Genomic DNA, 143,049 nt, shown 5'->3' with positions numbered 1-143,049 from the left:
CACCAAAGTCCAACTTGGTGAACCAGGAGTTTTATTGGTGTTACTTAACAGGAATACAGGTGAGGGGTTACTTACAGGAGAAGAAATGACTTAAAGACAGCTGCATCACCAAAGCCTGTCCTAACATGACCGATAGCTCACAAAGCTGGGACTCTGGAACACCCTGTACAGCCTGCAGGCAGCTCAACGGGTTGGAGAGTGTTGTTGGGTTTTTTTTTTTGTTTGTTTGTTTTATTTTGTTTTGTTTTGTTTTTAGGTGTCTCCGTTGGTCTAAACCTCTTCCCAGTAGCTTGGCTCTTTTCTGATTCTTCGAGGTCACTGGACTGGTCTCAGAGTCTACTTTGTAGCTTGTCTTGTCTGAGAGTGACTCTTGGCACCTTTATTGTTTACTCTGGCAGGGAGGGCCTTAATGAACCTGGTCAGTTTCAGGAACTTCCTGAAGCTATTTTGAGTTGTGTTTTCCATCTAGGAGGAAACTGTTATGGGGAATGGGGATGGGTTGTCACTTACTATGATAGAGCTCTGTATATAAACTACAAGAGATAGGGGAAAGAAGGGAGAGAAAAAAACCTACAGAGAGCCTCTCTGTGAACCATTATCTCTTTACTTAGGTACTGTCCACTGGGTTATTTATTTATGGGGCATTTAGAGGCCTATAGACTTTCACAGAATTAGCAAACAGAAGCATAAGTGAAATGAATGTTTACAAAGAGCCAACTGTGCAGCCTTTTCACAGATACAATGCATTGGTTCTTATGAAACTCGAGGTACAGGCTCATTCATTCCTTTTCTTCGCCTTTATTTTCTCAAAGAAAAAGCCAGATTTTTCTCTCCTTCATGTTTCCGATCAGTATGTAAGGGGATTCCTCAATGGCTGAATGGAGGGAAAACTTCAGAGCAAAATGGCTTCGTATGGGCTCTATGTGGTTCCTCCCTTCCCTGCTGTCCATTCCTCTGTTTTTTGTTTGTTTGTTCTGTTTTTGTTATTGTTATTGTTTAAAAATGGTCTCACTATGCAGCCCTGACCGTCCAGGAACTCACTACGTAGACCAGGCTGACTTCGAACTCACAGAGCTCCATCTGCCTCTGCCTCCAGATCACTGGGATTAACCAAAGCACTGGGATTAAAGGCACATGGTCTTTGTATCCCAGAGTCCAGCCTCCCACTGTAACAGAGGACTCAGGTGCTCATTCACAATCTAGGCTGTCACAGTCCTGGTAGGTGCTCAAGGCACGCTGATCTCCCAATCAATGCTTCCCATCTTATAGTCCACTCAGCCATTTTGTCATTGTTTCTCAAAGCAGAGGCTGAAGAACTCTGAGTTCTGGGAAAGGCGAGAAACTCTGTATGATAAATTTGGAATTATCTGCCTCTGGTAATTAGGGGGAAATAGACCAGACACACACACACACACACACACACACACACACGGCATCCACCTTCTGCTCAATCCTGCCTCTCTGCTTTCATTTCTATCATATATACTTGCATTTACAAGTCTAATGTTAAATTTTAACTTTCAGTGCAGTCTCTCAAACCTCAGGGATTATAGTTTTCTAGGTCTGATAACGTTTATCATCCCAATAGATGCTCTGGGAACCCGGGAAGAAGGCTACACTAGATTACTATGGACATGGGTCAATCACACATTCCATTCTGACCATCCCCCTGCTTCATCTATGTGATCCCTTTGGCTCAGACTGCCTTTCCACATTCTCCACACTCAGCTCCCGCTTGGCGATGCTCCCAAGCTGGCCCACACAGGTCCCTAGGACAGCTCTGCTGTAGAGCTCAGATTTCAAGATCTTCCCAGCTGCAAAGGACACCGTAGGTCATTGAGTCAAAGATACTGAATGATGTTCTTCAGTTTTAGTGCCTGCCTGGCCCTGGGTTCCAGAAATGGCTGTATGCAGAGTCTATACTTAGTTTTCCTAGAGCCGTGTCTGATGGCGCCATAAAACCGTAGTAATTACGGCACACGTTCATGGGCCTGAGTGCTCTGATGAACTCTCATGAGGCCTAGTTCTCGTCCCTGTGTTGAGTGAGGGAGATGGCTCCAGTTAATGCTAATCAGACTCATCCTCTTGAAAGGAATCCAAAATTGCATACTGGTTTATTGAACTTGCTCAGATGTTCCGAAATCATCTGAAAAACACGGTGATGTGGCAGCTAGTTCTGAGTTCTAAACCTGGTGGTTGGTCAGTAAATGTAATCTGAACGCATAGATGTCCAACATGCTGGGAGTGAAGGTTTGTGAATTCCAGTTTCATTCCCCTCCAAGTGCATTACGATATCTGGGTGGTGGGGGTGAGAGGTGTTCTATTCACCAAGCCTCCTGTTCATCTGGAAAATGAAGAATTTGGAGACCTGAAGCAACCCAAGATTTTTTAAAATTTATTTTATTTTATTTTAGACAGATTTCTCTGTGTAGCCCTATCCTGGAACTCCCTCTGTAGACCAGGCTGGCCTCAAACTCAAGAGACCCGCCTGCCTCTGCTTCTTGAGTGCTGGGATTAAAGGTGCACGCCACCATACCCAAGTTTATCTCTCTGAGACCAACCTCCTGCAGCCCTAAAACCCAACAATTACTTGAAAATGCTTAATGTGTCTACAACACCAGTGTCAAATCAAAGGAAAAGAAAGTAGAGTGAACCTAGTTTTTCCTAACTTTTCTTTCTGGCCCGTGCCTTATATGTAGGTAGCCTCACACCTGACCTGTTCCTCAGTGACTCGTGCTGATTTGCAGGAAGATCATTCTGTGCCCTTTCTACGCATGAGGCAACAGACATGTTATGAACTCTAAAAGAGCTTGGCTTCCCGTCCTGACAGCGTGACTACTCTTTAGACACTGGGAAGAGGCACTGCCAGACAGAGGTTCGTACATGACAGGGTCAGTGGCCTGTACCACAGTGGCCCTGGTTTGTACTCAGAGGCAATTCCCAGGTCATGTACACAGCCGGATGGCAGCTTCCTCCCACTTAGCTAAAAAGACAGAGACCAGAGACTGGGTACGCTGAAATATCTAGGAATTGAGGATCAAAACTCCAAAGTGTGTGGAGAAACACAGGGAAGAACTCTGCTAGTGTTCTACCAAGCCTTTGCTTAATGTGAAACCGAGTGTAACTTCACAGAACTGGCAGGAGAACTGAGGAGGAAAAAAAAATGCATGTGTGGGGGAGGGGTGGTGAGCCGAACAACCCAGAGCTCTCCCTAGGCGGGGGAGGGGGAGGTGTGGGGTGGGGGGTGGGGATTGGGGGGTTGGGGGCTGGGAGGTGGGGAGGGGTTGTGCCTTGCGGCCCAGGGCTAGACTCGGTGGTAGTCCTTTGGGGAGCCAGTGGAGAGACCAGGGTTGCCAGAAGGGAGTAAAATGCGAAACACCCCTGCAGTAGGAAGCCATTCCAGACCCTTTAGATTGAGCAAAACCTAGACCGCAGGACTTAACGAGATCAATCAATTTCTGTGTGCATTTGCTGCTGAGGAAAATGAAGCTTAACACCCTTTAAAGGAAGATATCGGAGCCCAAATTCTTATTCACATTATAAAATCCCAGTGCCTGCTAAGATTTTTATTTTATTAGAACCTTTGGCAGTGCCTACAAAAGTTTATCAGACATATGAAGGAGTAGGAAAATGCTGACCCGTGACTAAGAAAAAAAAAAAAACCAGCCAGTTGAAACAGGCCTACAGATGACAGAGGTGAGACATAAATATTTAAATAAAAGGGACAAAACCTGTCAGTAAAGCGTCCAGATTCAAATCTAGGTCTCCGGATACTTCACATAGCCCACCTTCCTTTGCTAATGTCCATCCATCCTGTATATTTGTAAAATTGTATAGAATTTTGCCCCAACGCCCCCTCCCCATTTACCTTTCCTGGGCTACTGCTCTGCATACAGGGAAGAACACTCAAGAAGCCCGCTGAGGCAGCTGCAGGCCTGAAACCCATGCCAGCCATCTTGGTGGATAAAATTTTAACAATGCTGTAACTGAACTTTTTTGTACTTTGTCTTCCCCACTGTGGAACCTAGCTGGAACCCAGGTCAGTGCCTTGGTGATATCTGTAACCAGAGGGCCTCTGCTCCTTAGGGGTCATGGCTTCTGGGAGCACAGTAAGCTGTGAGATTGTGCATCAGGAAACCAAACCTCAGGTCCAAGCAGACAAAGACTTATGCAAGGGTCGATGCCAAAAGCAACAAGGTGCAAGACCCACTTCCTTGCAGGAGTGGTGATGGTGGGGGTGGGGTGGGATGGGGTGAGGGAGGGGGGTTGGGGGTGGGGGGATGTTTCCATGTGTGTGCTGCCTACAAGAGCATCAGAGAGAATGGTGTAAGGAGTCTAGACCTAGGGTTACTTCCCAAGCTGGGGGCGCAGTTTTCCTCCCTGCAATTCCCTACACACATTGTTACCAAAGCAAATATCAAAGCCCTGCAATTTGCTAATTATAGGCGGGATCCTGGGCTTGTGGGCCCAATTAACCACTTGTTCCTCATTTTCTGTGTGTGACCCATCCTCTCTAGCCACAATTAGCCACTTGTCTTTTAACTGCCTCATGAGCTGACTGACTCACCCCTCATTCACTCCGACTATCACCTCCAGATGGCCTTTGGTGTCTCTCTGCCTCCCAGGTTACCCTACTCATCTACCCGGGGTCTCGTCACAGACGGGTGAGTGCCAGCTCTCTGAGGGGAGGGGTGGGGGAGGGGACGCTGAGATTTCCTGGACTTACTCCTTGTCTCTGCACACTGTCTGTGAAGCCAGAAGCGGGGTCCTGTTGGTCTGGGCCTCTTGCCTGACTCCACAAGGATGCACAGGGGCCTGTGGCCACACCACATCAGCCTCTGCCTCCAGACAGCCTCTATAGAAGAAAAAAGGGGAATTATGGCTTCTCTGGAGCCATGCTGCTGCTCCAGCTCCTGCCTACATCCTGATCGATGTCTCCTCAAATCCCTGCTTGGTGCAGCCAGCTAGGGCTAAGGTCAGCAAGAATCAACACCAACTTGAGAGGGGAAGACCAGAAGCTGCTGGGATCACAAGTTGGAAAAGGAAGAAAACCCACCATGACCTAGGTTAGGCAGACCTTTCAGCGAGCAGAGGGTCCCCCACACAACTTCAGACGGAGCAATTAAGTCAAGGGTTTCTACTCTCTTTTGCATCCCTGACAACGTGGGAAGCCCAGCAAAAGCTGCAGAACTTCTCTTCCAAGAAATGCCAGACCTGAGGGTGTACCTCGGCAATCGACCTGCAATCCTGGCTACTCTCGAGGCTGAGACGGGAAGATCGCAAAAGCTTGCATGGCCGATAGAGGGAATTCAACTTAGCCAGACCCTGGCTCAAAAGAAAGATTATAAAAAGGACAGGAGATTCATTTTAGTGGGAGAGCACTTGCCAGGGTGTATGAGACCCTACAGGCGACCCCAGTACTGCAAAAAGGAGAGAGGGAGGGAGGGAAAAAAGAGGGTCTTATATTCATAATTCATTTACTTGCTTGCTTAATCATTCGATAAATAATTCAGCGGTCTATGTGCTAGCTAGGCATGGTTGAGGAAAACCAGGGAAACAAAAACACACACACTTGACAAAACCTCCCTCATTCTTGGAGAACTTCCATTATAACCAGAAGAAGCAGGCGATCAAAAATAAACACCATAAATGAGTAAAATGCACAACTGGGTAGAGAATAAGTACTACGGAAAAAAATGAAAAATAAGGCCTAGATGGCAGAGAGAGATGTGGGCCTGCGTGCGGGTCGCAGTTTTTAAGAGCGTGGGCCAGGCAAGCCTTGAGGGAGGTGTGAAATACGTGCGGAGAACTGAAGAGGTGAGCGAGGTCATGAGGTTTGCAGAGAAAGGATATGGCCAGCCAGGGAACGGCCTAAGGCCTTGTGTGAGAGTCTGAGGAAAAGTGAGGACGGCTACTCAGAGGAAGGGAGGTGGAACAGTGCCCTGGGACAGGCAGGACAGAAAGCAAACAGGACTGAACCTCTTCTAACCAGTAGCCCAAGGACTCGGATTTTACCCTGAGTTATTCAGAAGCCATTAGCGCAATCTGAACAACAGGGTCGGTTTAAGACTCTTGGCGGCTGCTGAAAGGGAGTACATGACCCAAGTGTGAGGTAACAGCACACAGGAGAGTGGCCACCACAGAAAGACCGGGTCTAGAGTGCCGGTAGACGCTGTGTTAGAGGAATGTGTGCACGTAGACTCCCACAGGTTGCCGATCCCTAGAGTCTCACCTACACATGCAGGTAAAGGGCCTTTGTCAAGACGACAAAGAAGGTGCTCTGAGGGGGAAAGGGGGAAGAGAGCAGAGGGGTAGAAAGGGAGCCTTTCGTTGGTTTAAAAAACATGGGACCACAAGGAGATGTTCAGACGTTGATTTGTTTAGGGGGTATCTGTTATAATATTTAAAATAACTCATAATGGGTCTGCTTGTCGGGACAGTAAATCCTGATAGTTTTGCCAGTTTAGGGTAGTCAGGCGGCTGGGTGGTGGCGGCCCATGCCCTTTAATCCCAGCACTTGGAATGCAGAGGCAGATTATACATCTGTGAGTTCGAGGCCAGCCTCACTTACAGGGTGAGTTCCAGGAAAGCCAGGGTTACACAGAGAAACCTTGTCTCTCGGAAAAAATGGAACGAAAAGGAAATGTAGTCAGGCTGGGTGTTGGGATGGGGAAAGCCTTGCCCTAGCTCCCTTCCCCCTCAATAGTTCAATAGTCGGTGAGGAAGCGGGGAAGGAGACAGAGGAAAACCCACCCTAGGAAACCCAGAGCTGAAAAGGGAAACTGGGGCTGGCATGGGAACCCTGGGGAGGCTCCTGGCAGAGGCACTTGGAAGCATTCAGAAGGACTGATCTGGCACAGGAGGAGGACGGAAATAGTCCAGTGGAAGGCTACTATGGAACACAGGCAATCTGAGTCCCAGCACCTACTCCCTGATGGCCATCTCAAGGAGGCCTCCTTGTCCAGGGACTAGGTCTGGGGTATTTTCCAGAGGCCTGCTGTCATTTAGTGCGTGGTTCTGGGTCTTTGACCAGCTAAAAATATGCATATCATAGTGACTATGTGGCCCCGGCTGGAAGGCTAATGAGGCCAGGCAGTTCCAGTAGAGATTTCCCGAGGAACAGATGAAGGCATCCTGGCCCTACCACCACATCAACCACCTCGGTACCTGTGTCTCAGAGCCTGGGGCAAGGCTCTTCTGATGCCACATTTGGCAAAAGCTTGTGCCATGTCAGAGTTCTGATTGGGTGCCAAGAGAACTATTTCCCAGGCCACAGCATTAACAAGGCCATGCTTCCTAATTACTGGTTTTCTCCTAATTAAATAAGGGGGGGGGGTACTCACCGGTGATTATCCCGCCTTGTAGTACCATCTTCCATTTATGGGCGTCTCTCTTCAGAGGGGCCCAGAGTGCTTTGTGTATTATCGTTATACATTTCCCTCATAACCATCCCCGAAGTCCCTAGGGATGGTTATTATCCTACAAGTTTACAGGTGGGAAAAGGGACACTGGCTGGGGTTAAGCAGACTGTCCGTCAACCTGGTTGGTGGGGCACAGGCTTCCGAAGTGCTTCTGTTTGGAAATAAAGTCATCCCCCGGGAGCAAAACTGGGCTAAAGCAACAAGGAGAGAGCGGTGGTTTACTGCATACGTTACAGAGGTAATTAACACAGTTTAGTTCTCACGACAATCCCATAAAGCAGCTGGTATTGCCAACCTTCCCTGTGAGGACAATGAGTGTCACATCAGTGGGGTTCCCTGCCTGGAGGAGCAGCTCCCTTGACTGGAATATCAGGTAGCAGGGGCTGGAAGACACTGGGCATTCAGCCCTGCACCAGCTATCTCACATGTATTAACTCACTTTAATGCTGAAGACCATCCTGAAGGTGACTATTGGAATTACTGCCATTTTGTCCCTGGGCTATCAGAGAAAGGTAAGCAACATCATCCAGATCACACGGAAGTAATCGCAGAGCCAGCAAGAGCTCGGAGGGTCCTATTACCCCAGCCAGGGACAATCAGGGTGTACTGGGACAGGGCTGGCCTCTCTTTCCTCTCTAAGAAGGTAGGGTTCTTTTCTGCACTCCGATGGCTTATGTACAGTCTGGGTGCATGGGAGGTCCAGGGAGCTCTTGCTGTCCACATCGAGGCAAATCTCACCACGTGAACTGGTAAGACACAGGCAGTAGGATCCAAGAGAGAGAGAGATCCAAGCCAGCTGTCTGGTGAAGGGTTGGCTGTGTGGCAGTGGCATCTTCCTCTCCCAGCTTTGAGGTCATGAGCTCCAGGATGGGGCCAAGGAATGCGTCAGAAATCACTCCGAGAGACAGCTCATTCAAGAGATGTATAAAGGAAGGTAGTGAAAGGGACAAGAGGGAGACAGACAGACAGACACACACACACACAAAGACAGACAGACAGACAGACAGACAGACAGACAGACAGACAGACAGAGCAAGGGAGTGGGCCAGGGTCAGAGGGACTCTTTAAAGGCTACACATGTTGCATATATGGCGGCTGGTAATGACATGGCTGCTGGCGCTAAGTCACTGAAAGCGGGCTGGGGCAGGGGCCGCCTCCTTCCTAACACTCTGATCTCCACGACTCTCTTCCAGAAGCTTCTCCAGTGAATTAGAGCATGCTTATCACCTCCCACCAGGAGGGGATATCCTACCTAGGAGCACAACTGGTTCCTTGGCATTCCAGTCTACCTTGTAAAGTGCCCTGCCAGTCTTGGTCATCAGAGAGGCAGAGTGAAGACCCTCCAGAAGCCTAGTAAGGATGGACTCCAGCTCCCGCATCCAACGTCAGGTCAAGATTCTATTGGACGGCCACTTGGCTGCTTCCCTTCACACTCTTCTCTCTCCGGACCATCTCCTAGAGGCTGACAGACATCAGTCTTTGGTATCACTGCTTGCCTGTGCCTTTCTACTGGCCAGGGAACCCTTCCTGAAAACAGGAGAAAATTAAATGGGTACTGCCCCATTCCTAGTGGACAGATGGATCTAGTTCCCAGCAAGGGTTGGACAGACCAGAGGAGAGTTGGACAGATGACCCATAGCTCAAGCTCTTTGCAACCAAAGCCAAGCATTTAAGAAGGCCCTGGCTTACCAGGTCTGAACCTTCAGCTTTCCCATGGTCCTTTCTGCTTCTGCTTGAGCTCTTTGCCCTGGGAAAAGAAGTCTTCCATGCAACTTCTATCTGATGCCACAGAGCACAGAGCACAGGCACTGGTCCAACCTCATACTCCAGCCCTACCTACCATTTAATGCCACCCAGGGGAACAAGAATTATATACTCTGTGGGATGGATGAGTGACTGTATTCAGAGGCTGAGAACTATGCTCACCCTTGAGTTGGCACTGATAACTACCAGTGTGTGAGCTTCCCCCACCTGCCTCAAGAACCAGCACTGAGCCTGGCTTTGGCTTTGTGCGCCACTTCCACTGGGTAGATTGAGGCAGCTGAGTTCTGGGAGAAGTCCGTGTCGGGGAAGAAGCATGAAGCACAGGGAAGAGTTTGCCTTGCTATGGCCTGAATATAGTCTTGTCCATGTTTGATCACAAAACATCAACAGGAAAGGGAACTGGAGATGAGGGAAGAAAAATGTCTAGGACACAGTCCAGGGGGAAGTGACCCACTCCACTTGTGGCTTCCCTGGTGATGGATTGATGGATGTGTTAAGTCCCAAACCCCACTCCGACCCTACCTGGGGCTTGGTCACCTAGTGCAGCTCTCCAGCAGCTAGGCACAGGGCCTGGCTCCCCGCCCATTGAGCTTTAAATACTCCAGAGCTCAGTTTGTGTGTGTGTGTGTGTGTGTGTGTGTGTGTGTGTGTGTGTGTGTGTGTGTGTGATTGGAGTTGTTTTGTGGAGAGCTCGAGTTTCTCCCACCGCCAGGCTGGGCAGCTGGTGCAGCTGTTTAAAGGTCAGGAAGAAACAAGTCTGTGCAGCTACCCACCCTGCGCCCCGCCAGGGTCCCCTTCCTGTCTTCCTGTCACAAACAGCCAGCCAGCCCCTGGGAGGTGGCTTCGCTCTGCCAAGGATCAGACAGACAGACAGACAGACTACAGCCCAAAGGAAGAGAGAAGCTCTAAATTCGAAGAACCGCTTCTTTGTAAATACTGTTGTTCGCTTACTGTGGCCTTGGAATTCAGTCAGTGCTGGCCAGTTCTTTTGCCATAGGCAGCTCCAGGAGAGCCTACATCTGAGCAGGAAACACGGAGCCACACAACCTTGAAAGTCAGTCTTCGTGTTCTGCTAAGAAATATATTTGGGCTTAAGCCGAAGCCTTCTCCACATGATAAAAATAGAGGCAGCAACACTTTCGACACCTGTGTTTTCCTTGGATGGCATATTTTCCATGGTAAACAAGAAAGCACAGATTGGAAATCCATTCATTCCTTCAGGAGAAGTGCTCTAGTGGGGGAGGGGGGTCATGTGTGTTTTCAATCAGAGGAAACTAAAAACAGCCTTGCCCAGACTGCCGTATCCCATGTCTCAAAGCAGCAAGACTCAAAACATCCTTTATCAGCCCTGCAGATAATTTTGCATAAAACCCAGGATTTCTTGAATGCAGCTGCTAATTAGAATCACCACTGACTTTTCACTCTGTTTCACTGTCGTCTCCGTTGTAATCATAACAAGACTTTTGTTCGTTGAGACAGTCTCACTGGGGAGGCCAGGATTACCATCCTCCTGCCTCAGCCTCTCCAGTGCTGGGATTGAAAGCAAGGGCCACCACACTCAGCACCATAGGATTTGTTTATCCATTCTTTCGGTTTATTTACTTTAGAGACAGGGTCTCTCTACGGAGCCCTGGCTGGCCTTGAACTCATAGAGAATGGCCTACCTAAGTCTCTCCAGTGCCGGGATTAAAGGCATGAGCCACCAACCTGGTAGGGATGTATTCGTTTTTAATTCCTCATTTGCTGAAGAGAATGCTATCAAAGAGAATGACCAGTGGCTAATAAATGGCACAGCTTCCCTGTCCCTGCTAAAAGCTGCGAAACTCTGTCCCGTCCATCACTGCAAAGCTCACTGTTCCAAATCCCATGTTTCTTTTTATCTGTTTGTTTTCTCTGTGTAGCCCTGGCTGTCCTGGAACTCACAGAGATCTGCCTGCCTCTGCCTCTGTGCTGGGATCAAAGGCGTGTGCCACCCGCTATCCAGTAGAACCTCAGCTTCTTAAGCAGTGGGCTGCAAGTCGCTGATTGGTCATGCACATGTATGTGGGGGGTCGCAAAAATCATGGCAACAATAAAAGTTTCTGAATGGACTGTGATCAAAAATTAATTCAACCTTTGTCAACACTGTCTGAAATACCTCGGCTCAGGTTTGAGACTATCTGAAGTTTTGTTTGTTTGGATTTTGGTTTATTTCATTTTAAAACTTTAATTTTTTTCTTTTAAAAATTTGTGTGTGTATGTGGGGGGAATGTGTATGTGAGTGATGTGTATGGTATGTTTGTGGTCTGTGTGTGTGTGTGTGTGTGTGTGTGTGTGTGTGATGTGTATAGTGTGTGATGTGTGTATAAGTGTATGTCTGTGATGTATGTGTGTGGTGTATGTAATGTGTGTGTATAGGTATATGTTGTGTACATGCGTGTGTGTGTGTGTGTGTGTGTGTGTGTGTGTGTGTGTGTGTGTGTGTGTGTAGGTGTCTGGGATGGCTAGAGTCATCAGATCACCCTGGAGCTGGAGCCACCCAGCATGGATCCTGAGAATGAATTGGGTCTCTTTAAGAGCAGTAGGAGCTATTGACTGGGGAGTTCTCAACCTTCCTAGCCTGCCACCCTTTGATACAGTTTCTCCTGTTGTGGCTTTTGTTGCTACTTTAGGACCGGAATGTTGCTACTGCTATGAATCTTAATGTAAATATCTGAGGTTTCCAATGATCTTAGGTGAGCCCTGTCAAAGGGTCATTTGACTCCCAAAGGAGTGTGCCCCACAGGTTGAGAAGGGTGATCCTAACCGATTAAGGCATCTTTCCATCCCTATGTCTTTTAATTGTTTGTGTATGGGAGGGTGTGTATGCCACGGCACACCCGTGAAGGTTGGAGGGCAACTTTTGAGAGCCAGTTCTCCCCTACCTCCACATTAGGTGGGTCTTGGGGATTGAGATCAGGTCATCAAACTTGGGGGCAAGTGCAGAGCTTCCTCACTTTTCTTTTCTTCCATAGGTCACACTACGCATCCTTGGAACTCACTATGTAGACCAGGCTGGCCACTGTCTCCACAGGGCTGGGGTCCCAGGTGTGCACTACCACACCTGCTTTGTACAGAAGTCTATTATGTGCTTTGAGTTGCAGGGTTCTTACTGGAGACTTAATGTTTTAGTTAGAACAAAGACTTATTTTTTTTTTTCTGGAACAGGGTTTCTCTGTATAGACCTTGCTGCACTAAAACTCACCCTGTAGACAAGCTGGCCTTGAACTCAGAGATCAGCCAGCCGCTGCCTTTAGAGTGCTGGGATCTGAGGCCTTAGAACAAAGACTTTTAATATTTGTCTATCTTCATCCCTAAGTATTTAAGCATCAAAGGTATCGTTTGGCAGTGTTATTAGAATGTTTGAGTTTTAAAATTGCTTCTCAAGTTGTAGGCTTGAGTTTTTGAGTTTCAAAAATAAACATTGAGTGGATACTGGCTTGGGCTTAGGACAGACTTTTTACTGTCTCAGAAATCAACTAAGCATGCTTCTGCCAATTTGTACTATGTATTTCTGTGATGCAGCACCTACCATGGATGGTTATAAAACCAAGATACCAGTCAACTCTGGAAAGCATTAAAGATGCTATTAGTCCCGTAGCATCAAGATCTAACTCTTCATGTAAAAGTAAAATGTATCTATCTCTAAACAGTGGCAGAAATGTACACATATAGCCAAGAATTGTTTTAAAACCAATTTCCCCTGGGTTCTGCTAAGACTGAACCCCCAGTGAACTAGATTGTTGGGGGGAGGGCAACAAGGGGGGGAGGATGGGGAGAGGAACACCCATAAAAAAGGGGAAGGGGGAGGGGGATGTTTGCCCGGAAACCGGGAAAGGGAATAACACTCGAAATGTATATAAGAAATACTCAAGTTAATAAAAAAAAAAAAACCAATTTCCTATGTTTTGTTATCAGTAAGTGGTTCATCTGCCTATATACCCAGGGAAGAGGTGCGTGGTGAAAGCCGTCAGTTTCTTCTGCAGATTCTGCCTTTCTTTCCCTATATGGCTTCAGAACCTGTTCCCCAGTCTAAAAGGAACCATCATGTTTAGAATCCTGTCCAGTTCTGACATGTAGGCATTTCTTTAATTAGACACTCAAAGTCATCAGCTTGTCATTGAATGGCACGGTAGCTATCAGCACTGACCTGCAGGACAGCTGTTTGACTCTGGTTCTCATCAATGACTGCACAGCAGACTTTCCTAAAGGACCTCTAAAAAACCTGCTACTCGGCCCACATACATGCACACACACACACACACACACACACACACACACACGCACGCACGCACGCACGCACGCACGCACGCACGAACGCACACGTGTACACTGCTTCTGCTTTAACTACCTTGCAGTGTGGTTTAGGCATCAGTATTTTTCTAGAGCTCTCAGGTGAATGTACAACCAAGGTTAAACATTGATGTGATCAAGCAAACTACTCCAATTTCATCCATCCCAATCCTGCTTTTTAAATGTAGTCACCCTGCCTGGACTGTCTTGTTATAAAATATTAATGCCACCAGGTTCAATGTTAAAACAGATGGATTTTTTTTATCTCCTTGTGTATTCTGCCTAACTAAATTATGGCATCTCACCGACGTTCCGGACTACAGCCAGGGTGCATGTGTTTGTGTGTCCTGTTGCTGCTGTCATTAGTGATGATGGACATTGATTTGGTCCTCAAGAACAGAGATGAATGAATTCTACAGCTAAGGGGTTCGATGGGTAGTTAGTGGCACACACCTTTAATCTCAGCACTTGGGAGACAGAGGCAGGCGGACTTTTGATTTTGAGGGCAGCCTGGCCTACAAGGTAAGTTCAGGACAGCCAGGACTACACAGAGAAACCCTATCTTGAAAAACAAAAACAAAATCCAAAAGGTTCTAGAACAATCTTATCCAATAAATTGATCGACAAGCTGTGAAGAAATAACACAACATATTGGTTTAACCCAGACACATATATTCTTGGAAATAGCTTGGGTTAGACCGAGCCTAAGAGACTGGCCTGAACTAGAAGCAATTAGAGGCATGAGAGCCTGAAGAAGAGGTCAGCTGGGAGCCGCTGGTCTTCCGGAAGATTCTGGCTGACTCGCACACTAGCAGCCTTTCTTGACATCTGTTCTACTGCTTTGATAAAATACCAACCCAAATCAACTTAGGGAGAAGGGGGGTTATTTCACCTTACAGCTTGCAGAGCCTCAGGAAGGACACTAAGGCAGCAACCCAAGGCAGGAACCTGGAGGGGGAACTGAAGCATAGACTATGGAGGGATGCTGCTAATGCTGCTAATTGGCTTGCTCTCCATGGCTTGCTCAGCCTGCTTTCTTATAGAACCCAGGACCACCAGCCCAGGGAAGGCACCACTGACAATGGGTGAGGCCCTCCCTCATCATTTATTAGTCAAGAAAATGTCCTCATGGAGTTGCCTACAGGTCAATCTGATGAAGGCGACACCTCAATTATGGTTTCATTTTCACTAACAGATGACTCTAGTTAGTGTCAGGTTGACAAAAACTAACTGTCTCGGAGCCTATTAGAGGGAGGGAGGCAGATTTTCAGGACGTGCATCTAAATGTTACACAATCACATAAATCCCATCCAGGAGACTCCGGATACTTGCTTGCTTGCTTGCTTTTCAAGATAGGGTTCCTCTGTGTAGCCCTGGCTACTCACTCTGTAAATCAAGCTGGCCTTGAACTCAGAGATCCACTTTCCTCTACCTCCAAGTGCTAGGATTAAAGAAATGTACTGCCACAAACACTTATAAATAAACACATGGACTTTTTTTTTAAAGGTAGACTACCGATTCTTGATCTATAGAGTAAATCTAGACTTTGCTCACAGGTGAGCATCTATAATATCTTAGGACTTCCATAGCATATGCTTCTGTCACTGTGAGTATCACAGTGAGGTCAGTGGGTGAGAGCTTGCCTGGGATTTGAAAAGTCCAGGATATGATCTCTAACACTAAAGAAAGGAAGGCAGGGAGGGAGGGAGGGAGGGAGGGAGGGAGGGAGGAAGGGAAGGAGGGGGAGGGATGGATGGATGGGAGGGAGGAGAAGGAAGGAAGAAAGGAAATGTTTTGTTTGGCAGACATTATCATTGAAATTCCTATTAGGGACCATCTCTATGCCCACCTCTCCTGGATCTGCACCTTTTTTTACTGGAATAAACCCATCCGTCCACTTTCCTTGGATGAGAATTCTATTAAAGAACATGATCTTGGGTTTCCCATCACTCACGAACATACTAACTAATGGAGGTGCTGCTATGGCTGGAAGACAACAGAAGGCGATTGTAACATTTTTGCATTAAGTAGAATTGTTATTTGTTTTGTGGACTGAGATTATTTACTGGAAACAGGTAAAGGCAAACTGATTACACTGAGCTTAAGTGGAATTTTCAATTAGCAACCCAGATACACTGTCAGGTGCAGAGCAACCCAGATACACTGTCAGGTGCAGAGCAAAGTCAGGCCTATGCTTTAAAAAAATAAAGAAAAACAAAACAAAACAAAGTATCAATCCAGATGAAAGAGTTTTTTTAAATAAAATAATTATCAGTTGTGTGAAAATGGATCAGAAATGCCAGTCTTGGGGGAAGGGAAAGTTAATACTACAGTTTCCATAGCAGGAAATGATTTTCTCCTATTTTTTTTCTCATATACAATAAAATGTAGTCAGGGTCTGGTGGTAGAAATAAGCTAATGTAAACCATGTTTCATTCCATCGGACTCAAAAAGTATTTATTGAGCAGATACTAGGTGCCAGACAGGCTTGCACTGGACAGAAGATGTGGCTGTGTGTAGGTCTTAGTTACATTCCTCAGGACCAACACACACACACACACACACACACACACACACACACACACACACACACACCACTTTTTCTTTAATTTCTCTATATTTTAACTAGCAGGCCAGCGGTACTATTTTAAATAAGCCAAACACAGAATTTCAGGCACACAAACTCCAAGTTCCTGCTGGTTCCCCTCTTCTGGATCAATGATCCTTAGCTGGATACTTTGTTCCAACAGTTTCAATGCGAAAATGGTCACTAATTCTAACCGAATAGAATACAATTTCTGGGACACTGTTACATCTGATCTCCTGCAGTTTTATCACAACCCATTATCTCAGGGCCTATTTTACAGAGGTTGGTTCAGTGCAACCACCCAGCTAGTTAACAAATTGTTCCCATGCCACAGAGAGCAGCAGTTCACTCAGAGGGAGGAAGAGAGGGAGAAGGGGGAGGGGAAGGAGGAGGAGGGGAAGGGAGAGGAGGTGAAGGAAGAAGAGGAGAGGGGAAGAGAAGAGAAGGGAGGTGCTCTGTGGAAGGAGGCTGGGGGGCTGGAAGGCCTTGGACCTTCCATCTGGTATTGAGAGCTTAAGGTTTTTACCCCTGAGCTGCTGTTGTTTCTCTGCCCTCTCCTGCCCTTTCCCCTACTAAGGCTTCCCTAAAAAAGGACATCCTGTCTGTTGCAATTGTCCTCCAGCTGTTTGCTCTTTTTAAATGCCTCGCACTTGTCTCTGGCATTTGCTCCATCCGAAAAAATAGACCTTGGGCCTTTAGGATGGAAAGAAGTATTAAATGGCCAAAAGCTGCCTCAGGCCAGGGTGTGGGCAATCTCTCTCTCTCTCTCTCTCTCTCTCTCTCTCTCTCTCTCTCTCTCACACACACACACACACACACACACACACACACACACACACACACACACACCGAGACACCGGTGATGTCTGAAGGGCCTGGGGTTGCTGGGATGGTCCCAATCTAAAACAGTCTCCTCTCTTGTCTCCATCAGTATCTTCACATATGCGAGACCCTGAGTCCCTATTTGGGGGGACTCCCGCATTTTCTATCTGAGCCAGCATCAGCATCATGGGGTTGACAGAAAACAGATACAGACGCCTGTTAGTTCTTGGGTCAGCCAGCTCTGCCATTTGCTGTGCGAACCTTCTCTTCTTTGGGGGATTTGGTTCCTTCAACTAGAAACTTGTTTCCCTGGGACTTGATTTCAACTTCTCAGAAGTTATAGTTTGTGTCTCCCGGCCATAGACTTGATTCTGCGCATAGCTTCATATTTCGTTGAGGTCCTGGGGTGGTCAAATCTGAGTCATTATTATTGAAAACACTCACTTGAATGCACCATCTTTAATAGTTGTAGGAGCAGCAACTGAAACACTCACCTAGATGTCCAGAATCATGCCTTCCCACTCAGCATCATCTCGATGCCCCAGAATTCAGTCTGGGTCCAGGCTGGCCAGCCTCACATGGGCTGACCTTGCCCAAGCCATGCCAGAGTATGTGGGGAGTGGGTGTCTTGACACGGTCACTGCTAGAAACTCCAGGTGACATGTGCCTCTGCTCTTACTCTGTTACCCACTGGCCATAGTCTAGCATGTAGACTTACCTATACTTGTTCCCGGGAGTAGCAAACGCATCGTCCACCACAGAGTCAGACAAGAGCCACATCTGACTCTGTCCCTGTGAACTACTGTGAAGCCCTGGCTGATCACTTCAGTTTAGCCAGCCTCAGTTTTCCCATCCGTGAATTGGAATTGGGTTTCCTGTGCCTTGGGACCACAGAGGTATTTGCATAGCTTTGCTGTGGCCACACCATTATTCTCCCACCCCCACCCCATCCCCATCTTCTCCAGCTGTTTTTAGGCATGCCACAATGTCACACCTACAAACTCAGCATCCAAAGTCCTCCAGAATCTGTGCACTTTCCACACAGCAGTCTTCTGAGACAAACCATGCTCGCCCTTTGATGCTTGCTACTTCTGGCCTCTACGCCCAGATTTCTGGCACCCAAGCAGGCCAGCCACGAATCTGCTTCAGTGTTTGCTCCTTGGAACCCACTGAAGTACCCTGTTGTAGACCGAATTCTCTCCTGAAATACTAATCGAAACTCTTAAGGTAACAGTATTTGGAAGTGGACCTTTATAGAAATCGTTTGAGGTCCCAAGAACGGCATCCCCATCTGACAGGGCTGTTGTCCTTATGAAAGGCACGACAGAGCTCTGTGCCACGGGAGGACAGAGAGAAAGTGGCTGCTTTCTCTGGAATTTTGGATTCCTTAAATAACACAGAAATGTTATAAGGATGCACTTTTGTTTTAATCCCAAGTGTGGGGATGTGGAGCTGTTTCAGCGTCTCTGCAGCAGCTGTGATTTTCCTCGTGCTCTAGCAGAGACATGCTTTTGCCAGCTGCAGATAATTTCCGCAGTTGCTTGACCTCTGGAATTCTGGGAACTTTTCAGAGGGTATATAAATGCTAGAGCCCCACTAGGCAGGGTGGGTGGGTGGATGCAGTCTGGTAGCAGTCACCCTCAGAGAAGAACAGAAGGAAAGAATTGGATTCAAGAATCTCTCCCCCTCTATCTGTTCTTTCCTATCTAGTGATAAGGGGTGAAATGGGGGGGGGGGTAAAGAATGGGAAAAGAAGAATCCACAGAAAGCAGAGACTATCTACAAACTGCCTACAAGCCAAGTAAGAGGGACTTCAGTCGGATTAAGTCACCCATGCCATAGTCTTTGACTTTAGCATCCAGAACTAGGTGTCAGACCATGTCTGCCGCCAGTCTCTGGTATTTTAGCAGTTGTGTATGGATTAATGACAGGGATCTCTCAACTGATGTTATCCTTATGGGAACTGCACAGCGTGCACTTAGACAAAGTAAGATGGGTAAGGTGTCACTAGATGATACACTCTTCGAGAACCACCACTATGATGCGTTGCTAACTAGAGTTTCCTTATTCAGAGCACACAAGGACTAATACGGCACCCCAAAGATCGACAAATGCCTTTCCCCCCTTTTTTCTTCTTCCTCCTCCCTCTCTTCCTCACTAGATACTAATAGAAAACAGAGGCTGGCCTCGAACTTGTGATTCTCCTGCCTCGGCTTCCTCCGTGCAGGGGTCATAGGAATGTGGAACCACACCCTACTCAGATTTATGTTCTACAGATGGGAGATTTGAGACCGAAAGATTAGCCTGACCGAGGTCACACGTCTGGGCAACAAGGTTCTGAACCTGTGATAAATAGTGTTGACAAGCGTTCATGAGGGGGTGCGCTCAACCGGCAGAATGGCTGTCACACGCAGAATTCTGTGTTGTTGATGGGGAGGGTCAGGGAGTTTACATAGAAGAGTAGCACTTCTTTGAATGAGAAGCAGGAGAGAGAAAGAGACTAGTTAGGCAGGCTGTGACTGATGCCATAGTCAGGGACAGAAATCAAGTGCAATGGGGGACTTCAGGAGAAGCAGCTGTTGAACTAGATGAGGTCAACCTGGGAAGACCCACAGAGGTGAGTGGGTCAGCACCCACTGTCAAAGACAAGCAGGGTGAAGAAACAGAAATAGATCAAGTGGAGGAGAGCTGGGTACAGCAGAGAACCCACCCACCAGGCCCCTAGTCTCCTAGGGTGATCCCCCACACACCTCGACCCCTCAAAAAAGCAGCAGGAGGCTGATGCTAGGTGAAGCCACTGGATCCCTGGATTCTTGAGGTTTGCCCCCAGCCCCATCTGTTGGCGTCCCAACTGCCCTGGAAGACAGGACACCACAAGAATCCTTGGCTGAGGAGACACTTGGCCTAGGAGTGGAGAACTTGGCTTGGAACAAAGGCACACTGAGCTGTCTCCATTCTTGGATGGCTGCCACCCAGAATGTGACTTTGCCTACATCTCCCTGCATGGCTAGGCATTGGAGACCTTGGCCCTGGCAGACTTCTGGATTCATGTGACTCTCACCCGATGGCTAGAGGGGAGGCTGACCCCACATTGAGGTGGAGGGCTCTTGCCTAGCTCCCGGAGGGAAGGGTCAGGCAGAGTGGAACCTCTTGCTCAGGGCTGGCAGGGTCCAGACTGGAGCTGTCACACAATTCCAGTGAGGCCGGTCCCCTGCCTAGCCCTCCGTTCTCTGGCCCTTCCCGGAAAGAGGTCACCGCCCAGGAGCTCTCATAACAGGGACTCTCTGTGTCCAAGGCCGGCCTGGTGGAGCAGGAGGATGCAGAGGGCCAGCGGGGGCAGGAGAAGGTCGTGCTGGGCCGCTCGCTGCGGGTGGCGCCGCAGCCCCGGGTCGCAGGCAGGGACCGGGCGTGTGGGAGGAGAGGCGGCGCGCGCTCGGAAGTGGCCCCGGGCGGCCTCCCGGGCGGGCGGCTCCTGTTTCCCGGCTCCCGAGCGGGCGGGCGCGGGCCAGCTGCTGGGAGGTGAGCGGAGCAGCGTTTTCCCACAGTCTGGGGCGGTGACACATGGCGCTCACACATTCCACAGCCGGCGGCCGCGCCAGGCCTGGCGGTGAGTCAAGGCAGCGCGGGGAGCTGCCGAGAGCAGGTTCCGACTTTGGCACCCGGCGCGCCGCCTTCCCGCCTTGCCCAGCCGGGCGGGGGCGGAGGGGGAGGGGACGCCGGTTAACCCTTGGCGAGCTAGGCGTGCCGCAGCAGAGGCTCGGATGCAGGCCCACTGAGGAGGGAGTTGGGGGAGATGAATGCATCACTACTGGGGAAACCAAGTCCCGGGTGCGTTCTTTGCTTTTTCAGACGAGGGGGTGGGGTGGGACGGGGGTTGGAGGCGGTATCTTTAATCCAAATTGGTCTGAATTCACTGTGCCTTCGAGCTTCTGGTGATGCTCCTAGTTACAAAGCAGAAAACCCGAGAAGTTGCTCCTTCGAGAAGGTGCCACTCCTGGCTTTTAGATTCAGACACTGCCAGAGAGACTGGAGGGGTAAGGAGAAGGCTAACTATCACTGTCCCTTCATCAAGACTCTCCCTTCTGAGCCTGACCGCTGTGACCAGGACCCGCTCCGGTGTGTGTTCATCGACTGGATCAGAAGTTTGGATCGCAGTTCATTCTGGCAGTAGTTGTACAGATAGAAGGAAACAGCTGGAAGCCTCTGCGGACAAATGCACACCCACATAACCACACACCAAAAAAGGAGGGGGACTGTGACTGTGGTGGGTGTTGTCCCCATGGGAAGGCCGAGCACTCCAAACGTGGCTTCCCTTGGGCGTGTGTGACCTCTGCTTGACTTCTGCAGCTGTTGCTGCAACCATTCCCACCCCGATCTCTGCACCCACGTATTCTGAGACCACACAAGCCTGCAGCTTTCTTCAAACTTTAAGGTCCCACAGACCAAGTTTCAAACTTCGCGTTTTTTTTCTTTTGAGTAATGTAGCCCAGGCTAGCCTTGGATCTTACAGGAGCATGCCGCCACACCCAGCACCTGGTTTATTAGAGAGACTTAAGTGAAGTTCCAGAAGTTAGGACCGGTAAACTTCACTTCGGTGTCTAGATGTAGTTCAGATTGTCGTCCCCCCCCCCCCACACACACACACACAACCTTTTCCTCTCGCCTCCCTACAGCAGGTACTTGTGAGCCCCTCCCCCACAGACCTGCCAATCACCATCTCTAAGCATCACAGGAAGTGTGTCTTCCAGGGCTCAGATTTTGTAGAACCTAGTAGGACTTTTTGAGCTCTTCTTTTGGTTGGGGAAATAAACCACGCCTAGCCTCTGACTAAGTCAATAAGTGCTCAGTTATGCTAGTGTGATCAAAGGACCGGCCAATATGTCCCCTCTGGAGAGCCAGAGTCAACAGGGTACACGCAAGGTCATTCAGTCAGCATCATCCACAGCTACAGAGTGGACACAGCAGGGCCCTGGGGACTACAGAGGGCACTGAGAGAAGCAGAGGAAGAGGAAGGTTATTCTGAAGTCCTGTGATCCCCAGTTGGTGCTCTCAATCAAGCAAGTGGAAAGTCTCCTGAGGAATTAATTCTATTCTAGTGTGATAATTCTATTCAAGTTGGGGGTCCTGCCTCAGGAGTCTTGGTCTCATTGCCATCACAACTGGTCAGTTTCCACCAATCTGCAATGGCACATGACTGCTACCACACAGTCTACTCAGTTCCAGTTTGCCTCATCCCACACAGCCTGACAGTTTAAAGATGTGGCCACATTGCTGCGTCTCTCAGTAAGTCATTCCTTTTCATCCCTGAGTAGTATGCCATCGTGGGTCTAGTGCAGCTCACTTCCCAATTCTCTTGCCTTTAAGTTTGGGCCTCTAGTAGCAGAGCCGCTCATTGACACAGGGAGCTTTTTGTGGATGTCTATCTCCATTTCTCCTGAAAAGTGCCCAGGAGTAGGGTTGTCAGTTTATGTCACAGATGCATGGCGGGTAGAGGTGGACAGGGACCAGCTAGCAAATGGCACTTGCTCGGATTCTGTCTCCTCTCTGTTTTCAGAGGATGCTACCAATATGTCCAGGAGGGGTTCCTGAAGTGACTTCTGTGTTGTGCCTTTGTCTTGGTCTATCTTATGCTCTGTAATAAAAAAAACTATAAACAGTGAATTTATAACGAGCCTAAATGTATTGGCTCATGGTTCTGGAGTCAGGAAAGGCCAAGATGAAGGAACCCGCATCTGGTGAATGCCTTACTGTGTCATCTTGTACTGGAAAGATAAAAAGGGGAGAGATGTGTACACGTGCACACAAACACAGAAATACCGAAACACAAACACACAAGCACACGTTACAAGCAGACTGAACTATGATGCTCATTAACCAACCCAAGCTGGTAGCAGCGAGCCATCCACTCTACCCTCGTAGCCTCATGCCTCACCCCCCCAACAATGATTTATTGGGCATACAGTTTCCAGATGTGCCCTTTGGAGACTCATTGAAAGCACAGGTGCCGTGAGCGGCCCTCCAGACAGACACGTTAAAGGCTACCCCTCCAGGCTCACAAGGTATAACTTGATGTTTTAGGTTTGATAAAGAAAACAGGAGCCAGACTTCAACAAATAACAACATCGCAAAGGTAAACACGTCCGTGCGTGTACACAAAATACCATCAAGAATGTAAACAGGCAGACACAGACCCAGAAAAAATATGCACACATATACACCAGTCAGAGGACAGACACACAAAACACACCGGGACTCTGGTTGCCCAAGAATACACAGAGACAAGGGCCAAGGTTTTAAATGGACCTTACAAGAGAGGATGTGGCAGTAGCCTTGGTCAGCACAGGAGAAGGTCTCTGCTGCTACCAGAGAATGCAAATCAAGGCACAATGGCTTTACAATGCCAGATGCTGGAGAGGATGTGGGGCAATGGAGCAGAAGTGGAGCAGACATTTGGAATCATGCATTTTCTTTAAAAGTTGAACACAGGCTAGCCGTAGTAGTGCGTGCTTTTAATACTGAGCTCGGGAGGCAGAGGCAGGCAGATCTATCTCTGTGAGTTCAAGACCAGGCTGGTCTACATTGTGAGTTCTAGGACAGCCAAGATTGTATAGCTCCCTACATAACCCTGTCTCAAAAAAAAAAAAAAAAGACATTTTAAAAAGGTTGAATTCAGCAACTAGGTGGCATATGCTGTGTGTTTAACAGTGGGCAGTTCATAAGGAAAGCAAGTCTGATTACTAGAACTGGCTGCTTCCTGATGTAAGCTCTCCTACCATGGCCAGTTTAAAGATGTCAGCACATCATCACTGAAAGCAGAGATTGAATGGGACGGCACACGTGGCATTTGCTAGCTGGTTCCCTGTCCACCTCTACCCGCCATGCATCTGTGACATAAACTGACAACCCTACTCCTGGGCACTTTTCAGGAGAAATGGAGATATACATCCACAAAAAGCTCCCTGTGTCAATGAGCAGCTCTGCTCCTCCAGGTCCAAACTTAAAGGCAAGAGAATTGGGAAGTGAGCTGCACTAGACCCACGATGGAATACTACTCAGGGATGAAAAGGAATGACCTACTGAGAGACGCAGAAATGTGGCCACATCTTTAAACTGTCAAGCCGTGTGGGATGAGGCAAACTGGAACTGAGTAGGCTGTGTGGTAGCACTTATAGGCCATTGCAGATTGGTAGAAACTGACCAATCATGGTGGCAATGAGACCAAGACTTCTGTGGTGAAAGGGTAGGGGGTGAGGATAGAACTGATTTATGTGGACCTACTATGTGCTGTCCAGACTGGGGCTGTAACTCAGTGGCAGAGCACTGGCCTGCTTTGGAAGAAGCCCTGGGTCCAGCTCCTGACACTAGGTGGGAAAACCAAAAAACTATTGGTCTGAATGGAAACCTTAGGATCAGAGCCTTTAGATGTATAAAATTAATATCTTTTGACGTTCAACACAAGCTTAGGTTTCCTCCTCTTGTGTACTCTGGCCTCCTTAGAGGCAGAAATCACAGAACAACATGGGAGCCACAAGGCAGATGCCTCACAACAGGGGCGGAGAGTAAACTAGGTTTCTCTTAAAATAAGAGAAAAATTTTAGTTATTTTAGAAAAATCAACAAAGCCTTATTTACTCTGCCTCCTTTTGTGGTCTCCAGTTCCACTGATCACAGGGCAGAGCCAGTCCCTTCCCGGCTGAGCAACCGGAAGGCAGGGGTGCAGCTGGCCTGCTCTTCTCTCAGCCTTGTTCACCTTTCTTCCAACTCCACCATTTTTGAGGAGTCCTTTCTTCGCACTTGCGAAATGACTCAGGTAGTTCTCTAGGTCCCTTGTGTTTCCCTCCAACTCTCTCTCCCTCCTATTCTCAAACTTCCTTCCCTCACCTGTGTAAATGCCCTTAACAAACGTATCCCGGGAGATATGTCCACTCCTTTGTAGCCCAGGTCAACAAGAAGTCCCTGTCTCCCAGAATCCTACTAGCTGTTCAAGCACAAAAAGTGGTTCTGTGTGTTCTGCCAAAGTCTGCCAGTGTGCTGAGTTTGAAGAGCTGGAGTTCATTTTATCCTCTTACTTATAAAATAGTCAATCATTTCTGGGGTGGGGCCACCTTTCAGGATGAAGTGAGAAGCTGGGAAAGTGCGTGCCAGCAGAGGAGCTCAGTGATTGGCTGGTTTTCTTTTCAAACTCCATTGTAATGAGTCCTTACAGGAGCACTTCAGTGATGCTGTCTTTAACAGCCCTGAGTTTCCCCCCCCCACCCCCGTCATGAACCTGATTAGGAGCTAGGCTCAGTCCTCTGGAGTCTTCCAGTGTGTCCTCTCACCCCATAGCCCAAAAAAGGAAGAGTATCTAGCCTGGCCCACTGCCAGGATCTCCACCAGCCATCATTGTAACTCTAGAAAAATGGCCAAGAAAGGAAGACCAGGCTCAGGAGGGTGGACCAGCTTTCTGCCCCTTCTCCCTTGTCTGTTCTCCCTTACTGAGTCTCTTAGGAGCATTACGTCTTCTTGACGTCTCGTCTTTATAAAGCTTCTTGTAGAGCTCTGGAGACCAACTGGAAACACTAGTAAAACTTCACAGGACGCATGGGGCTTCCTGTTGCATTTCTGTATTTTCTGCACGAGTGCTTTCCGATAATGAAGTGTGCAACTCGAGGTCTTGTCACTCCAGCCCTCCGGACTCGACTTCACGCCCTTTCAAGCTCCCTGTGGTAAAGATGGCTGCTTTTCTGCCCTCCAGCCTTTCAGATCAGCACTGGCCACTCTGCTGTGCCTGATCCTCAGGACCAACGTCCTCCTCTCCCCCTCCCTCCCCCCTCCCCTCTCCCACTCCCCCCTTCCTTCCTTAAGACTGTCTTTATTTTACTCAGTTTTATGAGTGTTTTGCATCTCTGTATGTCCATGTACCACATGCATGCCCGGTACCTTCAGTGATAGAGGGTGTCAAACCTCCTAGTACAGGTGGCTGTAAGCTTCCTTGCGGGTGCTGGGAATCGAACTCTGTCCCTCTGCAATAGTAGCCAGTGCTCTGAACCACCACTGAGGCAATTCCTCGTGGGCCTCAGAATAATTCTTGAGTCTTTTTTTTTTTTCATGAAACCTTTGCACTACTCGAGGTCTCATATGTAAAAGGGAGAAAAAGAAAACTCGGTGTCCCAGATTCCGTCACAGATGCATTGGAGAGTCCCTGAGCCTCTGTACACTAAACACATCTGGAACGTGAAGAATTGGAGGCCTTTCTTCACGCTGTTGGCTCTGACTCCCCTTCTTAGCAGGACTTCCTAACATTTGCTAGGACTTGGCGGTGGTGTGAAATGCTCCCCTGCAACCAGACAGAATGGGCCATGTCACCACTCTGGGACATAATCACTCTCTGCAGTTCTTACTAAAGAACCAAAGACTCTAGGTACTACTGAGTTTTGGGGCACCCTGGCTCCGGCCCCCTAAAGTCAAACTGTGATTTAGTAATATGGATCCTAGGAGTTTCTCATACTTGGGTCCACAATTTCCAGAAACACCTTTAGTTCTGTTTTTTGGTTTTGGTTTTGCTTTTTTGTTTTTGATTTTGTTTGGGGTTATAACTGATGACCATGGTGACATGTTTTCAACTCTCTGTAATGACCTAAAGCTGCCATCTGTCTCAAAAGTGTGACTAAGAAAGGACACATTTAACTAACACCATAAGGATAGCCAACTACTCCTTGTGGGCATTTATTTTCTTAAATTGTCATTTTTTCTTGGAAAGACCAAAGACAATAGGAAAAGACAGAGGTGCAGAAAAGGGGAGTAGGGTAAGGGATTGGAGTGGGGGAGCCTTAAGTCTGTGGCCTCCTCTCCCAATGCCTGAGTGGTAATTATGGCAAATCAGCCAACCTCGAAGATCTCCTGCTTTTATGAATTTATAACCAATGCCCAAATTGCCAGAAGTTTCTTTTCAAATTAAAAAAAAAAGGAAGAAAGAAAAAGAGAGAGAGCTAGGAAAGAAGAAAGGGAGAAATTCAAACAGTGGACAAAACCCCATGGGCTGTCTCTCTGCACTCCAGCAGCGACGATGTCAAGAAATCAATGCCCAGAACTGCAAGGCAGCTTGCAGACACCTCTTGACCCTGTCACTTCCTGGGTAATTAAGGGGCACTGCAATTCTCAGCCACCATTGGGAGCTGAATGTATATGGATAGGTAGATATATATGTCTTTAAAAGATTCCTTTTCTGCAGCCTTGGTCAGGATCCCGCCAAAGAAAAGGGGGGAGAAGAAAGGCATTTTGTCCACAGTCCCGTGAAAGGAAACATGAAAGGAAAAAAAAATCTAAATTTTCATTGCAGTCTGCTCCCAACGTGGGAAAATGGTGCAGACAAGAATGGATGGCTTGTTCACTGGTGTTTTTTTTTTTTTTTTCTTCCTTCCCTCCCTTGACAAATCACCTCAGAGAATGTATGGCAGGCAGCAGGACCCCCACCCCTCTGTTCTTCAGAGGCTACAAGTACAAGAACATAGAGCCCAGGGTTTGCTGGGCAGGCTAAGCCCTTACTTTGCTTCATTGGACCTCAAAGGGGGTTGCTTCCCTTCCTCAGTTTCCCCAAATGAGAAAATCTAGACCAACACGTTTATAGCCTTTTCAATGGTCAGCCTTCACTGAGACCACAATAAATGGTTTCTCTCTGCTTACCCTAACCAAGGAATCAGAAACACTTGAGGCTGGCGGGGTGGTGGTGGGAGGAGTGTGGGCCTCCCCACTTGCCTGTGAAATGACAGTTACCAAGGCCATTCAAATCCACAGGGCCTGAGGGAAGAACACTGGGAGGAAATCATGCAGCCCCACTAGAGAGAAGGGTGTTCTAAAGATTGCATGAGAATCCGCATGTAAGACGCTAAGGGTCCCTGCCCCCAGTTAGTTTTGATTGGTAAATAAAGCTGCCAGCGGCCAATGGCTGGGCAGGGAGACAGAGGTGGCGGGGCTTTAGAATTCCCAGACAAGGGGACCAAGGGAGGAAGAAAAGACAGAACTGCCATGCTGGGAAAGACCAGGTGTAAGAGGTGCGGAAGAGAGAGCACACCAATCATGTAAGAACCGGGGAAGAGCGGCCTCAGGGGGCTCCCCCAGACTGGGTCAGCAAAGATGGGCAGCAAAGACGGAATATAGATTTTAATAAGTAATAATTCAGGAATATCAGAGAGGAGGTGTTAGCCACATGGAGGTTTTGGGGTGGCCCTACCATTGAGCTGTTTTAGGACATATTAAAATATAAGGTGCTGTGTGTGTGCGTACGTACGTGCGTGCGTGCGTGCGTGCATGCGTCCGTCCGTCCGTCTTTCATTCAGCAACCCGGAACATCAGGGAGGGTAGTGAGGAACGCGCTGCTGCTGGGTCGACTTGAGCAGGTTTTACTTGACAAGTGCAACGAGAGTCAGAGAGACAAGCGTGTCATCTTGCTCCACTGACCACTGCTACAGAAGAAGATTTTATTTTGTTGGTTGTCTCTCTTTATAGCCTTGGCTATCCTGGAACTTGCTCTGTAGACTAGGCTGGCGTTGAACTCACAGAGAACCACCTGCCTCTGCGTCCTGAGTGATGGGATTAAAGGCGTGCACCATCACTGCCTAGCACCATAAAAAGTTTTTTTTTTTTTTTTTATTGAAGCAGGCATAGTCTAGTTACATCCTTAAATTATGGGCCGACTTTACGCACAGACAAGAGCCTGGGTCTCTCGTCTCTCTAGGCCCACTGCTGCATGTACAGACCAGGAAAAGTCTGAGAGAAGAAAGGAGGATTGCTGACTATGAGGGTTTCCTCCTCAGTCTGCTACCTCTGGCCCTTGGCATGGGGACCTTTGTGTATGGTGACTATCCCTGGGATGCCCTGAAATTCACTTGGACAGCTGCCGTGGGTGACCCAAAGAGGCCTCAGAGTATCAACCGTCTGAGGATGGCCCAATGACTACTGAGCCCAAACAGATATGGCTGGTCAGAAATGGATTTATTAATTTTATTATACTCTTAACTAATTTAAAGAAACGTAAGTGGCTGCATGTGTCCAGGAGCTACTGTGTTGGTAATCACAAGCCTTGCTGTTTTGTACCCACACCACCACCACCCAATAGATGCATAGGCCTTATAGACTGGAGGTTTGGGAGCTCTGAAAAACAGGCTGGGTGCTGTCCGGCATGCATGACTGGAGCCCTGGGTTTGATGGGAGGTCAAACTGTACGCAGAGTACACGTTGTAATCACAGCCCTAGGGAGGCAGAACAGAAGACCATCCTCGGCTATGTTAGAGAGCATGGAATATGTGGGACTCTGTCTCAGACAACTAAAATAGCACACAATGAATTGTGTAAGACTATATTGTCTAAGACAGAAGAAGACAATAAACAGACTGGCTAAAATCCGAAGTAGCGTCTTAGCTCTCACACGGTGACCACCCAAGACTATCTCAAGGTTGCCTGGGGGGCGTGGCAGAATGGTCCCTGAGACCATCTTCCATAGCATGCCCCTCTCCTGAATAAATCCTATCCTGGTACTGGGGACGAATGGGTCTGGGTCACTCATCCCCGACGTCTCTCCAGGCTCGAGCACCACCTGTCACACAGGAGGCATTACAAAGCTGTTATTTTAGCAGACTAGCAGTTGAATTCAGAGGTTGTTACCATTATAAGCTAGAGGCTTTTAGAAACCGACTGCTTCTTCCTCATATACTCATATATTATCCTGGCATTTGCCGAGGATTCCGAATTAGGTGCATATGAGGTTATGAGGAGGGAGCCGCTAGGATGGGATCAGTGCCTTTCAGAAGAGAAAGCAGCTGGAGTCTCTCCCTTTATTATGTCAGGACACAGTAGCTTTCTATAACCCTGGAAGAGCCCTTACCAGTTGCAACATGGGTTGTCACCTTGATCCTGGGCTCCCCAGCCTCCAGAATCATGAGAAATAAATGTGACTTGAGCTGCCAGCTCTTGACTGTTGTGTTACAGTAGACCAAGTTCATGCCCATCTTCAGGAAGAACATTTGATACTGGCTTCGGGACAGACATTAAAGGAACAAAACAGAACCATACATGTCCGTAGGAACTATGGAGCCAAGACAGTGTCATCCCTGCACAGTGAAAAGAAACGGCCGAGTACAGAAGAAACTGACGTAACACCATCAGGTCCATTGGAGCAACACAGACAAGAGACAGCCAGCAAGCTGGGCTTGCACAGTTTCTGAGAGAAAGGCAACATCTGGGCATCCAGGAACAAAATGGAGGTTTGTGTGAGAGAATAGAGTAGAGGCCAGTGAGCAGCAAACGAGGGCTGGAGAAGGAACATTAGGGGGCTAGAGAGGAGTCCAACCTTGTAGGCGGTGCACTGGATGGTTAAGCTGGAACTGAGTGCTGATCTGGCCAAAGCACTGAGATTAGCTTCCTGCTCCCTGACATCTCCACAGCTCTTTGGAACTCAGGCTTAAACCTGCAACCCTCTGGAGTAGTGTGTGTTTCCCTGCCCCCACCCTGACACCACTGGATCCCAAAGTCTTAAGCCCTACCCCCTTTTCACATGCGTGAGGGTGGACAGCTGGGCAGTGTGGCCTCCCAAGTGGCCGTGGGAAGGGGCTATGCTGTCTGCTCCCCTCAGTCTTCCGCCCGCTGTGAAATCCACATCAGCTGGAGATGCCCACAAGGTCTGTTTCCATCTGTTCTCATTCTGACTGGTGAGAAAGGCTCAGAATTGGAGAGGCCAGTGTGTGGGGGTGGGGGTGTTGGGGGGGACAGGAAGGACCCACTGCAAAGGCATGCTCAGCCTGCCCTGGGAACAGCTGCCCTGGAGCCGCCCCCCCCCCCCCCCCCCCCCCCCCGCTTCCCAGCAGCTCTCAAGTCGCCCGTTTTGTAGTCGGGCCGCTAATGATGCAATTAAGTTCATCAGGAGAACATCTGTTCTGAATGATCGGACCACTGGCTGCCCTCTGAAGGAGGCTGGACTCAAGCAACTGAAGGAACCCGGAGGAGCCAGGGACCTCAAAACCATCCCAGCAGATTTCATCTCCAAACTAAACCGCAAGTATTCTTGGAGCCTCTGCTGGCATCTGAGGACAGAGGTGTGTTCCTGCCACTGTCTGTCCTTAAGTTGCAGGGCACTGACAACACAGTCCCTCACCCGCTCCTTTCAGCCCTGGAGCTGCTACTATGTTTCTTTAGCAGTTTCCTCTGCATCTGGCCAGTGCAAAGGCTCGCATGCAGATGTGTGTTCTGGGGCAACCCCAAGGCTCAGAAGTGAGGTAGTGTGGGACTGAAACAGAGGAGAGATTCGTGAAGAGTAATGGCTGAGCAGCTACACTGGGGGTGGGGGTGGGGCTGGTTCCTTGGGAACTTCTGAAGACCTCTGAGAAACATAACCGAGAGCTGTCCACCCCATCAGCGAGAGAGAGGAAAATGTTAACCTACAGGCTTCTGTCCTCTGGTGGGCAACGCTGAAGATGTGCAAGAGTGAGTGTCACTCTCACAGGGGACGGAGGAGTGAGAGCTGTGCATGTTGTCAACCCAAGGCAAGGTGCTGGTATGAGTCTGCAGGCCACTGAGCTGCCTCCTGGCTGCAGGAAGGGGGAGGTGGAAGAGGAAAGTGTCAGAGCGTGGATCCTGCCACCAGGTCTCTGTCCTGGGTGTCCAGGGCACAGGCTACACCTGTCCTCCCAGGCTACACCTTGGAACCTGCTGGTACTACCTTCTGTTCACTTCCTATCCCTTCTATGGCAAATTGCTACTAATTAACAGCTTAAAGCAACACACACACATCCACATATGTGTAAAACACTAAAATAATAATATTATATATTGAACACTGATATAAACTACAACATAATAATATATATTAATATATTATATTGTGTATAACTTTATATATTACACATATAGCATTATATTTTACATATATAAATATATAAACATATAGTGTGATAATATATAATACTGATGTATATCTAGCACTAATATATGATATATATGTGTATATACACATATATATATAAATATAATACACATGCACGCACACATGCAGAGTATATATGAGTCAGCAGTTCATGGTCCATATGTTCTCACTGGACTAGGTCAAGGTGTTGCCCGGGATGAGTTTTCACTCCAGCTTCTCCGGCAGTCCTTGGTTAGTTCTCCCTGCCTCTGTCTTCCAAACCAGCCATGGTTGTGAAGTCTTTCTCACACAATGTGGCTCTGATTCCAACACACCTCCCCTTTTATTATAAAAGTTCTTGTGATGGCCTTGAACCCTCTAGGAAGTCCAGGCTAATTCTCACATCTTAGGCCAGCTCACTAACACGCTTAGCTCCAACTGTGGTCTTTCTTTCCCCATGCACAAGATGTCATAGCTAAAGTTTCTGGGACTAAGATATGAGCACATGCCGGGCAGGGTGCCCATATTTTCAATGCCAGCACTCAGGAGGCAGAGGCAGGGAGGTCTTTGTGGGTTCGAGTTCCAGGTCAGCCAGGACTACATAGAAACACTCTGTCTCAAAAACAAAGAGGAAGAGGAGGAAGAGGAAGAGGAGGAGGAGAAAGAGGAGGAGGAAGATATGTGTGTTGGGTGCTATTGTTCTGCCTGCCTTAGACAAGCTCCACCTTCTGTGACAAAGCAAGAATCCATCACTCACACAGGGAAGAGAGGCAGACTGTCTATACTGTCTTTGGAGATAGAAGGGGAGAATCTTCCTCTCTTTAGACACCCGCCACCACCACCACCACCCCACCCCACCCCCACAACCCATCCCTCTCCTGCTGTGGAAAGAGGCTCCTAATTGAGCTGCACTCTAGTCCTGGGCTGGGCCAGGCCTCTTCAGCTTTCTGAGCCTTCATTAGTCCCCTCTGCATAGCAAGGGGCACTAATGACTAGGGAAAAAAACAAAACAGGCATGCGTTGATTGGTGCGTGCAATCCAAGCACTGGGCAACTGATGCAGAAGGATTGCTCCGAGTTCCTGGCCAGCCAGAGTTAACAGTGTGAGACCTTGTCCCCAAACAAGCAAATAGACAACAGAAATCACGGCTCAAGCTTTAAAACATATGTGCTAACAGACCAGCTTACGACTTGCACTCTCTCCTGTCAAGAATGGACCCTAGAACAGGATGGAGTAAGGGGACAGGGAGGGGGAAGTAAGGGGACTGTCCTTGGAACTGCAGACACGGTGAGCGTTTTCAGTCATGTTCACCTGGTATGAAAGGCAGAAGTGAAATTTAGAAAGGCAGCCATTCACACTCCTTTTGGTTTGGATCTAGCCCAGGCTGCCTTTGGTGAGCGAGCGTGACTCCTTTGCTGTGTCTCTGTCATACAAATCTGGCGAGCTACCACCTGTGGATAGGCTAGCAAATCTGACTCAGTTCCCACCCTCACTTCTCCTGTGAGACCCAGCAATTAATTTAGTCTTCCGTTCTTTGGTGGTTCTCCAGAAATACTTGCTATCTCTACCCTGTCCCGCCTCCCAGTCCCTTGGCGGAAGGGACATTAGGTTCCGCTAAGTAGCCTGTACAAGGCAACTTCTTTGGAAGTCACTACTGATACAGGATGATGGCCGAGGTGAGCTTCACCAGCTGGTTTAAATGCCTATGCGACAGAGCCTGCTCTCTCCTGCAGCGCAGTCCTGAGGGTATCTGTGGGCTGGCATCTGGCTTTGCCTGTGTCTTTACTCTGTACAGTTTGAGTCTGAGGAGCCCCTTTCTATGAGAGCATACCCAGTTCTCCTGGCGAGTGATCCCAGAAAGTGCTCCCTGTTGTGCCATCATGTGGTACGCAGCTCTCCTGCCCTCTCATACTCCATTAACTTAGCCATCGGGGCTCGCCCCCACACCCCTGCCAGCTTGTCAGGTCTTCAGACTCAGCAGGCAGGATGCCATGAGTCTCTTAAGTAAGCCTGACAGGCCAAGTGTTCACATTCACCAGGCTGTTTTCAGAGAAATACTCAACTTGGGAACTAAGCCTTTTTTATCCCTCTCCTCCCTTTCAGCCCGAAGTATGAAAACATCTTTTACGTTCTTGCCTGGAAAAGGATTTCTAAAGAGAAAAATACCACCCATGTCCTGTGATTGCAGTAATTTGGTTTAAAAGCACAGCAAAGGAAAGAGGGAGGGGATAGAGAACAGAACAGAAAAGATTAAAAGGGGGGGAAAGCCCTCTCTTAGCCGGCCAGCTTGGTGACCGAAGTGTGCAACGCGCAGGCTTTTCCCTCATCTCAGAAAACACACATGTTAGTTCGGTTACTCAGAACGGTGGGGGGACAGGAAGCAGAAAAGGCAGCTGCCCAGACCCAAGGCTCAGATGGGGGATCATTCTTCAGGACACCTTATGCTGAGCCCTAGGCTTCCCGTTTTCACTTCCTGTTTAGTAGAGGCCTGCTTCCCTACCTCCTGGGTAGAGTCTCTCTTGTCCACTCTGAACATGTAAAGTCAGTCTGAGGGGATACCCCTAGAGAAAGCCCACGTAGGAGGCTTTGCCCTGAATCACTGAAGCCTTCTCTCTTGTGAGATGATTTCTGCCCGATACCATCGAAGTCTTCACGCTTGGGGCAGGAAACTGATGGAGCCACAGGTCTGCTCCTACCTGGTGAGATTTGCTGTCACCAGGCTCCATCCAGTGAGTGACTGGAGATGGAGTAAGAGCAGTTTTGGCTTTTAGGGTAAGATGGGTTTGCCTGGGATAGTAACCGTCTATTCAGCAATTCAACGTCCCATCTATTCAACAATTGAGCGTCCATGTGCCATGGTGTCCTTTCTGTCCTTGATAGACTGTAGGATTTCACAAATCCCAGCAAAGAGATAACAGGAGAGGAAATATTTTTCCCAGAGGGTCTAGGACTGCAGAGAGAATTCGACATGAACCTAGGGGGAGAGAAAGCAGGAGAACCCACTCCCAGACTGAACGAACTTTAGAGACAGGAGACAGGGAGACCTGCCATGTGAGGCCCACATAGGGATGTGACAACATGGGCATGTCCTCAGGCCATTGCTGATAGCTAAAACCCATTGGAAAACAGGGGGCAGGGGCAGTAGCAGGCTTTGGGAGATGCACCCTAAAGGAAAGAATATCAGAACGAGGCTTCAAACTCTGCTTTAAAGAAGGTGTATTCAGTCCCATTTCCATTGTGTGCTGGGGTCTTCAATAAGCTGAGAGGGGTGAAGAAGCCAGCCAACTAGTGGGGACATCCATCGGAGAAGTAGTTCTTCTGTAGTTAACCTGTAGTTCTCACCCCAGTTCTCTCGGTGAAAGGTTAATATGGAACGACCCTCTTAGGTGCCCAGCAGAATGTACCTGACAACAGGCACTCAACCCTCTCGTTTTGGACTCCTCCTGAAGCATTTAGCTTTCTCCTTTGTAACCAAAGCTAAGACTAGAGAGGAAGCTTGTGACCCCTGAGTGGACAGCGGAGACAGATGTCAGAGCAGGACACCTAGCCTCATTCTGACACCCTTGCAGAGCATCAAGACCCAAAAACAGGCAAGGAGGATGAGGACACACACCCCCCAACCTCTGGTATTACCCTTCTTCCTGCCACCCAAGCCCCAGCTCAACCACCAGCTCCCCTGAGCACAGAACAGATGAGTCATTCTCGAGGCTGAAGTCATTAACTCAGGAAGGAAGCCACGCTAGCTGCCTCCTTCTCTCTCAGCTCTTGCTACCCTTGCAAAACACATGAGTAACCAGACGTTCCCAGAGCCCTCGTTAAGACCATTGCCAAGAAAGGTGTCTGCAGCTCATGATCTAGTAGAGAAGCCACGCTACAGGCCTTGAATCACTCTGGACCCAGGGGAAAGCAAGGCCAAACTTGTCTGAATCCAATGTTGCATCACAGAGATGAGCAAGGAGAGAGGCTTACCCCATCACCCAGCCAGGCTGCCCCACCCACAACCGTCACTGGGACTGTCCCTTTCAGTGGTGCCCCACTGCATCTGGGACTTGAGGAGTCACAAGGGGTAAGAGACAGGAATCTTATGAGGGACACTAGACAACAGACAGGGCTCAGTGGCCCTTGTCTTACAGAAACCGAGGCCCACAATGGGAGTGATGGGTGCCCCAAATCAAGCAATTAATTATCGGACTAACATCTCTCAAAGTTCTGTCCCCCACAATCTCCACTGCACCAGATCACAGTAACAGATAATGTCAGGTTTGTCGTTAAAACAATGAACAAGCAAATAAGCAAGCAAACAAACTCAAAACCACCCTTAGGTCTATCAGTGGGGAAAAAAATGAAGCCAGTTGTTGTAACAATCATAGGATATGTTGAAAGTTGGAGGCAGGAGGATCATGAGTTCAGTGCCAACCTGGGCTACCCATTTTGGTGAAACTGGACAGATGGCTCAGAGGTTAAGAGAACCGGCTGCTCTTCCAGAAGACCCAAGTTCAGTTCCCAGCATCTGCATAGCATCTCACAACTGTCTATAACTACAGTCTCAGGGGATCCAAAGTCTTCTTGCCTGGATGAACACATGTGGTACATATATGTGCATGCAGGTAAAATACCCATACACATAAAATCAAAAATAAAGGGAAAAACTAATGATTAAAAAAATGCTAATTGACCATATACAAAGACTGGTACGGGGCTGGGGAGACGGCTCGGCAGTTAAGAGCACTGACTGCTCTTCCAGAGGACCCAGGTTCAAATCCCAGCAGCTACATGGAGGCTCTGAACCTCCAACCGTCTGCACCTTCAAGATCTGACATTCTCACACAGAAGTACATGCAGGCAAAACTCTAATGCACATAAAATTTTTAAAAAAGGACTGGCACCACTCTGTGTTCTGGTACAGAGTGGCCCCAGTGCAGCAACCCTTCTGTGTGGGTTGCCGCCATTTTGATAAAGGAAACACACACACATTCTTCATAATAGCTAAGGCTGGGAATGGGTTGGAAGGCTGGGGCCATTAGCAGTAATGCTAGTTACTGTCAGAGACCGCTCTCCCTGACAGGTGCTCCCCGTCAGTCCCTTACAGAGCCTAGCCAGCCGTGCACCTGGGAGCGTTTCCTGGCACGGGCACCTTGGTTTCCAGATGGGTGGGACCTCCTTGTAGCAGAGCCCTGCTGTGGCTCCCTGAAGGCCCCTCTCTACACTTCCCTTAGGTGACAAGCTCAGTCACAAACGGACACAAGAGCACAAAGCGCCTGGGAGAAAATGACTTTCTCTATTTGTGACACATATAGACCCTGAGCGAAATCATGCCTTGAGTTTAATCAGCCACTGTCCTTGTTTAGGCCACCCGGATCCCCGTGAACATTCACTGACAGCCAGGGACGGCAATCTCAGGCAAGGGCATCTGTGCACAGTCAAGGAGACGCTATAGGACAAATGGCTTCCCAGCTCCTACTCTAGGACTCACAGGGAAGGGCAACCTGAGCCATACCTGAGGGACACTGAGTGAGAACTAGGGTAGGACTGAAGCTTCAGATGACAGAAGTAAAGAAGCATCCCTCAAAATGACCCTCCTCATAGAGATCCCTGGAAAAGTTTACCAGGAACTTCTACTACGCGCTTGCTCTCCCTCTCCCTCTCCCTCTCCCTCTCCCTCTCCCTCTCCCTCTCCCTCTCCCTCTCCCTCTCCCTCTCCCTCTCCCTCTCCCTCTCCCTCACCCTTTTTTCTCTCTCCCTCTCCCTCACCCTTTTCTCTCTCTCCCCTCCCTCTCCCCCTTCTCTCTCTCACACACACACACACATCAGAGTTCACAGAGTTCACAGCTGCATGCCCATCTCATAGATAAGGAAACTGAGGCTCGGGAGAAGGAAGTGATGGAAACTCCAGATTCCAAGCCAAAGTTTCTCTCTGTCTGGTGACACCCCCACACACAGACTATAAAATCACTTTTGCAATTCTTTTGAAGGAGCAATTACAAATAGCTACTCCCTAATGTACTTTTGTTACTTTTATGAATTATAATTGAAATATCCCTATTTTCCAGTGGTCTTAGGCAACTCCTGGGAAAGGGAGTTTTTGACCCCTCAAAGGGGTCAGGACCCACAGGTTGAGAAATACCGGTGTAGCTCCGTGGTCCTTGGAACGTGAAGGCGGCCAGTCCATGTTGATTGACAGTTAGTGAGAAGAAAAGCCTGCACGAGGGCTCGAAGACTCTGGGGTGCTTACCATTTAGGATACAAATACTTGTACTTGTGATGTGAATGGAAGGAAAAATCCGAGGCAGTACCACCGAGTCACTAGGATTTAGTTAGGAAATAGCCACGGTCCAGGGGAACCAAACTACTAGGGACTATTAATTAGACACACAGACTTCCTCTTATCCTAAATTTCCAGCTTCTCCCCGCTTCCTTCCCAGCTGTGTCACCGCTAGTGGATCCTGATGTCCTGTCTCCCAGCGCAGGCTCCTTTTGTCTGAACTACAGAGCTCTCGTCTGGGCCTGTCCTTCATGCTGACCACGGACACCTGTGGGAGGACAGTCCTTTCTTCTGACGTCCTTCCTCCCTTCATTACCGTCCTTATTCGTTCATCAATTATATACTTCGTGTTCATGTGCCAATCACACCAGTGGTAACGGTTTATCCGATGTCGAAATGACAGAATTTAGAATAATATTTTTTTTAAAGAACCAGAGAGAAAAGTTAGTCCCGAACACTAAAATGGGATAATTTCTAAACAAAAATGTATTTGATGCTCAAAAAAATGTATTTTTATTAATGTTATTATTTATCCATCCTTCTGCCTAGAATTCTCCCTCAGTCACTGGAGTGCAGTCAATAAACGGCAACATTTTCCTGTCTGATGTTTTTAAGACTGCATGGCAGAGGTATGGAGTTTTAGTCTCATATGCATTAGTTTCTGGGTCTTGGGTGTCTGTGCCCCACTCCCCCTTCCCCGGTCCCCTCCTCCCTCCCACTATGCCCCCTCCCCAAAGCAGATAAATGAGGTTCTAAACTTTGGATAATAAGGCTTAACAGCGAGGTGCTTTTAAAAAGAGAATCATTTCTCAGTTCTCATTCGTTAATCTCTCTTGGTAACATTATGAGTTTGTGCAGCATGCCCCAAGGCAAGTTGAGCTTTCCCAGGACAATTAAAGTTACTTAATTATTAAAAAACTGTGTGTGCTGCTGCTCAGAGAGAAAGAGGCAGCCAGACCCGGCTCCCACAGCCCCCACAGGAGTGACCGGACACTGTGGGAACCCGGCTACTTTCCCGCGCCATTGTAATTCTTTCAATATAATCTATGAAAATCCCCTCCGTGCCGCTTGGCCTGTCCCACCCCTGCATGAATGATTTAGGGGCTGCGGCTGCTGAGCCCAGCCTGCAGGCTCCTCAAGACTCCCTCAGGACTGACTCTGGCTTCTTCAGGCCCAGGGAGGAGAGGCCAAGAAAGATCACAGGCCCCTCTCTGAGCATCTGGAGAGAGGGCTGAGGAGTCTTTGGAGGGAGTGAGTTCCGGCTGGGCCCATTCTTCCTCAGTCCAGAAGGGAGGAGGCTGCCCTAGCTAGGTAGGCTCTCTGTGCGCAGAAATTTCACTCAGTCATTTCTCTAGGTGATTCTTTTACAATGGAGCGATGAAACTGGAGGTGGCCCTTGGTCTGATGGTAGCACCCATGGGCCCTGGACACATCACTCCTGTGTTGTGAGCCTTGGATTTATAGACGAAGGCAGCTGCTCTCGCTTTTCCTTCCTGCCCCACCAGCCCCCCCCCCGACCTTTAGCTGTACAAAATCTCTAGAGGAGCCCAGTTCAATGGAAATGTGTTAGATACTCACACACGTGCACGCACGCACGCACGCACGCACGCACGCACGCATGCGCACACGCCCGTGCACCCACACCACATCCAGAATTTAGAATCATATAGTTTCTACACAATACAAGAGCAAGAAGAAACAGGTTTAATTGATTCGTCGCATGTTTGATATTGCTGATACATTTAAAATATAAGATTTAAAATATGATTTGTTTTTTTTAAAGTATTAAATAAGATGGTTTACATTTTAAAATTAATTCTTCAAAGTCTAGTTTGCATTTTTGCCATTGTAGGCAATCGTGACTGGACCAGCCACATTTCAGATGTGGAATTGCATTGTGGTTAGTCGTAGTTCCTTCATGTCCCATCATGCCTCAAAACTCCCTGTTACTACTACGACTAAAGACTCCCCCAAAAGGCTGGAGCCTGGCTCCTCAGATACTAAGGGTGTGTTCCCCAGAACACTATGGAGCCAAAAAAAAAAGAAAAGAAAAGAAAGAAAGAAAAAGAAAAAATAGAAGCCAACCACGGACACTATCACAGAGTCTCCTGGGAAGAGAACGTCACTGAATGAACACAGCAGGGTACAAGCAGCATATGTGGAACCCTGTGCTACACACGTCTGGCTGTGTATGCTTAAAGCTTCCATCCAAGTCATCCTGGAAAGCTGAGACTGTCAGTAGGGACAAGTAGATGAATTTAGGGAGAGGGAGGAGAGAGAGAAAACCTGAATGACTCATAGTACACACGTTGACTTTTGTCTTTGTGCTTTGTGAGTTCTGAGTATGAGAGGTGATGGGTATTGAAAAAGAAAACTAACAAGTCCTTGATTAATGCACACATTGGCCGTAAGCCTGTCCTCCCCGTGGCTGCCATGCCGGCCTGTCCCCATTTCCCAGAGCTCTGTGTCCAGAGCAGATGCAGGTCAAATCTGTTCTTGATGCTCGTCCACAACAAGAAGAGGGAAGCTTAGCACTGGCCCAGGGCAGACAGACATGTCCAGTGACCCTAAAGGGCTTTTTTTGTTTCTGGAGAGATGGTACTTTCCGCTCTCATCCCTGTTCTCTCTCTACCCCACCTCTGGGATCCCCATGACACCTGCTTGCAAGAGCTTCATTCTCTGCCAAAAGAGCTTTTGTGGGTGGGTGGCCAGGAAGGGGCCACCCTCCTACCTTCCCAGCGTCCTTTCCAGAGACATGAGACTTCCCTGCCAGAGGCCCTCTTGGTCCTTGCCCCTCACATCTGCAGGGCACACAGAGCAATCGAACTTTAAAAGAGAACAGAGCGGGGTCCTATCAGCCTCTGTGCGTCCACCTGTGTCTGTCTGCAGCTCACTCTGTGGGTCATTCTTTCCAGTCACTATGTGCCCTCGGAATAGCTGGGAGTGAGAGGCTGTCCCGGTGGCACTTACAGCAGGACCAGCACCAGTCAAGTGACAAACAATCCATGTCTGTCTGTCTTAGAGCGCGGAGGGATAGCATGAGAAATTGAGGCCCGTGACCATTGTTCTCCAGAACTGGCATTTCAGCTGAGTCTAATCCAGAGACCATAGGATGTGACAGACAGACTTCCCAATGTTAGCCTGCTCTGTGTCTTTAGACAAACCACATACTCTCTACATTTTGTTTGTTTGTTTGTTTTTTGCTTTTCATTGTAGCCTTGGTTATGCTAGAACTTGCTTTGTAGACCAGACTTGCCTGAAACTCACAGACATCCACCTGCCTCTGCCTCCCAAGTGCTGGTATCAAAGGTGTGTGCCACCATGCCCAGCCTCCTTTACATTTTTTTTAAATTTGGAAACAAATTTTAAAACACAATAAAACATAGAAAATGATTGAAATACATCTATTTAAAATAGCTAAAATAAAATTCAGGGAATGGCTATAGATGTTGAACCCATATGACATTATGGTAACATTTTACCCCATTTGTTAGGTTGGCTTTTAAATGCCATCACTTGGTGTTTGTGGGAGATTTCTGTCAACATCTGTGAGTGTTCAAGTCCCTTATATAAAATGGCACAGGAGCCTGGTGAGCAGTGGATGGTTTGAGCCCCACCATCCCAAAAGCAGAGCTTGAACCCAGGCACTTGAGACCAGCTCAGACAGCAGTCTCTGCCTCAAAAAAGAAATGTGTGAATTATTTAAATGGCCTGGAATTTGCATAAACCCTAAGTACATCTTCTTTCAGGGTACCTCTAGCTTACTTACAATACCCAATATGGTATGACTATTATATTTATATTCTATTATTAGGGAATAATAAAGGCAGGGAAAATTAGTACACATTCAGTGCAGATTTACTTTCAAATATTTTTCTGGCCATAATTGAATCTGTAGAAGCAGAGGCAGGGTCTAGAGGACACGCACACTCACACTCACACTCACAGGCACACACGCACACTCTCACACACACACCACACTATCTACATGTGACATACTTATGCAAACACACAGTCTGAGGTCCCCAGATCCTCAGAGCCACGCCCCTTTCTGGATTCTGTGAGTCAATGGGTGCAGAAGGCTTGCCCATCATCCTCGGCCTGCCAGACCTTCAAGTCCTATAGATCAAAGACCTGAGTATCTGGAGCAAAGCTGGTACTGTCCTTTAATAAAGTACTGGGAATTGATAAATAAAAATGAACCCAGGCATAGAGGTTAAATAAAAATTAACCCCAGCACTTGGGAAGCAGACAGAGGTAGGCAGTTCTCTGTGAGTCTAGCCTGGCCTACATAGTGAGTTCCAAAACAACCAGAGCTACATAATGAGATCTTGTCTCAAAAAGAAAGACAGACAGAGAGAGAGAGAGAGAGAGAGAGAGAGAGAGAGAGAGAGAGAGAGAGAGAGAGACATAGAGAGAGACAGAGAGAGAGAGAGAGAGAGAGAGAGAGAGAGAGAGAGAGAGAGAGAGAATGAAAGTATCCATGTACCCAAGCAGATACTCTAGTCTCAGCCCATACAAATCCATCCTTCCTCCCCTGTAGCCTGGCCTGGGACAGAGGTAGGACTGGCAGTATTTCCTCAAAGCCAAACAGACTGAAGCCCTGTGGGCGGCATTTCTGACTTACCACATTAAAGGAAGCATCCAGAAGGACACTGTGGCCTACTCCGTGAGGGCTCCTTTCCCTGCACAGATTGGCTGCAGGCCAGTAGAGAAACCGGCTCCTTGCAGGAGGTCTGTATCCGGGCAACCTGCAGAGATGAGATGGAGGGGCAGTGCTGGTCCTCTCAGCAGGTCTGGAAAACTAGCCCTTAATGCAAGCCATAAATCCACACGAGGAGAGTCAGTTGCCAAGACAAGCCGTTAACACACTTCGTCCCCACTGTGACCTCCCAAGGGATGGCCCACAGGGCGTGAGACCTGCAAATCAGTCCCTGCCCAAAAGTCAGAACTGAGAACCAAGACTAAGAATTCTCTCTCTCTCTCTCTCTCTCTCTCTCTCCCTCCCTCCCTCCCCCTTTCCCCCTTTCATCCCCCTCCCCCCTCCTCTCCCCCTCCCTCTCTCCCTTGCTCCCTCTCTGATCTATGAAACCTTTTTTTTTTTCTTTTTCTCAGAACTGGGGACCGAACCCAGGACCTTGCACTTGCTAGGCAAGTGCTCTACCACTGAGCCAAATCCCCAACCCCCGATCTGTGAAGTCTTTAACTGAGTATATAGCCACACCTACCTCCTGAAGGTCTGGGGTTACATGTATGGACCACCATGCCCAACTTATGTAGTACAAACACCCTACCCGCTGGGCCTCATGGAGCCCAGAGATCATGTTTCTGACAGCTTTCTGGGTGATGACCCACTCACTGGGTTTAGCAACTGCTGGCCTAGATGCCTTCTGAGGTGTGCTGATATCCTCCAATGGTATGGATGAGAAGCAGGGTAGAGGGGTGAGAAATTACATAGTGGGATCCCAGAAAGGCTAGAAAACAGTTTTTCTAGTAGACAAGCACTGGTCAGGCTATTTGTTGGTAAGAAGTCCAAAAATCTCAAGGAATAATACATTTTCGATTCCCAGGGAAGCAAACTGGGCTCCTCAGAGGGAGCCACTGAGGGGCCGTTAGTCAGTGACAGCCCTGATTTAGGGACCGTAAGTCTGGAGCTGAGTCAGCTCCTGGGCACCTAGCTGAGGAGACAACAAGGCCAGAACTGAGCTGGTCTCTGAAACTCTTCAAGGTTTCGGCAATTACAATAGAACTAACATAGCAGCCAATCAGAATGTTACTAATGTCACTGCCTTGCCTCCACCAATCATGATAGAGGTTACCTAACCCTTCTGGAAAATCCCCCTAGCCCTACATAAAAGGGAGTTTACAAGCCCTTGGAGGGTCGCCCATTTTGATGAATGGTCGACCTTTGCATGCTGGTAATTCCTGCAGAACAAGCGCTCTTTGCTTTTACATACTATTTGAGTCTGGGGGGCTTCCTTCATCAATTCTTGGACCCTACCATTGGCAGGTGATGAACCGTGAAAGGCCACATGTGTGGCCAGCTGTTGAGTGTGTGGAAGGGTGACCCTGGGTCTCCTCTTATTCCCCAGGTACCCCAAACCACCCCGGAAGCACTGGTCTATCCCTGACTCTGAGTTAGGGAGGAAACCAGAGAGGAGGCAGAAAACACTGGCTTCTGTTCCAGTTGCCCCCACCGCCAAACATGGCTCCTGGGAGGAAGGGGGAGGGAAGGGAGCTTTCTGGAGCTTGTGGGCGAGGCCAGGTGCTGGGGCCAGCCCCAGACAGCAGCCTTCAGGCTGCTGAAAGCTGACAAAGATTCTACTCCTGACTCATCAGTGGCTGAGCGGCAGGCTGACACTCCCCCATGACCCACAGGCTGTGTGCCATGTGGTAGGCTTATTTTCCTTCCCTCCAGTTACACACACACTCCTTCACGGGGTCACTGCCTCACCGCAGAGGTTTCTTCTTGAGTTTCTAGGCAAACACTGGGACCTTGGGGCCTTTCCTTATAGGACCCCAGGGAGCCAAAGCTTTTCCTCCTCCCTGCCTTTCCCCAATACCTTCAACCATTCCGGAACACCTAGCTTCCCATTCTCACCTCCATCCAACCCCCATACACACATATTCAGCACCAGCCTAAACAGACAGGAGGGCTGAGGAAAAAAGGGAGAGAGGGAGGGAAAGAGCGGATTGGACAGGAGGAGAAATGACGGGGCGGAAGAGAGGGGGGCTGCACTAACTCTAATCAAACCCAGTTCCTACTTGGCCCTTGCATCTAATTTCTCCCTAGGGCCCATTCCAGGAAAGATCCTTGGTCAAGCCCAGTTCGGAGAGCTTCCTTGCAAGCCCCCATCCCTCCAGGCGTCTCTTGACAGAGATCAGAAAGTCAAGAAAGTCAAGAGAGTGGACTACGTGGACTTTAGAGTTGGTTCTCAGATAGATTGATGGGGGAAGAACGGAAAGAATAAACAGCTCTCAGGATCCAAAGCCTCTTCGAGGTCTACAGATGAGAGCCACCTCCTCGCAGGGCTTCTCTCACAGGCTGTGGCGCCCAGCCACTGACACTCTGAAGGAAGCACCTTTGCCATCCGTCCTCTGTAGCCTCCCTCCTACCGTGAATACAGACACACGTGACACAAGGGATCTTTCAGTCAGACTTTCCAGACTAAATCCCACATCTCCCTCTTACAAACAGTCAAGACTGACTCGGTGTCCATTTCTTCCGGTGTAAGCTCAGGGTTAAAAAAAAAAAAAAAAAAAAAAAAAAAACAAGCATCAGAGGTTGGATGTAAGGATCGCGGCATTCGGTGTGGTATCGATCACATGCCTCTCGGTTTTTCCATATCTCATTTCCCAGAGGAGTCTGCTGCCCCCTTGCCTGTTGAGGTTGGGTGTGGCAACCTGACGTCTTCTGGCTGATGAAGCGTGAACCAGCAGGTATCACTTCCCAGCAGATGCAGGACCCTCCACCCTCTCTTCGTCTGCTGCGGTTTCTGTGAACTGGGTTGAGTGGGTGGGCTTAGGTCAGAAGGACAGCTGGCAGCAGCCTCTTTACTAAAGAGCAAAACCCTGAGAAGCGTGGGTGTCGGTTGACTCCAGCCACTGAGATTTGAAGACTTTGTTGTCACAGCATTACCTCGCCCATCCTGACTAAAATAAGACATCCTACATACAGGGTTCTCAGAACAGCTGTGTAAAACCAACTGACTTATTTGTTTTTGTTTTATGTGTATGGGTGTTTTTACCTGTGTGTATGTCTGTGTATCCCGTGTGTTTTCTGGTGCCTTCAGATGCCAGAAAAAGGGGGGGAGGGGTTTCAGCTCCTGAAACTGGAATGTGCAACATGGAATAAACATGTCATAATTGATTATATGCATGCACATATATGCATACACGCACGTTTCTAAGGATAGATATGTGGCCATGGGGCTACAGGGTGGGACCTTCCTGTCTTCAGTTTCTTTATTCAGCTGATGTGAGGTCTGCTCTAGGTTCTCTTGTTCCTGGCTCTGATGCTGACATGGTTTCATGAACTGAAAGCAGTTGAGTCTCAAGCCCTAGGCTCTTGGGAGGCTGCGTCACACCAAGACTCTTAGCTACCTAACCACTACGGGACTGCACTGTCTCCTTCATCCTCACGGTACAGCAAGGACAGATCACCCCTTCAGTGGTGGGAAAGAGACGTTCAAGCAGTGACCTGCTTTCCCTGACAGAGGAGAGAGTCAGGTTTGAATCCAGCCAGGCCTGGTTCCTAATCACCGTGTGCCTTGCCACATTCACAGCAAAGCTCACTTAGAGCTCAAGGCCCTGGGTTACTTAAGCACTGTCCACCTACGTCCCTATATACTGACAGAGATCAGTGACAGGGGAACACATCACCCTGTGCCCAAACAGAGAGAGTGTGCACACTGAGGGCAGTGGTGCAGAAAGCCTCGACCCCGATGTCCATGCCAGAGACAGATAACCCTTATTTGCAAGTTTGGCTAAATTTTAACTCGGCACCCAAGGGTGCTACCCAATACAAGCAAAACAAAGTCCTTGCCTTTAGCTCAGTCACAGAACCAAGCAAGAAGAACCTGGCTAAACACCACACTGCTGTCCTCAATGACCAAGAGGTCCTGATAGCTCAGTCTTTGCTATGACAGCATTGCACAAGGACCAAGAACCCTGGTGGCCTGGAGGAGCCACCAAGAGCTCACCCTCTCTGGTCGAGATGAAGAGTCATACCTTGCAGGGCTTGGTTTTACTCATGCTGCCCTTACACCTGTACCAGGAAGCGATTTTGCATCTTCATGCAGACACCTACATAGATGTACCTACTCTCTGTCTCACCAGCTGTGACCACACTCCACATCGCATTAGCCCTTCGGGAGGCGTGGTCCTTGGTTGATCCAGGGTGTAAGCTACCTCTTATGGGATACCACTATGGCATCTCCACACACACACCACTGCTGCCACATGTGGACACACTGAGATGATGCTAAGGGAGAGAAGCTATGACAAGCCTCCGATGATTCTAGATGACAGCTTTGGTTCCCGGCTAAACACGTTGACAGAACAATGCCCAGTTAACATGCATGATCCCTTGCTTTTCCAAAAAGGCCACACCCATTAATAACATATCTGAAGGCCCATTCTCTTATTTTCCTAATCTTCAAGGCTCAGTGTGATTGGGGGAGCTGTTGTGGGGGGGGGGGGAGTGTTTTGTTTTGTTTTGGAGACAGTGTTTCTCTGTTTAACCTTGGTTGTCCTGAAACTCACTCTGTACATCAGGCTGGCTCTGAACTCAGAGAACAGCCTGCCTCTGCCTCCCAAGTGCTGGATTAAAGTCACACACCAACACACCCAGCTTAGTGTGATCTTAAAACTCTTAAGAAGTAGACTATGGGGGTTGGGGATTTAGCTCAGTGGTAGAGCGCTTGCCTAGGAAGCACAAGGCCCTGGGTTCGGTCCCCAGCTCCGAAAAAAAAAAAAGAACCAAAAAAAAAAAAAAAAAGAAGTAGACTATGATGTCACCAATCAACTTCAGCCATTAGACTCCATGAGGAGTTTGAAGGAATGCTCCTCTTAAATAATTAACAGTACAATAAACCTAACAGTACCTTGCATACAAAAGGTTCAAACGAAGGGCCAGACCTAAAGTAAACCAGACAGTGATGTCCACAGAACTAACGCAGAGGTACAACCGACCTCATTGGGCTTACCAGTCAAGTTACAGTGGATTCGTCCATAATCACGCCGTGGTACCGTCTGCAAATGTGCTATGGTTCTGCAGGCTCCTGTGAGACTCTGGGGCTCAGTTGTGCTGCCTTCCCCCTCTTATAAAACACAGAAAGTTTGCTTGTGTGGCCCTCTGTCTAGAAGGATCTGCTTGATCCCATTCATAGCTACAGAAGCTATTATGGCTCAAACCTACCTTATAGTGCCATTCAGCAGGTGTCTGTCAACTGAATGGCCCAGTGACTGGATGAATACCTTTGCAATGATAAACTACTTCATTCTGGGCCTCAAAGCATCCCTCCTGTAGGAAAGAATAAATCTTCAGAGGAAAACAAGCTACAGGCTCCCTGCCACCAGCTCCCTCGTGTTCAACGGGACAAGTTTCAGTCTAGAAAAGCCTTCCTTAGGTTTTAATGTGTCCGCACGTTTCCTGGAAAGCTTGGTAAATAAAATGCAGATTCCTACTTACCTAGAGTGAGGCCCAAGATCTACACTTCTAGCAAATTCTCAGCTAACACCCATTTGCTACTGGGGCAAGAACCTCCCTTCAGCTGAACTACCTCACAGGTGGCTGAGAAAAAAAAAATCCACATTAATTGGGGTATGTGTGGGAGCTGGACCCTTTGCGACTTTAGCAAAGGCAGGTGGACAGCAGTGTGCTGATTTTACTGTTGAGGGAAACACAATCAGAAAGACTAAGTGACCTTTCCGCGCAATCCATCCTTCTGACCGCAGTCCAGAGCCATCTTGACTGTACTACTGCGCTGCATGCTGGGAGATTCAGAGGGGAGGGCCCCAGGTCTTATTCTCAGAAAGGTGGGGAGCGCAGAGTACGTGCGGTCGGGATCTGTAAACAAACTTGAATGGGAGAGGAGCCGGGAGTCCAGAGGTGGGCGAGCGCGTGGCAGCCAACTCTCACAGAAAACGCGGACTGCCTTTCTTCTCTACCTATGGCCCAATTAGACTGGAGATGGGGTCGTCTTTGATCGGCCTAGCCCCTTTAAAAGAAAGCAGGGAAAACAGTGGCTTTAGGATTTTTTTTTTCTTTAAAGCCCTGAACCTCTTCAGTGGAAAGTGCTGCCCTTCCGACCTGTTGATGTAATTGCCGTAATTGAAGATTCCAGGCCCCATGTGGGTGGACAGGGCCCATTCATCCATCAGGTCAGCGAAGTGCAAACCTGCTGAGTCCTTCAGATGCCCTGGCCGCAGCCTCCCCCTCCTGCGCCCTCCTGCGCCCTCCTGTGCCCTCCTGCGCCCTCCTGTGCCCTCCTGCGCCCTCCTGTGCCCTCCTGCCCCCTCCTGCCCCCACAGACTAGGCTCCCCACAATGCCAGAGCAGCCAGGCCCAGGCTGGTCCCTCTCTAGATGTGGGAACGGTGCCTAATTAAGGGGTTTGTTCTCATCTCCATGGGGCCATCTTAACGCCTCCTGACAGTAATGAGAGACATACACGTGTGGAGCTGGGGGGGAGGGAAGGATGACTTCCCTGTCACCTTAGCACCCTGTTAAACAGCAAGGCTAACACACACACACACACACACACACACACACACACACACACACACTGCAGTTCCACAGTAATCACCATCAAAGCTTTACAGCTACAAGGAGTCCTGTCCAGTTCTGAAAGAGGAAGGAACCAGGGAGAAGAAATAACTTGCCCAGAGGGCACATAACAAGTCACTGTCACTGGGCCCCAGGTGCCCTGCTGCACCTCACAGCTTTGACTTCCTCATAGAGGGAGGTGCTCTCCATTGCAGTCCCAGGGGAGCCCATGGGAGGTAGAGGGGGAGTAGACAGGTTCATTCTCTAGAGTCACATTGTCAGAGGGCTATGCCCATGGGTTCTGCATGGCTACATGACAAAGCCAATCTCAGAATGGGCCACTCCTTGCAGCAGCCGGGCCACGCCCCATCCCATCCTCCTGTTCTCTCTCTCTCTCTCTCTCTCTCTCTCTCTCTCTCTCTCTCTCTCTCTCTCTCTCTCTGTGTGTGTGTGTGTGTGTGTGTGTGTGTGTGTGTGTGTGTCCCTGTCTAGCTTCCTACCCCTTTCCCATTACTCTCAACCCCCTTTCTCTGGCAGCCCACCCGCACCTAAAGAAGTAGGACTCTTTTGTTTTGTTTTTCTAGTTCTCGGCTTCTCCACTATGGTGCTCCAGCCAGCACCATGTCCAGTTTGCTCTCAGTAAACAGACATCCGATATGTTAAAAGTTAAGCTGATGCTCGCCCCCAACCAATTCTTTTTTTTTTTTTTTTTTTTTTTTGGTTCTTTTTTTTTCGGAGCTGGGACCGAACCCAGGGCCTTGCGCTTCCTAAGCAAGCGCTCTACCACTGAGCTAAATCCCCAACCCCGAACAACCAATTCTAAGTCACGTCAGTCCGTCAGTCCGTTGTTCTGAACACAGTCCTCACAGAGAGGGCCAGAGGAAATCCTGTGTTTCAGGTAAGGCAGACATGACGAAATTAGCATGGGCTGAATTTCAGACCACCTGACTGCTAAAATCATCTTAAGGAAAAATGAAAAATCTAAAAGCCACATGCTTGAGTAAAGCAAGGAGACCACGGTATCTAAGTGATAATGGATTCTACACATAAAGTTATACGGATTTTATCTTGCCGTCATGTTAAACGGCAAAAGCCGGATATAAATGATCATAAACAGAATGCAATTAAACCTGTGAGGTGCTGAGGGAAAGGAAGAAAAAAGTAGCAACCTTCATTTACCTCCCTTTAAATGTTTCTCTTTAAAATTGTTATTATGTTTATTTACTTATCTGGGGGAGGGGGAATGTGGAGGTCAGAGGACAACAGGCAGGAGTCGGTTCTCTCTTCCCACCACGTGGGTCCCAGAGATCAAACCCAAACTGTCTGAGACAGCTTGCTTCACCTCCTGTATCTTTACCCTCTACCCTCTGAGCCAGCTTTCGGACCTTCCTGTATTTCTACAACGAGCATGTGTTGGTTTGGGAGGAGAAATGAATTTTATTTTTTTTTTTTTTTTTTTGGAGCTGGGGACCGAACCCAGGGCCTTGCGTTTGCTAGGCAAGCACTCTACCACTAATCTAAATCCCCAACCCCGAATTTTATTATTCTAATATATATGTTCAACCACTGTATAGAAAACCTCAGACTTCGTGTGCCGACCTGGAAAACCTCAGCGAGGTCATTCTACTGGATGCTACCTTACCACGTTACCCAGAGTAGACTATGAGTAATGGGATTACTTTTCTGTTCTCAAATGAAGCTTGGGGGGGGACTGGGCGTGTCAGGTCAGATCACTTGTTTAGATGTCAACCCTCTGAACTAGAAATGCGTGTGTTTGTTTTTTGTTTGTTTGTTTTTGTTTTTTATTTTAAGCTTTATTTATTTTATGTATAGGAATACACTGTCGCTGTCTTCAGACACACCAGAAGAGGGTATCTGATCCCAACACAGATGGTTGTGAGCCACCATGCGGTTGCTGGGAATTGTACTCAGGACCTCTGGAAGAGCAGTCAGTGCTCTAACCACTGAACCATCTCTCCAGCCCCTGTTTGTTTTTGGGACAGGGTCTCACTATGTAGTTCTGACTGTCTTGGAACTCACTGTGTAGACCAGGCTGGCCTTGAACCCACAGATGGAGAGACAAATCCTTTACTTCTGTTTACAGTCTTGACTCTGACTTGTCACCATCAGGGAACACTGGGTGATCACGTGATATGGTGATCTGGCTGTCTGTCTAGCTGGTTTGGATCAGTCAAACAGAATTGAACTTCAGAACTGAGAGACATCCTGAGAAAAGAGGAACATCTTTTCACGTACTTCAAGGTCTAGCTTGAACCCTGTTCCTTGGTGGCTAGTACCTCTACCCTATAACACATACCTGCTTCTACATTCTCCTGTGGCCCTTGGACAGTTGCCATTTGATTCATCATTCCAGTCAGTTTGCGAGGTGCTCGACTCTAGGTAAGGCTTTGCATCTCTGTTCTGTTCTTAATCTCCCTTCAAGGTTAAGATAGCCTAAGCACATCCACCCGATGTGAGGCTTCCGGGCATGTTTGCCATTGAAGGGGCAACTTAACACAACACAGAAGTCTCGAGCATCATTGAGCCATCCAGCCTGGGCTAGGTGCAGTCTCTAAGGACTCATAAGGACTGAGAGAGAATTACCGTAACTTCTATTGCCAAGCTTCACTGCAATCTGCCCTCCCTTGAATTACTTCCCTCAGAGATTTTGAATACCATCGTGCAGGGAGAGGCAGCGTCTGTCTTACTCGAGTAATCCTCGGGAACTGTTGAAGCAATGGCTGGCTGCCAAGGGAACCCCAAATTTCATCTCTTCTAACTCGAATTACCAGCTCACTCAATCTGGTGTGGGCGCAACTCTGATCTCACTCTTCTTCCTCTTCCTTTTGTCTCTTCTCTGCTTCCCTACAATATTGGGAGTTAACTCGGGGCCTTGAGCTGGCTAGGTAAGTCTTCTTCTATTGACTAGCACCCCCAGTCCTTAGGTTTATGAGACAGGGGTCTTTCTTGTTTTTTTTTTTTTTTTTTTTTTTTTTTTTTTTTTTTTTGAGCTGGGGACCGAACCCAGGGCCTTGCGCTTCCTAGGTAAGCGCTCTACCACTGAGCTAAATCCCCAGCCCCGACAGGGGTCTTTCTATGCCCCAGGCTGGCCTCCAACTCAAGATTCTCCACCTCGGTCTCCCGAGTGCTGGGTTGCAACCATGAACTACCATATTTCTCCGGTTTTCTTGCTTCTTTATTGGGAACAAAGAAGTAATAGTGAACAATCAGGTTTTCCCAACGGCCATTTTATTAAACAATTTACCCCAGCCGTCTCTTTAGAGTTGTACTTGTGTTTTGGAGTTGGTGTGCATGTTCATACGTGTGGGAGGTGCACATGTAAGTGTGGAGGTCAGAGATCAGCCTTCAGCGCCCAACCTGAGGACCCATTCACCTCATTAGTTAGTTGTCTGTTGGTTGGTTGATTGGTTGGTTTTGAGACAGGATTTCTGTCTAGGACTGGATCTCATCAGTTCGCATAACCTGGCTGGCCAGTGATCTCCAAGAGTTTGCCTGCCTCAGCCTCTTCAGCTTGAGATCGCAAGTGCATGCCCCTGTGCCCAGCTCTTTACCTCCTCGGTGCTAGGGGCTGAACTCAGGTCCTAATACTTGTGAGGCAAGGGTCTTAGCAACTGAGCTGTCTTCCCAGGTCAGCATCCGTGGCTTTCAATCCCTTTATACAAGATGATTTCCTTAGAAACAAACAGGAAGATAGACAGTGATAGAATCCAGTGGAATGGTATGGGCCCAACATATACAAGACCACACCAAAAAATACATTTTGGTTGGTTTGTTTTTTGTTTTTTGGTTTTTGGGGTTTTTTTGTTTGTTTGTTTGTTTTGTTTATTGTTTTTTGTTTTTCAAAATAGAGATTCCATAGAGTTTTGAAATCGAATGAGAGTTGAGCTATGGGGCTTTTCCCATGCATCCTGCAAATGCACCTTTTACTCAACTCTGCATCAGTCAAGGTCTCCTGTCTTAGTGATGTCCCAGCCATGTAGAGCTCTGAGTCTCTCCCTGGAGCTGGACCTCCCGACTCACACGTGCATTCATTGGCTCCCAAATGTTATAATAGAGCAGAACCTTCTCCAATACCCAAGGCAGATTTTCCACATCTTCCCAGGAGTTGATGCTGTAGGTCCAGGGAAGAAGCTGAGAATCGGCCTTTTAACAAACTTCCTTTGACTAAATTCTACTTCCTCCAGATCTTATATTTGCATCCTAATGGCTAGTGTGATGGTATTGGAGATGGGATGTGTGTGTGTGTGTGTGTGTGTGTGTGTGTGTGTGTGTGTGTGTGTGTGTAGTATGTGTGTATCGGGGAGTGGGGAGGGGTTACCTTTAGTTGAGGTCAGAGAGGACTGCACAGAGGGATTAATGTAGGCTTCTTTCTCTCTTGATTCTGAAGCACTCAAAGGACACCACGCAAAGACTTAATCAGAAGGCAAAGGAAGCCTCAGAGCTCACACAGTGACACGGCTGCCACATTGCTCTCTGCACTGTAGAACTATACAGACCCGCTGCCTACTTTCTAGCTTTGCCCATGCGATTCTAATGTAAAATTACCTAAGCTGAGGCTCTGAATCTGCTCTCCTGACCCTAATTTGAACCCTGCCCCCATTCCGCTTCCCAGGCTGCAAACTGAGTTTTCCTCTTGCTTGGACTCTCTCAGCCTTCTGGACAGACTTCTGATGTTGATGACCTTCTATTCCTCCTCAGGATGTGGGGGCCAGATGTGTGTCCCAGAGCAGTTGTTAGGAAACGCTTGTCGAGGACATGGCTGAATGCCTGCAGGAACAGGTGAACTGGTAAATAAATGTAGCATCACACGGAACACTTACTCGCCTTTCCACTCTCCCCAGTCGGTCCAGTTCTCACTGGAGAAAGCAGTGACTGGCTAGCCAAGATGGCTTCCAGACATCCTATCTTTGAGGGACTCTGTCAGCCTTTGCCTTGGAGTTGAAAGCCCAGTGGGAGAAGATGCTCCACAAACAGCACCTCTGGATATGGACTAAGGGTCAGAGATGTCTTCCAAAGACCTCTGCGAGTGTGGCTTCTCTACAGATGGCGTAGTCCTTGCCTGCAGGTGGCCCTGATATCTTGAGTGAGGGAACAGGGATGAGACAGACGGCTTGCTCCTCTCTCCAGGGAAGCCTCAAGCTGGGGATTAGGGTGTGAGGGAAGTGAGGAGGGTGTGGGGGGGTATGGGCGGTAAGTTTGGGATTCTGATACAATGACCCTCTTCATTTTTTCTCTTCTCAAGTCTGAAAAGGGGCAAGACTCTCCCGGGCTTAGTCAGCACCTTAACCTGCTACCCTTCCTGAGGTAAGCAGGGAGACAATGGGCAGGTTAGGTGTTTAATACAGCATGATGTAAGCTGTGCTCCTGTTGAAAGACACCCTAACAAACAGTGCAAGCTGACACCCTGAGAACAGCTCAGGCTGTGAGGTCATGTGGTGGGACAGGTAAGCCCTTCTGTTTCCTCAGCCCTGACATCTGATGCCCCACTAGTTATTCAATAACCAGAAACAGGGTTGGTCCTCCAGATCCCTGAATCTCCTTGGGGAGGGAAGGAGGGGAAGAGAGAGGGAGGGAGAGGGAGCAACCTGCTTCCTGTCTGGCAGTCTGTGGGTTTGATCAAGGGCACCCAAGGAGAGCTAGTGTTGGCCTGTCCCCAGGAGGATGGGCAGGTGCAGCAGCACATGAGAAAGGTCTCCAGAGGAACCACCTCGGCAGGGAAAGGGGGATTCTGAGTTCTGTGTAAACCAGACAGCTAGGCCTGGATCCATGAGGAGAAGGCAAACCCCCAGACTTCCAGTTGTATGCCACATATATGAACCAGCCTGCCAAGATTTAACAATTTAAAAATGTGAGCTAGCTTGATAAGACACTGTAATTACTACGTCAAAAAAAGTAAGTCCAAGTCTGGCAGTGGTGATGCCTTTAAGCCTAGGCAGAGCCAGGCAGATATCTGTGAATTTGAAGCCCGCCTGATCTGTTCCCAGACAGCCAGAGCTACACAGAGAAACCCTGTCTCGAAACAAAACAAAAAAGTCTAAGGAAACATTTTCTTTCTAATACACCTCCAGCATTCTCCTAACAGCTATGAGAAGCTACCATGTTCCCGCCCCTAATGACTTAACTGTCCTCATAGCTGTTGTGGAGTGCCTCACACTGAACCGTGTCTCAAAGGCCAAGAGGACAGGAGTCCAAAATCAAGGTGTCCGTCGGGCTGTGCTCTGCCTGGAGCCCCACAGGAGAATCCAGATGGCCTCTTCCTCTCTGACGGTGACCAGCAATCTGTGGTCAGAAGACGGGCGGCTCTAGCTTCTCTCCCCATTGTCCTATGACTAGGTAGGAAAGATGGTGAGATTGCAAGGTAGCTGGCTATCAGGGAATTTATCTAGTTCCTAGTCCCTCGTCGTGCCCTGCCCCCTTCAACACCCTCGCCTTGTGCGTAGACATCTGCTAGCTTTGTGATACCAGCCCTATTGTCTCAGGGCCCATTCTGTTTCCTTAAGGATTTTTACCTGAACTGGTTACATCTGCAGTGACTGTTTTCAAATGAGGCCACCGAGGATAAGGAATGAAGATCATTGTCAGCGACATCATTCAACCCGCAACACGTGACGCACCCCAGCTAGAATCAGACCAGAAGAGCACGGCGCACCTCCACGCAGCCCTCATCAACCTCCCACGTGAGCAAAGCCAACACTGCCGTCCCAAGAGGGGAGCAAGCCATTCGTTGGCCTGTCCTTTCAGAATGATTTGGTGTACCCTAGATACACCAGCTGTGGGTGGCCCCTGTCCCTTGGGGGAGAATATTAAAAGACAATGTCATTTTGGAATTCTTTTTTTTCCTACTGAATGCAGGGGACATCTGGGTAGTTTGGGCAAGCCTCCATGTGCACTATATCCCACACACTCGTGTATAAATTTATGATGCAATACTCCTCAGTAAGAGGAAAACTGAACTGAAGTGATTAAAGAAACGTGCTATATGGAAACAGACTTTTTATTACCATAGAGTTAGGATGTTAGAAAAGAGACTCTCAAGCTGCAGAGGTCTTGTTTGTTTGTTTTTGAATGTGTCTTAATTGGGGATTTTCTAATTTCAACATGAAAATCAGTGAGGTATGGGCCGGAGTGCAGCTCAGACGAGGGCATTTGCATAGCGTGTGCAAAACTATGGATGGCTTCAGTCCCCTGCACCAAAATCCTGCGAGGACATACGCAGCGAGTACGTAGCCACAAGGTTGCTAGTGGATGAGAGGACTTGCAAGAGCGACCCCTGCTCAGCACCTCCTCTGGGCCCTCACCCATCCTGGCCAAGAAGAGACTCCTCCAGACGCGATTCAAAAAAAAACAGTAGGCTACTGTGTCAGGCACTTTTCGGTCACTGGGACCAAAACACCTGAGAAAACAATTTAGAAGAGCAAAGATTGACTTGGGCTCAGTGTCAGAAGACTTAGTCCACTGTGGCGGGGAAGGTGTGATATCACAGCAGCCAGGGAGCCAAGATAGGGACTCAGTGCCAGGCCAGGGCTCCATGGACCTGCCCTCAGTGACTGCATTCACCTCATTAGGCTCCACCTTCCACCTTTACACTCTCTCAGGTCTCTCAATAAAGGCATCGCATTAATCCATTCGTCAGATCGGAACCCTCTTGATCTAACTCTCTCTGGAAGCAAATCACAGACACCCTCAGAGGTAGGCTATAGGCACTCAGAGATGTGCTTAACCAACCTGCTGGGCCTTTCTCAATCCTGACAAGTTGACAGTCTCCCAGTTTCTACCTCTCCTGGTGGTGTCAGCTTCATCAGAGGCGTGCACAGGGACAGAGTGTGCAGTGGCTCTGGAACCTACTTCCTCTCTCATTTCCTTTGTAAAATTTACCGCACTCTCATTCTTAGGGTAACACAGAAAAGGTGGGCAGCAAGATGGCTCAGGCACTTGCCAACAAACCTAACAACCCAAGGTCTGACCCCAGAATCAACACGGTCGAAAGGGAAACTGACTTTTTCAAGTTGCACACACGTACAAGCATACGTACACAAAATGCAATGCTGTTTACGCAGAGAGGGAGAGATGGCTGAGCAGTTCAGAGCACTCATTGCTTTTCCAGAGGACCAGGGTTCGGTTCCCAGCATCCACATAGGAGCTCACAGCCATCTGTAACTCCTGTATCAAGGGGTCAGACACCCTCTTGTAGCTTCCTTGGGTATCAAACACACACATGGTACACTGGATGGATGGATGGATGGATGGATGGATGGATGGATGGATGGATGGATGGATGGATAGATGGATGGATGGGTGGGTGGGTGAATGGGTGAGTGGATAGATGGATGGGTGGATAGATGGATGGGTAGGTGGATGGATGGATGGATGGATGGATGGATGGATGAGTGGGTGGGTGGATAGATGGATGGATGGGTAGGTAGGTGGATAGATGGATGGGTGGATGGATGGATGCATGGATGGATGGATGGATATCCATGCTCCCAGATCTCCCTTGGCAACCAGACTAACTACCCTTCCCTGATGCCCTCATTCTTCCCCAGCACTGCCCTGGTGGAGGGAGATGTCATACAAATCCCACCCTAAGCCCTAAGCATGCCTTGGAATTCTGTCCACCCCATTGCCAGTCCCAGGAGGCCAGGAAGGGACTTTCAGGGCTTTTCCTGGCTCAACGCTACCACAGAGGTGAGCTTCAGACGCTCCCTCCACTCAGAAGCTTCCTGGCTCTGCTACTCTGACAGAACCACCTGGGACTGACTCCTCTCCCAGAGTCACCCTACAGTCTCTCTCCCGAAGAGGAAAAGAACCCCAAACAATCAAGAGTCATGAGTCAAGAGTCGTTGACAGTGGGTTCTTCCATTTGCTTTTTGTTATTGGTCCTTTGTTTCCTGAGACAGGGTTTCTCTATGTTGCCCTGGCTGTCCTAGAACTCACTCTGTAAACCAGGCTGACCTCGAACTCAGAGACCCACCTGCCTCTGTCTCCCGAGTGCTGGGATCACCTTCACACCTGACCCCATTTTAAAAAAAATCTGTAAAATTGTTATTAGGCTCAGGAGCAGGGGTGGGGGGGTACGTAGAATTCTGAAATGAAACAAACTCCAACAGTGTCTTTAGCCGACACACGCCATTTAAAATTTCACACCAAATATCAGTGTCCTTGGTACAACCAACTTACTCCTGGAAGAACCTATCCAAGGAGGCAGACTCTTTGTGAAATGGCCAGCATACCTGAAGTACACTGAACCCTGAACCCCCACCCATCCAAATGGCTCGGCCAACCCTCGCCACACAGTTCACGAGCGTAGGCTGTGGAGTCACTGGAAGGTAGCAGGTTATAGAAGTCTCCAGAGGGTGGTGCCTGGGGAGACGTGACAGTGATGTGTATATTCAGGACATCTATGCTGAAGGCAGGGCTCTGCAGACGGCTAGCAGACTTGGGACTTATCTCTTCATTATTCTTGAGCCTGCATCAATAGCTATAAATTATGGTCTTGCTCGACATTCATTCAACCAACCCTGTCACGTAATGGCGCACACACACATACGCCAGGCTCCTCAAGTAGTTGTAGAGTTCATCAGACAATTAGAGGTCAGGAGGGGGTCAGTTAAATGACCATCATATATAAACAATGTCTCTACTGTGAGGCCCCATGCCATGTGGTGTGTGGCCTTTAGATTCTCAGCAAGCCCCTTCCTTCCTCGAGTTTCTTCTTCTCCGATTTCCTAGCAAAACAACGTAATTAGCTCTCATGTTTTGTAAGGTCATTCCTCACACTATTCATTTCAATGACTAAATTGGCACCTGTAAGCAAAGAGACATTTTTTGTGTCTTCCTTTAAAACTAAAACCAAACCGAAGGAAGAAAAATTAAAAATCCAAATAAATAAATAAATAAATGAGTGAATGGTTCCACCTTTGCTTTTGCACTTTGTGGAGCCAAGCTCATAGTAGGTATCTTAGCTAGGGTTTTACTGCTGTGAGCAGACACCATGACCAAGACAAGTCTTATAAAGGAGAACATTTAATCGGGGCTGCTTACAGGTTCAGAGGTTCAGTCCAGTATCATCAAGGCAGGAGCATGGCAGCATCCAGACAGTCATGGTGCAGGAGGAGCTGAGAGTTCTACATCTTCACCTGAAGGCTGCTAGCAGAACACTGACTGGCAAGCTGCTCAGATGAGGAGGGTCTTGCCTCCAAAGAGAAGAATTCTTTTTTTGTTGTTTTGGGGTGTTTTGTTTTGTTTTTTGTTTGTTCGTTTGTTTGTCTTTTTTGTTTGGTTTGTTTTGTTTTTTCAGGACAAGATTTCTCTGTGTAACAAACTCAGAGATCCTCCTGCCTCTTTGTCTGCCTCTGTGCCCCTCTGCCTCTGGCCTCTGGCCTTTGCCCTCTGGCCTCTGGCCTTTGCCCTCTGGCCTCTGGCCTTTGCCTCTGCCTCTGCTTCCTCTGCCTCCCCAGTGCTGGGACTAAAGGTATGTGCCACTGCTCAGCCTTAGAATTCTGAAAATAGAATTTAAAAATGCTTCTGAATTAGTTTCACCATGTCCCAACATGTCAGTATCCTCTGTGACACTCTGGGGTCTACTGTGACTGGCCTCAAATTGCATCCCTCTCTGGTTTTGGCACAAGAACTCTTGGGTCTATTGGACATCTGTGTCATTGAGCAGGTGCTCAGCTTCCTGATATCTTCTTAGTCACAACAGTGATACAAAGGGAGAGGTGATTTGGGTGACCAGTTTAAGAGACAGAATGTTTTCATGTTTTCATTCTCTCTCTCTCTCTCTCTCTCTCTCTCTCTCTCTCTCTCTCTCTCTCTCTCGTGTGTGCGTGTGTGTGTGTGTGTGTGTGTGTGTGTGTGTGTGTGTGTGTGTGTGTGTGTGTGTCTTCTTTTGGTGATAAAAGCTGAAGCCAATTGAAATTGATAGTTCAGTTCTGTGTTCTTCAAGCAAGGACCAGAGATCATGTAAAATATGCTTCTGAAAGGAAAAAAAAAAGTCTTTTTCTAAATCTAATCTTGCCTCAATAAAAATGACATATGTCACTGTGATGGCACAGGAGAAAGGCTTGAGACCTGCTGGCAGCGGCTCAGAGGTCAGGGGTTGCCACGGCTGTACTGAATTCCCACGGGAAAGGTGGCGGGGAGTGCTGCCTTCCAGGTGAGCAGCTGAAGGCTGTCAGGTGCGGGAGGCCTGACAAAGCTCCCCTCAAACCTTCCTCAGAGCCGGCTGGTCCCCTCACACCTGCTCTCCCACCTGCCTCCCGTCCCAAGGAATGCTGGGATCTGTTCTTTCTTCCAGCCGGCCGATTTTGAGGGAGCGACAAGACAACAGCCAACCTGGGCAGTTTCGACAAGTTTCCCTTCGAGGCACAGATCCAAGGCAAGCAGGGTGGCAGCCAGTGTTCCAGTCCCACTCGAGTGTGGCACCTCTACATGGTCAGAGCCAAGGACAGCAATAGAAAGAGCAGGTAGCCCACTCCACCGCCGGCTGTGCTGAGTGGGAGCAAACGCAGTCCTGGGGGCCGACCTCCACAGCAGCTTGGTTTGCCTTCTGTGACTGCCCACGGGCAGTCCTGGAGTAGGCTTATGGGAGTTAGGACTCAGAGGCTGCAGACAGAGGGGCCACTTTTCAGAATACATACTTTCGTATATTGAATTTCGCTATTATTGGTCTTTTTATATAAATATAAATATATATACAGATATATAATTTGAATTTTTTGAAACTTTACCTGTGCTGTCAACTTTCGAAAAAAGTATCCCCGTTTACTGTGTTGAGTTGGCACTGTACAGAAATTAACAGCCATATTGGTCTAGAAATGTTGAACTTAAGTTTTTTCCATTTGTACAGGGGTAACACACTGTATTAAATATGTAAGGTCTTATATACGTGGGTTTGATTACAAAAACTAATAAAGTATTCTCTAAATTAAAAAAAAATTTAAAGGTGTAAGAAGACATCATAATGAAACCCATAAAAAAAAAAAAAAGAAAAAGAAAACTTCTAAATAGGTGCGCTCAATTTCAATTTCATCCCAGTACACACAGTCGCTCCTCTCCACCTGTTCCCGTGTCGTCCCTCCCACCCCCCTAACCCCCCACACCCCCCACCCCCAGTCCAGAGTACAAAGTGCCACAGTGAAAGGAAACGGGGAAATTGCGTTTTACTTAAAGGGTTGGGCAGAGGGAGAGGCAAAGATAGGAGTTTTATATTAAAGGAACGATGAATCTGCGTGAAGTATAAAGGAAAATGTGCAGGTTATGGAAGGTTTCAATGACGGGCAATAGAGAGAGTTAAGGAGCCCGCTACAGCCCCACACCAGGAGGGAGGGTAGAGGCCTCACGTCCGGCCACCTGGGAGAGCTGCAGCCGTGATCAGCTTACTTTTCTTGTACAAACCAGTCCAGTCCCTTTCCGGCTACCATTCTGGTCCAAGCCATCTACGCCTCTACCCAAATTAGTACTACCATGGTCTCCTTGCCTTCATCTCTGTCTACCTCAGAGCAACCAGAGAGATTCTTTAAAGAGCTGAACGGGGTTGGAGAGATGGCTCAGCGCCTGAGAGCAATGGCTGCTCTTCCAGTGGATCTGAGTTCAGTTCTAACACCCCCGTGCCAGTTCACAACGGGCTGTAACCTCAGTGCCAGGAGATGCAAGGACGCCGTGCACCCATGTGGTACACAGACACACATTCAGACAAAACACCCATACATAGGATGATGATGGTGATGGTGATGATGATGATGATGGTGGTGATGATGATGATGGTGATGGTGGTGGTGGTGATGATGATGGCGGTGATGATGGTGATGATGGTGGTGATGATGATGGTGGTGATGATGGTGATGATGGTGATGGTGGTGATGATGGTGGTGGTGGTGGTGGTGGTGGTGATGATGATATAAGCTGAAGCAGGCTGATACACATTTTTTAAAGGTTCTGAATTCTATCCCCAGCACTGAAAACACAAAACAAAAACCTTCTGAGGAGGCAGCATGGCTGAGGACTTACTCCCTGATCTCTCTCCCTCCGTGCTAGTTCACCAGGGCCTCCTGAGGGTTTTAGAGTTTGCAGGCAAAGTCCTGCCTCTGCACCTGCTCATTCTAGAGAGCTGTTCCCAGGGTGGTGATGGAAGACCTTCCCTATGAGGCCTTTCCAGAGCACAGGGCTTGATTCCACAGCCCCCACCCCATGCCCCCGCCTGATTTCTCTGTCTAGTCCCTATAATCCTTTAATGGCAAGATTCTCCATCACCCTACAGGCTCTCCCAGATCAAATGTCCTTTCCGACCCCATGTTCAGGCGGGTTTCCACAATTCTACACTGATTTTTCCCCCCAAGAGCCTCCCTGAAATAAAGACATGAGATTCTGGTGTATCCTAGGCTCAGTCTGTAAAGTGCCTGCTATGCAAGCATGTCGACCTGACTTGGGGTGCCTATCTCCCATGTAAAAAGTCTGTATAAACCTATAATCCCAGGACTGGGAGGCAGAGACAGAAGGGTCCTAGAGGCTCACTGGTGATCCGGTCTAGCTGAGCTGTTAACACTCCGGTTCAGTGAGAGACCCTGTCTCAAAAAAACACCGCTGAGAGCCGTGGAGAATGATCACCCAACACTGACCTTTAAAACACACAGAGTAAAGAAAAAGACTAGAATCTCTTGCAGACAAGTGGCAAGTTGCTATGATTGTACAAGTCATGGGAACCAGGTGAAAAGTTGCCTGAAATCTACCCACAAGTGAATGGAGAAAATCTGTGACACTCAGGCCCCCCAGTCTGGGTCGTTCCACACAACATTGTTCTGAGCAAGAAAACAGCAGGCCCCACACAGGGGTTAGCTCCTAAGAGTCTGGCTATTCCTCCGGTTTTGGTCAAAGCACTTGGCATGTGTGGGTGTTATTGTATCTCCCCCCTTCGTTTATTGTCTCAAGGCAAACACCTGTGATTCCTAAATGCCTTAAGAGTGAATCAGTATCCGCCTGTTCAAACCAGCAGAGGCCACATCAAACAATAGCCCAGAAGCGAACATTAATCATTAAATAGGCATATAGATGAGTACACAAGCAAGGGAGCCATTTTCCACCTCTCCCTCTCTCCCCCTCCCTTTCTCTCTTTCTCTCCCCTTCCCTCTCCCCCTTCCCCTCCTCAAGTTAACAAAGCCTAAGTTTTACCTTTGACCTGTTCCTTAAAATAACGTCACCTTCCTAAGCATTCGAGACTTGTCGAGTTCAAGGCTCACGGGGCCGATATTCAGGTGGGAGGCCTTCCTTCCTGGAGGCCTCTGCCAGCTATGGAACAATGGCCTGAGATTTGCACGGAACACCTGACTTCTTAATATTCACCCACCAAAGGGAAATGTACCTTCTCAGCCAGGGCTGGCAGATACAAGCGGCTGAGGTAGGATTACTGCTCTGTAGCCACACCAGGGAGCAAACTGACCCACGGGGATGGGGATGTCCGGAGAACAACGGCCCTATCGAAGACAAAACCAAGTCCAGCGGATCACACTGAAAGTACACTTGTCAGTGAGCCTCTCCATCCTTTCTTCCTGTCCTATGTGCTGAATTAAAGCTTCTTGGTTAAAAAATTGGGGCTCAAGCTTGACATGGGGGTCACACGTCTATAACCCTTCCAGTTGAGGAGTAGAAGGTGGAAGGATCCAAAGTCCAAGTCCAGTTTGGACCCTACCACAACGACGACGGCGACGAAACTGGAGCTCATCCCGTGACGGACCGTGTATGGACGGCATCACCTCCCACAGGTGTCAAACACGAATCATGTCTCATTTCTCTTCGGAAGGCCTCTAGATGGCTGAATGAACAATCTAGTATAGCCAGAGGCCACAGGAACAAGAACAATCATGTGTCCCAGGTTATGCCGGTCTCGCTGACTACTACGAACAGCACTGCCTCTTGTCCCCAGTGTGCCCCAGCTGAAGCCACCCACACAGACGAGGAGCGAGCCAGAAAGGTCTTAGATGTTTATCTTTTCCACCAATCTTACTTACTTTTGTAAGTAAGTCTGGGACTTTTTGTTTCTTTGTTTGAGCGTTCTTCTGGAGTCCTGGGTACCCTGTGCCCTTGAGCTGGACAAAGTGGGAGAAGGGCACCCCATATCCTGGCGCACATTTTTTTCAGACACTCTTGGTGCCATGCATATGATTCTGCTCTGTGAGCCAGGACTCACTGCAAGGAAATCAAGGCCACACCAAGCTCTGTACCCTTTCTGCCAGCAAATAAAGGCTAGCCAAAATGTGTGGGCAGCAAGAAGCTCCTCCCTGGAAAGGAAAGCAGAGTGGATCAGTTTCAAAGCTTTCTCCTGGCCGCGGAGCTGTGATTCATTTAACCAGGTTGCAGCTTCCGTTCTGTCAAATATGGGCATGGACCAACTTATACAGTGCTTTCCCGTCTATTTCTTTGAAAATATTAACATTCCATGAATATTTTAGATGAACAAAAGTACTTTACTTTTCAGAAATACACATAAAGAAAAAATACAAGCATCCAAACATGTATATTATGTTTGCAAGTTATTTAAGTATCATATATACCAACATATATACATGCATATATTACATATATTAACATATGCCAATACATAATACATATATCTATAATGTCTATATTATATACATGTGTATATATGTTATATATATGATGAATTATACATAATATAGGTATTATATATGTTTTATATATGAATACATGTTAATATACTATATATAAATAGATAATATATCATATAGATAAATATGTTTAAATATAATATGTAGTATATTATATTTATATATTTATATAGAAATACAAATTTATATACAGTTGTATATTTTCTATACTTATATGTGTAAAATTGAGGGTCTGAATTGCTATGTCACACAGCTAGAAACCAAGTAAGTTCCAGCTTGAACTCAGGCAGTCTGGTTCCTAAGAAGCCTGCCTTGTAGATACACTGCTTTCCCATCTTCCCTGAGCATGGTCTCTGCTCAACATTCCTAATGCAAGTAATCATCAGGTCAATCAAACCTCAGCTGGAGATGGCTTGCCACTCCCAGAGGAAGGCTCCATTTAAATAGCAGGACATTGCCCCTATGACTTTACAACCCCCTTTATCACTCAGCCCCATAAAACCACAGGTGTGTTGGGCTGCTCTATAAAAACAGGTGTTTTGTGTGCTCAGTCACACTTAACCCAGTGTGTCGGAATATGATTACTATTTACTTCTGGACTGCACAGAATCTCCCATGAGGAGCTGACAGGAAAAGAGAAGCAGGAGGCCAGGAGAGGCAAGAAGTAAGGCCTCACTTCCGAGGCGTTTGCTGCCCTTGTACATGGCCTGGGTGAGGGCCCGTCGGGGTCCCCTGTCCCAGCTGCCTTCCTCATTTTCTCTGCCAGTCTTCTGAAGGATACATGGCCTTCCTACTGGCTCCTTTACCCCTTCTATCTGCTTGCGATGACAGGACCTGCCTGCTTAAACCTTACTTATTAACTTTGCACAGATATGGCAGGCTGCGATTACAGGAGAATTGTTTGGGAGTGCAGTATCTCGCTTCTTCCCACGTACCTTACCCTGGGAATTGCACATTGCCGTGTGCTGGTGTGTGTTTAATAACCATCAATAAAGATAGGCCTGGGAAAACACGGACAGACACAGATTCCTCAAGAAAGGAGTACCCAGGAGGGTGTTGGCTGCCCATAGGTGGTCGACAGGTGTGGTCAAAAGTAAACCCACCCCTATGACTAAGCAGTTAAAAGTTTGGAAAATTTGTTCGGCCTGAGGCTCCCTTGACAGCCCGGACAACTTGGTCTCCTCAAGTCGAAGTCTATTCCTACGTTTATGATCCAGATATCAGGGTGTCTACTCTGCAGGAGCTATTTCCCAAATAGCTCGTTCATTAGAGGATGAGGAGAAATGAAGAGTGGGGGTGCAGCGTGTCATAGGTAGCTTAACAGAACAGTGCTTGCCTAGGGAGCGCCCTGGTTCCGATCCTTGGCACCACAGAAAAATGATTGGGTAAATAAATAATCAAACGAACGTTCAATAAGAAACTAGAGGAAGTGGGGGAGGACATTTTTGAACTCTAAACCTGGAACGTCACCATTCCACACAGATGAATAACATTTGAACAGAGGGCAGGTATGGAAGCAACTGTCAAAAAGGTACACGACTCTGGCTCCCACATGCTAGGCGCTCAAAAAATATTTGTTGTGCAGAATTAAGCAACCAACCAGAAATGGAAAATCCTAACCTTCACTATATTGTTCAACCACAGTCAACAGTGTTCATTAGACACAAAGCAATCCAACTAGGACCCTTCCGCCAAGGGGACAGACCAGTCCAGACACCAAGTCTTTGTCTGCCCCCAACAGCAGGCCTTTGAGGGTAAATTAGGAGGGTGTGGGTCATCCGGGATAGTACTTGAACTTGAGTACTTGGTTCCTAAGCGACTGTGGGAGCCTGTTGAGATTAAGGCCCAGCTGGATATCTGTGTGAGGCACACAGTGCCTGGCAACCTCCTCCAGGAGCTAGCAACATACTTGATCAAGAGGCCTCCTGTGAGGTCAGGTCAGCCTGGCGTGCACCAGCACGTTTCCAGCGAGCTCATTTTCCATGGGCCTTCTAGGATAGCAGCCAAGATTGGCCCTGTAGCAGTTCAATCCCACAAAAGGAAGAACTCTGTTCACACTTCACATAATGTCCACATACTGAGTAACACCAAGGGGATTCAAAATAGTCTTCACCACGCCCACAGAAGTTGAGAGAGACAGGGACTAAAGTTTGGTCCTGCATCTCCCTTTGTTCTGAACCGTCCCATGTCCTCTCTGGAACCTCTTCTCCCAATGCTGACCCCAGAGCAGGATGTAGTCTCTCTGTCCCACTCCCTGTCGACATTCCCTTTCATTCCATGAGATTTGATCTATGACTAGTGCTACAGACCACACAGAGCAGACGATTAACCACTGAGAAAGGACACAAGTTCCAGAATTTCTTTCCAAATTCCCCTCAATGGGGAAGCCAGTGTCACTTTCTGAGGTCTTCCAAGGTTGACTGTAGCAGACACTTGTAACATCTTCCTGGGTTCTCTTCCTGAACTGGTCTCAGAGTTCAACATCCCAAAGGAAAACATAGTTTATACACACGCGTCATCTCTCAGCAACTTGGGAAATCATTTTTTGTCTTACCCATCCCTCCGATGAGTGTGACATTGGCTCTAAGTTCAAGCAAGGTCTCTGTGTTCTATCCCCCAAAGTCATGTGTTCTGCTCCAGAGAGAAAAACTTAGCATCTGAAGGTTCAGATTCAGGGGACAGAACTATTCTTTCTCCCAATCTTCCCTTTCCAGCAATGGTCCTCACCCTTCTAATGCTGTGACCCTTTAATACAGTTCCTTGAGTTGAGGTAACTCCTAACCAACAAATTATTTCATTGCTACCTCATAACTGCAATTTTGCTACTGTTATGAATCATCATATAAAATATGCAGGACGTCTGATACACAACCCCGAGAAAAGGGCAGGTTGACCCCTACAGGGGTCTTGATCTGCAGGTTGGAGACCATTGTTTTAGTGCATAAAGAGAGAAGGGCCATGTGGCTCCGCTTAACCTAGATGACTGGGAGGGGCCAGCCTGCCTGTTCTTGTGCCCCTACAAAAGCTTTCCTGTCTCCTGCAACTGAGAAGTCAAGATTCCTTCCCTCACAGAGAAGGGAGGGTGATAAGCAAACCTGGGCGACACACAGTACAGAAAATTCAGAGGAATGTCTGTTAAAGGAGCCATGTTTCAGAATACGGAAGGCGCTCTGTAGCAGGGACTCTTCCTCCTTGGCTGGAATACAGGGAAATGCAGACAGTGATTTGAAATGTCCTTCTCCTATAGAGACAGTAGAGCAAGCTTCTAGATTGGTAGAGCCTGAGGCTGGTCCAGGTTTTGCTACTCCTTCTCCAGAAAGGCAACCATACTTGTACAAACCATTTCTTCCCGGTCTGTTTCCTCTTTCCTCGGTGCCCTGAGTCTATGGCTTCCTATAACCTGAGATAAACCGGAGGGCGGTGCAGAGCAGAGATTGAAAATAAATGTATTCACCCATTTCACACACACACACACACACACACACACACACACACACACACACACACTACTGAGGTACTGGGAGTGGAACATAGGTCTCATATATGCTAGACAAGGCCTCCGAAGACTAAGTTGTATTCTCCTTTTTGAGACAGGATCTCTCTAAGCTACCAAGGCTGGTCTTGAACTCTTTATCTCAGGTAGGTCTTGACCTTGGAGCCTTCCAGCCTCAGAGGGATGTATAGACCTGCACCATCAGGTCCAACTTATATCATTTTTTCAGTCCTGAATTTTACTCAATTGATTTTTCTGGGCAGTTATATTTATTTCGGTTTTGAGTTTTAGAGAGACTCGTTCTGATAAGTCACCATTGGAGTGGCTTGTTTGTTTGCAGATCCTGGATTTTTAGGGCCCCAGCTTCACCCCCACATTCCTAACCTTCCCAAGGCCCTTGAGCCTGTCCTCACATGCCTCAGTCATTAACCCAGCTGGAACCTTTCATGCCCTCAGTCCTGAGGTAGCATCCCATGGTGCCTGGGAATGCCTTCCTCACCCCTAAGCCTGCAAGCTTCCCTTACAGAAGTCTGACTGTGAGGTTAGGCTATTGGCTATGAACACAGCTAGGGCCTCCCCATTCGCCTGAGCTCAGCCAAGTGGGAGAGCTGAGCAGACTGTGGGCACCCCGCCCCCACCCTGCTGAGAAGGGCCTTCTTGGCAGCCACCCTCCTTCAGAGCCCATTAGGGAAGTGCACATTCCCCTGGTCTCACTGGCTCCTGTGAGTGTTAGGGGGCGGGAGGAACATTATAGGCTGTTAGCCAATGTTGAAAGCCTCTGTTTTCCACCCCCACCCGACTTCTCCTAGCACCGTCTGGGCTTGGCCAGGAATCAAGCAGACATTTTTCTTGTTCAGAAGTGGCAACTTATTTTTATCAAAGATGGAATGAAGTCCTGCAGTTGTTTCCAGGGCCTCTGCATGGCAACCAAACTCTTGTCCCAAGCATTCCTGAACCTGCTTTCCCCAGTAGACCTCTCTCCCCTTTCTCCATCTAAACACTGGCCAGGGAGCAGCTTAAGAAGATGAAGTTGCAGAAATTAAGACTCATTATTAATATGTCCCTACTTTAAAAGGCTGGCCCTGACTGGTGACTGGAACTCTGTAAATCTGCCCTAAAACAATTTGAGGACCACAGTCAGAAGAGCCTGGGCACTGGCTATGCCTCCCCTAGCCCCCAACCCTCACTCCACCCCACCCCACCTCACCCTCGCCTCAAGCCTTACATTGCTGTACATCCTCTAGCTAATCCCTTCCCTCTCTGGAGGTTAGGGTGCCCAATGGAGGCACAGACTGCCTAAACCTTTCTGGCCACAAAATCTTTGGATCTGATGAAAGCTGTGGTCCTTCCTTGGGTAAGAAGGCAATGCGCTTGTTCATTCGGGACGTATTTATTGGATAGCTTCTAGACATAAAGGGGACATAAAGACATATAGAGGAACAAATTCGAATTCATTTTGGAAGACTGTTCTGGTTATGAGAAGTTCTCTTTGGGGGATTCTGTGATGAGCTCCAAGACTCTTATCTAAGAAGACATCATGATGACAATGACGATGACAACGACCACAATGGCTTCAGTAAAGGATACTGAGGCCATCCGAATGCCTGCCATGAGACCAGACCAGAGAAGCAGCCACACGGACAGTGATCTCCAGCTTCCTTCTTGCCCCCATGTCGCCAGGAGGCACCCACAGACAAACATGCAAGGACGCCTGGAATGTCAAATGTGTCTCTGGACACTCCCAGCTGTAAGGAGCTGGCTGCCACCCTGGAGGAAAGGCAAATGTCTCCTCTCTCCTTGGCTTTATTTTTCTCACGGTGTCTGAAAGGGCTGAGATCAGGTGATATGTGTGGGACTGCTCCCAGTACAGGTGCGGGGCAGGTAGGAGGGGAGGAGAAAAATCCGCCCCGTGTGTACTCAAAGCTCTTTCAATAGCCCTACCAGGATAACTCTTGGCAAGGCAGCAACCTAGTCTCTGGCAGGCTGCAGGGAATCCGAGTGTGAGAAAGTCAGTCATGCGGAGGAGAAAGAAAAAAAGCTTTGAGTCCTCAGGCAAAATACCACCACCCCCCCTTCCCTAGCTCTACACCAAACCCACAAAACATTCCCAAAAACCTAGGGGGAAGGGGGGAGTCTCTCCCAGGCAACAGACATTCGTTTTATGCTTTAAAAGCAAACAGGTGATAGAACAGGACAGAGAAGTCAGAGACCTCGTGGGTGATGGTTTACACTGGGAGCAGGCAATGGAGAAGCCTGTTATGATTGATTTCTGGGTATGATACAGTGTGTAAGGTTCTGCTTTATTGACACCATACTAGAGGCAAAAAGACCTCCACTCAAAAAACAACCCCACTGATTAAGGACTCAGTTTTCCTCCTGCTTTGGGAGTAGGGAAAGATAAGACTGAAAAACATTCCAAGGGGCTTTTCAAGTCTAGAAGTCTTTCTGGATATTGAGTTCACTGCCCCCATTGGAGGGCTGACAGAACCAATTTGACAACCCTTCACTGTCCAGAGTAAGAGACAAGCCTCATCTATGGGTTCGTTTGCAAAGCAACCTTGTTCTTGAATACTTAGCAGAGTCAAGACTCTGGACCTCCGTGTTTTTTTTAACCCTATGGCAAGGGAGCAGTGGGGAGGCGCAAATTTATGCAGAATGTTTGGTCACATGGGCCTTCTGTCCCTCTATCTAGAAGTGTGGATGTGAAGTCACTTGCTCATCCTAGCAGGGTAAATGTTCTAAAGTGACAAGTAAGCAGTTGTGATTAACTCTTTGACCCATGGGGCTGCTGGAGGCTCCACTAACCGAAGCTGGAGAGGGAATAGAGACAGACTAGAGAAACATTAGAAAGAGCAAGTGGTATGCCAGGTTAGGGCATGAGGGCATAGGAGCAGACGGCAGCCAAAGTCATAACACCTTGTTGCAGGAGGCACTGACTCAGAAGGGTTTAGAGGGGGAACCTAGAGAGGGTAAACCCACCCCCCCACCCCCGGAGATTCTGGGAGTGTTTTGCTGTTGTTGTTGCTTTTGAAAAAAAGATCTTTTAAAGAAGCCTAAGAAGGTTGTTGGGGGTACAGTAGAAAAGTGGGTAACCCCACAGGTATACCACTTTTTTACCCACAGGATTTCAAACATACAGGAAAGCCCCACTGTTTAAAAGGCAGCCGCCGATTTCGATAGTCACCACTTTCCCATCTGTTTAGGACATGAAAGGAGTGCTCAACCCCATTGGTCCAGGTTGCAGGGCAACAAAGAAGGCATTGTTTATATTTCTTCAAACAAGATAGGGCTCAGCCCACTCTGCAGCATATTCTCTCTCTCTCTCTCTCTCTCTCTCTCTCTCTCTCTCTCTCTCACACACACACACACACACACACACACACACAAACACACAGGGACCCCCATGGGAGCACCCCAAGGGGCAAGTCAACACTGAAGTAAGGGTTTGTCTGCAAACCGTGGGGAGGGCTGTCCTGGTAAGCAGAAGAGAGGCTTAGAAGGTAAAATGGTGCTCACCCAGGGCAAACAAGTTTCTAATTCAAGTCGGTGGAGTGTGTGGTTAGTGGCCAGGTGACGTGAACCAAGCAGGTAGCATATCAGCCCTACATGTGTTACTTAAGAGCCGTCTCTACTAGTTAGTCTGATCCCCTTAGATGGCTTGTCTCCAAGCCCTGCAGTCCACACTTTCCTCAGGACCATCTAAGGAGAACCCTGGTGTCTTTTCTCCACGATGAACCTTTTTTTATGGCTTTTCGATGTCTAAAGAGAAGGTTCAGAGTCCTTTATAAAGCAGGATGTCCAAAGGTCTTGTGTGGTGGTCTCAAATTTCTTGCTTGCCCCTTCACACACTCTGAATGCCCTATGACAGAAGACATCAGGTTCTGTGCCTTAAACAAGATGGGTCCTCCCTTCCTCTCCTGCCCCATGACTCAGCATATTTCAACCACCTCGACCATACTTTTCTGAGGTATAGAACACAGAACCTCTCCGTCAGTAACTTTAGTAGAAGCTTAACGTATGACTAATTCTCCTACATCGATTTACTTCTGTCTACTGCCTCTTTTAATGGCACTCCCAGGGGAATCTTCTGGGAAATCTATAGACGGCAGCGATACCACACAGATACCTGGCAAGGAGTTCTCTAAAAGCACAGTTATGTACCACACCTGATGAAGATGTGGCTAAAGGTACCCCTCCGGATCCAAACCCCTCGCCTCCAGCATCTAAGCCCCCAAAGAGGGAACAGAATCCCCAAGCATTGGCCGGAAAGCACGGTTCTGTGCGCCCCTGCAGAAGGTTGTAGAATACTCCGTGGGAGCTGCCACTATATCTCTCATCGTGGTAATCCCAGGGTTTAACAATGTCTGGCGTTCCACCATAAAAGAGAGGGGGGCTTGCCCAAGGTCATGCAGTCAAGGAACCACCTCATCCCGGATCAGAGCTGGAGAAATCATTCACATGATCTCAGTGGGAGGTTGGGGGAGGGGAGGAAGGGACGAGCCAGTGCGCCTTGTGTGCCAGGCCTCCCGGACGCGGGAAAGACTGGGGGCGGGGATCAAACAACGCGCTGGGATCCCGAGCTGCCCGGAGTTCAGGGCGGCGGGAAAACTGAGGGGTCTGGGGCACCCGGGTAGAGGCGAGGGGCGGACGACCGGGGCAGGCAGGCAGCCTCCGGGGCAGTGCGCGCCACCCGCGCCGCGCGGCAAATCCCCCAGGGAGGCCGCCGCCAGAGCCCTGGCGCTCCCGGCCCGGCGCCCGCCACGTGGCACCCGGCGGCGGCGGCGGCGACTCCTCCCGGCGCGCGGCCCCGGCCAGCCGGCAGCACGCAGCCGCCCGTCTCTTCCCAGCCGTCCGCCGGCGGCCTCCTGGACTCAGCGAAGGACCCGGGGAAGGGGCGGGCGACCGCGAAGACGCTGTGACCGCAAGCCGCTGAGCGGAGGCAGGAGGCTGACCCGGCCGCTTCCTAAGTGCGGTCAGGCATCTCGTGACCGCGGCGGGCGCCCGGGCCCCTCCCCCGCCGCAGTCGCCGGGGAGGTTTCGGCCTCGCTCAAATCCCCAAGCCCGGAGTCCGGGCGGGCTGGGGGTGGGAAGAAGGGGGGGGACACGAATTCCCCGATCGCCACTCCTGGGCGTGCGCTCCCCGCCCGGAAGGGCTGACCTTGGCCAGGGCGGGGGAAGGGAGGCCAGCGCGGGGGCTCAGCTTTCAGACCGCCGCCCCCACGGATTCCTGGCTCGCCCAGGCCGGAGGAGGGGGCCCCGGACACACGGACACACACACAGGCACACACTCGCACGCACACACCCCACACGCAGCGCGCGCCAATGAGCCCGGGCCAGGCGCAGGGGGCGGGGTTTTCCCAGGCTCGAGCACAGCAGCTGCTATTTACCTTCTTGGCTTCTCCCGGGGACTAGAGGCGGCCCCCGCTCCCGGCCGCCCGCCGCCGGCCTCCGCCTCCCTGCCCCCGGGGCGCGCGCACACACACTCACACACGCACGCACACACACATCCTCTGGGCCCCGGCCGCAGCCGCGGCGGCAATAAAACATCCTGGCACGTGCTCCGACTCCAGGCGCGCCCTCGCCGGCCGGCTGATGTCAAACTGCAGCTCGGCTGGTGGAGCTCTTAAAGGGCTCGCGCGCCGGGCGCCGAGGCCGCCTTGGCCGCCCGCGGGGTGAGGAGAGAGGACCAACTCCCTTGTCTCCGGTCTCTCCCCACTGCCAACTGAGAGCCTGAAGAGGTAGAGAGTGGCAGAGGAGCGAGCGCGCCCCTCCTGTGGCATTGCTATCAAAGCCCCCTTGTTCATTTTTTTCATTTGAAATTCCATTTCCTTTCTGCCCAGTAGGAAATTATTCTGATTGTTTCCTGGAGAAGCGTGAGGTCTAAAACTGCAATTCCAGGAGAGGAATGAACGGGCTGGATAGGAGACAGGCACCCAAAAGGCACCTTGCTCCTCCGAAAACCCTGCCTGTGAAGGCATTTGGGGGGAGGATAAGGGAGTATTTGGGTTTTTTTGGGGGGTGGTATTGACCCTCCGCCCCACATGAGCAGTTTTCACTCCACTAAACATACAGAGTTCGAACAGAATTCATGAAGACAGAAATTTAATCACTTAATTTTGGCCTATATCTTTTCAAAATATTTTTCAAACGAACTTATTATATAAAGTAGCTATATTGCTTGTAGGAAGAAAAACAAAAACCAAAGATGTGGCCACAAAAGAAATAGACCAGACTAAAACCAAGACGGGGGAAAAAAAATCCTCTAAAGCAAAGCCCAGAGGAGTTAGCAAAGGGTTAAAATCCTTTTGATTGACGTTGTAGCCTCCGGTGCCCTGGGCTCAGGCGCGCGCCATTGGCCGCCAGACCTTGTGCCTGGCGGCCAATGGGGGGGCGCAGTCCACGAGCGGTGCCGCGTGTCTCTTCCTCCCATTGGCTGAAAGTTACTGTGGGAAAGAAAGTTTGGGAAGTTTCACACGAGCCGTTCGCGTGCAGTCCCAGATATATATAGAGGCCGCCAGGGCCTGCGGATCACACTGGATCTGGAGCTGGTGCTGATAACAGCGGAATCCCCCGTCTACCTCTCTCCTTGGTCCTGGAATAGCGCTACCGATCACAAAGTAGCCCTAAGACATAATAAACCCTCAACTGCTCCGTAGTTTTTCTTATGAAAGCCAAGTAAAGGGGACGTAAGCAAAAAAATATTTTTTTTTGCGTGAAGGATTCCAAAAATAAAATTCTCTGGGGATTGAGAAGAAAGAAAAAAAGGAAAATGCCAGCTGATATAATGGAGAAAAATTCCTCGTCCCCGGTGGCTGCTACCCCAGCCAGTGTCAACACGACACCGGACAAACCAAAGACAGCCTCTGAGCACAGAAAGGTAAGACAGTACCTGCATCTCTCTAATGGCCCTAGAAATTAAATGGGGTGCGCGCAATGGGGTTCCTTTTACTTTTCTCTTAAAATCTCGGGGTGAAATGGCAGATCCCGTGGGAACTCAGGACCTCTTTTCCCCCCTTTGCAGTCATCAAAGCCTATCATGGAGAAGAGGCGCCGGGCAAGAATAAATGAAAGTTTGAGCCAACTGAAAACACTGATTTTGGATGCACTTAAGAAAGATGTAAGTGAGCAATGCATTTTTTTTAAATGAAATTACGAATGTAATGGCATTTCCCAGGCACAAAGAGCTAAACTCTTTGCCTGCTGTGTGTGGATCTTACCCCGCCAGCACTGCGTTCCCACAGGCGGGAGAGAGGCCGCAAGACCCTGGGATGTGGGACATGCGGATGGGGAGCTTCAGAACTCGGAGGCAGCTGACAAGGGGGGTCTCACTTTCATCCCTTGTTTCCCCTGCGCAGAGCTCCCGGCATTCCAAGCTGGAGAAGGCAGACATTCTGGAAATGACAGTGAAGCACCTCCGGAACCTGCAGCGGGCGCAGATGACCGGTGAGGACCGCGCGTGCGTCCCCTCTCTGCGGGTGTCCCTCTCGGCCCGCGCTGATTTCTTCCAGACTTCCGCCCGCGGTTGTGAGAGGCATTCAGCTACATTTTACTGCCTTGGCTCACTCCGCGTTCCCACGGTCTGGGTCTTATTTATAGCCACAACTCCCAAGTTGTTACTGCTCCGGAAATGGAGGGAGAGGTTGTAGCCGAGAAGGGTGGTGGGCAGCTTGGCTGTTGTGGAAGCCGGTGAGGGCGAAAGGACGTAGGACTGAGGCAGTTTGAGGCTGGATAGAAGGTAGGGGTCAGTGGCTTAGCACCGGTCCAACCCCTGCCGCAGGAGGGGAAGTAGGGTTTGGAAGGCGCCTTGGGTGGCATTGCCCAAGGTCAGGTCCCGCGCGGGACTAGGGATAGCAGATCTGGAGCTGAGATCGGTTTAGATGGAGGGAGTGTCCTGGCTTCTGTACCCAACCTAGGGAGAAGGAGCTGGCTGTTCTTAGCCTACCCCACCCTCCCAACCCCAGGTGGTTCCGGAGGCGCGCGGCGGGGACCTCCCAGGGCCGGAGGCTGTGGCTCCGGGGCCAGGGCTGTTCGGTGACCCGTCTTTTCTCCTTCTGGCCTGCAGCCGCTCTCAGCACAGACCCGAGCGTGTTGGGGAAGTACCGCGCCGGCTTCAGCGAGTGCATGAACGAGGTGACCCGCTTCCTGTCCACGTGTGAGGGCGTTAACACCGAGGTGCGCACTCGGCTGCTGGGCCACCTGGCCAACTGCATGACCCAGATCAACGCCATGACCTACCCCGGGCAGGCGCACCCCGCCTTGCAGGCGCCGCCGCCGCCGCCCCCGTCAGGACCTGGCGGTCCCCAGCACGCGCCATTCGCGCCGCCGCCGCCGCTTGTGCCCATCCCCGGGGGCGCGGCGCCCCCTCCCGGCAGCGCACCCTGCAAGTTGGGCAGCCAGGCTGGAGAGGCTGCCAAGGTTTTTGGCGGCTTCCAAGTGGTGCCGGCTCCTGACGGCCAATTTGCTTTCCTCATCCCCAATGGGGCCTTCGCCCACAGCGGCCCGGTCATCCCGGTCTACACCAGCAACAGCGGGACCTCGGTGGGTCCTAACGCAGTGTCGCCTTCCAGCGGCTCCTCGCTCACTGCGGACTCCATGTGGAGGCCGTGGCGGAACTGAGGGGCTCAGGCCACTGCTAATCATAAACTCCCTAGCCCACCTCTCTCTTCTGACGGACACTAAATACGAACTTGGACTTTAGGAGAGACTTTTATAAGTCGGTGGTTACTTTGTTGCTTTTTTAAATTCTAAAAAGTTACTTTTTGTAGAGAGCTGTATTAAGTGACTGACCATGCACTGCATTTGTATATATTTTATATGTTCATATTGGATTGCGCCTTTGTATTATAAAAGTTGAGATGACATTTCGTTTTTTACACGAGATTTCTTTTTTTATGTGATGCCAAAGATGTTTGAAAAATGCTCTTAAAATATCTTCCTTTGGGGAAGTTTATTTGAGAATATAATAAAAGAGTGAAGGCTTTTACGTCTTGGAACTGGTTATTTCAAAGGGGGGGGATTTAATTCATGTAGTTTGGGGATTCAGAAATCAGATACTTTTTTTAACGTTTTGAACAGGAATCATCATACCTTTCACCAACACTCAATGATCTGAAAAGGTCTAATTTATGAGAACTCATTTATGAGATGAGGTTTTCCTGATAAACTTAAAGACAAACAGTCCTTATTTTTTTTTTTCCTTCCGAAAGGGCTACACTCCCAACTTACTCCCAGGGGTAGCCACTAACCTCCCAAAGTAACAAACGCTAAGCCACACCGCAGCCCTCCAGTGTTGGGATCTTCATTAGTCTATCCTTCGGTGCGGCTAGGCAGCCCCTAGCACCCGCATCACAGTTTGAAATACCTCTCTTCACCCTCTTCAAGCAAGCTGAAAAGGTCAACAGATTCTCTCTGCCAGGGGACAACTAGTTAGACTCCCAAGTGGAGCCCGGGCCAGATGATTAACAGCAGACATATGTTTTTGATAAGTTTCTGCGCTTGACTTTAATGGAGAAAGCATGTGGGGGCTGCGCTGGCAGGCACACGGGCCGTTTTCCCCCTTTTAATACAAACAGCAAGCGACCCCTTCGCTTGGTCATGCCCCATTTCCAGGCAAGATGTGGGCTCCAGATAGAAGCAAAAGGGATGTCTCGGGTTTCAGCTCACACAACCCTCCTTAACAAGTCCTAACTCAAAGCGGACAGCTTTAAACTGTGCCAGGATCTGCAGGGAATTTCTTCCAAATCCCATCACAAAAGCTTGTCAGATTTTCTCAGATTTGGCCAGGTGTTTGACTGCATCCAGGTGTTGGGGAAATGAAAACCACGAGCCCTGCGAGACCAGACACATCAGCCGCGCTGTGGGTCTGGCCGGCGCGCCCTTCCTCCCCCACAGCCGACCAGTCCTCCGCCCAGCCCCCGCCTCTCCCGCCCGCCTCTCAACCCCCCACCCCCTTTCCCTTACAGCGGCTTCTGGGAGAAGGATGAGGCGGGAGAGATCAATCTTTGATGCTTTCCTAACAAAGATAAAGCCAACGATTTTCTGTCTTGTTTCAAAAGCCTTACCTCTCCCCCGCCTCGCTCTAGCCTTTCCCACAGGCCAGTGTGGAGTGGGGCTCTATCACAGGACTGATCTAGCAGACAGCAGCCGGTTCTTTCCAGTACCTTCAGCTTTGACCCCCGGAGAGGGAGGTTTAAAAGATAGTTTTGTTTCGTTTTTTTTTTTAAATTGGTTCCTATTTGCCTTATTTTCTGCACAAGAAAGGTTTTCAACACATCGTTCTTTGTCGTTCCATTTTCTCCTTTTCCTTGTTGTTTATACATAAACATAGTAACACTTGCTCCATCAAGACACATCCCAAATTCAAATATTAAAATCTGGTAAATCCTATCCTCTGTTTCCACCAAGAACTCTTAGCTTCTTTAGTAGAAATAATCCAGACATCAGGATCTCAAATTTTATCAAAGTAATTCCTTTTACATTTATGGGGGCGGGGGGATAAAAGGGAAATTTCAGTTTCTTCATGCATCTTTATTAATGTCACCAAAAGTGTCACGCAGCAGCAGCCGGAAGAAGCGAAGTGAGAGGAAAATAACCCATTTGTTCTTTTGAAAAGAACCCCCCCTCTCCTCTGTAATTTGGGTTTTACGTTATTAAATGAAGCCTTTTTGGTAAATTATAGTATGGAGAAAAACAACTGTCCAACTGGGGGCTTTAATATTCTTACATGCCACTGAACTCATGGCAGGAATCACCTTGGATAAGTCATTTTCCTTCCTCTAGGACAGGTCCCAGTTCATAAACAGTATAGATTTATTTCTTAGACACTGCTGCCTCCCGTATCCCGGCTATTTCTTAAATAAGTACCTGGGGGTGGGGGAAATGAAGCATCCCAGTTTATTCTGGCATCCCTGCAGGTTCTCGGGGCCTGGCCTAATTATACCGCCCCGGGGCACACCCAGCAGCCTTGCCCCTGTACCAGATCCTGCTGAGCAGATCTCTCCTGTGATAAGACAAGTCTCCAAACTTTGTCCTTGAGGCCAGGGACCTCGTGGGCCTCTCCTTGAAGATCCTTGGAGCCTCTCGGCTCTCCGGAGGTTTTCTAGCATCAATCTGGAGAGGGAAAGGTTGAGGGCCTGATTCTGGGTGAGCAACTGAGGCTCGCCCCCTCCTCAGCTCTCATCCTGCCCCCCTCCCACGCGTTTATGCAGTGGAGACCCAGAGGTTTAACTGGACCCCCTCATCGTCACGGGGAACCTGTCATTAAAGTCAATTAACTTTCCCCACACCCTTTGGCCGGTAACAACCCGCCGCTCGCTTCCTCCGGGCTTCTAAGTGCAACCAGATGGGCGGGCGAAGTGCCCCCGCCGCGCGCCCGCCGGGGTAGCTCGGGGTTCCTGGGAGGCCTCGGGGACCGCGACCGGGTAGGAGCGGCCCAGGGCGGCCACACCGGGCCGGCCCCGGCGGCCCTGCGGCCAAGGTGGCTCGCTCAGCAGGCCCGGCTGCTTTCTGGCAGGAAATGAATAGCTCCCAGATGAGCTCAGGCAACCTGAGAGGTCGTGAGAACGGCGCGACCCCCCGCCTGTGCAGCCGGCAGCCTGCCAGGCCGCGGGGAGGGCGGGCGGCGGCGGCGGGAGGCCCGGCGGGCGGCGGCGGGGGCGGCGAGGGGCGGGAGCCGCTGACACACGAGCCCGCGCCCGCTCCCGCTGACAGGCAGGCCGCCGCCCCCGCTTCCCCGCCCCGGGCCAGCGCCGCCCAGGCAGCAGGCCCCAGCCGCAGAGCCGCAGCCGCCCGGCCCGCTGGGGGTGGGGCGGCCTGCCAGTGTTTTTCCAGTTCTCCCGGTAGCTCCGGGCAGCGTTTAGAAGCCGCGGAGCTGGGCGGGGGCCAGGGTCGGGGCACCGAAGGCCTGCAGGGCCCTGCCAGGAGTCAGGCCCGCGGGACAGGAGAAGGCAGGCAGGGGCCACCTCGCCGCCCCTCACCCCCAAATGCCTTGCACCGGACCAGAATCCTGGGCACCCTAGGAAAGGGGAGCCTCGTTTCTAAGCACCTTGAGTACCTACTAAGCACCAGGCACTAGGATGACTACCCTGGTGGCGACGCAGCCCTGTTTAGCCATCGAGACAGACCCGCTTGTAACTCATCCCACCCGTGATGTATTAGGTGCCGGGACTGGAGTTTAAACAGAGGGCGCCCAGACAGATGAGTTCTTACCGAGGAAAAAAACTAGGGAAGTTTTTCCCTTCAAGCAGGGAGGAGAACTCAACACAAAGGACAGACAGGCTCTGGGTGTCCCCTAGCGTCCTGCTGTTTTCTGGCACAGGTTTGACTGGAACTGTAGACCAAAGCCACCTGCCTGGTCTACAGGGATGGCCCGGTGTCCTCATTTCTCTAATGAAACGGTTTAATTTAAAAAGGAAAAAAAAAAAAAAGTCAGCAGCAAGGTGTGGTGACAGCCCCGCGCCCCCACCCAGGCACTTGGGAGGTGCAGGAGAAGGGACAGAAGGAGCAAGGTCATTTTTAATTAAGTACTCTAGGCTAGCCTGGGCTACCTGACACTGTCTGAAAACAGCAGAACTAAGAGTGTGGATTTGGTTGGTCAGAGAAAACACGGAGATCGTTCAAATGTAGGCATAGGGTGGGGAAATCTTGGTTTTACTATCTTTTCATAAAACTGATGTTTTTACCATAGTCTTTGTACCTACAATTTAAAATACAAGTTCTGTTAGAGAATAGAAAGGGGAGAGGTACTTCCCTGCCTCTGTTCTTGTTTTACTGTGACAGAGCAATAGGGTCTGGGTCCCGTTCCCTAAATGTTTGAGCGCATGTCAAATCTGTTTCCAGTTTCTGACTATGTAGTCCTTGAAATTCTAGCTAGAGCAATAAGACAACTAAAGGGGATCAAGGAATACAAACTGGAAAGGAAGAAGTCAAAAAGTATCGATATTCACAGATGACCTAATAGTATACTTAAGTGAGCCCAAAAATTCTACCAGAGAACTAGAGCTGATAAACACCTTCAGCAAAGTGTCTGGATACAAAATTAACTTAAAAAAAAATCAATAGCCCTCCTTTACACAAATGATAGACAGAGAAGGAAATTAGGCAAGCAACACGCTTCACAACAGCCACAAATAATGTAAAATTCCTTGGTGTGACTCTAAAAAAAAAAAAAAAAAAACAAGTGCAAGACCTGTATGACAAGAACTTCAAGTCTCTGAAGAAAGAAACTGAAGATTTCAGAAGACTGAGAGCTCTCCCGTGCTCATGGGTAGGGTTAAACATAGTGGAAATGGCCATCTTACCGAAAACAATCTACAGATTCAATGCAGTCCCCATCAAAATCTCACCACAATTCTCTAACAGACCTTGAAAGAGCAATTCTGAACTTCATATGGAAAACAAAACAAAGCAAAACAAACAAACAAAAAAACCCAGGATAGCTAAAACAATCCTGTAAAATAAAGGAACTTCTAGAGGCATTGTCATCCCTGACCTCATGCTATACTCCAGAGCAAGGGTAATAAACTGCATGGTATTGGCACAGAAATAGACAGGTTGACCAATGGAGTCAACTGAAAGCCCAGAAATAAAACCATATACTTGTGGACACTTGATGTTTGACAAAGAAACCCAAACCATTCAATGGAGAAAAGAAAGCATCTTCAACGAATGGTGCTGATCTAGCTGGATGTCTACGTGTAAATGGACTTGAAGCCTCTGCAAGGGTGCTTTGTGGAAAGACCACGGTGTAACATCATCCATTATGGTTCCTAAACAACCACCGGAAGTGTATGAAGTGTATGATTCACAAGACAAGAAAGCTAACGATGGCCTTTGCCCACTGATTTTTAGCATCCTCTTGTAATTGCACCACACCCTAAGGGAGACCACAGCTTCTTCCATAGTTTCTAAATTTCATGCTAATTATTAAGCCAGGCACCAGAGGAATAAAGGCATGAATTCTGTAGCTGAATACTCACAGCCTGGCCCTCAAGAGACTGGGGTGAAAAGAATAACAATTTAACTCATTACACCTTAAATGATATGAACCGGGAAGAGTTACCCAGGACTAGTACAAAAGAAGACTCTATACATCAGGCACCATTTCGGCCTTCTGAGTTATCATTAACATCGTAACCATAGACATTACCAGGGTAATCAATAATTAGTCAAAGTCTACCTAGGAAAAATTATTGTCCAATATTTAACTTCAAGATTAATCATTCTGGGGCTGGAGAGATGGCTCAGCGCTTAAGAGCACTGACTGCTCTTCCAGAGGTCCTGAGTTCAATTCCCAACAACCACATGGTGGCTCACAACCATCTGTAATGAGATCTGATGCCCTCTCCTGGTGTGTCTGAAGACAGCTACAGTGTATCCATATATAATAAATAAATAAATAAATAAATAAAGTTTAAGGGCTGGAGAGATGGCCCAGTGGTTAAGAGCACCGACTGCTCTTCCACAGGTCCTGAGTTCAAATCCCAGCAACCACATGGTGGCTCACAACCATCTGTTGTGGGATCCAATGCCCTCTTCTGGTGTGTCTGAAGACACATTTTGTATATGGTGTGTACTCATATACAAAATAAATAAATAAATCTTTAAAAAAAAGTTTAAAGAAAAAAATTAACCATTCTGTGGTCTGGAGGTATAGTTTAGTCATAGATCTTTACTGAGGGACCCTGGGTTCAGTGCCTAGAACTTAAAACCATACCATCACCTAAAAGAAGCATAGTCGATACAGTCAAAGGAGTGGGACTGAGAGTCAGGAAATGTAGCTTCCAGTGCCAAGTTGGCCACTACCTTAGAGATGCTGAGTGGGTCCACGTAAGCTTCCGAGGTCTGGGTTCCCAAGCAGGGGGCGAGACGGCTAAGTCAGTAATCACTGAAGTCCGTTCAACAACATAGTCCCTGCATGTGCTCTCCCGCTGACACACCTGTACGAGACAAACTTCCGGACTGTCAACCACAGCCCCGTCATTATCTCACATCCACCATTAACAACTGAGACCGCAAGAACAGACCCTTAAATCACCACTGTAATTAATAAAAAGGCCACTTTAGATTCTTAGAAACCTGACAGGCTTATAAGATTCATACCTCCACTAGCGTGGTGGTTCTCAACCTACGGGTCGCAACCCCTTTGGGGGTCAAATGACCTCTTCACAGGGGTCGCCTGGGACCATCAGAAAGCACAGATATTTACATTACAATTCACAACAGCAGCAAGATTACTACGAAAATGATTTTATGGGAAATGTATTTAAAGGGTCACAGCATTAGGGAGGTTGAAAACCTCTGCTCTGGTGCATTGTAGGGAGACCACATTCACAGGATTTGCTCCAATGTATTCTGCTGTGATCCTACCCTTTGCATCAGAACAGGATGAGATAAAACACTCCTGCTTTTCCCTCTTTTCCCACCCTTTGCATCTGCTCCCCGCCCCCTTCTTTGAAAAGAAAAATCGCAATCTGCCAGTCCTAACCAGGACTCCCTCCTTTTCAGAAGCCTACTTCCCCAACCGACTAGGCTTTCCCCATTAGTCTATTTGCCTAATTAAGTGAACTTAATGAACTAGTCTGGCTAAACACCAATGCCAGTCTAAATTAGTGAAAGTCCAAGTCTTAGATATCCAGGAGGTACAACAGTCCCTTTGAAAACACACGTTGTGAGTCTGAATCTGGTTTACACAAGTCCTTTCATGAAGTGAATGCAGAAGGGCCTGGAGAGAGGTCTCAGCGGTTAAGAACAGGTCCCAACTTTGGTTCCCAGCACCAGCATCGGGCGGCTTACAACAGTATGTAACTCCAGCTCCATGGGCTCAGAGGCCTCTGGGATAGCTGCACTTGCATGTACATAGTCACAGGAAGACACACATACACAGTTATGTATAGTGAGAACAACATGAGACGGAGTGACGTCATTTAGGGAGTCGGAGCAGATAGACAGGGCTCTGCCTTTATTATTTATGCCGTAAACCCTTGTTAACAAGAATGAAGGGAGCCCCGACTGCAGCCCCAGTAAATACTTGTAATTGAAATTAATAATAAGGTTGTGCTGTGACCGTCCTTCCTGTTTCTACACGCTCTGCTCCTTCCCACTTGCACGTGTGGCTGAGTGATGGCCATGGCGTCTGAGGAATACCTTTTATGCTTCAAGACCTTTTCTCACAAGTGCGATCCGTCTTCACATTCCTCCAACTTTATAATTCAGTCAATGTGAGACGTGAACTGTATAGATCTGGTTTACAAATACTCCGGTCTGGAGAAGCCTATCAGGGTTGACAAGCACTGTGCCAGACTTGGTGCTTTCTGGGAGATAGTTTGTCTTCCATCAGCTTTTTCCACATTGATATATGGTTATAAAACTTTATCCCTAAGGCATCAAGACCATAAAATGGGATTATTCCTTAACAGACCACAAGAGAATAAACTCAGCATGTCAACCCCATTTCAGAAGCTAAAGCCCTGAATGGCAGTTAAGATGTATTAAGAGCAAACAGCTTCGTTTCCTGGATGAGATAGCATACATGTATGCATGCATGCATGCATGTATGTATGTATGTATGTATGTATGTATGTATGATGTATTATTATGTATGTACTGTGTATGTATGAGGTATTATTATGTATGTACTGTGTATGTATGAGGTATTATTATGTATGTACTGTGTATGTATGAGGTATTATTATGTATGTACTGTGTATGTATGATGTATTATTATGTATGTACTGTGTATGTATGATGTATGTAGTATGTATGTATTATGGATGGATGCACTGTATAGGTATGTAGTATGTATGCATGTATGTAGTGTGTATGTATATATGTATGTTTGTGTGTATGATGCATGTAGTATGTGTGTACTGTGTATGTATGATGTATGTAGTATGTGTGTACTGTGTATGTATGATGTATGTAGTATGTATTATGGATGGATGTACTGTATGTGTATGTAGTATGTATGAATGTATGTAGTGTGTATGTATGTATGTATGTATGTATATATGTACATATGTATGAACTTTCATTTATTTTGTGACTCTCTAATGAGGGCTGAAATTGGAGCTAGGATCCAAGGCTTACAGGATGGCTTCCTCGAGCTCATTAGTTAGAACAAATTTTCCAGGGAACAGTTATTCTTTTTGTCCCCTGATAAGTCCCTCCTCAGTCTTGACACTCTCTGGGAGCATGTTCTGTTTTGAAGGAATAAATCTCTCCCTCCACCTTCCCCTACCTGGTACTGCCTTTCTTTGGAAGCTTTGATGACTCAGAGCACTGGGATGAGGAGTGGAGAGGTACTAGACCAAGAGGGTGGCTTTGGGCTAGAGAGATGGAGAGGAGAGACACACTTTCTGCCTTCTGGGAAGCCTTGACAGACCCTCTGCCTCCCCCTTCCTTGGGTAAAATCCTGTCCTCGGGATCCTCTACTCCCCAACTTTTTATTTCATGCCCTTTCCCCTTAAATTTCATCTCTCTCCACCCCCACAACTCCTCCATCCCATCCTTGTTTCTCAAGTGCAGTCACTAAATTCCTTCCTTTTCCCTCTTCGTTGCCATGTGACTATCACCATCACCATCACCATCACCATCACCATCACCATCACCATCACCATCACCATCACCATCATCACCACATCATCTTCCAGCCCTGGCTGTCCTGGAACTCTTCCTGTAGACTAAGACTGGCTTTGAACTCACAGAGATCAGCCTGCCTCTGTCTCTTGGGATTACAAGTATGAATCACTGCTCCCTGGTTTTATTTTGAATTTTTAATAATCCTCCCTCCGCCCCATCCTTCCTCTTCCTCTTCTCTTTTCCTCTGTCTATAGTCTGGTTTTGGAACATCTCCAAAAAACCATGGGCTCTCATTCCCTAGTTGCTACTGGAAAGAGATAGGAACTTAAAGAGTGGAGGGCTAGTGCTTAGCCTCTTTCCCCCCACACCTTGCCAAGAGCAGTGTTTGTGTGCACATGTGCAGAGTCCTCTGGAGGACAGAAGAGGGTGGTGAATCCCCTGGAACTGGAGTGGCTTGTGACCTCTCACTCGGGTGCTAGGAACTGAAGCCTGGTCCTCTGCCAGAGCAGAAAGTGTCGGTCCTCTGGCTCCTTCTCAGCACCTCTATCCACCCTTCTCTCCGAGGATGCCTGCATCTTGCTTAGATCTGGCAAGTCTTTCATAACTCTCAGCCAGGCTCACTCTGTACCCTGTGCCCTACCGGCATGCTCTGATCAGGGCCACTCTTTCACTTCCCACCCTTTCTTCTGACAGCAACCGTTTGCACATGCCACTGGGTTTTGTTCATGTCCTGGTCTCCATGGTTCCCAGCACACGGCAGAAACTCAGAGAAGTTTATAGAGGAACAAATGGATGGGAAGCCAAGTGGTGCGGGGACACTAAGGGATGACCTTCGCATTTCTGTACTAGGGTCTACTCCAAATGTTTAGAGTGTTCCCTGATGGTAGGGAACTTTACAGCAGTTGTGTGACTGTAAAACCATCAACAAGTGACTCTGGTCCAGTGTGTAGTCACGGCTGGCCAGAGTTGACATTTTCTATTTTCAATCACTGATCCCTTCCAAATCGGGTTGCACTTTTTGTTTGGCCAACTGTGTTTTCCTGTCTTCCAGGAGCGTCCAATCAAACCCAGGGCTCTGATACACTAGTACCCGTTCTACCTTGAGCTATACCTCAGCTCCACAAAACTGGAATGCAAGATACCATCCGCGGCTAGTGGGAGGGGAATTATATCCAGAAAGTCAGTGTGATCGTCAGTACTGTCAGCCTGACAAGATCTAAACCACTTAACAGACAAACCTCTTTGGATATCTGAGGGAAGTTCTTGCTTAGGTTGAATTGGGAAGATCCACATTAAATGTGGGTGGCATCATCCCATGAGCTGGGGTGCTATACTGAATAAAAAGAGAGAAATCAGTCCTATAGGGAGGTAACTCAGCTGGTAAAGTGCTTGCTACAAAAGCAGAAGAACCTGAGTCTGGGTCTGCAGCATCCTCATAAGAAAATCTAGGCTTGATGATGCCCTGCTGTAATTGCAGTGCTAGGGAAGTAGAAATAGGTGATTTCTGGGGCTTGTTGGTCAGTCAGTCTGGCAGAATCGTTAGCCCTAGGTTTAACCAGAGACCCTGTGTCAAAATAAATAAATAAATATATATATATATGTATATATATATATATATATATATATATATATATATATATATATATATGGAGGAGGCTGGAGAGATGGCTCAGTGGTTAGAGCACTGACTGCTCTTCCCGAGGTCCTGAGTTCAATTCCCAGCAACCACATGGTGGCTCACAACCATCTGTAATGGGATGTGACGCCCTCTTCTGGTGTCTGAAGACAGCGACAGTGTACTCATACATAATAAATCTTTTAAAATGAGAGATGGAGAGTGATGGAGGGAAACACTGGATATTGACTTCTGCCTTTACATGCATGTGCATCTCACTAGCTCATACATGTCATACATGCACTGATGTGCGTACACATACTAAAAGAGAAAAGAGAGAAAGAGGGGAGTACTAACACTTCATCTCTTTCTGTTTCCTTTCTGCAGACGCAGTGTGATCGGTTGCCTCACTCGACTGCTGTCCTGCCTTTACCGTCATGATGGTCTGTACTCTCAAACTGTGAGCCCAAGCAAGCCCTTCCTCAAGTTGCTTGCTGTCAGGGTAATGAAAGAGGTGATCAATACTGCTGGTGTCTGCTTCTTTTTTCATGGAAACTGTGCTGATCGTGTCCCAGAAGGCCACACATTGCCTTAATAGCTTTTGACCTGTGACCTCGCCTGCGGCTGGTGTTTCGGAATCATGGCTTGCCCATGACTTGAAGCTCCGGAAAAAATTCCGGATTGAAGATGGCTGACGTGGTTCCTTCATACAGATGCGCATCATTGCCAAGAGGAAACGGATCTCAGTGGAAAGTGGGGTGGAAGAAGAGCCCCAAGGTGGATGCTGAGATATTTCAGAGTCTCCAGAAGAATTTTAAAAGCGGGGGATGCCATGGCAGGTAGGGCGGAGGGAATGTCATGAAGGCAGTTTTTGACACTGGATCACAGGAGGAACAGGGTTTATAAACCGCCCCAAGAGAAAAGTGTTGACAGCCATCCGCCAAAGACCTGCCTAGATCTAACAAGAAGTGAGCCTCAATGCTAGACTCCAGACTTCCCCCCATACCACCCCTTCAAATCTTCCAGCTTTGTTATGTACACAAAGGGAGGAGAAAGAAGAGGAAGAAGAAGGAGGGGGAGGGGGAGGGGAGGGAGAGGGAGAGGGAGAGGGAGAGGGAGAGGGAGAGGGAGAGGGAGAGGGAGAGGGAGAGGGAGAGGGAGAGGGAGAGGGAGAGGGAGAGGGAGAGGGAGAGGGAGATGGTAGCTAGCCCAAATCTTTAATCCCAGCACTCTGGAGGCAGTAGCAAGCAGATTTAGCCAAGGTTACACAAAGATACTGTCTCACAAAACAAAAACTATCAAACAAAAGAAAAGAAACAGAAAGAAGAAAGGAAACCGAACCAACAACAAATTTTCCTAATCCCCCACTTCCACCCCACTGCTCCATCCCCAGGGCAAATCAATCTGGCCTATACTAGCCTTTAGGTCTCAGCTTAGACTCTGCAACCTTAGAAGCCTCACCCGGGGGCCTCCTCTTCAGACGTTGTTTTTTATATCATTTCCTTATGTACTGGGCTGTCACCAGTTGTTATCATGTTAAACTACCCATTGTGTAAGTGTGGGAACTCTTTCCATGGTCTCTCTGCCTCCCTAGGAGCTACCACAACGCCTGTCATGCAATAGGGCTAGCCTCATCTGCTTCTGTTGCTGTGATTGGTTTGACCAATCAAAACCAAGTTGGGGATTGTTCAGCTTACAGGTCTCACAGTCAGCATCAAGGGAAGCCGAGGCAGGGACTCCAGTCGGGAACCTGGAGGAAAGGAGATGGAGCCAAGACCACGGAAGAAATTGCATATGGACTTGCTTCTGTTTGCCTACTCAGCCCCAGCGCACCTGCCCAGGGCTGATGCCACCCACGGTGGCTGAGCCCTTTACATCAATTAGCAATCAAGAAAATACCCCAAAGACATACTTATAGGCCAGTCTAACGAAGGCAATTCCTCAGTTGCCGTTCCTCCTTCCTGGGTGTGTCAAGTTGACAACCAGAGTTGTCTATGACAAGGGACTTAGAAGATTTTCTTAAACAAGCAGGCAAAAAATTCCCCAAACCTGGGGCTGGGGATTTAGCTCAGTGGTAGAGCGCTTACCTAGGAAGCTCAAGGCCCTGGGTTCGGTCCCCAGCTCCGAAAAAAAAAGAACCAAAAAAAAAAAAAAAAAAAAATTCCCCAAACCTGTTGAGCATTACCGGCACCACTCAGCGCCGAATTACAACGAATTACAACCTGCCTTGGCGTTTCCCTCTTCCCTTTCTCACCGCCCTTTCCCACCTCAGGCCCTGTTGGCATGCTTCGTTTACTGGAGTTTTCCCAAGGCCTGCTTTTCATGAGGTGTCCAGGGAAGCCACGCACAGCGTTATTCATTGTCCACGGTGTAAATGATCTACTTTGCTGAGTCTCAAGAAGTGCCCAGCTCCAGCCGGTTTTTCCTCAACTGAACTCTTGACAAAAGACTCGAAAGTTCATTCCGATACCTTCTAAGATAAGCTCAGCCCCACAAAGCCACATGCATCCCTTATCTGTTTCCCAGAAAGCCTAACAATATCCACCCTACGGGCTGGCCTATGAGGCTAGCCTGTGTCAAGAGAGTATGCGTAGTGACTATTTTCTCCCTGTCCCCAGGTACTTAGGCTACTTTTATAGCCAACCTATTTACAGTTTTTAGTGAGTCTTTGTCAACCTATAGGAAAATACTTCCCCCCCCCCCTTTGACTGCCAATTCAGGCTAAGATCAGCTGTAAATACAGCACAGCATTCGTTTGTCCTCTTCTAGGTCTCTGTGGGTGTCTCACAAGTGGGCTGACACCAGAGATGCTTCTCAGTTTTTCGTCACATCTCTCCTTAAGATCCACCCAGAACCTGTCTAGATTCGGCAACACTAGGAGAACAGTGACTGAACCTTTGGCTTGTGGAAAAGAATGAGGAAACAGCCTCAGGGGTTCTGCTTGAGGCCACATTAGGAGGCCTTTCTCTTTCACTCCCCTTGTCCAGAGAATTGATCCCTCTCAGGTCAACTCAGCTCTCTGAATTATCAGGTTAAGTCCTCTAGTCAAGGAGTGGAGGTTAGATTAGTGAAGTAGTGAAGCATGTGCAAGGAGGCACTGGGTTCAATCCCCAATACCCCCCAAAAGATTTACAGGCTCGCTCTCTCCTCCCTTCGGCCCTGAGCTGGCCCTGTTATAACTTAAGAGACAGAAGGCACATGAAAGATACTCTGCAGACCTATGAGGTTTCGCTTTTGCACACTGAGGGGGCCTTAACCATGCTCTAAGGAGCCAGTTATACTGAGAAACTATGGGAACAGGGTTGTGACTAGATGTCCACGGGGTGTTTGTGAGCACAAAATTTAAGATGAAGTGCTCCTGCATTTTGAACCACCTGGGCCCAGCACTTGAGTCAAATTTACTCTGGGGGTCTTTGAAGTTCTCTTTGGCTTTGTTTATGACCTTGGAGGAGCCTCTTGGCCACAGCCTTTAAAGTATACTTGAAAGTTTGATATGTATTTTTTATTTTTTTAAATGATAACATAATTACCTCATTTCTACCTTCCCTTTCCTCTCTCCAAACCTCCCATGTTACGCCCCATCCTTGGTCTATCTCAAATTCATAGCCTTTTTTCTTTAATAGGGGCGCGCGCGTGTGTGTGTGTGTGTGTGTGTGTGTGTGTGTGTGTGTGTGTGTGTGTTCCTCAATATATAAATACAACCTGCTCAGTCTGTGTAATGTCACTTATATGTGTATATTTTCAGAACTATGTGATATTGGATAACAAATTGGTATTGTTCTTCCCTGGAGTTCTTGGTCTTCAGCTGAGTCCAACTAAACTTTCCCCTTCCATGTAAGCATGTCTACGGGTGTCCTTCTTGCTCAATATGTTTAGGCAGCCATGCTGCTAAGACTTCATGAATATAGCATCTGACATTTCTAAGAGACACAATCTCAGGGTAAACTTTCTCTTCATCTGTCTCCTACAGTCTTCCCTCTCCTTCTGCTGCAATGATTCCCGGGCCTTAGGTTAGTGAGTTGGTTCATAGATGTATCATTAGGGACGAGGCTCGACAATTCTGCATTTTGATCTATTGTGTTTTCCTGTTAATGGTCTCTGTCTGCTGCAGAAGAAGTTCCTTTGATGAAAGGGAGAACTACATTTATTTGAAAACATTTATCATAAGTATTTAGAATGTAGCTGGGATTGTTATGTTGATTTAGTAAAGTAGCCATTGTAGGTTCCCCCTCCAAGGTCCATGACTTCACTAGGCCAGGAGAGTTGACTAGGTCTACAGCAACAGGCATGGTTTCCCTCTTGTGGAACAGGCCTCAAGTCCAATTAGAGAGCTGTTTATTACCACCAAGGGACTCATGCCACTACTGCACCCTAAAGTCTATCTTACCACACTGGCCATTGTTATGGTTCATGGGTGTCATGGCTGAGCAGAACTGATGACTGCTTCCCTCCTTTGGAAGCTTGTACAGTAACAATTGAAGTGGAAACTTAAGGGTTCTTTGGCAAGCCTGTTGTTGGATGGTGTTTTGCTAGGACAAATATGTGAAGGAGTGTTTTCCTGAAGTGGACACAGGTTGTACTGGCTGGTTTTGTGTGTCAACTTGACCTAAACTGGAGTAATCCCAGAGAAAGAAGCCTCCCTTGAGGAAATGCCTCCATGAGATCCAGCTGTAAGGCATTTTCTCAATCAGTGATCAAGTGGAGAGGGCCCAGCCCATTGTGGGTGGTGCCATCCTTAGGCTGCTTGTCCTGGGTTCTATACGAAAGCAAGCTGAAGCAATCCAGTAAGCAAGCACCCCTCTCTGGACTCTGCATCAGCTCCTGCCTCCAAGTTCCTGCCCGGTGTGAGTTCCTGTCCTGACTCCCTTTGGTGGCGAACAGCAATGTGGAAGTGTAAGCTGAATAAACTCTTTCCTGCCCAACTTGCTTCTTGGTCATGATGATTTGTTCAGGAATGCAAAGTCTAACTAAGACACAGGTAAAAGACTAAGGCAAACTTGTCAAGGCATGTTTTGCTGAAGCAGACACAGGAGGAAAAGGATGTTCTGCTAAAGCAGTCAACTGAAGGGACACACGATGAAGGATTCTTTGTTAATGACTTGCATGCATTGGCCTGCTTTACACTGCGTAGTTGAGCTCCATTTGTCTGGACTCCATGGAAAGAAACGCACCAAACACTTCCGGTGGTGTGCTGCAGTTTCTTGCCACTTCCTTGGACTCAGGCTGATTGGCAGAGTGATGTCAGCTGAGACAGAAGCTGGTGCTGAGGTAAGACCCTTAGAGGACACATGATGTTTGGAGGGATATAAATACGACTCGGCAGAGAGTGTTGGAGGCTGAGCTAGGCTTGCTTAGAGAGCTAGCTGTGTAATTCTTGTTGGTCTCCGCTGATCTCAAGAGGCAAAGCTGAGAACTGCTCCTGGTGTCCCTCTTGGTCTCTCCTGCTGACTTGTGCCAAGGCTGAGGCCTGACTGTGTCTGCCAGGTAGTGCCATTGCTTCAGACTCCTGTTTGCAATCCCAGCTCTACAGAACTGGACTCTGGTGTATCCACGGAGTGTTCGTGAGTGGATTGAGCTACCACTGCTGACCTGTGAACCGAACTGCTGATTTCCAAACAACACAGACAGGAGTTGCTCCAAAGAACCTTCCTAAACAGGTCCACTTCCCAGTATCCTTTCTCTCCTGCTACTTTGGGTAGGTGGTGGGATATAAGCAAGGCTGATGTGTGTAAGAACCACCATTAAAAGTAGACTTTGAAAATTTAAATGTTACAAGTAATTGTTACAGTAACAGTATTCTGGTGACATGAGTGTAGTCCTTAAGGATAAGGCTTGCAGGCCAGATGGAGCTTGAGTCATCAGGGCCCTCTGTCTGAAGGGTATGGTATGTTCAGCAATAGGACTTATATCTCACCTCTAGGGGGACAACCAAGGGAACTAGCAATATCCCCAAATGTTTTGGACTCTTTTTAAAAAGATGTATTTATTTATTATATATGAGTACACTGTAGCTGTCTTCAGACACACCAAAAGAGGGCATCAGATCCCATTACAGATGGTTGTGAGCCACCATGTGGCTGCTGGGAATTGAACTCAGGACCCCTGGAAGAGCAGCCAGTGCTCTTAACCACTGAGCCAACTCTCCAGCCCATTTTGAACTCTTTTAGACAACCTCGAAGCAACTCACAGAGGGCTTTCCATGCCCAGTGCTTAGTTTTTTGACAGTATATGACTCTTGAGATGATGGGGTTTTGTTGTTGCTGCTGTTTTTCCTCTTAGTTAAAACAATTCACTAAATATCTTGTGTGCTGTGTATGAATATGGTGTGTACACATGTACATGTGTGCACACATGTGTAATGGGTTGGAGGTCAATGTTGAGCATGCTCCTGGATCACTGTTCCCGTTATATTTTTGAGACCGGGTCTCTCTCACTGAACTCCATTTGGCTAGGCTAATGGTCAGTGAACTACAAGGATCCTTGCCTCCACACTCTCATGCCTGGCCTTCACAAAGGAGCTAGGATCTAAATTTGGGTGCTCCTATGTGTAGCAGGCATTTTGTCAACCAAGTCATCTTCTCTTGAATATATAATGTGTATTTATAGCCTCCACTCCAAACACCATCCACTAACTATTCATATGCCATCCACCTACGAGTGATGAACATTCGAGCTCCTCTTGGTTATTGATTGATGTGATATTTTCACTCCTGTGTTAATTTGTGAGTGAGGTGTAGGGAGTATGAAGGTAGGTGCCTGAAAATCCCCGGTAAGAGGTGAAAGGGAGCCAGGAGCGTTAATCCCAGCACACGGGAGGCAGAGGCAGGCGGATCTCTATGAGTTCGAGGCCAGCCTGGTCTACTGTGTGAGCTCCATGAGAGCCAGGGCTACACAGAGAAACCCTGTCTTGAAAAAACTAAAAACAAAAACAAAAACAAAACAAAACGAGAGGTAAAGGGCTCACAGCCTGCTCCAGTTGGGAGTACCCATCTCCTGAGTTTTAGCTGCCAACTTGATTCGGCTTGATTTTAATTCAGTTTGGAAGCCTCCTTCAGTCCTTGTACATATCTGGCAGTAAATGGCGGGTCACAACAAGCAGGTTTTGCTAGCCCGGTAGGTGCAGAGAGACCATGCTTCTCCTTGCCCGGACATCCAGTTCGAGGTTTTAACCCCATAAAGCCCATGACTCCACAGGCCGCCCAGGGTCTCCTCTCATCCTTTCTCCTCCCACACTTCCTTCTTTTTTTTTTTTCCGGAACTGGGGACCAAACTCAGGGCCTTGCGCTTGCTAGGCAAGCGCTCTACCACTGAGCTAAATCCCCAACCCCTCCACACTTCCTTCTTACAGAGTACCTACTGTGCGGTGCACTCGTGACACTGAACTCACATTCGTTCCTCTAGAGTCCGAGCCCATAGAAAGGAATGCTAGATCTTCACAGTGGCTGGGAATTTAGCTAAAACGTTAAGAGGAAAACAGTGGCCTGCTAGAGAGAGTGGTTCAAACAATAAACAAACATGTTTCTTCTCAAGAGTGAAGGATTCTGGGTAGCTGCATAGTGAAAGTGTTAGAAAGGGAGAGGACTTAACAAAAAAAACAAAACAAAACAAAACAAAACAAAAACGCCAGGAATAGGTGTGAATTGGAGATGCAGGGCAGGGCTTAGCTGGGTCAAGAGCTAATGAAGCAGTGTCATCGAATGATCTTCATCCAGGCAAAGTTGTCTCTTTAAATCCTTGACAGGGGGCCAGGGAGGAGCCAGGACAGTTTACCTTGGAGGCAGACCCTCCCCTTAACCTCTACCACCTTGACAAGGTCACCTACCCCATTTAATGTTAAAATTGTTAGCGTTAAATTTAATATTAACATTGGAAATGCTGCACCCTTTGCTTCCTGAAGCCTAAATAAAGAGTCTGTGACCTGCCATTCAGTAGACCTAATCCCTGGGTGGGGTCAAGGTGTATGGATCCTCAAAGGCTGTAGCCAGAGCTGATGCTGTCCGTGCTCTCTAAGTTCTTAGGACACACTTTGCCTCAAGACCAAGAATGCTTTTTTGCTTTAGAATTTCTCATTCGGGCTGGAGAGCTGGCTCAGCGGTTAAAAGCACTGATTGCTCTTCCAAAGGTCCTGAGTTCAATTCCCAGCAACCACAATGGCGGCTCACAACCATTTGTAATGGGATCCAGTGCTCTCTTCTGGTGTGTCTGAAGACAGCTACAGTGTACTCAATAAATAAAACAAATCTTTAAAGCAGAAGTGTTTTTCATGTACTTGTTCATGTGTGCATGGGTGCCACACATGGCACATGTAGAGGTCAGAAGACAGTTTGGCAGTTTTTTCTCTCTTCCCATCCAGCAGAGTTCTGGGAACGAAGCGTAGGATGTCAGCCGTGAGAGCAAAGGCCACTTGAAGCCCCTCTTCCCTTCCAGGGCATTTCCACATGTCTGCTCTGAACCTTACCTTCCCACCTCCTTATCTTTTCTATTTCCCTTCTCTCTGAGTGGCTCACCGGTTGGTTTTATTGTTACCGTCCCTGTTTTTTTGTTTTTTTTTTCTTTCTTTTTTTTTTTTTTTTTTTTTTTTCCGGAGCTGGGGACCGAACCCAGGGCCTTGCGCTTGCTAGGCAAGTGCTCTACCACTGACCTAAATCCCCAACCCCCGTCCCTGTTGTTTTATTCTGCTTTTTTGAGGTAGGCTCGTGGGACAAACGCAGCTGCTTCTTATTTTATTGGTTTACCCCAGGAATTCAGTTAGTGCTGCTTACATGCCAGATGCTATATTCTATACGAGACCTGACCCGGACCCCGCCCTGAAGCGAAGTCTCCAAGTGAAGAGAAGAGGTCTCTCCACTGGCTGGATCGTTTCACATGTCAGGCTGACCCAGAAGTTCAGCATTCAGCCCCACTCTGGAGCTGTCTAACTCTGGGATGAAGAAGGGACTGTCTTGCTGTGTGGCCCCATATAGCTGCCCTCAGATTTCTGGATTTTTTTTTTTCCTCAGATTTCCTGGAGTAAAGACTGGTGAGAGATTCTGTCCAAGAGAATCCAATCACATCTGGCGTTTCCAAATTAAGCTTCGCACACTCTGTCCTCTAAGGCTCAGGAAATCCTCCCCTTTCTCTCTCCCAGGGTAAGTTTGTGGGGTGAAGGACAAGGCCCAGGGCAGTTTGGAATGAGGCCCTGACAAGTTCATGAGCGCCTGGGTGAGCTGGGCCTCTGGGGCCAAGCTCCCGGACAGCAACGGGCATTTCTCTGCACCTCCAAGTCACGCTTTATACCCCCTCCATGGCATCACATGTGCTGCGAATTAGAAGGGCTGTGGTGGAATCAGACGGTTGCTCGGAGCTGGGGGAAGTCCACTGGGGGAGACAGGGAAAGATCCCCAGATGATTGACAGGATGGCCTAGCCTTGGAAGATCAGCTCCCTTGGCAAAATCACCTTTCCCTTCTGTGTTCCTCTTACCCTAGTCTTCTCAGACCTGAGGAGAGTTCCTCCGGTAATTGGGGAGAAGTTGCCCCAACCTCTGAATGAAGGAAGCAAAAGCCGAGGCGAGGATGCAGTGGGTGGGGAGAGCGTGAGAATGTTTCATAGTAACCTGAAGAATAAAAGCTCTAATCTTTCCTCCCTCTCCATGACTGGATCTCAGCCTCCTCTCCTCCCCAATCTCCTTCCTCCCTACCCAACCCCACTTGTATTCCCGTTCCTATCTTCCTTTGTCTCCTGCTTCCTGTTCCACTGGGTAAGCTCTTCTGGACCTGGGGCTCACTAGGTCCATGGTGTGTGCCTTCCTTCTCAATTCCGGAACTTCACAAACAGTCACCAAGAGCAGAGCCCTCCTCACAAGAGACAGAACACGGCTTCCGTTCAGCTCTGAGGCCGGCCTTGGACAGCCTTCTGGAAAAGCCCTTGCTGGTTCAGACACAAACACCGCCCTGCTTTTCATAAACACTGCTGGAGAAGACCCTGAACTTAGGAAGGCAAGGGCAAGGTTGAGCTGTGTCCAGGGCATCTTGTTCTCCGGGGCTGAGCTAGCCATGGTCCAAGGCACATGGCTTAACAATCAGGGGACAACCACTCCAGAGGCCTTGAAAAAGTTATTTTAACCTCCCTTTCCTTGTTTTTAAATAGAGCAGAGATCTATGCTGTTAGTTCAGAAATAAACATTGTGGGAAAGACTAATGGACGGGTTGTTTTTTTTTTTTCTCCTAAAGGAGCACAAAATTCCAGGACAGAAACAGGCATGGGGGTATGAAGGGGATGGCGGGAGAAATGAAAAAGAACATGACTCCTTCTAGGTAGACGAGAAAGCTCACTGTAGATAAAAGAAAGCACAGCCAGAGGTAGGGACATCTGGGAAAGTCCAGAGTGAGCATGACCCTGAGCGGCTGGTGGAGAGGCAGGAGGGGCGGAGAGGAGGGAGGGGGGAGAGGCGGGAAGGGCGGCCAGGAGGTGTAAAGGGTAGACCAAAAGGGCCAGGTAACCAAAATGGCTGGATTATATAGGGAAGGGCAGCCCAGTCCCTGAGCTAGAGAAGTTTAGGATAGAGCATGGGTTATGCTAGGTAGAGACTGAGGAATGCTGGGAGAATGTGGCAGCTACATCCTCTCTGGTAAGACCCAACAATGTATAGCACATAGGCCCATATGTTATCTAGGCAGAACTGGGCAATAGTTCCCTGAGCATGAGCGTGTTGGGTGCACTTACTTCTAGGATCCCACAATGTGCTTGAACCAAAACGTAATCCTCAGCAAATCATCCTCGAATGAATGTATTTGGCAGTATTTACCTGTGTCCTCTCAGGTACTCACCACAATGCTCAGAGCTTACTGACTGTCCTGACCCCAAGATTATTCACAGTCCAGGCAGGAGACATTTCCCCAACAAGCTCAAAGGGAGTGACAGTGGATACCAAGAGTGGGGACTAGAGGAAGGCCCAGGGAACAAATGTTTAAAGAAGTATCAGGTACATTAGAGGAAGTGATGGGGGTAGGCCGGGAGAAGAATCAACCACAGAAGGAAAACATACTCAAGAAACCAGAGCATTGAGGCAGAGGCAGGACACCAATGGCCTCCAGGGCCAAAGAGAGGTATGACATTGGCTGATGAGTCTGGAGAGAGGAGACTGAGGTAGAAGAACCTTGTAGGCCGGGTCAGCAAAACACAGCACTGGAGGTTTTATGTACTATCTGGTGGCATATTTCTAGACCCTTCATACCTAATAACCCGTCGTCTTTCTCACGCTTGAGAAGTTACAGACGTTTTCATGAGCTTATGAATGTAACTCTGAGACACTCGTTCTGTACCTCCCTCCGTACTGGCACCCACATGGTGGAAAGTATCACCAAGCCTTGGCTACACAATTCATCATCTAACCTGTTCATTTGGAGAAGCCAAAGGGGAGATTATCAATAATCACACCCAGGCAATATACTGGACCAAGGACTCTCCTGGGTAAACCTGCTCACACTACCTATTGACAGGTTTTAGAGGCCAGTACTGTGATCAATCAGACCCACATGATTGGAACTGAGGTTCTCATTTCTTCATCGAACAGTGAGGTTGGAGGATTAGATCATTTTGATGGTCTCAGAGGCCCTTTCCAGCTTCAGAACTCTGTAACTCTGTGTTGGTCAAGCAAGTGAGACTTAAGAAAGGTTGGGTAAAATGCAGCCTCAAGGAAGTATGGGGGACGGTGAACAGGGAAATGTGGCTAGAGATGCGAAAGGAAGTGAGTTCACAAGAACCCCGGTTCTGTAGACTCACCCTGTAGTGCAGGGATGTGTGCTCTGTTGGGACGCTATACTACAAGCTCAGTGCACAGATGTGCGGTGCCCAGGGTCCCTGGCACTGCAGGCTCAGTGCAGGGATGTGTGGTGTACATACCCTGGAAAACAAAGGAAACAGGATATTCAAACACTTTTGGAAAAGAATCAAGTTGCAAGACTTATATGATCTGATGTCACGATTCATTATGAAACCACAGTAACCGTGCGTCATGCTTTGACTATGCTTGGCTTTATCTGCTGGGATTAAAGGTATGAACCACTATGCCGGGATCTAAATTTAGCTGGGCAAGATCTTGCCCCAAAGTCCCACTCCCTGAATCTGTTATCTTGTAGAACACAGGTTTGGGCTCCATTTCACTTCCTGGTGCCCCTTTAGTACTCGAACCATATATTTCATATTTTTCCTTTCTAAGTTTGCTACGCTTGTTCAAACGGCTCATCATGAGCTTTAACCAGAGAACAAAGTCTCTGCCAGGCTTTTTTTTTTTTTTTTTTTTTTTTTTTTGAGACTTCCTTTGTCAACCCAATTAATCTGAGTCTCTTCACCTTAGCCTCAGGCAGACTCTTTGGACAAAGGCAACAAGGAACCACATTCTTTACCAAAATACCACAATAACAATCTCCAGGCCACATACTGAAATTCTACACTGAAACCTCTTGGGTCAGATCCTCACAATTCAACACTCTCAGTAACAAAAAGTCTTTCATATTTCAACTACGATAGCCCATTAAGCCCCATTTAAAGCATCCCACTGCTTTCCAAATCCAAGGTTCCAAAAGCCACATTTTTTCCAAACAAAAGCATGGCCAGGCATGTCACAGCAATACCCCACTCCTGGTACCAACTTCTCTATTAGTTAGGGTTTTTACTGCTGTGAACAGACACCATGACTAAGATGAGTCTTATAAAGGATAACATTTAATTGGGGTTGACTTACAGATTCAGAGGTTCAGTCTATCATCATCAAGGTTGGAGCATGGCAGCATCTAGGCAGGCATGGTGCAGAAGGAGCTGAGAGTTCTACATCTTCATCTGAAGGCTGCTAGTGGAAAACTGACTTTCAGGCAGTTAGGATAGGGTCTTAAAACCCACACCCACAGTGACACACCTACTCCAACAAGGCCACTTTAAATAGTGCCACTCCCTTGGCCAAGCATATTCAAGCCATAACACCTTGCCATTGTGGTGTTGTGTAACAAAGGCAATTAGATCAATGTAATAATATAGAAAGTCCAGGAGTAGATATACCAAATATATAGTTACTTGATCTTCAATAGACAGAAAGGGAAAATTATGCAATAAATTATGCTAAAAATTGTATTAAAAATGAAAAAATAATTATTTGTTTCCACATTATAAAAACCAACTCAGTATAGATATGAACCCTACATACAAAACCTAAGTTACAGAACCACTAGAAGAAACATCGGGAAAAAAAAAAAAAACCTTTGTGGCTAGGAATAGGAAAACATTTCTTAGATATGAGTTAAAGCACAGACCTATACTTTGAATCTTCTCAGGTAGGTCAGATAGGAAGATACTGAAAGACCCCCGGAGAGGACCTTTCCCTCAGGAGGAGTCCCAAGCGCCCAATGACTGAGCCGAGTCCACTCGGATGCAATCAGCAAAAGGGTTTATTGGAAAACACAGGTACCTTCGGGCACACAGTCTCTTCGGAGGACTTGCGCGCCCAGCAGCTCCAGCATGGGGCTTTTATAGGGATTGGGGAAGCAGAAGCGGGCGTACAGAAGCAGATGCATAGTTACGGGGATTGGTGGATTCAAATGAGGCACATAGACATGTTCACATATGATTGGCTATTTCACATGATGAGGTAATAAGGTATAGCTACACACATTGGCAGGTTTGGGGCGTCCTGGATGTCGGGGGCTGGGGGCTTATCTCTTCCTGCCAGGTGGCCTGTGAGTCAGATCCGGTACTCCTGGTCTGTTCTGCATTCCTTTCCTTTTATGGTCTGTTAGTTCTATCGGCAGGGCGGGGCTGCCTGGACTTGCTTTTCACAGTGTTTAGCCCTGAGTCTGAATTTAAAACTTATTCTTTTAACTTCATATTTTTAAACCTCAAATCTGTATAATTTTCCTTTCAATACTTTCCTAGCACTTATAAAGCCCTGAGTTCAATCCCAGCACTTCATAAATCACGCATACAACTACAATCAGAGCACTACAGAGGTAGAGGCCAGCCTACAGAGAGAGGGGGAGGGAGAGCGAGAGGGAGAGGGAGGGAGAGAGAGAGAGAGAGAGAGAGAGAGAAAGAGAGAGAGATTGAATTAAAAAAAAAAAAACCAAGAATTTCACTTCAAGGACATAAAGTTGGAAGGGGGATGTGTTGTGGGGTGAGGAAGAATTAAGAGTAATGCTGGATATAGTGATCTTTACAAACTTGCGTAAAATGCTAAATATTACATTAAAATATTTAAATTTTTCCTCAGAAGGCACTCCATTAAGAATAAAAAAAATAGAGAAAATAGAAAAAGAATCTGGAGAAAATATTGGCAAATCATACAGAGTATGTCTTTTTTAAAAAAATCTTAATTTACCTGTACTGTTACAACAAAATGGCTGATTCCAGTTAATGTATAAAGAAGAGAAGTTTATTTGGTTCTTGGTGTGGTGCCACCACATAATAGAGAAGCAGCAAAGCCCTGCAGTGGTCACATGTGTGTGAACAAGAAGCAGAAGAGCCTGAGAGGACTCAGGCTCAAGCTTCCTGTCAGCTGATCCTCGGGAACCAGCTCAGTCCTTAAAGAATAGCATCAATCTTTTCTAACAATGGACCCCATGGTTCAACAAGACCCCAGCTTAAAGCTCCTACCACTGCCACACTGAGGGTCAAGCTCCTAGTGAAAGACCCACCCCATGAGTCTTAACTCAGAGCTGCAACAGGCTTGAACGAGCCCAGGCACGCCCAGATACCTAGGGCCGAGTCACCGTTAAAACTAACAGACCATAAAAGGAAAGGAATACAGAACAGACTAGGAGACTGGCAGGAAGGGATAAGCCCCTAGCCCCCGACATTCAGGACGTCCCAGCCCGCACGTTCTCTTTTACCATGTTACAACCTCATTCGATTATGATGCAAACCTGCCAATGTGTGTAGCTATACCTTATTACCTCATCATGTGAAATAACCAATCATATGTGAACATGTCTATATGCCTCTTTTAAATCCACCAATCCCCGTAACTATGCATCTGCTTCTGTACGCCCGCTTCTGCTTCCCCAAACCCTATAAAAGCCCCATGCTGGAGCTGCTGGGCGCGCAAGTCCTCCGAAGAGACTGTGTGCCCGCAGGTACCTGTGTTTTCCAATAAACCCTCTTGCTGATTGCATCCGAGTGGCCTCGGCTCAGTCATTGGGCGCTTGGGGTCTCCTCCTGAGGGAAAGGTCCTCTCCGGAGGTCTTTCACTAGTACATGAGCTTCCAGAAGAGGAAAACACATCCAAATACACAAATCTTACAAAACTGACAAAAAACTCAAACAGACGTTTCATCCGTGGAACACACAGATGGCACAAAAGCAAATGAAAAGACAATGAACCACAGCCATTAAAGAAGTTCATATTAAAGCCACAACCATAGCAGGCTATGAAAGCCCATGTTGGGGCTGGAGAGATGGCTCGTGGTTAAGAGCACCGACCTGCTCTTCCAGAGGTCCTGAGTTCAATTCCCAGCAACCATATGGTGGCTCACAACCATCCCTCTTCTGGTGTGTCTGAAGACAGCTACAATGTATTCATATAAATAAAAATAAATCTTTAAAAAAAAAAAAAAAAGCCCATGTTGGTTAGCCCAGCACTGGGGAAACTAAGGCAGTAGGATAGTGAGTTAAGGATAGCCTGGGCTATCAGCAAGGCTATGTGAAACAATTACAAGACACACACCTATTACGTACTGGCTTGAACCTCTAAAATGAGCAAGACCAACAATAGAAGTAACAGAATAGGCATAAAATTAGATGAGGAGGTCTAAAGGGTTTGAGAAAACAATCTTGTTTTTAATTTAGCATCTTCCCAACACATAATCTATTAGACTTGACATGAACACATGTGTTCACATACAGACTCATACATGAGCCTGGTAAAGCGATTTTATTACTGTTACCTCACAGTGAATAAGGTGATCCAGGAGAGGATTTCTCCTCAGCAGTAAAACAGGGTGCCGTCTATCAGTCCTGTGCTGTGTCACCTAATTACCGCCGTAGGTAGTGAGAATACGCAGCTAGAGTAAAGGGCATAGTGCGCTTATGCAAACTAGAAGGTCTGCCACTTCGTTAGACAATGCGATCTTTTGTTTCTTTAACTGATTTTGACCTTGAACTCCCGAACTTCCAGCTTCTGCCTCCCAAGTGCCGGAACTACAAGCCTGCAACCCCGCACCCCGAGTAAGACTCAAGACTTTGGACAATATCCTTTCTGGGGCTTTTCAAATCAAGAGACCCCAGCTACTTCACCGACGGACTACTCCTTTAAACTCTCTACCTAATCTGCCTTTCCATTTGCGGTTTATCAGACAGATCTGGAGACTGTTCCGGGAGGATGTTTACAAAGGACTTTTAGTGTTTCTGAGAAAGGAGAGGATGGGAAAGATAGGGTTTCTGAAGGGCAGTCTCAGGGGTGGTGAGACTCAGACATAAAAGGGCCTTTCTTTTACTCCCAACGGGTTGTCTGTCCTAACGGGGTGGTGGACAGGACAGATGGCCACGGGAGTGAGCAGTCCCTCCTAATCCCTGGAGCCGGTAGGGATTGTCTTTTGGGTTTGGAGTCTTGATCTCACTGTAGAATTAGTTACCGAGGTTAAAGCCCATGGCTCCACCTCCCCCTTATTCTGCTTCCCTTAGAATCACCGTATTTCTCCCAGGGGTGGAGGTCTGTGGGGGCGGAGATTGGAGTCGCTTTTTAAAAGGTGATGGCTTAATCATGCTACACATCACTACAAGACTGTATAGCAGCAGCCATGTCAGAATAAATAGGTGTTTTTTAAGGGGAGGGGGATTCTAGCACATGGTAGACACCATTTCTAGTTATAATTACGCTTGTGACAGAGTCAACGCCAGCGATACGGATTCCGCAGTCCCGAGCCTGTTAAGGTGTTTATAATCATCACCCCCAGGTGAGTTGCTTGAACTCATTGTGAAAGACACCTAACCACACCCAAGTATTTGACCAGAAGAAGCAACTCCATTAAAGGATTCACTTTAGGACAGTGGCTCTCAACCCTCCTGATGCCGCGACCCTTCATACAGTCCCTCCTGGTGACCCTCAACCACAAAAGTATTTTCATTGCTACTCCCTAGCTGTAATTTTGCTGCTGCTATGAACCATATTGTAAGTATCTGATATTCAGGAAACCTGATATGTGACCCCTGGGAAAGGGTCTTTTAATTCCCGAAGGGGTCGAGACCCACGGGTTGAGAACCCATGCTTCAAGCCCCTTTTCGTCTCAATGTCCCAACACCAGACTTGTTTGGGTTTTTACTTCGTTGTTGTCGTTTGTTTGTCTGGTTGGTTGGTTTTATTTTTAATCTTTTTTTCTTCTCCTAGAAGAACAGTGCTGCTTCAATCAAACTTGGGAAACATTTTCCTCTCTGCTAAGGAAGACTTCATTTTTTTCCAGTAAAAGATGAATTTTCATCCTCTTAATTAAGCAAGAAAGAGACGATTCCCAGCAAGCTGTGTGGCTGTAGTTAATTTTGATTAACAAGCTTCATTTCGACTTGTTAATCTCTATGTCTCTCGTTTTTGTCATAGTCAGACACCAAATGGAGTTCAGCCGTGAGGTTCCCCTCCCCCTTCAAGTGAACATTTCAAGTGTCTTATGGAGAAGAAAATGAATTTTTTTTAAAAAAGTACTAGCCTTACTGTAATAGAAAAAAGACATTGTCCGTGGCAACCTCTGAGTGGTGACAGACACTGTAAAGGAGACTTGCAAGCAAGTGGGTGACAGGGCATGGTTTCGAAAGGGGGGGGGACAATATTCCCTCCTGGGCTCAATCACCAGGGAAGCTACCCTAATGTGAAGCTTCAGTCTTGGAGTCATTAGCATGAAGAGACTGTGGAGAGCCGAATTCTATTTCGAGGCTGTTCTCAACAATTTGTTTAAAAACTAGACTATTTGTAGAGCAGATTTTGTTTTGTTTTGTTGTTTGTTGTTTTTGGAAGAAAAATCACATATTTCAACAATTTGTCCCCTCCGTCCCCCAAAAAAACAGAGTCCCCTGAGAACAAAGCCCCATGGTAAAATGGCTGGGGAGTGAGAACGTATCTAAGCCAGAAGAAGGTTCACTACCCTGGCATTACTATTGGATACTGTATGGTTGAAACCCTTGTTCCCAGGCAAAGGGACCCCAACTTACTCTCCCACCCCCTCTGGATTACTGGTGGCTCTGAGGGGGAGAGGCAGAGTTTTGAGCCAACAGAATGATGTAGTGATAGAATGGGATCAGAGGCCATCGTGACGGAGCGTATTGTTCTACCCATCCCAGTCAACAGTTTTCAATCAGAGGACACACAGAGATGGCTCAGAAGGAGGTCACCATGGGCCATGTGGCCTGTACTATGGCCTTGAGCTTCAGTTTTATGACAGCAGAAAATACCTATAATCGGTCCAAGGAAATAAAAGAAGAGTTCCCAATTAAATTTCAGCCGTGAGAGTAGGCCTACCCCCCACCTCCACCCCACTCCAATCCCACTGAAAATGAGAAAGCTTAGGATGGAGTAGTGCAAAATGTCCCAACCTTCTATTCTCTGAACCCTTTGGAGCCAGCATTTTGACAAACTTTTGTCTACCAGCATGCTGTCTTTATTAAGTCATAAGTCCATTTCCACTATTCATAACTATTAACAGCAATGGTTTCCTTTTATTGAGGGCTAACTCTGAGTGCCCCCACGGACACTGTGAGCTAGATGTGACTGTCCTTACATACAGATCCGGACCTTGGGCTTCAGCAAAGTCATGGGGCTCTACCAGAACCTCCTGAGAAGGAACTAGGAAGTCTCGGAGCTTGCCCAGACCTGGTAACTATCAGGACAGGGATTCCTCAAGACTTTCTGGGGACCGGCATAACCCAGTCAAGAAGCAAAGAAAGCAGGTTTGTCAGACACCTCATGGGTAGCCCAGGCTGGTCTTGAACCTGGTACACAACTGGGAATGACCTAGAATTCTTGATCTTGCCCACCCCTCTAGAGCGTGCAAGCATACCTTGTTTAGTCAGTGCTGGGAATCTGATGTGGGGCTCTGCATGTGTGAGGCAAGCACTCTACCAACTGACCACATTTCTAGCTCCCCAAAGGCAGAATGCATCTTAACCAGATTGACAAAGATCAAAGGCTGTTGGCAGTTTTGACAACTGCTCACAGACTCTCTCATCCGCCATCCCTCTGTCAACTTGAGTGACCTCTAGAGCCCCGTGGGTTCGGTGACCACAGACTGCTTATACGTTATGGACCAAGGGCCCAGAGAGTGGGGAATCCAGCTTCTCTACTGGCAGAGACCTGGGATATAAGAAATAGAAAATTAGAATTAACATACTCAGTGAACATGTTTCTTTTTAAAAAAAAAAATTAATTCTGTGGGGTGTGTGTGTGTGTGTGTGTGTGTGTGTGTGTGTGTGTGTGTTGCTTGAATGCAGGTACCAAAGGACAACATCCGGGAGTCGAGTTCCAGAGATGGAATTCAGTTCCCACGCTTATGCAAGTCTCTTCACCCACCAAGCCATCTTACCGGCTGAGCTGTCTCAGTAGCCTGGCATGTTGCTTTTTATTTTCCTTATATTTCTTTTTTTTTTCTTTTTCTTTTTTTTCGGAGCTGGGGACCGAACCCAGGGCCTTGCGCTTGCTAGGCAAGCGCTCTACCACTGAGCTAAATCCCCAGCCCCTTTCCTTATATTTCTAAAAAGTTTTCTTCTCTCAGGATTCCAGTCCTGGCTGCTTCTGAAACTGAGCAATAGAGACCAGAGAATCCTTTTTTTAATTCCTGAGTTGTAAGATGCTACTAGTGGGTGACTTGATATCTCCCCATGCTGACCTAACACTTTGAAGCAAACCTTGGGACTTGGACCTACCAACCACACCAAGCGGGGCTACCAGTCATTAGTGACACACTGACAAATGCTTTTTCAGGCCTGAGGTTGGATACAGGCTGGAGAAATCAGACATTTCAATATTCTAACCGGGCCTGAAAAATTAGTGTCTAAAGGTCTTCAAAGCAAGCTGATGGTGATATTGTTTGAAAACTCCATGAACCCACCTCGTCTCTCAAGGGGTCTGGGAACTCCCACTTTGTTGACTATGAACCATTGCAGACTGGTTTAGCCCTCTTGGACCCTGGGATCCAACAGTACTGGATATACACACCTGACACATTGAAGTCTGAAGGAGACATCAGCTTTAATTAGGCACGATAAGGCCAGAGTTTCCGGTGCCGCAGTGGAAGGCAACTGGTTAGTAGAAAGAGGTTTATGGAAGGTAGGTGGAGGACCCCTTCTCCTTGGAGTCTCCTGGAACCCACCATTTCCATTTTCAAAGTAGTCTCCTCAGAGAGGCAGGCTTCCTCAGACACAATGGCTCTAAGAGCCTCTGCAGGTGTGGTCTGGAGTTTGCTGAAGGGAGACGAGAATGTTGGCAGCCTACAAAGAAAAGAAAACATAACCGAGGCTCCTGTGAGGCTTCAGAGCCACCTGGCAGCATCCGGGCCTGAGTCCTTTTCCCTGCCTCTGTGCGTCCAGGACCACACCCAACACTCTGTGCCCCCTGCAGAGCTGACTCAGAGACCTCAAATTCTCACATCCACAGCCCAAAGAAATCCCTCTCGAGCTGGTAATGAGTTAATCTAATATCTTTATTCATAGTTGGAAACATTTCCATTCGGGATTCCAACGAGAAATGCGTATTATGTCATTAAGACACCCGAAACTATGGCATAGACGTCTGTGACTCATTTCAGAGCTGACCTTGGGATGGAAGCTTGCTCTCTGTGTCTTGAGGAGTGTCCTCTACTCAAGGCCATTCTAAGAAAAACTCCCACATTGCAACCTGGAAGGATGTGTTAAGGAAAAAAAAAAAAAAAAAAGAAAACAAAAACAAAAACAAAAAAACAGTGCCCAGGTTTACCAGATGCTGAGGCAGATAAACTGAAACTGTCAGATTTACCGTTTTATTAGTCACAACAGTCCTGTGTTGAATTTATAATGAATGCTACAGCAAGAATGTGTGTGTGTGTGTGTGTGTGTGTGTGTGTGTGTGTGTGTGTGTGTATTGTGCCCTAAACCCATTTTATGTATGAACTGGGTTCCATGTGAAGACTCTTTATTGGAGCTTTAACAAAAAGTTTTGGGGTCTCTAAAATGTGGAAAGCCCATCCTCAGAAGTATATCATAGTTTGGATGCTGGCTGTGGTAGTCGGAACCTGTGGCCCTAGCTACTCTGGAAGCTAAGGCAGGGAAATCACTTGAGGCGAGGAAATTTCAGACCAACCTAGGCTACAGACCAACTTCTCCTCAAAAATAGAGAAATAAAATAATACTAAAACAAAGGAAGGCTGTTCCTTTTTATCGTTTCCTAGGGTCCGGAATGCCACCTACCTAAGGACATGTCTTTTCCCTTGTACGACTACATAGGTAAGTAGGTTCCATGCCAAGTGTGGTGGTACACGCCTTTAATCCTCGCACTAAGGAGGCAGAAGCAGGGGGATCTCTGTGAATTTGAGGTCAACCTGGTCTACAGAGTGAGTTCCAGGGCAGTCTGAGCTACATAGTGAGACCTTCTCTAAGAAAGAAAGAAAGAAAGAAAGAAAGAAAGAAAGAAAGAAAGAAAGAAAGAAAGAAAGAAAGAAGAAGGGAGGGAGGGAGGGAGGGAGGGAGGGAGGGAGGGAACAAAGAAGAGGAGGAGGAGGAAGAGAAAGAGGAGGAGGAAGAGAAGGAGGAGGAGGAAGAGAAGGAGGAGGGGGGGGGGATGAACGAACTAGGTCCCAGCCTAGGAAATACTTAAGCAGGGACTGCTGACCGGTGGAAGGGGGTGGGAGTGGGGGAGGTGGGAGTGGAGAATGGGTCCAGGAGGCTCACCAGCCCTTATACCCACTAAAGGGACACAAGGTCAAAAGCATGAATTTATGCCCCCTAAGGCCTTTGCTGACTCTTCTGCCTATGATTCTGAGCATCTGAACAGCCCCTGTTTCTCTCGGAAGCTGATGGATTTGATGGGTGGATCTGGAAAACCGCCCCACCTGAAATGCTTTCCAGGATTGGGAATCGAATCTTTTCACCCAGCAGCCTGTGCTCGTTGAGATGACTGACCAGGTCATGTCCACCTTGGTCCTCTCAGGCTCTCATAACAAACGACCACACCTTGGCGGCTTATGAACAACAGACATTTATTTCCTACTGTACTGGGGCCTGGGAGTGCAAAATCAAGCAGCCAGTGATTCAGTGTGTCTGAGGGAGCCCACGTTCTACTCTCCCCACACAGCTGAAGAGAGCTCGGTCTCCTCAGCCCATGTAAGGACACTATCTCTTCATGAGGTCTCTACTGTCACATCCTACTACTATCATTTAAGGGTTGACATCCCCTCCCAAGCTCCTATTGGAACCCAATCACCAGCACATGGTCAACAGGAGAGCCTTTAGGGGACAGGTCAGATACAAGAGCTGTTCCCCATAAGTGGGTTAGTGCCCTATACAAAGGAGGAAACTGTCCATGGTTTCTTAACCTTCCAGTTTCTGCCCTGTGAAACCATGGTAACAAAGTACTAGGTTGGGAGCCAAAGTCAGCCTTCACCAAAACTGGCAAGAACTTGATCTTGACCTTCCAACCTCTCGGACCATGAGGAGGAAATCTGTTCTTATAACTCAGCTCTGGATATTGTATCACAACAGCGGGAAGAGTCTAAGATCCCAAGGTACCTCACAGAGGTCTCAACTCTTTGAGTGCACACACACATGCATGTACCTGTGCCCACACACACGTGTGCATGCGCACACACACACACACACAACCAACAAAGGCCTGTCCAAATGACCTACACCATTTTATACATAAAGAAGCAGGTCCAAGGGGTTGGGGATTTAGCTCAGTGGTAGAGTGCTTGCCTGGCAAGCACAAGGCCCTGGGGTTCGGTCCTCAGCTCTGGAAAAAAGGAAAGGAAAGGAAAGGAAAGGAAAGGAAAAAGGAAAGGAAAGGAAAGGAAAGGAAAGGGAGAGAAAAGAAGCAGGTCCATAGAAGGGAGGTGACTTATCCAAGGTCATACCAGATAGGATCCCTTAAGTCTAGATTTTCACGTCTTTCCCCGGGTGATGCTGATCAGCTGTGAGGTGAAGGGTTAGCCTCCACTCTGAAAGATGCTGGCGGTAATTTATGATCCCAAAGTGGCTATTAGTAGAACTTAAAACGGTAACGAGGAAGTAATAGTCGTCTCGTAACACGGCTGCTCCCCGGCGTGAACATTAAGCCTGATTTGATCGCCCCCATTAGAAGAGTGCCGAAGGGGCGTTTCTTAGGAATTTGCCTGATGGATGTGCCAGGGTTAGCGGCTAAGGATGAAGAACCATCAATGAAATGTGCAAATAGATGAAACTTATCAATTACCAGGATGTGAGGGTATGAAAAGCCACACATAAATTATTTCTAAAACAAAGCAGTTATTTTTAAGACGATTTTTAATCATCGAAGCAATTTTATCTCTTTCACCTGCCTTCTCAGTCGAAAGGTGTCTGGGGTAGGTGGGTTGCTCTTATCGGGCCAGGCGGCCATTACCTGCCACAGCCAGGTGTGGGTGGCATGTAAGAGGAATGCTCAAACCCCAGTTCTCTCTGTTCCCACGTGTTCCCCGCCTGTCTCTCTCTCTTTCTGTCCTCTGTCCCCGCTTCTCCAACACCACGGTTCTGCCTCTGTCTGTCTGCCTCTACCCCTTCTCCAGGCCCTGACTCCCTCTTCCCTTCCCTTCCCCCAAACAAACGTTATACAAGATCTGTTGCATGGCGTGATTTCTCAGGGGGACACTGTGACATGGGCCCACCAGGCACCTTTGAGCTGCATTATATTTTATTACAAGAGGTGCCCAAGCTATAAATTTCTGGAGCACCGTGAGGGTGGCAAAAAACACAAAGGAGCGGGGTCTACTTCCAGTGTCTGTAGGCTTTACTGTGACAAGAAATATACTTAAAAATGAAACGAAATAGGGCCGGTGAGCCGGTACCCCGGGTGAAGGCACTGCTTGTCACATCTGAGACTGATCCCAGGACTGATGCGGAGGAATGAGAGAACTAATTCTGCACACACATACATACCAATAAAGACATTTACAATCAAACCAGGAAGAAAGACAAGAAAGGAGAAAGGCAGGCATACAGGTAAAAGGGGAGAGGTGAGATAAGTGTATGTATGGCAGCTAGGTCATGTTGGATAGGATATGTAAGTGGTATATATATACACATACACATATATACATATATATGTGTATGCGTATATATACATTATGTATACATATACATATATATTACACACACATACACACACACACATATATATATGTGTGTATATATGTATGTGTGTGTATATATATATATATATATATATATATATATATATATATATGGTGTGTGGCCCAAATCTATGAACTAGGAATAAAAAAATAATGATCATTAAACTAATTATTTTTAATTAGTATCATTAATTAACTACTTTATTAATATCAAATAAACTACTTGCTTTTCCACTTGACCAAAGCTCTTCGATTGTGTAACTCAGTTTTCTCTTTTTTCCCCCTCCCCTCAGATTTCATCCTATCTTTGTGCACAGAGAACCACAGAGCAGAATCAGAGCTGGAGCTGGAAGCCCTTGGTCACCACCAAGTCCAACCTTCGAGTCAACAGAGACCCAGGGAGCCCTGGAAAAACAATAATTAACCACAGCAATTGCAGAGTTCAAGGAAAAAGTGGGCCCTGCAGACATGGTGGGACCCCTTGTGTCTGAGTTTCATGAACATTAATGCCTTTTTTAATTCTTTTAAGCTTCCATACAAAATAATGGGTTCCATTATGATATTTTCCCTAAGTAAAGATTCACAATATTTTTAAAATTATTTCTATGTTGGAGGGGTATGTGTGTATGAGGGCAGATGTCTGAGGAGGCTAGAAGACAGCGTTGAATCCCCTGGGTCTGGAGTTACAGGTGATTGACAGGTGCCCAGCATGGGGCAGTATGGGAAACTAAACTCAAGTCCTCCGTACAGCATGCACTTAATAAATAATAATAATAACAATAATAACAACAACAACAACAACAATAAGGTCTTACTGTATAACCCTGGCTGGCCTGTAACTTTCTTTTTTCTATTTTAATTTTTGCTGTCTTTTTTATAACGACTTATTTATTTATTTATTTATTTATTTATTTATTGTAAGTACACTATAGCTGTCTTCAGACACACCACAGCAATTGCAGAGGGCATCAGATCTCAATGTGGTTGCTGGGAGTTGAACTCAGGACCTCTAGAAGAGCAGTCAGTGCTCTTAACCACTGAGCCATCTCTCCAGCCTGCCTGTAACTTTCTAAGGCTGGCTTTGAACTTACAACGATCCACTTGTTTCTGTCTCATGAATTCTGGGGGGATTAAGCACACTCTATACCTTACCCATGGAGCCATCGCTCCAGACCCTCATTCTGACGTTCTCATGCTTATGTCATTATCCATTACTCATATTCTCCTACCCATATACTTCTACTGCCTCCACTGTGCCACGTCCTTCCTGCTGGCCCTCATTATCCCCATCAAATAACCACTTTTGTGTGACACACATGCACACACGCGCACACATGCAATCTACATCCTGCATAGAATAGAAAGCACAGATATTACTAATTTTTTTAAATTTGCTTTTGCATTGTAACCTCCGTTGCATAGCGACAGACTGCCTCCCTGAGCCCCTCTCAGCATCTTCCTAAGACCTTGAGCTCCATTGCTGGACCAGCTTCCCTTCCCAATGCTTTCCTAGCCAGAGTCCTTTCATGCCTGGCATGACCCAAGGAACTCAGTGGAGCTCATCTTCGAAGGTGTTCGTGAGCTGCCAGTGTGGGGCAAGGTCACACAGACAGCAGCACTAGAACCATGCACACTCTTTCTTCTCAGTGTGCTGCCTGTCTGTGAGCAGCTGGTGGGCGCGAGCCAGGGGCCTCCAATCCAAGGATGAGAACTCTGAGAGGCTATTTGGTATGCCAGTTGGTACCCTGTGGTATGGGCAGTTTCTCTCATAAACGCTGATAATCTAGCACATGAGAAGTTCATCGAGATGCTAACTTCAGTGTTTCTTACAAAGGGAGGAGATTCAAGAACTTCCTCTCTGAAATTCTGCACAATTCTGATGAGTGCTGTAAGAGATGAACTGGAAGTACTAGGGCACCCAGGGCTACCCTGGGCAGGAGGCCAGCTTTGCTCAAGATCCCAGGGGATTTGGGAGAAACTTCAAAGTGAGGCTCGTAGAGTTTGGGTAGAGCAAGAACAGAGAGAGACTAGGAAAATCGAACCATTGCCTCAGCGTGATGGCGCGCTGTATTTCGCCTACATCCTACCTCTGGCCTCAAGGTTTAAAGTTCAAAATCATAATAATAACGCGGCATCTTGATTCCATTCAATTCTGAAGAGCCAGTCTCTCCAGGCAGCTGCTGAGCTGGACTTTCCTCTTGCTGGGGCACCACAGTGATGTTGTCAGAGACCAGGATAACTAGAAGCAGAGAGAGCCCCGCGGGGGCATCAGGCCCCCACTGGAGTTTGCAGTGCTGGCGGTTAGAAAAAGTGTCTCCAACTTGTAAACACAGCAAATTCAATCTGGAAGTCATTGAGAAAACATAAACACGGAACCTCACGCAGTCCTGTTTACACTGTTCCGAGCCTGGTGAAAGATGAGACTGCCTTGGAAGAGCTGGCTGGCGTTTCCCCCCCTCAGGCACTGCGCTTTTAAAAATAAAACTCCAAGCTGTACGTCCCATCAGGAAGACCAGATTCCAACAGAGCGCAAGCAGCTCACACACAGCGCATTAACTGGGCTGTTTTCTGCAGTTGCAGAAACTTAACTTTCTCAGAAAGCTGATTGTTTTGAAGTGGAAATTACCAGGACTGGAGCGGTCCCTGGGACCACAGCCTCTGTCAAGAACAGGGCTTCACGCCGCTCCTGAATCCAGTCTGAACTGGAAGCAATAAGGAGCTGAATGTTGTCTTGGTCCCTGTCATTTAACCAGTAAACAAAGGATCGGCTGAGATGGGGGTGGGGGTGGGCGAGATTGCAGTCGGGGAGTGTGTTGATACTGGAGGCTGAAAGAAGGACAGTTATTTGGTTAGTTTGGGTCTCTCGGGGCCTGTGGCTTCCAAGGGGTGCCTTGGATCTAACACTCTGGCCCAGGGATATTTGTTCAATGTTGGGTTTTCTGTATAGATTCTGCAAACTTAATGTGAATGAAAGGCCACATGATCCACCCCACCCCCACTCACCCCGCCCAGTCTCTCTGCTCTCTCTGTGTGTCTCTGTCTCTGTCTCTCTGTCTCTGTCTCTGTCTCTCTCTCTCTCTCTCTCTCTCTCTCTCTCTCTCTCTCGTTCTCGCTCTCGCTCTCGCTCTCTTTCTCTGTCTCCCCCTCTAAGGTCTCTACTACTTAGCTCTGTCTGTCCTGGAACCCACTATGTAGACCAGGCTGGCATCAAACTAAAGGTGTGAGCCATCGTGCTAGGCTAAACAGTATTTTTTGTTTTATTTTGTTTTGTTTTTCTTTTTGGATTTGCGTGGTTTTTTTTTTTTTTTTTTTTTTGGTTTGGTTTGGTTTGGTTTGGTTTAGTTTGTTTTGTTTTGTTTTGTTTTTTTGGTGGTGGGTTTTTGTTTGTTTTGTTTTATTTTTATTTATTTATTTATTTATTTATTTATTTATTTATTTATTTATTTATTTATTTATTTTTGAGAAAGGGTCTCCTATATATAGGTGGCTATTCTAAAACTCACTATGTAGAAGAGACTGGCCATGAACTCACCATCTGCCTGCTGGGATTAAAGACATGTGCCACCACACACAGACACACACACATACTTATATTATGTGTATGAATGTTTTGCCTGCATTTATGTGTATGTACTACGTGTGTGCCTGGAACCTGTAGAAGCCAAGACAAGGACATTATAACCCCTAAAACTTGTCGTTACATATGGTTGTGAGCCACAATGTGGGTGCTGGGGTTCAAACCTAGGTTCTTTGACTCGACATCAAGTGGTCTTGAACACTGAGCCCTCCCTCCAGCTAGGATTTCTCTAAAACTCAAGTCAACCTGACTAGGAGTCCAAGGCTCTTGCGTGACTGACTCGGCTCAGTACTGGGTGGTGAAGGCTCCTTCTGGAGATGTAAGTATGCACATGGGGGTGTGGGGTGGGGGGGAGGCGGAGCGGCAGGGGCATAGACCGTACCATGGTGTGGAAGCAGTAAGCAGCCCAGCATGCTCACGGATTTCCAACCCTTGCTTCCAAGACCACAGCAGGCTGGCAGCTCTCCTGCTCCTGGATTCCAGCCTCCCTCCCAAGGCTCTGCCTTGGGGCCTTAGGGACAGAAAGTGCTTGGAGCCTCAGCCTTTTCTGTGGTCTCTGCATGTCTCTCATTCCAATCCCCCAACTCTGACCTCTTGCTCCGACTCCAGCTCTACACTCTAACCCCAGCCCTCTTCCCTGTAGTATGATCAGCCCTCGATGCAGAACAGCTGAGAGAACGCTCTTGAGGAAGTCCTACTTTCATTCCTGCCGTCCTGGGTTGAGGAAACCTGGAAGTGTGCCTGAATAAGGGGGTGGGGGTGGGGTTGCACAATGAAAACAAATCTCGATGGCCGGAGGTACATTCAACAGTTAAATGCTTGCCTAGCATGCTGAGCCCCGAGCTTCTAAACCCCATCTCTAGCACCACATAAACCAGATGTGGTGGTCTGTGTCTGCACTCTTAGCCCACGGGATGTGGAGGCAGGGGGAACTGAAGGTCACCTTCAGTTATAGCAAGACGGCAGCCAGCCTGTGCTATAAAAGCCTGCTTCAAAAGGAAAAAGAAAAAAAGAAGAAAACGAACAAATTCTATCCTCAGTAACTTAAAATGCAAATTAGATAGAACTATTTGCCATATACCATGGTTCTCAATCGAGGGGTTTCGACCCTTTCCGGGGGGCATCTCTTATTAGATATCCCGTATGTCAGGATACATTATGATTCATAACAGTAGCAAAATTACAGTTACAAAGTTGCAATGACATAATTCCTTGCTGGCACTGCTTTTGTTTTGTTCTGTATTTTCAAAACAGGGTTTCTCTGTGTAACCTTGGCTGTCCTGGAACTCACTCTGTAGATCAGGCTGGCCTTGAACTCACAGAGATCTACCTCTCTGTCTCCTGAGTGCTAGGATTAAAGGTGAGTGCCACTTCCCAGCCTGCAGCAAACTAATTTCATGATTGGGAGTCACCACAACATGGGGAACTGTATTAAAGGGTCGAGGCATTAGGAAAGTTGAGAGCCACTGATCATGCTGAATTTAAACCCACAGGCGAGTTCCAAGTCATTCTCTCTCCTTATTTCTCCTCAGTCACTGCAGAATCTCCACCCCATTTTAAAGATGAATGATGTGTAACCATGTGTGTCAAACATCCTCTAAACTTGCCTACTTTTACCACAGATGGACTCAAGTTGTCCTGGTAACACCTTTCGTGTTTCTTGTCTAACTACCTTACAAGCTTAGGTTAACAATGGGCTGCACCTTGCAACATTCTTCTGGTTTGAGGCCTATTGTTTTTGTTCACTGGTCCTTAAAGCATTTTTAAAAACCCGAAGATGATAAACAATCTCCTTCCTTTTCTTCCTCTTCAACATTTGAAAGTTTCTGAGATAAATCCAAGGACTGGTAGAACCATTTAAATTCTCCTGGGCCTTTTGACAGGGAAAGGGGGTGTCTTTGTGCTTTAGTGCTGAGACTCCTAAGGCTGGGTCTTTACTCTCTGATTTGTCTCATGACTTGGTTTCTGGCTCAATCTGCACCTCTAATAGGGTGGGGGCATCCACCAGTGTCAACTTCCTCGTCTCCCTGGAGACAGAGGCAGCAAATCTACAAGCTCCACCTTAGTCACTCAAACATTTATTAAGAAGCTACAGTTTGCTACATTACGCTAGGTGTGTGGCAATGTAATCTCAAGGCCCCTGCCCTGACAGAATTGTTGTCTCCAGGATGGGGACAGCCGTGTAACAGGTCATAAACAGGAATATTAACACCATATCTGGTGATGCTATGTAGTCCAAAGAAGAGAACAGGACAAAAAAGACATTCTCCTTCCATCCCTGGGAGCCCAGAACATGGACCGTAGGGCTCAGGCTGTGCTCTAACGTCATTTCCTTGGCCTTGTCTTGCTTTAGGAACATATAGGGAACAGGGGACAGTAAACATGACTATGCACTGACAGGTGTGCCCATCCAAAAGAGAGGCACACCACAGAGGTCTCACTTTATAAAGGAGAGCCCATGGATCTACCTGTGTTAAATAATCCTGTAAGCTGTAGCCTGCACTGGTTGGGGAAGCAGCAAATGAATCGTTGTGCTTAAGTGATCCATGACAGCTGGTAAACACCAACTGCCCTGACCACTCTCCTGGTGTCCTGCTGGCCAAACCACCCCAGCTTCACCTCCAGGAGGCCTGCCTCCTCATTGCTAGCAACCTCTGGGGCTGGCAGAGGACCCCTAGACCAAATGCCGCATCTCAGGTTGACATCTAGCACTGATGGACATGGTTTGGGGAATTGAGTCTCTCCCCCTCACTCCCACCACTCCCCCTCCCCCAACCCCACCCCCCAATCCTTTCCATCCACTCCTGGTTGGTCTGTCCTCCTGTAAGCAGATTTTAGCAGGTTCTATAAGAAACCTCTGCTTATTCTTACTGTCCAATATTTATAAATCTAGTTGCCTCAACAACCAGATATATAGATATGCAAAGAAGTAAGACAGAGTTATTTATAGCAAGAACAGAAATAGCCTTAAAGATCAGGATAAGTACATGGCTGACAATGGTCCGTCAGTTAGTTTCCTGTTACTGTAACAATGTACTTGAGACCGGACAGTTTATAAAGACATTTATTTAGCTCATGGTTCTGCAGGTAGAAAAGCCAAGAACATGCCGGCAGCAGGCATATCTGGCGGTGTCAAAGCAGATGGAAGATGGAGGGTGGATGGGAAGCAAAACACAGGGGCAGGGAGCCCTGCTTTCTACCAATCCACTCTCAAGGCTACAACTCTGTCCTGGAGAAGCAAGAGCTCACAAGGGTGGAGCGCCCTGCCTTCTCAGTGGCCTAATGATATGTACAAAGCCCTGCCTCCCCCACACCACCTCAATGCCCACAGAGTTTCAGTTTGAGTTGAAAAGAACAGAGCTAAACAACAGCATCGGGTCCATGAGATACTTTGTAGCAATTTTAGTGAAGACCTTTCCAAAGAGCCTCCGATTACAAAGAGCACAGGAAGTAATTATAAAGTAATTGGCAAAGTCCAGTCGTAGGGAATTTCTGGTTCCTGGTTCCCTTAGACGAACCTTGACTCTGCTTCTCCACTCTCCACAGCTGTGACCTGTGGTGCCCAGACTTTTAGCGTACTGGTGGGCCTTACAGTGACACAGTGTAGATCAGAGGGAAGGAAGGAGAAGTCTCCTATCCCCTCCAGCCATCCACACACATCCTGAACTTTGTTGTTGCTGGAGACATCCTGAAGGAATTTCTGAGTTTGTGCCATTCAGGACCCACCCATAGAGCTGGCAGGAGGTCACCCGACATAAAGCCAAGGGTGTTCCCCAGATGGCAAGGAGCAGAATTGAGGGAATAGCAAAATGTGACAGCCAAGATGTACAAAATCATTTGGGAATCTCCAGGGCAGAGGGTGAGGGCGAGTGACAGTGGGAGAGGGTGGCAGAGGGAGAAGCTGGGTGGGGAAGGGGAGGCATGGTGGAGAGAGGGTGGCAGAGGATGAGGGTGGATGGCAGGAGGAGACTTGTGTCCTCGTTGTCACTAGAAGGACAGGCATCAGAAGTATCCAGGTGGGATTTCCCAGAATTTAGAGTGATCACTAACTAAAAAGTTGGGAGGAGTTAGACAAAGCTATCCCATAAACCTTTGGGTAAAAATTAAGCAAGACTCAAAAACTCTAGCTAATAAGAGAGATAATATGTTAGTTCAATACTGTTACAGATAAAAGTTACAGCAACACTCGTGATGTATAAAATGTTATTAGGTAAAAACAAGATTTGGTTTTTCTTCTTCCCTTCCAGCCCCCAGTGCAGCTCACAATGGCTCTAGATGTAGAATGCCATCACGTCCCAACACTATAATGCTTTCAACAGAAAAGTTGGTAGGAGGAGGAATTGGGTAGGGTAGACATCATGGGGTTTACTTCAGCACTGACACAGGTACTCAGGTCCCTCTTCCTTTATCTACCATAGAGGTAGGAAGGACAGGCAGATAGTGCGCTGAGAGAGCTTATGCGTTCAGGGCAGAGACAGCCAAGTTGAGCCTTCCATTGGTTGGCTTCTTCTCCATACCAGATGGATGGGGTAGGGAAGGGAGGCAGGAAAGAGCTCACTGCATGCACAGTCTGAGCGGTGGATTACACCAGCCACTGGTCCAGCCTTTCCCTGGGGGTTGAGTTGATGTTAGCCCACTATCTACTTACTTCACTGATTCGTCTCTCCTCCCGCCGCATGCTAGGCTTCAGGGTAGGGAATTCTGGTGACACTGGAGATTGACAAGGGAAAGGAAGAAGAGGAACAGGAAGGCTGAAGGGGAGAAGGGAGAGAGAGTGGAAGAGACGTGGATGTAGCTCGGTGAGAACTGCCCAACTAACACAGCAGAGAGAGAGGGAGAGGGAGGGAGGTGGTGGCTGCAGTGGGGAGAGGAGAGGGACAGGTGTGGGTGAATCAACTGTTCATGTGAAGCTCAGGATGGAGAATTATCCCTCTTGTCTTGTCAGGCCGTCACTGCAGCAGCAGAACTGAAGCGTGAGAAGAATCCTCCATTTTGTTTTAGTAAGAAAAGAAGCCAGAAATCTAAGCCTGTAGCTGCCCACAGATACTCCACAAAACATTTTGACAGGCTCCAGGTATGTTTGGATTAACTCCGGGGCCATCACCAAGCTCTGTAGACACTCATTAGAATCCAACAAGAAGGCTGGAGATGACTTCATGAGTAAAACTGTGCAAGTCTGATGACCCAAGTTCAATCCCTGGACCCACATAAGACGGAGAAGAGAACCAAATCCACAGAACTACCCTCTGACTTCCACAGCACCATGGCACATGCCCCTGCCCATACCCACTAACGCATGCACACACACATGCGCGCGCACACACACACACACACACACACACACACACACACACACTCATCGAATGAATGTTTTGTAAGGATTCCTGGCTAAAGGAAAAAATTGTTGAGAGAGAAAGGGTGTGGGTACTGGGGAGTTTAGACAGAACTCCACTAACTGATTTTCTGTCACCTCAATCTTTTCAGATGCAATGACTGGTCTTGGACAAACAACATCCCAGATGAGAAAAAGGACTTGGAGACCACTGCAAGTGAGGAAGCCAGCTGAGCAAGGGACAGAGGTTCTATTGAAGATGCTTTCTGCACGAGAAGGTGAAGGTGGTCGCCAGAAGCAGTAGAATCTGTGTAAGTTCCAAGGCTACTGTGTTCCTAGTCTGTGGGACCATTCCTAAGCCCTGGACTGAGGATCAGCTCACAGTCTTGGGTCTCGAGATACTTTCTTCCAAGACAAACCCTCCGCCACTTCGAGGAAACTGTCTGTCGCTTTGTGTGCTAGAGACTGGTTTTGGGAGTAGCCCAGCACCAAGATTCAGGAGTTTTATGCCGTTCATTTGGGAAGATCACAGCCTCTTTCCAGACCTTAGGTTTTACATCTGTAAAGGAGGAGACTCCCAGACAGGTGAGCTTCTCCGGAGTTCTGCAGCCACATCCTGTTAGTATCCAAGGACGGGGTGACACTGGAGTCCTGACTGCACACTGCACAGTAAAGGACCCCCACCCCAGGCTTGTGCTGATGGTACCCAGTCCTCTGGTGTCCTTTCTGGCCCAGAGACACTCACTTAAAAAGATTGCTATAAATCACACCAGAGTCCCCTGAGGAATGAAGCTTTCTTTTAAATGACATGGAAAAAGAGGGCAGAGCAACTCAAATTTAAGAACTGGTTTCAAAATGTAACCCTTACGATGGGAAACAATCCTCATAAATAAACTGACTTGAAAAGGCGAATTCTTTCCCTTTAATTTCCCTTTGACTTCAACTCCCTGCATATCTACAGGAAGGGTAAGAGGGCCAGGGAGGGAGGGAGGGAGGGAGGGAAGTTCCTCTCCCCTGAGACCTACTAAAGTGATTTATTGTGTAGGTCACAGCTGCCTCTGTTTGGGCCTGTTATAGTTCGTTAAGCTCCACTAAGCTTAGGTATTACGGGTTCCTTCTCTGGAACATTGGTGTTGAAGGAAAGAAAAGGAAGAAGGAGAAAGAGGAGGAGGAGGAGGAGGAGGAAGGAGGAGGAAGGAGAAAAAGGAGGAGGAGGAAGGAGGAAGGAGAAAAAGGAGGAGGAGGAAGGAGAAAAAGGAGGAGGAGGAAGGAGAAAAAGGAGGAGGAGGAAGGAGAAAAAGGAGGAGGAGGGAGGAAGGAGGAGGAGAAAAAGGAGGAGGAGGAAGGAGGAAGAAGAGGAGGAGGAGGAAGGAGAAAGAGGAGGAGGAGGAAGGAGAAAAAGGAGGAGGAGGAAGGAGAAAAAGGAGGAGGAGGGAGGAAGGAGGAGGAGAAAAAGGAGGAGGAGGAAGGAGGAAGAAGAGGAGGAGGAGGAAGGAGAAAGAGGAGGAGGAGGAAGGAGAAAGAGGAGGAGGAGAAGAGGAGGAGGAGGAAGGAGAAAGAGGAGGAGGAGGAGGAAGGAGAAAGAGGAGGAGGAGGAAGGAGAAAGAGGAGGAGAAGAGGAGGAGGAGGAGGAAGGAGAAAAAGGAGGAGGAGGAGGAGAGGAGGAGGAGGAGAGGAGGAGGAGGAAGGAGAAAGAGGAGGAGGAGGAGGAAGGAGAAAGAGGAGGAGAAAAAGGAGGAGGAGGAAGGAGGAAGAAGAGGAGGAGGAGGAAGGAGAAAGAGGAGGAGGAGGAAGGAGAAAAAGGAGGAGGAGGAGGAGGAAGGAGAAAGAGGAGGAGGAGAAGAGGAGGAGGCTGGGTGCTTTTTTTTTAATGTATTTAAGCTGCTTCCAGCCCAATCTAAATCCTGGGACAAACAGTTGTCTTCCTTTTCTATTGAAACTGCTGGTGTTCCTGGACTTCTCTGCCCCACCGCTCAATGTTTGCTTACGGCAGTGAAGTAGAAAATTGTCATGTCTGTAACTGTGGCTGGTTTGCTGATTGTGTGACCACCTGGCTGGCAGGATGCAGGACAAAGACAGTAAATCCCCCTGGGAAGCTGGAGGAAGAAGAGGAAGTTGGGGTGGCTTTTGTTTGTTTGTTGTTGTGCAAGGATTCATGGGAAGTTGTAATCATTCTAATTGGGATGGTGGAGCACAAGTTCGCACTTGAAATGCCCCGACACGGAGGAATTTCTCAATAAACAACTTCATACTTGATTTGAGATGTTTGAAGCTGGATATGCAGTCTCCAGATGTTTTCCAAAAGGCCCTTAGTTCCCCGGTCCACACACTGCCTCAAGACATCCCTCTGGTCTGCAGGGATACACAGCTGTTTTAGCAAAAAAAAAAAAAAATTATTTTCTTTTAATTTCATAAAATGCCACATTCAACATGAACCTTTCATCCAGCGAGAGCCTATGATGTTCAAAGGGTTCAGAATTACCAGCCCCCACCCCCACCGTCTGGAGTCGCATGCAGAAAATATTTAGCATCTGCACTACCACCCAAATGCTCTGAATTGAAGGAAGATGTATTTCTTACACTACATTATGGAAGGGATTTTCAGAGGAGAGCTCAGGGGCCTGACGTCACTGCGGGAAAATCCTTCTATTACACAAAGCACAAGGGAATATGGTTCCTTCATATAAGCCCTTCCATTTCATCTTGTCTAAGAGATGATATTAAATTCCACCTTTTCCTAACACTCCTCAACTGCTCTGGGATAGGCAGATGATGATGATGATGATGATGATGATGATGATGATGGTGATGACGACGACGACGACGACGACGATGATGACGACGATGATGACGATGATGATAAAATACCTGACTTTAGTAGGTGCTTGCTCCATGCTAGACCTTGAGCTCAATGCTTAGTGAATATGATTTCCTTTCATCTTCACAGCGACCTTAAGGAGGAATATTATTGGTACCCATTCCCATTTATAAAGAGAAAATTCAATTCATAGAGTATAGGTGCTGAGTCAAAGATCCATTAGATTGGTGTGACCGGCACCCACGTTCTTTGTCACTTTGCCCCACTTGTCCCTGAAGAATATGTCACTACCTACAGGGTATCTTACCAGGCCAGTCAGGGAGGAGCTGTTAGATTAGAGTTGGAGAAGAGAGATGAATAATCCACAACCCATGCTTGCACCCTCCCGCTTTCGGAACCCACTGCCTTGGGCTGTCCTGGCTTTATCACACATGTGGAAGACGGACTGCCTTGGTGAACTCCAAGGTTCCCAAGTTCCTGGCCACTGCTGTGCACGCTCCTTCAGCAAATTCAATAACCTTAAGACTGGGGGTCATATGAAAACACTCCACAGATGCATAGAAATTGGCTTCGAAGTCAGCAGAGTAACCCTGACTTTACCAAAGGAGCTCAGAGAGAGAGAGAAAGAGAGACAGAGACAGAGACAGAGACAGACAGAGAGACAGAGACAGAGAGAGACACAGAGACAGACACAGAGACAGACACAGAGACAGACAGAGATCAGAGCAATGTAAAGCAGATGGGGAGGCTGCAGCACTCATGTGACAAGAGGCCCTTCAGCTGACAGTGATGGTGATCTGCATTGTGAAGGTTCTGGATATGTGTAGAAAGATATTCAGCCTACAAATACCTGAATCACAGCCTTTGAGGTCCTGAGCAGAGAGCCAGCCACACTGTGCCCGTTAACTAAGTTAACACAGCCATCTCTTCCCAGAGGTCAGAGGGACAAGGCATAGCAGCCCGGATGACCATAGCAGTCAGCGGAGTATGGTATGGTAGTCGGAGCTTGGGAAAGATCTGGATGATGGGTGTAGTGGCCCCCACACTTGTCACCATGGTCCCTTGAATAGTTTGTCTTGCATTTCAACCTCTGAAATACTTTTGCTTTTAACAGTGGCAGTAACGCATTACTGACCACGTTCAGATGGAGGCCCTTCCTGTGTGTTGTTTCTACCCAAGGGTTTAGAACAGTGGTTCTCAACCTGTGGGTCACAACCCCTTAAGGGTCCTATATTGGATATCCAGCATGTCAGCTATTTACATTACAATCCATAACTAACAAAATTACAGTTGTGATGTAGTAACGCAAATCATTTTGTGGTTGGGGGTCACCCCAACATGAAGAACTGTTATTAAAGGGTCACAGTGTTTGGAAGGTTGAGGACCATTGGTTCAGATTTTTGAGGTGGTGGGGGAGGGCATCATGGGGGTCAGTGAAAAGATAGCCCAATATAGGTGGGTCAGCTGGAAGGTAGGTAAGTAGGCTTTCTCAGGTCAAGTAAGCCAGGCTCACTAGAACTTGTGTACTTAGCTCGAGGCCAGAGAGGCCAGAAGAACCCCAGTCCCTCTCCAGGCCATTCAAGTTGGACTCTGCACACCCTAAGAACCCCCTAGGGAGCAGTGACCCCAGCCCTCCATCTAGGCAACTGAGACTCCCTTTAACATTCCCTTACAATTTGCTTTAAAAGTTCAGCAATCAAGCACACAGTCAAGCCAGACCACAAAACTCTCGCTTGGCAAGAGATAACCCCCTTTCTAAGACAGCTGGCTCCTTAACATGTTTGAACAAACTGGCATTATCCATGAGAGCTAATGGTCTGAAGTCAGGCTTAAAACTCAGCAAAAATAAACTTTCCAGGAAAGTTCTGGCACTCCCAGTTTCCAAACCCATCATCTCGGGGATGGTAGCCAAGCAGTGGCCTCTTTGCTTACGTCTAACACCATTGCCCATTTTGGGGAAGGTCCTATCCTGGCCTTGAATTGATCACACACACACACACACACACACACACACACACAAGGAAGCAGGGGAGGTATGCTTAGCAAGAGCTTTCAACAGATCTTTGGAGAGTCCATGATTTTATTTTAACACAACGGACACTGTCTTAGGGTTGTATTGCTGTGAACAGACACCATGACCAAAGCAACTCTTATAAAGGACAACATTTACTTGGGGTTGGCTTACAGGTTCAGAGGTTCAGTCCATTATCATCAAAGTGGGAGCATGGCAGCATCCAGGCGGGCATGGTGCAGGAGGAGCTGAGAGTTCTACATCTTCACCCGAAGGAAGCCAGGAACAGACTGGGCATCCTCAGGCAGCTAGGAGGGGAGGGTCTCCAAGCCCACCCCCACAGTGACACACTTCCTCCAACAAGGCCACACCTTCTAAAAGTGCTACTCTCTGGGCCAAGCATATACAAACCCTCACAGCTTCCTACTTAAATGTTATTATTCTAAAAGAAGAACTCGAGATGTCTTACCTTGGTCACTGACAGTGTTCTCTCTCTTCTCCTTTCTCAGGTGATCAGAATGCCCAAACACGAATTAGCTACATTTACAAATCCCATGAGTTGACTCTTGTATGACGGCTACTCTGGTAGACACAGTAGACCCAATCTCTTTATTATAGGAAACTCAGAGTCTGGAGCAGACATCTATTGCTTGCTTCTGAAGATGCACAGCTCTGGGTGTTCTGTGACACAACAGTGCCTCCTACATCATCCCAACTGTGCAGGGAGAAGACCACAATCCTTTGCATATCTGTAGTCCAGGAAATGGAAACTCCCTCTGATGGTTACAGTCACATAGAATCCTGCTGAAGCCTCAAGAGCAGCCCAGGAACCTCTCCCTTGCTCTAGTGTCAAGGCCTCTCCATGTCATGGCCTCTCTGTGTCACCCCTCTTTGAGGGATGGCTGGCTTTCCTCACAGCCTGACTGCTTCTAGAAGTCAGACTCTTTGCATGACAGCCCAAGGCTCCCAAGAGTCCCAAGAGAATAGGACAGAAGTGATAATCATCTTTTGTCCTGAGTTCAGAAGACACAGTATCACTTGTTCTCGTTCAAGTTCTAATGGAAGAAGAGCGTTGGAGAAGAGAGGCCATTATAACCACCTTTGGGAAGAATGTACTCTACAATAGCATCCCGTGGGAAACCTGGGGCCTCATTGGAATTGTGGTAACTCAGAGAGGAGTCCATGAAGACACTCCTTAAAAAGTTGCAGAGGCAAGGAGGACAAAACCAAAAGCTAGGGACCACAGCGATCGTTTGTAACAGAAGAATTGTCAGTGCCCTGATTCAGCAGTAATAAGATACAGCAGGAATGATATTAGAAGAAGCAGAGAAAACTGGAGGGCAGAGAAATGGCAAAGCTGCAGCAGGTATCACACTGTCCCCTCCCCTCAGTCTCCTCAGATCCCTAAGGGCTGAGACTGATAAGAAATCCTAAGGTCTGGCATCCCGCTGACCAGCCATTGCAGCAGAGAGCAGAGTCGGGGAAAGTGGAGAGACCACAGGGGATTGATGTCTAGTAGGTGTTCACTCTGTGAGAGACTAAAAGCCCAAGCTTTGGATGTGTACAACAGAGGCTACTGCTGCGGGAGGGAGATTCTGAGCTATGTGTGTGCAGTGTTTCAGCAATGTAGGCAACTGTGCAGGAAGGAGCTCTTAATACCCACAGTTCACTGATTGCCAGGGCCCCAGCCTGTATTTGGGAGACTGGTGGATAGAATCTGTAATGGATTCCCAGGCTGTGGAAAAGGTATTAAACACCTGAGCAATATGTAGACCAAGACTACATAGGATCGCCAGTGCTAACAGGACTTACTTATCCCTGATGGATGGTCCATGGTTGTAGCTGCTTATAGTCTAATGCTAATTGGGTCCTCCAGAACAGTTTGCAGGAGAGGGTCTGCAGGTAGTTTCTGGGAACCTGCCCCCAGTTAATTCTGAATGGTAAATGAAAATGTCAATAACCAATAGCTGGGGAGGAGAGAGAGAGGCAGGGTTTTGTGCTCCAGGGTTTGGAGGGAGGAGAAGCCAGGAGACACCATGCCTGAGGTGTGTGCAGGACAGAGAAGCAGAGCCACCATGTAAGAGGGCCAAGAGAATTCGGCCCAGAGGGCTGCTCAATTACGTCAAGAGCAGCTAAGATTGAACTTAGAAATTAGTAAGTAGTAACTCTGAATTATCAGTGGGAGGTAGATTCTGGCAGCATGAAGGTTAGACAGCTTCCCAGGTATTGTGATGCCTAAGGCATATTAAAATATAAAGGGGTTGGGGATTTAGCTCAGTGGTAGAGTGCTTGCCTAGGAAGTGCAAGGCCCTGGGTTCGATCCCCAGCTCCGAAAAAAAGAACCAAAAACAAATTATATATATAGAGGCTGTGTTGTGTCTTTCTTTTGGGAACATGAACCTTTGAGGTAGGTAGGATCTATTTATAAATATTGAATACTACAGGAGGTGATGTCTCAAGAGCAAGAATGGTCCACATGGCTCTTTGACGTAGCAAGGTAAAAGTAGAATGAACCCTTGCTGGAGTGGAAACCATGTGGTCTACAGATGCTTCTCTGTTACCAACGAGTATCAGTAGAGTCTTTGTGATCCTTCCAGCTGGTTCTTCTCTGAGTGGCAGCTCCAAGGCTGGCTCTTTCAACTTAAAAGAACATGCTCCTCCCTTCCCTCAACAGTCCCCACCCTCCCATTTTCCTCAGTCTAAGAGAACCTTAATCTAGTTTGTGAGTGAGGAGGTCTGGGTTTATATGACATAAAATATGAACTCAAACGTCTAGTTTTGTAACTCTACATTCTTGACTTCTGAAACTCAGAATCCAAGATCTAACACAGATACTCTCTGTACTCTGCATTTATTATGTCCCTTACTGGATGCAGATGGCATAAAACTTAGCCATAGTAGTTTTTCAGGGGCCTAGTGAGTGTCACAAGGCATTTATTGTGGGTGGTATCATATAGGGTGAGATGTCTCAATGGACAGCATTAACCAATCAAGATTTAAACCTAGAGCTGCAAGAACCTAAAAGATCACCTATAGAGGGGATTAAGACCATGGCCACCTCACTCTTTGAAGACTCAAATATAAACTTTCAACAGGAAGAGACAAAAGAAGCATTTAAAGTAGTCAGGAGAGAACGAAAGAGACATTAATGCATAAAGTAGAGAGTGTGATTTGGAACGATGCAGTCATACTTGCATATCCAAGAAACACATTCTGGAAGGACAAAGTCAGTCAGGTCATAAAGAATATTATAGGAAGTATCTCATTGTACATTGATACCAATGATCCAAAAGATACACTTCAACCTGGCACTGAGTCTGAGCTGTGCTTTAGAACAATCAACTTGTGACATTGTCTAGGGCACAGAGACTATGGATCTGGTAGAGGGCAAAGCAGAGACCTGCCTGAGTTCCCTATATGGGGCTTCCATTATTACCTGACTTGTAAGTCTATTTCAGCTGTGGCTAAACCCTGAGCCTAGACCTGTGTTTCAAACTCCCCATGGGCATGTACCAAGAACTTTTTTCACCTTTTTGTAATGAGCCTGGGGTGGATCTCAGCATCCCTCCTCCACAAACCCACATCCTGTTATAGCTTTCTGTCCACTAACTTCTCCTAGATGTATTGTAGGCTCTAGGACCATGATTTCTCCTGGCCTACTTCCTACTCTCCAACTTCATGGCCCTATCCACTCTCTCCATGTTAATCATCCTGCATTCTCTTTGTTCCCTCCAAGGTATCATGTATCAAAAGCCCTGGGAAATCCTAGGCAAGTCATCTACTACTGAGCTACACCAGTGCGTGGCCCCTTTTTACATTATTTTGAAACAGTCTCTCTAAGCATTCCAAGTCAGCCTCAAACTTTTAACCCACTGACCCCAGCCTCCTCAGTACCTAAGATCATAGGGGTGGACCACTATGCCCAGCTATCAGATACTCTTGAATTTGCCTTCTCCACTCTTCTATATAATTCGTCTTTCTTGTTTGTTTGTCTTGAGCTACCTGCCACATACTGCCATGTGGAAGGGACAATGTAATTTAGTTCCTGCCCCTGGACCAGAGCTCACAGGGCATGGACCCCTACAAGTGCTGACAGTTGCTGTGGGTATGGGGCTTGTTTGTTTTATAATGTACATGTTCTCATGTTCCTCCTTCAGGGAGTGCTCTCCTTGTTAAGGTTAATGACTCTATGATAATAAAAAACAGCATAAAGTCTTGTAGGCGAGAATGTATTCCTTAGCAAAATGATGAATGTTGTGACCTTCAGGATAGCCCTTAAGGCTGTGGGAAAGAACTCTGAAAACATGAGTTCAAGAATGTATAAATTTCTCAACTATGCAAAATATAATTGTGCAATATGAATTGTGCGAGGGGCTTCACACACCTAAAAGAACAAAGGCAGGGCACTAATGAGCCAGCTTGTCAGAAAGATACACAGACAGGCAGATTTCTGTGTTCAAGGTGAGCCTGAGACAGAACAATGTCCAAGTATGCTGGGAATGGTGATCTCAGAGCCAGATCCCACCCAACTAACTTATTGTTTGTGTTTACAAAGGCAGACATCTTTGCGTTCATTTGCTACATTATAAAAATGTACTTGCTCTGTCTTTGTAAGAATCAAGGGGCTAAGGTCATAAAATGCTGATTTGCAGACTAATCAAAAGGAAACCTGGGTTAATGATTGAATTGATATGTAAATAAAAGACTAGGCTTTGGTTTGCAAGAGCTAATCTATCGACACAACTGTCTGAAGAGCGAGCTCAAACAGAACACTGAGCTGTCAGCTTGTTCTCATGATGGACTTTGAGTTGTTCTTTTGTCATTCCCAAACACCTCTTCCTCAGGAACCCCTCTCCAAGCCAAGGCTGGTCCTTGACAGCTACCCACTAGCATTCCTTTTTCAGGGATTTCCCCCCAAAAACCTGTTAATTGATCTTCCTACACTTAATTATTTTTGGTGTCCCCATCCTCATAGCTCAGCCATCATCCTTTTTTAAGTCTGATTATGATGTTCCTTCTTCTGGAGGCCTCTTCGGTTGCCCCACAGTCCACTTGATGGCTCTAATCAGCAGGAAACAGTCTAAAGATAATGTTGCCTCCTTTCTGACCCATGACTTTATTCAGGGATCTCTTTCTTTTTCTTTCTATCCTTTTCTTTCTCTTATCTACTGTTAGGAGGTTGAAAAGTGGAAATGGTAGAAGAAAGAAAAACACACAAAGCTGTAGCAAAGACCAGCTATAGAGGGCTGAGCTTCCTATTTAGGAATTGTCTTGATATCATAGGGGCTCAGATCAAGGAGGAACCACCTGCCTACAGACTCCTGACACTTCTGACTAAGGAGATAGTCACACCAGCTGTCTTCACCACTTGATTGCTAGAAAGTTAGCACCGACTGAGAGATCTCCAAGCACAATGGAGATTTGGGATCCTTGTAAATTTCCCTTAGTCTACAACCTGAAATGGCACTGGAAAGTGTTTGGATAGGCTTTTCAGCCTCTTTGTTTCCTGGCAAAGCCCTCCCTAAGCACAGGGGTGTCCACCTTCACCCCTATCATGTCATCCACATCTCAACTCTCTGGACAGTATTTAGTAGCATCTGTCATGTGCCTGTGTTAAGATGGCACAAGGCTGAACAAGACCCTATTCTGACATGGAGGTCTCATGATCAGTCAAGGAAAATGACGCACAGAGAATGCCTGCAGTGAGATGAGTGCTAAAAGAAAACATACGGACAGTGAATTCACCCCTGAAAGAAAGCATGAAAATAAATGGTTTGGCTTCCTCCATAAACCACAGACAGTCAGCACTGAGTAGCACTCCATAGATTATCTGCTCTGACCCATTCATCTGACATGTGGGAGACAGAGAGGGGAAGAGGCCACATACTTTTAAGACCTTGATTGATGTATAATGAATTCTTTCTCTTTTCCTCGTTGGTGACATGTCTATGCCTCCCAAATCATTTTTGGAAGTAGACAGAATGGAAATAATATACATATAAGAAGACTACTTGCTTCCCAGCTAAAAAAAAAAAAAAATCTCTGAGACAAACCTAGTCACTGTGGGTTAAGAACAATGATTACTCCTCTCCAGACCCCCTTCCATTTGCCTTGTCTATTTCAAAGTTGTTCCTTGTTGCATTTGGAGGCAGGGAAGCTGTTTCCAAAAGCTTTATTTTTCACTTGGTCCAAAGGCTTGGGAGAGGCTACAAAGCTTTAGAGGTTCATTCAGCTGGAGGTCCTGAGGCATCTGGTGCAGAGCGAAGGAGGGAGACCCTGCAGAAGCCTAGTCGTGCTTGAGAGTGAGGCACTCAAAGAGATACTCACCCAGAGATGCCTTGGGTCATGCCAGTCTGTGCTGGTTATGGCCCTGCCAGCCTACGTGGTTGGTCAGATTGTTGCCTATCTTCTCGATGAGCTTCACCTTCTTATCCAGGAATTGGCTTTCCAAAAAGACACAGAGATGAGCGTCTGTGAGGACAGAATCCAGGACATGAAGATTCAAGAGGGCCTGGTTTAGGTTCTTCCCCAGGGCCAAGACAGCTTCCATGGCCTCCTGGGTTTTACTTCATTCATCTTGAGCTGGTCTCTGCACATCCTGGAAGAGTGCATGGCCCCCACAATCATTCTGTAGCTTGAGGAGACACTCGGTGCCCTCGCATTTCTCCTTGGCCAATTTGTGGAAGAAGAGGCCAGCGCCCTCCAAAGCCACATTGTCCTGATCAAAAAGGAAGCCCAGAGAGAGGTAGGTGTAGGAGGTCCGCAGGTGCAGGTTGACCAGGCAGTTCACGGCAGCTTCCACTTCGGTGGAATAATTCTGACGAATCAGAGGTCATGGCTGATCCAGAGTATGGGGCTAAGCTGCAAGATCCATGCTGGCTGGTCCTAGGAGCCGAAGGTGGCGAGGAGATGGTCCTGGAGGCTGTGACTGGAGAGACTTGTAAGGCAGATGAAAGTTAATGAAGTGGGAGTCACCGGGTCTGAGCCATCCAAACACTAATGAAGAAAGACATAGAGCCACAGAACCTCCGAGGCACTGCTCTAGCATATTTTTAAAAATTGCATTTCTTTGTTTGCATGCGTTTGTGGGGTGGGGCGCACATGTGAATCTCAACCCGTGTGGAGGTCAGAGGATGACTTGTACGAATCAGCTCTTTTCCTTTTCACGTGGGTCCCAAAGAGCAAGTGAGGGTAGTTAAGCCTGGTGATTTCACCACTGCACCATCCAAGCAACTCCCCCATAGTCTTTTTAACCACTGTTCCACTCTATGATGGTCCGTTAGACTAAGGTTGTTGCCTATTCTGGGTGTTTTCTATAGTTGCATATTATCTCCATTGTGAGGGCCAAGTCGTTGGGTTCAGCTCTTTAGCAGGATAGAGTAAATAGGAAGATGGACCAAATGGAGCTGAGCACACGGGTACAGCATCCAGGAACAGAACCCACAAAACCAGGAGGAGGAGCTACCATGCCTGGGGCTGTGAGAGTAGCACCAGGGGAGGGCTAGGACAGGATTGTAAACTCAGGAAGCCTAGCAGTTAGCTCCTGTGTATGCTCAGTGGATTCCAAGATGATTTTCCTGGCGCCTGTCAGAGCACGACTAGCTTCTGTACAGCCAGCCTCTGCCAGTCGCAGGGGCTGGAAGACACACAGCATGGGGACAGGAGCGATGCAACTGGCCCTTCCATTGCAGCAGTTACTAAACCTGTGGGTTTAGACTCACCCTGCTAGCAACTCAGGGGAGGAAGGAAGCAGCTGGAGCCTCCGGTGGAGGAATAAAGGGGCTCCCAGAGGGACTGGCTAGAAGGTAAACTCGTTCAGCCAGAGGGTCATCAGGGCAGGGGCAGTGGACTTGATTCTCTTCCGGTGAGTGCAGGTGGAACTCCTGGGTGGTGTTTCATTTCAAAGCCATTGAAGTGGAATCTCACCAGTCAGTTTCTGTTGACTTTATACACACAATGAGATTCGAATGTTTACCTAGGCTAAAAGACAGGCAGGAAGGACTATTTGTGTGATGTTTCAAAGTCGAGGGATGGTGTTAGAGGGAGTACAGAGGAGGGGGACTGGGAGGGGGAAGGGGGAACTTGACCTGCCTGTCACAGCCCTGGGTCCCTTCAAACAGTAAAGGTTAAACAGAAATTCCCACAGAACCCTCCAGTCAGGATGAAAGGGCAATGGGCAGACAGCTGCGGGCAGCAGAGAATGTTTCAAGCCAACAATGATGGTGGCCCTCTGGATGGGAGGGTTCAACAGGAAGGTGAGGCCACGGCTGGAACTTCAGGGCCGTATAACGCATCTGGACCGCAGGTTCTCCCTCCACAGCCTTGGCAGATCAATAGATCCTCCGTGGATTGACTGTCTCCCATCCTCCAAGCTGCCTGTCCGTCCCACCAGGTAGGGCCTGCTCTCCCATAGAGTGTTCCCTCACGACCCTTTCACTTCCGCCCCGAGTGGCAGATTGTGTGAGCTTCTCTGAGTTCCTGTTCCTAACCCACATTCCAGGTCCTCTTTCACCTGTGCGTTGTTCCCAGAGTCAACAAATGTTGAAATGCATTGCAGCCAGTGTAAACTTGAGACAAAAACCCCACACTGGCGTGCCTTTAGAGCGGCGGAACTCAACCTGTGGGTCACAGCCCCTTTCACAGGGGTCACATATCAGAGAGCCTGCATGTCCGATATTTACATTATGATTCATAACAGTAGCAACATTGCAGTTCTTGTAGCCTCGAAGTAATTTTACAGTTGGGGATCCCCCACGATATGAGGAACTGCATTAAAGAGCCTCAGCGTTAGGAAGGTTGAGAGGCATCACTTTGGTGAGCATGAGCCGGACTCTGGAGCCAGGCAGATCTCAACCTATCCCTCATCTCTGACTAGTAAGGTGACGTAGCAACCTGACTCATCTCTGTACCTTGACTTCTTCATCTGTAAACTAAGCAAGAAGGGACCTTTCTCAGTGAATTGGTGACAGAAGGACGTCTAATGTGGTTTAATGCTTTGTGCCTGTTCGGGGGTGGGGAGCTGGGGGTGAGGGTGGGGGCTGGCTTAGCAGCAGCTTGAGCTCCTCTGCATTCCCAGAATTCACCTGTTCCCTGTGAGCCCTATGTCTTCCTGGAAGTCTTTAAAGCCAGTCAGCACCAGTGCTGATTTGATTCCAGTGCTGAACTCCATTTGGCTACAAGGATGCTAGGAGGCCAGCCTGGGACTCCTGCCTCAGCCTCCTGAGTGTACCTAGGGCTATAAGGAGGGTGTGGGGAGTTTAGAGAGGAAAGCCCCTGCTTCTGTGGATACCAAAAAAAGAAAAAAGAAACACTGTGAGGAAGTGGGAACTGTCTGGAGTACCTAGCAGGCAAGCAGGAAGTAGGGACAGAAGCTACTCCGACTTCAGGAAGTAGCAGTCATCAAAGGAATGCGCCTGATAATCTGCACTCATCGAAGGCTGGTGTCAGCGAGTCCAGAAGGCTGGCAGTTCAGTCGGTGCACGTCAGATGCTGCTGCAGGGTCTGCGGTAGGAACATCTCCACAGAGTAGGTTATGCAGCCCAGAGGAGTTCCTCTTACTCTCCAAATAAATGCCTTGTCCGTTTCCTTCCCCAGTGATTTGGCTGGCTGTTTGAAGCGTGTATCGTGGTTTCTGTTGGAAAGCGAGTTATCCTCAGAAAGTCCACATGGAGCCGGGAGATAAAACACAAAACAGCCCAGGGCTACAAGTCCCCGGTGAGTGCACAGGTCTAAGGAGCGGCCTCCAGCTGCTCTGCGAACTTCCCTAACAGATTTCAGCCACCCAGAGAGCACCAAGGTGAGGACGATGGGAGGTAAGAACAAGCCAGAGCCTCTTTCGTCAGAGTCCAGGGGGGAAGAGGAAGTGGTGGTCGTAACTTTGCTGGGAGACTGTTGGCCCAGAGTAGCCATTTGAGACCAAAAATTGGCATGTTTTATAAGCTACAGTACAGGCCGAGGAGTGGATTGAAGACTTGGACCCAGAAACACACACACACACACACACACACACACACACACGCACACGCACGCACGCACGCACACGCACACACACGCACACGCCATACATCTCATCGTAAATCAACTTTGCTTCCACTCCTTGAGGTAGGAGCTGAAATATTTCTGACATTACAAAGGGACCTCAGTTCCTATTTGCTCACCTGGGGATCCACGACCAAGGCGGCTGTGCCACACCCACCGTTCATGATCTGAGTGGATTCTTCCGCAGAGCGCAAAGGCCAGCCCAGGGATCTGCTGAGATCAGGACTGCTGATTGGCTGGTTTTTAAACTTTCCCCCTTTGCACCCAGGTTCTGAGTGGGTCTCCAGTCCCAGAGGAACAGGCTGTCATGAGTGATGGGCCAGCAGGGAGTCTTGGATCCGTTTTTCTCATTGGCCAGCGGGTCATTCTTAGCAGGGTTGGTTACTCAGGTCAATATACTCCGTAGAACTTGTCTAAGTTTGCTGGAAATAGAGGCAGGTAGTGTCACTGTGCGTGTGGGTGGCTGGTTTCTCTTTTCTAGACCTCAACTGAAGAAGATTAGAGACAGTTCAGGTAGGGACCCAGCAAACCCCGAAGTTTGTGTTTCTGATCTCCCTCAGATAGGTACTTGTGTTTGCCACTCGCTTGTTTTAGTTCGGGGACACTTCTGTCAGGGAAGGCGTAGCTCTTTTCCTTCTTTAGTTTAGGAGAATTGGGTTTGTCTCAGACGACAGTTGAAGGCTGTGGTACAAAGCTACTTACCTCCTAAACCAGAGGCTTCCTTAGCTTTGACTCGTATTGTGGAGGTCGGTGCTACATGGCTATGACGTGTCCCCAAAGACCCATGTGGTAAAGGCTAATGCTAGTCCTGAGATGTTAGGAGTTGTGGAGGAAAGAGCACAAGACAGAAGAGACGTTCTAGATCGAAGCTGAACCACTGAAGTCAACTCAGGGAGAGGGTGACAGAGGCCTGCTCCCATTTTAGGGTCTTAGTTTACTCAGAGGTCAGAGGTCCAAGAACTGTGGTGGGCAGACTGTACAGAAGTCACTAGGTCCCAGTGGGATCTCCCCTGGTCAAGTATGTGCAGGATTTGTGAATTGTTTCTAAGCAACAGGATATGATATGCGTGGGGGGGGGGGCTGTCACTTCTAACTACACGTGATGCCCATCTTAACAGAATTCTCTGCTAACCGCTCTTTTCTGGCTTTGGCACGAAGAAGACCACGTGGCAAGAAGACTCAAGGGGCCTCCACCTGACAACCCATTGGCAGCTGTCACTAGGCACGAGACCCCTCCCCAGTCGAACTTCGGATGGGACTTTAATTCTACCCAAAACTGGATTTAAGGCCTGCCAGGAGGTGCTGACTCGTGTTGTTTCAAGGCCCTAAATGGGTGGTCATTTGTTATGTGGCAAAACATCTTTAATACAGCGGAGTATCGAGTACCTAAGATGCCTGACGTCCTGTAAGCACGAGGATTAGCTCCGTGTGCTTCCAGCCCTATGCTACTCACACAAATCTGAGCAAGTGTAGCTACTGTTACATGCTGGATTGCAGGTCATTGTCTTTCTAACTCCAGGCTACTCGTCCAACTTTAAATCCTTATTTTATTAGAGCTCATTTTCTGGTTTCTTGCTACTGATTCCAAACACCATAGTTACACACACAGACACACACACACACAGACACACACACACACACACACACAAAACGGTGAGTGGGGGGAGGGGAGAGAGAGAGAATATGAATCTCCTGCATTGTACCAAATTCAATCAGGGATCAACCTGAAGTAAAGTGCCTCCAGCAGAAAGGAGATTTCCTCTGAGGTGTCCTAAGGACCTGGAGCAAGAGGCTTTGATATGATTTGAGTGGTGTGTGTGTGTGTGTGTGTGTGTGTGTACATGTGTATGTATGTATGCATGTATGTGTGTGCATTACAACCAGGAGTTTAATAGAAGATAAAGACACTGAGTTCCTTTTATTTGCAGATTTGCACCAAGGCAAACTCAAAGTCCTCAGTAAGATGCTAGCCCAGGGGCCACCTAGAATCTCAGGTGTAGGAGCTCCTGGTCAGAAGCTCTCTGAGGCACCAGGCATGTAGTGCACAGATCTATATGCAGACAAAACACTTGGACACATATTTTTTCGATTTTAATCAGTTCTGTACATTTATTACTAAGAATTAAGGTCACAAGAATGCCTTTGTTACAAATTTCTGCAGACTAGGAAATCCAGTGATACACTCTAGTTATCACCTTCCAACCAAACCACCTCAAATTCCATTTACATCTTTTCAAGAGATCGAATTGCATCTCAGACTTGAGGTTTCTAAAGCTCATGGTAGGCTAGAGACTCACCTGCTCCTCTTTGGGCCTAATTAAACCCTGAGGGTCTAATGAAGTCACTCACGTGCATTCGAGCTGTGCATTCCGTGTAGGTCACCGGGGGCCAGACTGGAAGAGAGCCCAGAAAAAGGAGAGAATCAAACGCACCACAGAGTGCACGAAGAGATTATGCCAAACGACGCTGCACAGTGTCGTCTTAGAGAAAAGCTTTCACATCTGACGCACAGCATTATCTGCAGTACAGACGGTGTCCCATGTAGGCCTAAGACTATCCTGTGTTTCCCTAGCCTAGCACTCTCAGACAGATCCTACTCAGGATACAGGCAGAAAGTACAGACGTGTCTAATGGGCAACTACTTCCGTAGCGCTGATTTCCATGAAGACTTCTTGGTTTTGTTTTGTTTTCTTTTCTTTTTTCTTTTTTGCTTGTTTGTTTGTTTGTTGACTCCACATAAATCTTTTCACCTTGGCATAGGGTTGTCATTCTGTATTAACAGCAATGACGACACCTTTCTCCAGGGAGTTCACTTTGAATCTCCCACACGGTTGAAGGGAAGAAAGCCTCTTGGCACTGCGGTTGAAGGTCAGCTTTCTCAGGTCTTTTGCTACCATTTTAGGATGTGGGACTTCCAAGTCATGGGAGGAATCTTGTTCGATAGGATATCTGAGGAGATCCTGGGCTCGAGCTTCGTTAAACATCTCTGATGGCTTCACAGTGACGGGCAGAAGCCTCGAAAGTTGGCTCTAAACAAATTCCTTAGTCCTAGGAAAGACCGAAGTCAAAACTCCAACTAGCAAAGGAGACGCCCACCCATACACATAATTTTTTAAATCTAAAAAATGTGGGACAACCAGACTGGAGAGATGGCTCAGTGGTTAAGAGCACTGACTGCTCTTCCAGAGGACCCGAGTTCAATTCCCAGCAACCCCGCATGGTGGCTCACAACCATCTGTAATGGGATCTGATGCTCTCTTCTGGTGTGTCTGAAGACAGGGACAGTGTACTCATATGCATAAAATAAATAAATCTTTTTTAAAATATATGTGAAATAAAAAATAAGAAGAGGGGGTTGGGGATTTAACTCAGTGGTAGAGCGCTTGCCTAGCAAGCACAAGGCCCTGGGTTCGGTCCCCAGCTCCGGAAAAAAAAAAAAAAAGAAAGAAAGAAAAAGAAAAAAAATAAGAAGAGACACTCATTCTGAGGACTTGAAGCACCCTATCTCAACAGAGCAGAAAAGAAAGATGTTAGCATATTCCATTTCCTCCCAACTGTGCTTTTCTGGAATTCTAACATGTTCTATGAATAAAATCAACACTGTGGACAGTCCAACTTCGGACAGGAAAGGAGTGGGACCAGAGGTTGACAGATGTCTGTAAGTGGCAGCTGGACTTCTGAGAACAAGAGAGCAGAGGAAGGATGAAGTCCTTGGCTTTCCTTGCCAGGGTCTTCCAGGCTGGGTAGGTGCTGGGCACTTCCTGTCTGAGAGCATCTGACCAGTGCTAGGTGGTCACTCACTCACTCAGGAGTAAGAAGGAGCAGAAACCTAGGCAGGCAAGAACATTCCAAAATCTGTGCAGGATGGGCAGATGCAGGAGTGCTTGCTGTGGCTTTGAAAGAGTTAATGAAACCCCAGCGGCCCCCACATCATTTCCTAGGCCCTCCCAATCAGTTTTGAGTTCGACTCTGCAGGAGAAGGAGCAGCCTTCAGAAAGCAGGCAGATTTATAAAACCACAATACTTAAAGGCATGGGTGTGAGTGTGTGTGTGTGTGTGTGTGTGTGTGTGTGTGTGTGTGTGTGTGTGTCAGTTACTGTGCCTAGAGGAATCAGAAGTGTTTTAGGTTGCTATTCTGTGGCTGTAATAAAAGGGACCAGCATTAACTTGAGGTGTGTGGGGGGTGGTATCTGACTTATACTTCCGGTACTCTTGTAGCAGCAGAGCAGGAACCCAGGAGGAAACTCTCTGTGTCTGTGTTCTCTCTCTCTCTCTCTCTCTCTCTCTCTCTCTCTCTCTCTCTCTCTCTCTCTCTCTCTCTCTCTGCTACCTTACACAGCCTATGCCCACAGTGGGCTGCCTCCCCTCCCCACAGGCCGATCTGACTGGGTAATTCTTCAGCAAGATTTCCTCTTCTCCATGTGTCTGAATTGGCCCAAAGTGTTGATTTATATTTTGACTTATGGGGAACAGTGCCCTATGTAGCCCAGACTGGCCTCAAAAGTCTATGTAGTGGAGGAACTCATGATCTTCTGTCCCCACCTCTTGAGTGACGAGTTAGTTTTAAAAGTCTATGTGGCTTCGGGGCTCCAATAGAAGGCCCCTTAAGTCCGGGATCCTGTCCCTGGCCTTGGCTGTGGTCTGCAGTCCCACAGTCCTTGTGCCTCCCGGGCTGCACATCCCGCAGCGAGGCCGCCTTCTGCAAGGATCACCCCCACCGGGAGCTGTACCTGGCCCTTTGTCACTAGCTGCCAAAGAATTCAGAAAATCAAATTTATTTCCCGCATTACAGCCTGAGCGCCCTTTTGTGCCGAGAGCTCTCTTTAACTTGAAATTCCAGCAGACATTGTGTTGGCCTTTATGGCGCGAAATAAAAGCCAGCCGTCTCCTGCCCCGGGCCGCCGCCCCTCAGCGCCGACTTCCCAGCCCCGTGGGAACTGCCCTGTGAGTCAATAAAGACGCTAACGAGCCGAGAGACCGCCAGCTCAAGGCTTTCCCGCCGCCGGCTAACCCGAGGAATTAAAAGGACACCTTGGGTTCAGGAGGGTGTGTCTCCGCTTGGCAGCAGAGTGAATGGAAAAGGAAGGACCCTCTGTTTCTTACCCCTGTCCCCAAGCCCGGGTGGCACTCAGCCCGACCGGCTTCCTCTCCTGCAGCAAAGGCAGGCTGATCTGAAAATGCCTAGGGCACGGATGCTATCACCTCCCACCATCACGAAAGGAATGCAAGGGTTACCTTGTAAAATCTCTTCATCCCCCAAACTTTTGGTTATGCAGGGACACCTTTTTTTTTTTTTTCTTTAAAGGCAGTCTGGAGAAGTCCACATGCTCACAACACATAGTGCCGTGAGAAACAAGCCAAGAGGATAAGGACAAATTCAGTCCAGGAAGATCTTTGCGGAGACCATCGAAATTCGTACAGAAGAAAGGAGTCTGTTGTAAGATGCTAAGTTCCTATTATTGGAAACACACCACCTCCTGGCTCTCTAGCACTAGGGCATCAGGCCTTACCTGCATGTACTCCACACTAGCACACACAGAATTCAAAGTAAATTACCGTCGTCGTTACTATTTTTGCAAACTCGAACCCAGCAGTGATGGTAGAAACCTTTCACCCCAACGCTCTGGAGGCAAAGCCAGGAGGATCTCTGAGTTCTGAGTTTGAGGCTAGCCTGGTCTACAGATGGAGTTCCAGGACAGCTAGAGCTACACTGAAAAACAAAACAAAACAAACAAACAAAAAAACCCAAACAAACAAAACTACTAATATCAGCACTGAATGCCGTTATTTGTTTGTTTGTTTGTTTGTTTGTTTGGATTTCTTTTTGAAAGTGTCTGGATGTCCCTCCATCCTGCAAACAGAGGAAGACAATATAAAGAAACTAATGCTGGGTTATCCAACCCGTAGCACTCTTCTTACATGCGTGCATGTTTACGTTTCTTCATAGACACACACACACAAAAGTGCCCAGCCTACTCCCACTTCTCCATAATTAGACAAAACAGTGCTATTCGCTGTTTGGGGGCGATCCAGTGGCGGCTGAGAGGCCTAATCAGGTAAGAGGACCGCTTGAACTAAACTCCCCAGCGGGAGCAGGGCCAAGCCTTGCTAGGTTCCAGGTGCTTTTCATCCAGCCTCGCGGGTAGCTCCCGCTCCCCGCTGCTAGAAATTTGTTTGCAAATTTTGTCCTTATTCAGACACAGAGCTGAGGTCCAAGAGACACCGTGTTGATATGATAACTTGATTAAGCCGGGGACAGATGACAAGAGCACCGAGTGTGCTCAAAGGAATCTGCTCTCCCCTTTAACCTCTCCTCGGGTGCCTACAAATTATATCTATTAATGTATCAGCCGATGGCACCGCACAAAAGCCGGGTCTGCTTAAATAGGTGTCAATCATTGGCAGGGGCCTATGTGGGGTTCTGCCACATTTCCGGTCCTCTTTTCCTCTGTGAACAAAAGTTTAACCTGGTAGTGGTTCAGACAATTGGTCCTAGCTGGTCTCCTCCTGCTAAAGTCACTCTGGAGGGAAGTGAAGCTCTCCAACGGCAGGGGTTAGAGAATCCTTTAAGTAACGCTGGGTGTGCAGCTGGAGCCCATCCCAGCTAGGGAATGGGCAAGGTTCAGAAACAACATGGCCGCAGCACTTGGGGAGTCTAGAAAAAGCAAAAGCCAGAAAGAGCGGAGCTGAAGTACCAAGGCAAGAAAGAAGAGCATTTTCTCCGTACCCCAGGAGGATCTTGGGAGAGGCAGGTTAGTGTACCAAGATCTGGGAAAGCGCCTGGGTAAAAAGAAACGGGCCGTGTGTGCGGACGGACGGACGGACGGACAGTCCCACAGATCTGAGAAACGCGCCACCCCGGCTGAGGAGTTTGTGACCTCACTTCCTGGGCTCTAGGCCTGATGATACTCAGCCTGGAAAATACAAATGAGCCCAGGCCAGGACGACTTTTTCGTTCTAATATTGGGGATCGTAGAGACAAAACAGCGTGCCTACTGCGCTCAGTTTGGCAAATAAACATCTCAAGGCACCAACCAGTCAAGACAGAGAACAAAACACACATTCTCAAAAAAAAAAAAAAAAAAAAAAAAAAGTCCCCTTTGCCCACTCCAGGCACTCCACCCCACCCTGATCCAGCAATCGATGTTCTGATTTCTACCACTTCAGATGAATTCACCTGTTTGGGAAACTGCATTTAAATACACCACACGATGACTTCTCTTGGGTCTGACTCACTTTCCTTTTGAGATTCACCCACAAAGTTCTCTCCTTTTTCTGGCTGAGCAGCATTCCCTAGGAAGGCTCTAACCGCACCTCTTCACCCCTTCTGCCAATGGGTAGGTACGCGAACCCTTTCAC

The 143,049-nt window shown here is 47.9% G+C and overlaps 1 protein-coding gene and 6 long non-coding RNA genes across 18 annotated transcripts; 5 read left to right on the top strand and 2 right to left on the bottom strand.

Moving 5' to 3' along the window:
- Nucleotides 1-20,329: 20,329 nt before the first annotated feature.
- LOC148002655 (uncharacterized) lies at nucleotides 20,330-21,736 on the top strand. The gene is made up of 2 exons (XR_015633144.1): nucleotides 20,330-20,512; nucleotides 20,978-21,736. It is a non-coding gene; the product is annotated as an uncharacterized LOC148002655 (long non-coding RNA).
- A 32,820-nt stretch (nucleotides 21,737-54,556) lies between these two features.
- Nucleotides 54,557-56,315, top strand: LOC148002654 (uncharacterized). 2 transcript variants are annotated; one of them, XR_015633552.1, is made up of 3 exons: nucleotides 54,557-54,633; nucleotides 55,463-55,662; nucleotides 55,860-56,315. It is a non-coding gene; the product is annotated as an uncharacterized LOC148002654 (long non-coding RNA). The 2 variants fall into 2 exon arrangements; XR_015633553.1 differs by lacking the exon at nucleotides 54,557-54,633 and having other exon boundaries at nucleotides 54,871-55,662; nucleotides 55,809-56,315.
- A 5,158-nt stretch (nucleotides 56,316-61,473) lies between these two features.
- Nucleotides 61,474-73,892, bottom strand: LOC148002653 (uncharacterized). Its single transcript, XR_015633538.1, has 3 exons — nucleotides 73,830-73,892; nucleotides 63,496-64,601; nucleotides 61,474-62,284 (listed from the first exon to the last, which is right to left on the bottom strand). It is a non-coding gene; the product is annotated as an uncharacterized LOC148002653 (long non-coding RNA).
- A 1,119-nt stretch (nucleotides 73,893-75,011) lies between these two features.
- Nucleotides 75,012-77,425, top strand: Hes1 (hes family bHLH transcription factor 1). Its single transcript, NM_024360.4, is given in 4 exon segments — nucleotides 75,012-75,319; nucleotides 75,464-75,559; nucleotides 75,798-75,885; nucleotides 76,505-77,425. Coding segments are annotated over 4 exon segments (846 nt in total). The 5' UTR covers nucleotides 75,012-75,211; the 3' UTR covers nucleotides 77,059-77,425.
- A 15,216-nt stretch (nucleotides 77,426-92,641) lies between these two features.
- On the top strand, nucleotides 92,642-97,810 carry LOC148002652 (uncharacterized). Its single transcript, XR_015633558.1, has 3 exons — nucleotides 92,642-92,902; nucleotides 93,157-93,329; nucleotides 96,634-97,810. It is a non-coding gene; the product is annotated as an uncharacterized LOC148002652 (long non-coding RNA).
- Nucleotides 97,811-106,218: 8,408 nt separating this feature from the next.
- On the bottom strand, nucleotides 106,219-114,600 carry LOC102547306 (uncharacterized). The gene is made up of 3 exons (XR_015633556.1): nucleotides 114,002-114,600; nucleotides 107,795-108,066; nucleotides 106,219-106,933 (listed from the first exon to the last, which is right to left on the bottom strand). It is a non-coding gene; the product is annotated as an uncharacterized LOC102547306 (long non-coding RNA).
- An 11,806-nt stretch (nucleotides 114,601-126,406) lies between these two features.
- Nucleotides 126,407-141,608, top strand: LOC102554403 (uncharacterized). Of its 11 annotated transcripts, XR_015633136.1 has the most exons (4): nucleotides 133,310-133,457; nucleotides 133,904-134,044; nucleotides 135,247-135,464; nucleotides 136,849-137,250. It is a non-coding gene; the product is annotated as an uncharacterized LOC102554403 (long non-coding RNA). The 11 variants fall into 11 exon arrangements; XR_015633139.1 differs by lacking the exons at nucleotides 133,310-133,457; nucleotides 133,904-134,044 and adding an exon at nucleotides 126,407-127,018 and having other exon boundaries at nucleotides 136,852-137,250; XR_015633135.1 differs by lacking the exons at nucleotides 133,310-133,457; nucleotides 133,904-134,044 and adding an exon at nucleotides 126,407-127,018.
- Nucleotides 141,609-143,049: the final 1,441 nt, after the last annotated feature.

This window comes from Rattus norvegicus, chromosome 11, assembly GCF_021556685.1.
Source record: "Rattus norvegicus strain SHRSP/BbbUtx chromosome 11, alternate assembly SHRSP_T2T, whole genome shotgun sequence".
Lineage (NCBI taxonomy): Eukaryota > Metazoa > Chordata > Mammalia > Rodentia > Muridae > Rattus > Rattus norvegicus.
This window is presented reverse-complemented; position numbering and strand designations above follow the sequence as displayed.